Source organism: Oryctolagus cuniculus, chromosome 1, assembly GCF_964237555.1.
Source record: "Oryctolagus cuniculus chromosome 1, mOryCun1.1, whole genome shotgun sequence".
NCBI lineage: Eukaryota > Metazoa > Chordata > Mammalia > Lagomorpha > Leporidae > Oryctolagus > Oryctolagus cuniculus.
The window spans coordinates 196,646,250-196,787,097 of NC_091432.1; the positions used below are offsets into that span (position 1 = coordinate 196,646,250).

The 140,848-nt window shown below is 48.3% G+C and overlaps 4 protein-coding genes and 1 pseudogene across 11 annotated transcripts; 3 read left to right on the top strand and 2 right to left on the bottom strand.

Annotated features, from left to right (window-relative positions):
• Positions 1 to 1,002: 1,002 nt before the first annotated feature.
• BAG1 (BAG cochaperone 1) lies at positions 1,003 to 13,834 on the bottom strand. Its single transcript, XM_002708031.5, has 7 exons — positions 13,350 to 13,834; positions 11,996 to 12,124; positions 9,751 to 9,833; positions 6,215 to 6,328; positions 3,371 to 3,478; positions 2,493 to 2,555; positions 1,003 to 1,975 (listed from the first exon to the last, which is right to left on the bottom strand). Exons 1-7 carry the CDS (start codon positions 13,384 to 13,386, stop codon positions 1,886 to 1,888), a joined length of 624 nt encoding a protein of 207 aa, XP_002708077.2. The 5' UTR covers positions 13,387 to 13,834; the 3' UTR covers positions 1,003 to 1,885.
• A 105-nt stretch (positions 13,835 to 13,939) lies between these two features.
• CHMP5 (charged multivesicular body protein 5) lies at positions 13,940 to 35,438 on the top strand. Its single transcript, XM_002708030.5, has 8 exons — positions 13,940 to 14,216; positions 15,231 to 15,335; positions 16,624 to 16,670; positions 19,887 to 19,980; positions 20,085 to 20,156; positions 27,725 to 27,833; positions 30,066 to 30,178; positions 34,403 to 35,438. The coding sequence occupies exons 1-8, from the start codon at positions 14,148 to 14,150 to the stop codon at positions 34,451 to 34,453; spliced, it is 660 nt and encodes a 219-aa protein (XP_002708076.1). The 5' UTR covers positions 13,940 to 14,147; the 3' UTR covers positions 34,454 to 35,438.
• A 10,413-nt stretch (positions 35,439 to 45,851) lies between these two features.
• NFX1 (nuclear transcription factor, X-box binding 1) lies at positions 45,852 to 114,880 on the top strand. Of its 2 annotated transcripts, none has more exons than XM_070053311.1 (24): positions 45,852 to 46,015; positions 49,782 to 50,786; positions 59,935 to 60,093; positions 60,894 to 60,971; positions 62,905 to 63,010; positions 65,952 to 66,023; positions 67,916 to 68,055; positions 73,736 to 73,835; positions 73,919 to 74,136; positions 85,708 to 85,805; positions 89,971 to 90,001; positions 90,681 to 90,760; positions 91,552 to 91,660; positions 93,768 to 93,887; positions 97,702 to 97,781; positions 100,500 to 100,730; positions 102,522 to 102,595; positions 104,466 to 104,567; positions 105,223 to 105,264; positions 109,313 to 109,411; positions 110,210 to 110,276; positions 111,412 to 111,557; positions 112,292 to 112,396; positions 114,018 to 114,880. In XM_070053311.1, the coding sequence occupies exons 1-24, from the start codon at positions 45,991 to 45,993 to the stop codon at positions 114,088 to 114,090; spliced, it is 3,360 nt and encodes a 1,119-aa protein (XP_069909412.1). In that variant the 5' UTR covers positions 45,852 to 45,990; the 3' UTR covers positions 114,091 to 114,880. The 2 variants fall into 2 exon arrangements, with proteins under 2 accessions (XP_069909412.1, XP_069909411.1); XM_070053310.1 differs by having other exon boundaries at positions 45,861 to 46,015; positions 90,678 to 90,760.
• A 3,568-nt stretch (positions 114,881 to 118,448) lies between these two features.
• LOC138844528 (dihydrofolate reductase pseudogene) lies at positions 118,449 to 119,046 on the top strand (annotated as a pseudogene).
• A 4,658-nt stretch (positions 119,047 to 123,704) lies between these two features.
• Positions 123,705 to 135,755, bottom strand: AQP7 (aquaporin 7). 7 transcript variants are annotated; one of them, XM_070053324.1, is made up of 9 exons: positions 135,542 to 135,695; positions 134,783 to 134,833; positions 132,150 to 132,246; positions 130,767 to 130,884; positions 125,830 to 125,919; positions 125,402 to 125,539; positions 125,110 to 125,228; positions 124,677 to 124,894; positions 123,705 to 124,362 (listed from the first exon to the last, which is right to left on the bottom strand). In XM_070053324.1, the coding sequence occupies exons 2-9, from the start codon at positions 134,806 to 134,808 to the stop codon at positions 124,077 to 124,079; spliced, it is 1,092 nt and encodes a 363-aa protein (XP_069909425.1). In that variant the 5' UTR covers positions 134,809 to 134,833; positions 135,542 to 135,695; the 3' UTR covers positions 123,705 to 124,076. The 7 variants fall into 7 exon arrangements, with proteins under 7 accessions (XP_069909425.1, XP_069909426.1, XP_069909433.1 ...); XM_070053325.1 differs by having other exon boundaries at positions 135,609 to 135,677; XM_070053332.1 differs by having other exon boundaries at positions 125,830 to 125,956; positions 135,609 to 135,671.
• Between the last annotated feature and the right edge of the window lie 5,093 nt (positions 135,756 to 140,848).

Consider the following 140,848-nt stretch of genomic DNA (forward strand, 5'->3'; position numbering starts at 1 on the left):
CTCTCTCTGTGTAACTCTGACTTTCAAATAAATAAATAAATCTTTAAAAAAATAGAAAAAGATAGAATTACTCTTACTAAATTTGCAGGTGAGCCTAGTCCACTTGTCTACCTCCACTCCCACTCTGCTACTGAGGTCTTACCCACCCGGCCCTACAGGTCTGGGAATCCAGGGAATTCCTCTCTATTAAAGTGGGCCTCAGAGCGGCCTGTTCAGAGCCTGTCTCCTGGGCCCTGTGACATGGGACGGGTGCTTGGCACTGTGATTAAAACACCATTTGAGATGCTGGCATCCCACTCAAATGTCTGAGGTAGAGTCCCAGTTCCACTTACAATTCCAGCTTCCTGCTAATGTGCGCCCTAGGAGCAGCAGATGATAGGTCATCTATTTGGGTCCCTGCCACCATGGGTGAGACTCATTGTTTGTTTGTTTGTTTGTTTTGACAGGCAGAGTGGACAGTGAGAGAGAAAGACAGAGAGAAAGGTCTTCCTTTACTGTTGGTTCACCCTCCAATGGCCGCAGCACGCTGGCACGCTGCGGCCAGCGTGCTGCGCCGATCCGAAGGCAGGAGCCAGGTACTTCTCCTGGTCTCCCATGGGGTGCAGGGCCCAAGCACTTGGGCCATCCTCCACTGTACTCCCTGGCCACAGCAGAGAGCTGGACTGGAAGAGGGGCAACTGGGACAGAATCCGGCGCCCCAACCGGGACTAGAACCCGGTGTGCCGGCGCCGCAAGGTGGAGGATTAGCCCAGTGAGCCACAGCGCCGGCCTGAGACTCACTGAGTTCTGAGCTTCTGTTTTCGGCCTGGCCCAGCCCCAGTTATTGTGGGCATCTGAAGAGTAAACCAGCGGATCAAAGATCCCTGTCTTTAAATAAAAGTAAGTTAAAAATTAAAGAAAAAGAATAAAGTGACAGCAACTCACTAAGGAGAATTCTAGCATGCAGGACCACTCTCAACTTTATGCAACAGAAAATATGAGAGCCACAAAACACCCTTCTACTTGATGGTGGACATACAAACTTTTTAATAACAATGGAGAGGGGGAAGGTGTAAAAACAGACAAGAACAACCTTGAGGGAAATAATAGCACTCATGAGGGTACAGGGCCCAGACGCCTTTGAAGGAAGCACATGTCACTCCTGAGAAGCTTCTCGTTGGTGCTGGTCTCTCCACCTGCTGTTCTACTCTCCGGCTCCCCGTCTCAGCCCTTCCTAAGCCATGGCTGTGGCCTTGTTTCAAGCAGAGACTCAGTCAGCACCAGGTTCTGACCTGCTGAAGGTTTGCATGGGGAAGAGGAAATCTATCCATGACAAGTCTCACCTAGGAATGGGCCTGACGTCACAGCCTAGGGCTGAGCGGGGTCTGTAAACCAACAACCCAGCCAGATGTGAGGGACACTGGGACTGCCTGTGTGGCGAACACCCATTCCATGCCATTGTCAGCATTCCTGAGTGGCCACAACCTTCTGGTGATTCTGCTTTTCCATCTGTGAGTCTATGGGATCACCAGGGCAAGAAAGCTCTTGTGTACCTGAAGGCCAGGAGAGCCTATAAACCGGGAGCTAGCTCAGGGCAAACAAGCTCTCCCCAGCCCATAGAAAGCACCCGGAAGTCACCAGACTGGGACAGTTGGGCAGAGAATGCCTTTTCCAGAAGAGGTGGGCTGCTGGACAGCACAGCGACTCAACAGACAGAGGGGAAAACAGACAGGAGCTCTAACTTAAGATCGCGAAGACACTTTTTCACTGAGAACTGGCGTAGGGGGAGGAAAATTGGCAACTGGCCAATTGCCCCTGGTAGCCCAGGGGAAAATCAGGCCACTTCCATTCCAGAGAAGCTGGTGGCACTTTTCTTCCGGGTAGCACAGCTCCTCTTCAGGGCACATCACTCAGCCAAGGCCAAGTTTGTAGACTGGAGCCTCTCAGTCTCCTGGCAGATGTTCTGCTCCACTGTGTCGCACTCAGCTAGGAACGCCTAGAAGACAGACACAGGGCAGTGAGGGCCAGCCAGGGCCAGGCAACCAATGCCCACACAAGGCTCTTCACTCAGCCATTCTGGGGGACTCGTGCATGGATGGAGATGGGCTCCTGGCCTAGGCTTTAAGGGAAAGGGAAGGTGGGAGGGCAAGGAAGCACAGGACCAGGGTTTCTGACCATGTTCTAGGCCAACAATTCCCCAAAAGATACGAGGCCAGGAAGCTTTGCCTCTAGGTCACTGCAGTGCAACTGAATAACTGCACAACTGCAGGGGACACAAGAATGTGCCTCCTGGAACTCTGTAGTACGTTAGCACTATCTGTTCTCCAGTGAGCCTTCTCCCTGCATGGTTTAAATTCAAATACAACTGCAGGGACATGAAGGAAGCTCTTTTCTGATATTTTGGGTTCATGATGATAAACAAGCAATAAACAAAGAAAGCCAGGACGCACACCACACTTCCACTCTACCGAGCTGCAACCAGATAAACACATACCCCAGACATCAACACTCACCTGGATCTTCTTCACCAAACCCTTCCTTTTCAGTCTACTGTCTTTGAAATTTTCTGGTAGGATCTATGAAAGAGTAAGTTGACACATAAGCAATCCTTAGTGAAGATGACATGAGGACCTGTCAGGAACACAGCCCACTAAATAGGTCACAGGTCACTGAAGTAAATGAGATGCACACTTTCAGGAATCGCTTCCCTGGCCCTAGTTTTTACATGGCCCTTCCCATGCCTTGCATCCCAAAAGTGCCCTTTGTTCTCAATGTCTCAATGACCAGAAAACGACCTGGAACAGACTTTCTTCTTTCACTGTTTCCTACATTTGCCTACTATGCCTGGACACATCACGCCTCACTGTGCCAGGAAACGTACCTTTTGTTCCTTCTGCACAACCTCCTGTCGGTCCCCACCTTCGCCCCTCAGCAGAATCCCAAGCACAGAGCAGTTCCCCAGCAAGAAGGAAGCATCAGGCTGGAAATACCATTACTGTTGTCTGTAAAAGACAGCTTGCGCTCAGCGACTCTCAGAAGCCTCCCAAGATCTGGGTCTGGTGCAATTCTGGATGGGAGAGAAGCTCACTGGAACTACCAGCGGCTTGAGGAGCAGGGAAAAGCAAGCACTGTGGTTTCTCTGATCATGAGAACAGGGGCCACCTGGGCCCAGCTGCATGAGGATGACAGATGCTAGTTCTTACATGGCCCACAAACACACATCCGACAAAAGCCCTTTGCTGAACTGAGTGTTCTGTGCCTTCACACAGCAGCAGATGCTCACTGTCCCTGGGGAATGGGTTTGCTCATGCAACAGGAGGGAATCACGGAAAGCGTGAAGTTAACCAAATATTGTCACAGAAATACAGTTCTCAGTGAACTATTTGCTTACCAGGGTGTCAATCTCCTCCAAAATCTTCATAAAATGCTCAATTGTGGCTTTTACTCTCCTATCAAGTTTGCTGAGAGCTTCAGCTTGCAAATCCTTGGCCAGAAAACCCTGTAGAGGAATAATGCTTTACTGTAAGAGCTCTGTGAGGCTGGCGGGAAACGCCATACACGGTACCGATGAAGCGACCACACCGTGAGTCTACCATTGCTCTAGGAGGCCAGATCACATCTCAGCCTCAGAACGTCCTCTGGAGAAAACAGGCTGCAGGCTGGTTTATCTCATGCAGCCCTCTGTGGCTGCAAATACCTCCTGGGGCCTAGCTCTGGTGAAGCCCCCAGTCCCAGATGTTTACTTGTTCACAGGAGGCAAACTTAGGAGCGCAGGCTGAGTCTGACAGGTCTAGGCTTGAGTCCTGACTGAAATGTACCAGCTTGTGGTCTTGAGCAAGTTACTTAAACCATCCATGCCATCGCTGCTGCCTCCAGGCTCTGTAGCAGCTGGAATCTGGAATCAGCAGCAAGAGTCAAGCATTCCAACCAGGGATATGGGTGTCCTAACCAGCATCTTAACCACTGCACCCAATGCCTGCCCCACATGTCCTCATTTTTAATACGGAGGCTATGGTATGTATATACCATAGAGGGAATATACTAAGATGCTTAACACGACTCATGGCATAGACATATGCTAACAAGTGGCAATGGCACTCATTATTTTTATTAAATGGTCTTACTATTGATTCACATTTCTTGATCCAATGACCAGTTAGTTGGTAGCAAGAATTGGATAGTATGGAGCTCTGAAAATGTTTATCAAAGCTGAGAGCAAGAGACGCAGATTTGACAACATGGAGCAAGAGTTTTAAACATCACCCAGCAATTCCAACTCAAAATACTTATTTTACCCCCCAAAAAAAGTCAGGAGGGGCCAGCACTGCAGCACTGTGGCAAAATGGGTAAAGCTGCCACCTGCAGTGCTGACATCCCATATGGGTGCTGGTTCAAGTCCTGGCTGCTCCACTTCAGATCCAGCTCCCTACTAATAATGTGTCTGGGAAAGCAGAAGACGGCCCAAGTCTTTGGGCCCCTGCATTCATATGGGAGACCCATAGAATGATCCTGGCTTCAGAACAGTCCATTTCTGGCTGTTGCAGCCATCTGGGGAATAAACCAGTGGGTGGAAGATCTCTCTCTCTCTCTCTCTCTCTCTCTCTCTCTGCCTCTCTGTAACTCTGCCCTTCAAATAAATAAATAAATCTTTGAAAAAAAAAAACAAACTCAGGAATGGTCAAAAAAATTTAAGTTTAAGGACATTCAAAGAAGCATTACAGGGACAGGTGCTGTGGAGCAATGGGTTAATCAGCCGCTTAGGATGCCTACCTCCAGTATCCTAGTGTCTGGGATGGAGTTCAGCCTTGGCTTCCAACTCATCTCCCTGCTAAAGTGTGTTGGAAGTAGAAGTACTTGGGTTCCTGTCACCCATATGGGAGACCTCGATGGAGGGCCTGGCTCATGGCTACAGCTTGGTCCAACCCTGGCTATGGTGGGCATTTGGGGAATATACAATCAGATGGAAGATCTCTCTCTGTGTGTCACTCTTTCAAGTAGATGACAATAAACAAACATTAAACAAATATATTTTTGAAAAGATTCATTACATATAATGGAAAAATGTCAGATAATAAATGATAGAGAACTGATTAGGTAAACTATGACACATTCACCAATGAAATACTATGCCAGTTTTGAAAAGTATGATCATTTTCAATGATATAGGAAGACACCTCACTTTTTTATCTAATAAAGGAAAAATTTACAAAGCACATACAACATTATATCAAATTAAAAAATACATTTCAGGCTTTAGTAATAGTTATAGATAATTTTTATTTTCTGTATTAGTGCCTGTACATGCATTTAACACTTTCATTTATCAACATATATTGCTTTCTTTATTATTATTATTTCTTTGAAAGGCAGAGTTACAGAGAGGCAGAGGCAGAGGCAGAGAGAGAGAAGTCTTCCATCCACTGGTTCACTCCCCAAGCAGTCTCAACGACTAGAGCTGAGTCAATCCAAAGCCAGGAGCCAGGAGCTTCTTCCAGGTCTCCCACATGGGTGCAGGGTCCCAAGGACTTGGGCCATCTTCCATTGCTTTCCCAAGCCATAGCAGAGAGCTGGATAGGAAGTAGAGCACCCAGGACTTGAACCAGCGCCCATATGGGATGCTGGCACTGCAGGCAGCGAGCTTTACCTGCTACGCCACGGTGCTGGCCCCCTGTATTACTTTCATAATTAAAACACAAACACGTACTCATTAATGTTACAAGTATTGGGGAAATAAGTGGTCTTGGACTGTTCCTAATTGTTACTGGGTTTCAGCAACCCACCCCTAATTTAAGGAACTGAATAGGATCTCCCTACCCCACTAGGATCATGCTCAACTTGATCCTTCCTTCAAGCAACAAAATGTTCTTTACAAGAGCCTGGACTGTGAGAGGCTACCTGTCCTTTCAGACAGCACATGATCCCAGCCTAGCACTCTTCTCTGAGCATGAATGGGTGCTGGCTGGGGTTTGACAATAACAACGACAGCACTTAGTGTCAGGCTTAATTGCTTAATCTATGTTATTTAGATCTCACAACTCTTAAGAGGGAAACACTCTTACTTGCTATTTCACAGATGAGAAATCCGAGAGAAAGACAAACTTGCCCAGAGTAAAAGAAAAGTAGAGCCAGGATCTGAAGCCAGGGAGTCTGCCTGCAGAGCCCAACTCACAATCGCACACTATATCCACAAAGCTCTTATAGAAGGTAGCAAACCGAAGCTCAGGAAAGAGGTTACCTGTTGGATTCCACTGAGTTCTTTATTCAACTCTTCTAGTTGGCTGGCTATCTTCTCCACAGACTTCTCCAAATCCTTCAACTTCTTTAGTTCAACCTCTTCCTCTGGACAGTTCTAAAGTATTTAACAATAAAATGAAGTCAATAATCACCAAGCAAAGTAGCCTCTATTTGGAAAAAAAAAATCTGACCATAACTGGGATGAACCACACCCCTACAGAGTGGTCTTAACTGGCTTTTGTGGTTTCCTGGTTTTCATGGAGACCAAGTCGAGGGTTATACATTAAGATTTCCTACCTACAGGCCGGCGCCGTGGCTCACTTGGCTAATCTTCCACCTGTGATGCCGGCACCCTGGGTTCTAGTCCCAGTGGCTCCTCTTCCAGTCCAGCTCTCTGTTGTGGCCAGGGAAGGCAGCGGAGGATGGCCCAAGTGCTTGGGTCCCTGCACCCGCATGGGAAACCAGGAGGAAGCACCTGGCTCCTGGCTTCAGATTGGCGCAGTGCAGGCCATAGTGGCCATTAGGGGAGTGAACCAACGGAAGGAAGACCTTTCTCTCTGTCTCTCTCTCTCTCTCACTGTCTATAACTCTACCTGTCAAATTAAAAAAAAAATTTTTTTTCCTATCTATAGAGACTCATGCCACAGAGAAGATGTGAGGGAAACATTCTGGTGAGGGTCCTGACAGCTCAAGTTCAGAGAACAGATTCGTCAGACCCAGGCTGATCAACGGCCAGACTGAAGTCAGGCAGGTTAATAAATTACAATGAACCACAGCGAGGGGTCCAGGAGGGCAAGATAGGCGGACTTTTATTATACCTTTACTGTTGGCTTCTAAGTCAGCTTTCCATTTTAACATGATGAGGATAATGACAGCAAATGGTTACTGAACATTTCCTACAAGCAATCACTACCCCTTTATTAAAAAAAAAAATTTGAAAGGCAGAGCATCAGAAATGGAGAGACAGACAGACCGAGATATTTTCCATCCATTGGTTCACTGCCCAAATCAAATGGCTGCAACAGGCCAAAGCCAGGAGCCAGAAACTCCATTCAGGTCTCTATAATATAGGGGGCTGATGTTTCAAGTGGCAGCTTCACCTGCTATGCTGCAACACTGGCCCTGCCAGTCACTATCCTAAAAATGTTACCTTTATTTATTTATTTTTTGAAAGCCAGAACGACAGACACACACACACACACACACACACACACATACACACACACACACAAATCAATCCTCCATCTGCTGGTTCACCCCCTAAATGCCCACAACAGCCTAGGCTGGACCAGGTCACTTCCAGGAACCAGAAATTCCATTCAGGTCTCCCACATGGGTGTGGCAGGGACCCTCATCTGCTATTTCCTGGGTGCACTTTAGCAGGAAGCTGGATAAGAAACTGAGGAGAGACGCAATCCTAGGTACTCAGATACGGGATGCAGACATCCCAAGTAGTGGCTCAACACCTGCCCTTACTACTTTTCTAAACCTTATCATGACCCTGTGAGAGAGATGACGAAACTATGCCTCCTGCCCCTCACTATTCTCTCTGATATTTGGAATATTTTTCCTCTCTCACCTAAACAGCGGGTGGTCAGGGCCAGCGGCTTCCTGCTTTGGTACACTCTCCCAAATCGTTCGTTCCTTCCTCTCTGCGGCCACGTCTCCTAACAGTTCCTAGTCTGTATTAGATTTTCTTTAGCCCCACTTTGCTAATCTCTGCCCCCTGTCTACTCAGCCAGCTCAGGAAACTTCCCATGCTCAAGAGTTCCACTGTGTCACAATGCAGGGCTGCTACAGCCCTCTCAGCACCTCAGGGCAACCACCCTCACCCGTTACCACCCTTTCCCGTCACCCACTGGCTCCCAGGCAAGAACTGAGTCTGAACCAGGCCTTTTAGTCGAAGAAGGTTCTCCTTTTGTGGGAGCATTTAGCAAAAGAGTGAAGGGAAAAAGGCTATTGAAACTGGCACATGGGACTTATTTTTAATATTTACAGGTTTATTTTAGCCAATAACTCCTTTGCAGAGTTCACTCCCTTGTTCATTAATTCATTTTGCCTTATGCCTGGTCCCATTTTCACTTCCTTTGATGCCCCTAGTTTTGTTAAGTCTTACCCTGTAATTTTTGCTTTTAATTTTGATACCTCTTTATGAGTTAACAATAAAAAGAATGTATGGTTTTTATCAACTGTCTCCAAAATAATCTCTTGTCAATGCAAGGAGTACAGTTCTTCCCATTCATACACCAGTTCAGTAGCTGCTTCTCTAACTTCGAGAGTAGTACCTGCAAAAGGCTTTGAGTTAGAGATGTGTGTGGCCGGCACCCTGGCTCACTAGGCTAATCCTCTGCCTGTGGCGCTGGCACCCCAGGTTCTAGTCCCGGTTGGGGCGCCGGTTCTGTCCTGGTAGCTCCTCTTCCAGTCCAGCTCTCTGCTGTGGCCCAGGAAGGTAGTGGAGAATGGCCCAGGTCCTTGGGCCCTGCACCCTCATGGGAGACCAGGAAGAAGCACCTGGCTCCTGGCTTCGGACTGGCGCAGCACCAGCCGTAGCGGCCATTTGTGGGTGAACCAACAGAAGGAAGACCTTTCTCTCTATCTCTCTCTCACTGTCTAACTCTGCCTGTCAAAAAAAAAAAAAAGAGATGTGTGTGTTCTACCCCATGTAAGAGTGCTGTGTGGGACTGTTCAATACAACTACAACAATGTATTTTTGTGAATGAAAGCGGCTTGTCAAATGCATCCTCTAGAAAAAAAAGTAGTATAATAGTTTCTTTTTTTTTTTTTTTTTTGACAGGCAGAGTGGACAGTGAGAGAGAGAGACAGAGAGAAAGGTCTTCCTTTGCTGTTGGTTCACCCTCCAATGGCCACCGTGGCCGGCGTACCGCACTGATCAGAAGCCAGGAGCCAGGTGCTTCTCCTGGCCTCCCATGGGGTGCAGGGCTCAAGCACTTGGGCCATCCTCCACTGCACTCCAGGGCCACAGCAGAGAGCTGGCCTGGAAGAGGGGCAACCAGGACAGAATCTGGCGCCCCGACCGGGACTAGAACCCTATGTGCCGGCACCGCAAGGCAGAGGATTAGCCTAGCGAGCCGCAGCGCCGGCATATAATAGTTTCTAAAGTTGATACTGCGGGACCTTTTTCTCAAAATAAACAAGTCCTTATTAAACCAGGAAAATAAGAAAGAAGCCTGTCCCAGACACTGTTTTAACCAGACAGAGATTCTACCACCAAGACAAAGCCACATTATTGAGGAGGCACAGCAGCTCCTAAGTCCTGGAGCAAAAAGGCCTGATCCACAGGAGCAGGAGGGCATGGGAACAGCCAAGCTGGCAATCCCATCAGACAGACAGACTGCTTGCTTAGAGAGCACTGTCCGGTGCAGACTGGCAATCCCATCAGACAAACAGAGACAGTGCTTGCTTAGAGAGGCGCTGCACCAGTGCAGAATCTGGGTCCCCACTCTGGCCTTCTTAACAGAACCACAAAGGACTTCAGTCATATGAGTCTCACGAATTCTGGTGGAAAAAGCCATTTACCTTTTCCCCAATTAACATGACCCGGCAACCGTTTTGTATTCCAAGTGCTGACAATGGTGTCTCCATTTCCTTCAGAGATTTTCCTGAAAAGAGGAGATAGGTATGCCAAGTTGTAAAAAATGTTTAACACTGAACATAGATTTTTAGCAAGTGTACAGGAAATAGACAAGTGTATTCACTAATGAGACAAGGATAAATTGGTATAACCTTTTTAGAGAGTATCTTGACTTGGTAATTTCACTTTTAGATATTTAGGATAAATACCAGACATGTGATTGCACAATAACTACCATATGATAACGCTCGATACAATCGTATTCATGATAGAGAGAAAGTGGAAAGAACCAAACATGTTTGATAGGGGACTGATTAACCAAACCAATGAAGACTTTTTAGGCATCAAAGCTCCTTTTTTTCCCAAGAATTTTCAATGCCATAATGAATAATAATGGCACAATGCTACAAGAAAAAAATATTATAAAGTGTTATGAGGAGCTTTATTCAGGGGAACATTTTCTTCTTTGTGCCTTTCTTTATTCTGAAACATGAATATCTATTGTTTTCATAATGCAGAAATGAAATGTTTTAAAAAGAAAAGGGGAATCCACGTTGTGGTGCAGTGGGTTAAGCTGCAGCCTGCGAAGCCAGTGTCCCATATTGGAGTGCTGGTTGGAGTCCTGGCTGTTCCATTTCAAATTCAGCTCCCTGCTAATGTGCTAGGAAGGCAATGAAAGAAACCCCAAGTGCTTGGCTTCCTGCCACCACACATGGGAGACCCAGATGGAGTTCATGGCTCCTAGCTTCAGCCTGGCCCAGCCCTGGCCACTATGGCCATTTGAGGAGTGAACTAGTGAATGGAAGACTGATCTCCCTGTCTCTCTTTCTATCGCTCTGCCTGCTAAATAAAACAAATCTTTAAATAAAATCTTAAAAAAAAAAAGATAAGCAGCTGTGCTATGAAATAATAAAATGCTCATTATTACTAAATTCTTTATAAGGACTGGCACCCAATGAGATAAATCTACCCCTATCAAACACGAGAATCATGGGTTTCCATGCAAGTGGGATGACAGAGGACAGAGGTGGGCAGGGAGTAGGTCCCAGCAGAAAAAGGCATCATCTACTGGACCTGCAATATTCCAGCCATAAGTTTGTTCAAAACCCTGAGTTTGGGGCAATGGTTAAAGATGACACTTAGGATGCCTGCACCCCTTATCAGAGTGTCTGAGTTCTAGTTTTTGCTCCACTGTCAGTTCCAGCTTCCTAATGTACATCCTGGGTAGCTCAAGTACATGCGTTCCTGCAATCCAACGGGAAACAGACTGAATTCTGGATATCTTGCTTTGGCCTGACCAGCCCCAGGTATTGCACCCATTTGGAGAGTGAACCAGGCATGGAAGATCTCTGCCTCTCTCTGCCTTTCAATAAATAAAAATTAATCAAAATCAAAAAAACCTTCTCTGAGCTGGCACAATGCCGTGCACTGGAAACAAGGCAGTACTTCTGCCCTTGTGGATTTTGTTACTCTAACAAAGAAATTAGATGTTAAGCAATTAAGAAAACAACTATTTAAAAATAATATTGTATTTCATTACAAGTTATGCAGAAGTGGTGGGTAGCACCACGTGAACCTATAATGGAGAGCAGCTAACCTAGCCTGGTTAGTCTGACCAAGCACTCAAAAAATGGCGAGATTGGGGCCAGTGCTGCGGCATAGCAGGTAAAGCTGCCACCTCTAGTGCCAATATCACATATGGGTGCCAGTTTGAGTCCCAGCTGCTCCACTTCCAATCCAGTTCCCTGCTAGGGTCTGGGAAAGCAGTGGAAGATGGCCCAAATCCTTGGGTCCCTGCACCTGCGTGGAAGACCTAGAAGAAGCTCTTGGCTCCTGGCATTGGATCATGCCAACTCCAGCCTAACTCCAGCCAATGTGGCTATTTGGGGAGTGAACCAGCGGATGGAGGACCTCTCTCTCTGCCTCTGCCTCTCAAATAAATAAATAAATCTTTAAAAAAATGATGAGATTTCTGCAGCCATCATGTGGCTTCAAATCAAACACCTGTCCAGGTGACTGAACGTGTCCAATACATAGCAGGTCTTCAATAAATATTTGCTGAGGGAATGAATGAACACACACATATATACTGTCCCAGTTTGAAAACGGAAAGAGTTACCTTCAGGTAAGGTTAAGTAGTTTTAATCTATCCTTTAGCCAAAAGGGCTCAAAGCTGGAAAAGATACCTACCCTTAAATATGAGTTTCTGGAAAGGCAGTGGAACCCCTATGGCCTCTTCAACAACCTGGGCCAGGTCTTGGACAATTGGTTCACTGCTGCCCTGCTGAGGGGTGACATGAAGGTCATGCTTCTCATTGCCTGAGGAGACAGAAGAGGGTGGAGGTTAACTCTTTCACATCGACCAATAGAGGCTGACGAAATTTTATTACAACTGTGTATCAGCCTCCAAGGCCCAGCTCATATGCTCCCAACTGCAAAGGGCCTGCCCCTGTCTACCCAGCTCGCCTCTGGTGACCTGCTCCAGAATTTTTGCTTCCTCTCATGTGACAGCTAACAACATGAATGAGCGCTAGTATGTGAAGCACTGACACACGGGGCTGTACTAGACTCGTTTCACACATGAAGAACAATTCCACGAAGCAAGTACTACCTGTTATAAACAAACTGCCAGTTCAGGTCAGTTAAGAGCTGCCTCGGAGACCCAACCCATGGAGTCAGAACTGAACCCTACATCTAGCTGATTCCCAAGGCTGTACTCTGCGTCGCAAGCCACCTATCTCCCTCCTGTAACCCTGTCCAGTATTGGCCTTGTCTCCCTTGCTGTCAAGGGTCTGTTTTCCTCCCAGTCTCTGCCACTGGGCCCACACAGGTACACCCATGCTTGGCACTGTGCAAAAACATAAATGAATGAGTGCCAACAGCAGAGAATCTCGTTTTGAAGCAGAGGTGCCAATTCCTTTCCAGGTGGGTGGACAGTAAGATGGAGCCCGTGTCCTGTGCATTGCACCAGGACTTGAGCTTTGCCAGCAGCTCAGAGAGAAGAACTGGAGACATAGGCCCCAAGGTCATTCAAAGCTGCAGGACCCAGAGGCCCTCCGGGGTTCCCTAGGGTGGTTCTGAGGAAACCTGGCGGCCTCGGCTCTGAAGCACACGTGTTCAGTTCTGGCTAACTCCAACAGCCCGGTGCCCAGAGTGTCGCGCGGGGCCCCACAGCCCACTCAAACAGCAATCAGGCGGCAACAGACACACTCCGAAGACAATAAATAGCAAACGCCCCGCCGAGCACCAAGTTCAGATTCCTCACACGCGCAGCTGTACAGACACGGGACGGACGCAACATGGCCAAACACAGGCCGGACACAGAACCCGCAATGACACACACACCGTCAGGCCCACGCAACACCGAGGCCTCAACAAATGGCCAAAGGCCCCGGCCACAAGTCCCACAGAAGTCGGCGCCACGGACGGAGCCGAGACCCCACACTCCCGGACGCAGGGACAAGTACCAGGGACCCGCTTCTGGAGGACTCGTGGCCAGGCCTTTCGAGCCCGCACCCAGCCCACCCTGCCGGCCGGCGCTCACTGTGGGTGACGGTCACGCTGAGCCCGGCTGCCGCCATTTCCTCGGTCTCGGTCACCTCCTCCGCCTGGATCACCTCGTCTGGGGTCACCTCCTCGGCCGGGGGCGCCTCCTCGATCTGGGGCGCTTCCTCGTCTCGCGGCGCCTCCTCGCTCCGGGCCGAGCGGGTACGGACTTTCTTCTTCACCCGCGGCCTGCGAGCGCCGGCGGCGGCGCCCCTGGTGGGTCGGTCATGCCCCCCGGCTGCTCTCCGGAGGGATGGGCGCTGAGAAGCTGGCTGGCAGCCCTCGGCCAGGGGCTCCGACTGGCGCGGCTCCCGGCCGGGCCGAGGGGCGCGCCGCCGGGGGCCCAGCTGGCCCCGGTCGCCTCGCGATCTCCGCGCGTTGCCGCGCTCCGCCAGGCCCGCGCTGTTGACCGCCCAGCGGTGGGAGCTGAGCGCCGCGTCCCGCAACCCCGCCCGGCTCCTTCCCGCCCCTCAGAGCCGGCCGGCTCTTGACCCGCCTTATCCGCTAAAGCCTCCCTTCCAAGCCCCACCCACCGAAACGGGGCCCCGCCCTGCACACATGAAACCCCGCCCGCTACATCACGGAAGCCCCGCCCCCCGAGGCTTCCTCCCTGCACTCCCCTGTGCCCGGGCGTTCCTTCCCCGGAAGGCCAAGCTGAAAACCCGGAAAAAGGATCGGGAAACTCATTCAGTCACATTGCGCCTGCGCATGGGGGGGCCGGAAGTCGAGGCAGGAGTGATTCTGCTTCCGTCTCTGGTTTGGCTCCAGTGTTTGGGGTTCTTCGCTGCCGCCCAAGATGAACCGATTCTTCGGGAAAGCGAAACCCAAGGCTCCGCCGCCCAGCCTGACTGACTGCATTGGCACGGTGGGCACCTTGACCATGAAGGTTTAGGCTCGGGGACTCTGACAACCCCCCGACCCCGCCCACCCCCTCAGCCCTGGGCTCCTACTCCTCCACCCCATTCCCGGGCCCATTACACCCCGACTCTCCGTCCCACCTTCTTCCATCAAGCCTGTTACCCGTGTCGTTCAGGCGTCACAAACCAGGGGCTCCCCCGATCCATCACTGCCTCGCCTTACCGGTACCCAACCCGTTCTTAGGCCTGTTGCCCCATGCACACACTCTTTGCCGTGATGCCTTCACTCCAGCCAGCTATTTAGGTCCATTTACGCCCCTCCCACCATGTTCACCCTGACTCCTGCCCCTCTTCCATCGTTGCCCACGTCAGGACTCTCAGCTTGATATCCTAGGTCAACATAGCTGTACCTTAGTGACACAAAATTAAGAATCCTGGTCCTGAGGAAAGATGGTGGGAGGGAGGGGGGAAAGAAAGGAAAATCATTATGTTCTTCGAATTGTATCTGCAAACACATTGGATCTGTTGAAAAAAACTAATTAAAATTAAAAAGAAGCCTGGTCCCTCAGATTAAGATACCATTCCCTATCTAGGGAATGGCATTAGATCAACTCCTATAGTCTTAGCCATTGTCCACTGGGCACTGAATCATTTTTGCATGCCTTTTTGTTGAACCTCCACCCTACCTAGTCTCCAGTTCCAGAGAAATTTCTAACCCTAATCCCTTGATTTTCAAATTATTTTTCTCTGAATTCAATGAAACCCCTTGATTCTCAAATTATTTTTCTGCGCCAACACACTTAAGGGGGATGTGGTATCTCAGAATCTGGGGGGTGGAGTATAATTTTTAAAAGCCACCGAGTGTTTCTGACTGAGAAACTGCCCCTGCCCCGGGTGGGCCACTGTTTTCCACCTTTCGCCATGCATTCCTCTTTGTTCATTTCTTCATACGCCTTCCTCTCCTCTTACCCCTTCCCATAGAAGTGCAGTAACGATGACTGCATTTGGTATCTTCCCCCAAGGTGGACAGCAGGGCAGAATCCATCGACAAGAAGATTTCCCGATTGGATGCTGAGCTAGTGAAATACAAGGATCAGATCAAGAAGATGAGAGAGGGTCCTGCAAAGGTAAGGTAGGCAGCAACTGCCGCGGAAGGCGCAGAGACAGCCTAAGTGGTGAAGGATGCAGAAGTGATGCTCACAGTTTGGTAAAAGGAGAACGCGATAGGAGAATTTGCAATCAAGAGAGGGGTGGGGAGAAGATGCTGATCATATGTCCAGAAATAATGAACAAAGAATTAGCATATTCTACTGAGAAGGTGACATTCTGGAGAGGAGGGCTGGGCTATGCACAGGATCAGTGAGTTGCCAGGCTGGACAGGTCAGGGAGGTAGAATAGATTGTTAAGGAATGGTATGCTGGGAAAAAGTACTGAACTAGGCACATGGGACTGGTATTCTAATACACTTTCACTACCTGCCAGCTGTGACCTTGATAAGGTGCCTCTTGTGTTTTGTTAGGTAGGAACAAAGTGTTGCTTAAAGGCATAAACTAAGCATATAGAACAATCTTGGTTTTTCCAGCTCCATACTTTATTGACCATGTAATCAAGGTATCACTGAACCTTAATTTTCCCATCTGTAAAATGGGAATGATACCTGCTTTATAGTGTGAGGGTTAAACAAGGTAATTCATGTGACATGTATAGCACTATGCCTAATGCATAGTAGCACTCACTCAATATTAGTTATTATTGTCTGTGTAGTAATGATACCTGTTTTTCCTTCCTTGTTGGAGGAGACATAAATGATAGATGCAGAGGGAAGGCTTTTTCCCACCCATCTTTGATGGTATGGAAAGGACAGAGACTGAAATGACCATGTAGACTTGAGATGAAACCCAACCCACGGTGGTAGTCAAGAGAATGACATGAGGCAGTTTGAAAGAAAATTCTGGAAATCAATAATGAGTGACTGCGCATGAGGAGAACAGAGAGAAGAAAGGCAAGGCTGATATAAAGTTTCTCAACCCAGAGGGTGAGAGATTGATTGGGCCATTGGTAGTTATTTCCAAAGAGAGATAAGATTGAGGAGTGAGGGAGTTAAGTTTAAAGCAGGATAGCCAAGTGTGGGATCTCCCTAAGGCAATTCAATACACAAGATCAGCACTGTTGAGGCTGGAAGTGGAGGTAGCACGCACTGGGGAAAGAGGACACTTTGTCAGTGTCCAGGACACTGACAGGAGCTAAAGCTTGAAGACTGGACTTAGAGGTGTGTCTGTGCTTGGGAGGGGGAGGACGGCATTAGAGTCCCGTGTCCGCATACTCTGTAGGCATGTGAGTTTGAGAATATGGACATTTCTCTTTCCAGGTGTATGTTTTCCACTTTGTTTTGATTAAATCTGTTTTCTTCCTCAGAACATGGTCAAGCAGAAAGCCTTGCGGGTGTTAAAGCAAAAACGGATGTAAGTTACTTGCATAATCTCCTTCCCACTTGCAGGTTTAACCAAAGGAGAAATGGCCTTCCATTCTTTCAGGTTTTTCTTGATTTACTTATAAATTTTCATTGATGGGTAATTAAATACAGTTAGCTGGGTATCGCCAGCAACATCTGTTATGGCAACTTCTGTTTATGATTATGTCATCTGTCTTGTGTCCATTATATTAACTGCTAGCCATACGTGACTCTTAAATACTTAAAATGTGACAAGTGTGACTAAGGAACTGAAGTTTTAGTTTTATTTAATTTTAATAAATTGAAGTAGCCATATAAAGCTAGCCCTACTTTTTGGGACTGATCATATCATAAGATTTCTCCCATTATTTAGTTATTAGAACATGCCTTTTTTTTTTTTTTTTGGCTTTTGTTTATAAAGATAAGAATTCTTTTTTCCTTCCCACCAGAGTAGATTTTTAAGCATCCTTCATTTGTTTTGGTGACTGTGTCCCAATGTTTGAACAGAAATCAGAAAGCAGTGGTTAAGATGATGCTTGGGATGCCATATCCCATATAGGGGTGCCTGATTTCAAATCCCAGCCCTGGGAAGTAGCAGGTGGTAGCTGAAGTACTTGGGTCCCTGTCACCCATGTGGAAGATCTGTGTTGAGTTCTGGCCTCCTGGCTTCAGCCTCACCTAGGCCTGGTTGTTGTGAGTGAATCAGTGCATGAAAGACCTCCCTCTGTCTGACCGTCAGTCTCTCTCTCTGTATTTTTCAACCTTTCAAATATAAATAAATAAAGGTTTTTAAAAAGAATATCTTTGGTGTTTATCCCTGATGAAATATAGCTATAGCTGAAATAGCTAGTAGAGAACCAGAAACGTTATTGCTGTCTCTGTTCCTGTTTCAAAATGTCTTTATAATATATCTGATGCTATCTTCCTCCCTTTAGATTTGATCAGTTTGGGAAAAGAAATTATAATGCCTTGAGTGATGTGAATGTGAAAAAATTACCAACTTTTTAACTAGCTGAATTAGTTTTTGTTTTTGTTTTTGTTTTTGTTTTTTTAAAGTAATTTTGAAAGAGTTAGAAAGAGAAGAAAGATGGCCACAATGGCCAGCATTAGGCCAGGCCAAAGCCAAGAGCTTCATCCAGGTTGTCCACATGTGTAGCAGAGGCCCAAGCACTTGAGCCATCCTCTGCTGCTTTTCCCAACCCATTAGCAGGGAGCTGGATTAGAAGTAGAGCAGCCAAGATATGAACTGGCACCCATATGGGATGGCAGCATTGCAGCTGGCAGCTTTACACTCTACACCACAACACTGACCCCACATTGGGATTTTTAAGTCGCTTTTTGTTATAAAAGGAGTACACATTATTTGTTAAAAGTTGGAAAATACATGAATGTGAACAGAAGATAAGAATATTTATGGTCGGCGCCGCGGCTCACTAGGTTAATCCTCCGCCTAGCGGCGCCGGCACACCGGGTTCTAGTCCCGGCCGGATTCTGTCCCGGTTGCCCCTCTTCCAGGCCAGCCCTCTGCTGTGGCCCGGGAGTGCAGTGGAGGATGGCCCAGGTGCTTGGGCCCTGCACCCCATGGGAGACCAGGAAAAGCACCTGGCTCCTGGCTCCTGCCATCGGATCAGTGCGGTGCGCTGCCGGCCGCAGCGGCCATTGGAGGGTGAACCAACGGCAAAAGGAAGACCTTTCTCTCTGCTTTCTCTCTGTCTCTCTCTCTCACTGTCCACTCTGCCTGTGAAAAAAAAAAAAAAAAAAAAAAAAAAAAGAATATTTACCTAGAGCTGTTTTTTAAGATTTATTTATTTACTTCAGAGGCACAGTTACAGAGAGAAGGGAGAGACAGAGAGAGAGAGGTCTCCTATCCGCTCCTTCACTCCCCAAATGGCCACAGTGGGTGGAGTTAGGTCAACCTGAAGTCAGGAGCCAGGAGCTTCCTCCAGGTCTTCCATTTGGAGGCAGGGATCCAGGGACTTAAGCCGTCTTCTACTGCTTTCCCACACCATCAGCAGGGAGCTGGCTCAGAAGTGGAGCAGCCAGGTATCAAACTGGTGCCCATATGGAATGCTGGTGCCAACAGGCAGGCACTTAACCTATATGCCACAGTGCCAGCCCCACCTAAATTCTTAACCATTAGAAATAGCCAACATTGGCCGGCGCCGCGGCTCACTAGGCTAATCCTCCGCCTAGCGGCGCCGGCACACCGGGTTCTAGTCCCGGTCGGGGCGCCGGATTCTGTCCCGGTTGCTCCTCTTCCAGGCCAGCTCTCTGCTGTGGCCAGGGAGTGCAGTGGAGGATGGCCCAAGTGCTTGGGCCCTACACCCCATGGGAGACCAGGAGAAGCACCTGGCTCCTGCCTTTGGATCAGCGCGGTGCGCCGGCCGCAGCGCGCTGGCCGCGGCAGCCATTGGAGGGTGAACCAACGGCAAAGGAAGACCTTTCTCTCTGTCTCTCTCTCTCACTGTCCACTTTGCCTGTCAAAAAAAAAAAAAAAAAAAAAAAAAAGAAATAGCCAACATTTAAAATACAAATTTCCTCCAGGTCTTTTTTCTCTACTTGCATATACATGGTATATGTACGTATAATTTTTTAGAAGAAACCTGGAGTTTACATAAGTTATCCTTTTCCACTTAATTTTTTAAAGATTTTATTTAAGGGCCCGCACTGTGGCATAGTAAGTTAAGCATTCACTTGCAGAGTCTCTATCTCATACGAACACTGGTTCGAGTCCCAGCTGTTCTTCTTCCAATCCAGCTCTCTGCTATGATCTGGGAAAGCCCAAGTGCTTGAGCCCCCACCACCTATATGGGAGACCTAGCTGGAGTTGCTGGCTCCTGTCTTCAGTCTGGTATAACCTGGGCCTTTGCAGCCATTTGGGGAGTGAACCAATGGTTTGAAGACTTCTCTGTCTTTCTCTCCCTTTGTGTAACTCTGCCTTTCAAATAAATCTTGAAAAAAACGGAAGGGCTGGAATTTCATCCAGGTCTCCCTTGTGGGTGGCAGGGTCCCAAGCACTTGGGCCATCTTCCACTACTTCCCCACCACATTAGCAGGGAGCTGTATTATAAGTGGGGAAGCTGGGACTGTAACAAGTGTTCCCCAGTTTTCAGTATATTTAATAATAATTTAAAAATGTTTTTGATGAAAATTCTCTTTTAGTGTTAGGGATACCTTGTTCCTGTGGATTTCTATGTGACTCACATTTACCATTCTCGATTCAAAGGTATGAGCAGCAGCGGGACAACCTTGCCCAGCAGTCATTCAACATGGAACAAGCCAATTACACCATCCAGTCACTGAAAGACACCAAGACCACGGTACTTCCCGTTATTTTATTTTTGTATTCTTGGACTCTTTTCTCATGATTTTTTAAAGATGGTTTAATCAATATGACTTCTTAAGACATTACGTTCTCTTTTAGGTTGATGCTATGAAACTGGGAGTAAAGGAAATGAAGAAGGCATACAAGCAAGTGAAAATCGACCAGATTGAGGTGAGATGTCTGCCACTTTCTGCAAGAATTTTCACTAGTTTCTGAAGGAATCTGAATGAATGTGTGTGAGGGTGTGGGGAGCAACTGGGAGCAACTCGGACTAGACTAAGTTACTGGAATTAAGACTTATTCTATGCATCTGCTCTCCCACAATATGGCGCTGGGAGAGGAGGAAACAGCTTCTACACAGCTGCCTCCAGTTCAACCAATAAACAGCAGGACCTGCTCCTGATTGGAGGAGAGCAGCGTACTCAGCGTGTGGGTAGCAGAGTTGGGATTGGTGGAAGAGGACTATAAAGGAGGAGAGAGACAACATGCACCAGGAACATCTATCTGAAGGAACACCTGAGCAGCCCCCGAGAGAGCCGGCCGGCGGTGTGCCGCTCCCCCACGGAAGTGGGGAAGGTGGCAGGGGGAACTGCCCTTCCACGGAGGTGGAAGGGACGGTAGCCAACCCAGGAAGAACCAGCAGCAAACCCGGGGAGGGCCGAGCAGACAAAAGAACAGCACAGGGTCCTGTGTCGTTCCTCCGCGAAGAGGGGGAGCGACATAATGGTGCCATGACTCGGATAGGAAACCTGGGCAGGGTTCTGTGTCGTTCCTCCACGAAGATGGGGAGCGACATAATAGTGCCGTGACTCAGATGTGAAGCCTAGGCAGGGTTTAGTGTTGTTCCTCCACGAAGAGGGGGAGCAACATAATGGTGCCGTGACTCGGATAGGAAACCTAGGAGGGAAGAAACGGGAAGAAGTGGGAAAATACCGGAGAGAGACTAGCAAAGAGCCTAGGGAAAAGCCGGACGGAAAAGGTGCCGGAAGAAGCTATTGAAAGCCTAGGCATAGACTCAGATACGGACTGTGGGAAAGAAGTTAGGATTTAAAGTGAAAGCAAGAAGAAACTTAGACTCGGATACGGACTGTGGGGAGAAGCCAGGAGAAATGAGGGAGGAATATTGTTGGAAGAAAAGTTAGGAAATATACCGGGTAGAGAAAAATGTTAGGGAGGATGAAGCCGCGGGGGCAGGCCAAGGCGGAGACGTAAGCTAGCTTGGAATTCTTCAAGTCAGCCCGGAGAGCAAAAGGTGAAAATCTGGAACCAGAGGCAGAGACGTGGGCCGCCAGGTTGGAATCCGTCAGATTAGCCCGGGGAGCAAAAGACGGGAAGCCAAACCAAAAGGCGCAGATGTGAGCTAGGTTGAATTCGCCAGGTTAGCCCGGGGAACTTAGACTGAATACTGGTGGCGGAAACGTGAGCTAGGCTGTGTGATTCACGGAAGCCGCCGCGTGCAGAGAGAGTGTGCGGGGCGCAAGTAGATAGGGAACGCTGGGCTAGCGCGAAGGCCGTGGTGTGGGCGCAAAAGGCGCGGAGCACGCAGAGCCGGGAAGCCGCCGCGGGGCGGGGCGAGGCGAGGCACCGAGAAGCAGCCTCAGGGCGGGCGCCGGGAAGCCGCGGGAAGTTTAGAAGTAAAATGAGAGAAATAGGAATGCTGGCAGATAGAAGTAAAATAGGAGAAATAGGAATGCCTGGAGATAGAGAAATAGAGAAAAATAAGGCCTCCCCACAACACGGCAATGAGAGCTTGGATTCAGTCTGCCTGATTAGTAAGACGATAAGCACCTGTGGGCGGCTGCAGGTCACCGAAGACAGGCACGTTATCAACACCAATAAGTCTCCCCACAATACGGCAATGAGAAGGCTTGGATTCGGTTTGCCTGATTGGTAGGGCTTGTAAGCACCTGCAGGCAGTTCTAGCAGAGCAGAGCATGCACTGCAGGGCACCGAACTCAGGCACGCATCAGCGCCTAAAAACCTCCTCACAACATGGTGAAGAGAGGACCCGGATTCGGTTTGCCTGATTGATAGGGCTTGTAAGCACCTGTGGGCAACTCTAGCAAGCAGAGCAGAGTGTGTGCCGCGGGGCACCGAAGACAGGCGCGTATCAACGCCAAAAATAAAAAGAAAGGGTGATCTGTGGGGAGCAACTGGGAGCAACTCGGACTAGACTAAGTTACTGGAATTAAGACTTATTCTATGCATCTGCTCTCCCACAATATGGCGCTGGGAGAGGAGGAAACAGCTTCTACACAGCTGCCTCCAGTTCAACCAATAAACAGCAGGACCTGCTCCTGATTGGAGGAGAGCAGCGTACTCGGCGTGTGGGTAGCAGAGTTGGGATTGGTGGAAGAGGACTATAAAGGAGGAGAGAGACAACATGCACCAGGAACATCTATCTGAAGGAACACCTGTGCAGTCCCCGAGAGAGCCGGCCGGCGGTGTGCCGCTCCCCCACGGAAGTGGGGAAGGTGGCAGGGGGAACCGCCCTTCCACGGAGGTGGAAGGGACGGTAGCCAACCCAGGAAGAACCAGCAGCAAACCCGGGGAGGGCCGAGCAGACAAAAGAACAGCACAGGGTCCTGTGTCGTTCCTCCGCGAAGAGGGGGAGCGACATAATGGTGCCATGACTCGGATAGGAAACCTGGGCAGGGTTCTGTGTCGTTCCTCCACGAAGACGGGGAGCGACATAATAGTGCCGTGACTCAGATGTGAAGCCTAGGCAGGGTTTAGTGTTGTTCCTCCACGAAGAGGGGGAGCAACATAATGGTGCCGTGACTCGGATAGGAAACCTAGGAGGGAAGAAACGGGAAGAAGTGGGAAAATACCGGAGAGAGACTAGCAAAGAGCCTAGGGAAAAGCCGGACGGAAAAGGTGCCGGAAGAAGCTATTGAAAGCCTAGGCATAGACTCAGATACGGACTGTGGGAAAGAAGTTAGGATTTAAAGTGAAAGCAAGAAGAAACTTAGACTCGGATACGGACTGTGGGGAGAAGCCAGGAGAAATGAGGGAGGAATATTGTTGGAAGAAAAGTTAGGAAATATACCGGGTAGAGAAAAATGTTAGGGAGGATGAAGCCGCGGGGGCAGGCCAAGGCGGAGACGTAAGCTAGCTTGGAATTCTTCAAGTCAGCCCGGAGAGCAAAAGGTGAAAATCTGGAACCAGAGGCAGAGACGTGGGCCGCCAGGTTGGAATCCGTCAGATTAGCCCGGGGAGCAAAAGACGGGAAGCCAAACCAAAAGGCGCAGATGTGAGCTAGGTTGAATTCGCCAGGTTAGCCCGGGGAACTTAGACTGAATACTGGTGGCGGAAACGTGAGCTAGGCTGTGTGATTCACGGAAGCCGCCGCGTGCAGAGAGAGTGTGCGGGGCGCAAGTAGATAGGGAACGCTGGGCTAGCGCGAAGGCCGTGGTGTGGGCGCAAAAGGCGCGGAGCACGCAGAGCCGGGAAGCCGCCGCGGGGCGGGGCGAGGCGAGGCACCGAGAAGCAGCCTCAGGGCGGGCGCCGGGAAGCCGCGGGAAGTTTAGAAGTAAAATGAGAGAAATAGGAATGCTGGCAGATAGAAGTAAAATAGGAGAAATAGGAATGCCTGGAGATAGAGAAATAGAGAAAAATAAGGCCTCCCCACAACACGGCAATGAGAGCTTGGATTCAGTCTGCCTGATTAGTAAGACGATAAGCACCTGTGGGCGGCTGCAGGTCACCGAAGACAGGCACGTTATCAACACCAATAAGTCTCCCCACAATACGGCAATGAGAAGGCTTGGATTCGGTTTGCCTGATTGGTAGGGCTTGTAAGCACCTGCAGGCAGTTCTAGCAGAGCAGAGCATGCACTGCAGGGCACCGAACTCAGGCACGCATCAGCGCCTAAAAACCTCCTCACAACATGGTGAAGAGAGGACCCGGATTCGGTTTGCCTGATTGATAGGGCTTGTAAGCACCTGTGGGCAACTCTAGCAAGCAGAGCAGAGTGTGTGCCGCGGGGCACCGAAGACAGGCGCGTATCAACGCCAAAAATAAAAAGAAAGGGTGATCTGTGGGGAGCAACTGGGAGCAACTCGGACTAGACTAAGTTACTGGAATTAAGACTTATTCTATGCATCTGCTCTCCCACAATATGGCGCTGGGAGAGGAGGAAACAGCTTCTACACAGCTGCCTCCAGTTCAACCAATAAATAGCAGGACCTGCTCCTGATTGGAGGAGAGCAGCGTACTCGGCGTGTGGGTAGCAGAGTTGGGATTGGTGGAAGAGGACTATAAAGGAGGAGAGAGACAACATGCACCAGGAACATCTATCTGAAGGAACACCTGAGCAGCCCCCGAGAGAGCCGGCCGGCGGTGTGCCGCTCCCCCGCGTAAGTGGGGAAGGTGGCAGGGGGAACCGCCCTTCCACGGAGGTGGAAGGGACGGTAGCCAACCCAGGAAGAACCAGCAGCAAACCCGGGGAGGGCCGAGCAGACAAAAGAACAGCGCAGGGTCCTGTGTTGTTCCTCCGCGAAGAGGGGGAGCGACATGAGGGGAAGAGCACAAAGTGGGGACTGACTCTCAGGGCTGGTATCTGCTAGTAGAATAATTAGGAAAAGTGTTCCACAGTTTCCTCATTGTTAATGCAAGGATCCTAATACCACACGAGGATGAAAGAAATGAGCTCGTATATGTACACGCATATGTCTGGTGCGTGACAAGCACCAAGCAGTTACTTCTAACTCAATGATTTTTAATCTGCTTCCTCAATTATAAAGTCGTGATATTGCTGCCTGTCTGCCTGTATTAAATGAGGATACATATGTAAAGTGATTAACACAATCCCTGGCATTGAGTTGGTTCCTTTTTTTTTTTTTTTTTTAAGCAGCAAAAAGAGAAAGCCACCGCATTTGGCCTACTGGTTAAGATGTTGCTTGGGATCTCTACATCCCATATCAGAGTGCTTAGGTTCAAGTCCCAGCTACTCTGTTTCTCATCCTGCTTCCTGCTACTGCAAACACTAAGAGGCAGCGGGTGATGGCTCAGGTATTTGGGTCCCAACTACCCACATGGTAGACTCAGGTTGAGTTTCCTGGCTCCTGGTTTCAGCCTGGCCCAGCTCTGCCTGTTGCAGACATTGGGGAATAAATCAGTGTATGGGAGATTGATCTCTCTCTCTCTGCCTCTCAAATAAATAAAGAAAAAAAAATTTTTTTTTTGACAGGCAGAGTGGATAGTGAGAGAGAGAGACAGAGAGAAAGGTCTTCCTTTGCCGTTGGTTCACCCTCCAATGGCTGCCGCGGCTGGCGTGCTGCGAAGGCAGGAGCCAGGTGCTTTTCCTGGTCTCCCATGGGGTGCAGGGCCCAAGCACTTGGGCCATCCTCCACTGCACTCCCTGGCCACAGCAGAGAGCTGGCCTGGAAGAGGGGCAACCAGGACAGAATCCGGCACCCAGACCAGGAGTAGAACCCGGTGTGCCGGTGCCGCAAGGCAGAGGATTAGCCTATTGAGCCACGGTGCCAGCCAAAAACCAAATTTTTTTTTTTTTTTTTTTTTTTGGACAGGTAGAGTGGACAGTGAGAGAGAGAGACAGAGAGAAAGGTCTTCCTTTTGTCGTTGGTTCACCCTCCAATGGCCGCCACGGCTGGCATGCTGTGGCTGGCGTGCCGCGCTGATCCGATGGCAGGAGCCAGGTACTTCTCCTGGTCTCCCATGGGGTGCAAGGCCCAAGCACTTGGGCCATCCTCCACTGCACTCCCGGGCCACAGCAGAGAGCTGGCCTGGAAGAGGGGCAACCGGGACAGAATCCAGCGCCCCGACCGGGACTAGAACCCGGTGTGCTGGCGCCGCAAGGCGGAGGATTAGCCTAGTGAGCCGCGGTGCCGGCCTCAAAAACCAAATTTTTAAAAAGACTTATTTATTAATTTAAGTAGAGTTAGAGAAAGGTAGAGACAGAAAGTTCTTCCATCCGCTAGTTCATTTCCCAAATGGCCACAACAGCAGGATTTGGCCAGGCCAAACCAAGAACCTCCCACTTGGGTGGCTGGGGCCCAAGTACTTGGGCCATCTTCCATTGCCTTCCCAGGTGCATTAACAGGGAGCTGGCTCTGAAGTGAAGCAGCCAGGACTCAAACCAGTGGTCATATGTGATGCCAGCATGCAGGTGGTGGCTTAACTCACTGTGCCAAAACACTGGCCCCAAAAATATTTTAAATAGGAGAACTGTAAGAATCAGTGACATTCACATTTATTATAAGGGGAAATCTTTGGGATTATAATTTCTTTTAAAGATGTATTTTATTTATTCAAGAGGCAGAGTTACAGAAACAGAGATATCTTCCATCTGCTAGTTTATTCCCCAAATGGAAACAATGGCCAGGGATGAACCAGGCTGAAGCCAGGAGCCTGGAACTCTACCTAGTCTGCCACACGAGTGGCAAGGGCCCAACCACTTGAGCCATCTTCCACTGCTAAGACTGGGATGAAGCTCCTGGCTTCTGGCTTCAGCCTGGCCCAGTCCTAGCCATTGCAGCCGTCTGGGGAGTGAACCAGCAGATGGAAGGTCTCTCTCTCTCTCTCTCTCTGTCTCTCTGTCTCTCTGTCTCTCCCTCTCTCTCTGAATTTTGATTCTCAAATAAATTAATACATCTTTAAAAATTTTTTTAAATCAATTAAAAGAAAAAAGACACTGCTTGGGATGCTCTTATTCCATATCAAAGAACCTGAGTTTGAGTCCCTGGTCTGCCTCTGATCCATCTTCCTGCTAACGCACATCTTGGGAAGGCAGCAGATGAGGCTCAAGTACTTGGTTCCCTACCTCCTCTGTGGAAGACCTGGATGGAATTCCTGGCTGTTAGATTTTATCTGGCTCAACCTTGACTGTTACACCTATTTGGAGAGTAAGCCAGTAGATAGAAGATATCTCTCTTATCTCTCTCTCTCTCTTTGCCTTTCAAATAAAATTAAAATAAATTAATTAGTTTCAAAAAATAGTCATTAGCCCTTTGGAAAAAAAAAATAGGTGCCAGCCTTGCAGTATAGCAGGTAAAAGCTGCTACCTGTGTGATGGCATCCCATATGAGCACCAGTTTGAGACCTAGCTGCTCCACTTCTAATCCAGTTCTCTGCTAATTTCCTGGCAAAGCAGTGAAAGATGGCTCAAGTGCTTTGGTCTCTGCCACCCATGTGGAAGACTCAGAAGCTCCTGGCACCACTTCCACCTGGCTCAGCCCTGGCTGTTGCTGCCACTTAAGGAGTGAACCAGTAGAGGACCTCTCTGTAACTTTTTTTTTTTTTTAAGATTTATTTATTTGAGAGGCAGAGTTAAAGAGAGAGGGAGAGACAGAGAGACAGGTCTTCCATCTGCTGGTTTACTCCCCAAATGGCTGCAATTCCTGGAGCTGAGCTGATCCGAGCCAGGAGCTTCTTCCGGGTCTCCCACAGGAGTGCAGGGACCCAAACACTTGGGGGCTATCTTCTACTGCTTTCCCAGGCCATAGCAGAGAGCTGGATTGGAAGTGGAGCAGCAGGGACTTGATCCAGCGCCCAAATGGGATGCTAGCATTGCAGGTGGTGGCTTAACCACTATACCACAGTGCCGGCCCCATGGTCTAACACTTTTTAAAAACTGTATCTTGGCATTTTACTAACTTTAAAAATTGCTCATTGCTAAGATTCAAAGGAGAATGTAGGGAAGGGAGTAGTTGGAAGAAAGTGATTTAAAAAAAAAAAAAAAAAAAGGAAGAAAACCTTCTCATATGTATTTCTGTAGGATTTACAAGACCAGCTAGAGGATATGATGGAAGATGCTAGTGAAATCCAAGAAGCACTGAGTCGTAGTTATGGCACCCCGGAGTTAGATGAAGATGACCTCGAAGCTGGTAAGTTGTGAGAAAAACAAGGTAAAGCTTTAGAGTGTGAAAGGAACAGCTGCCTGAGACTTTTCCCCAGATGCAAGTGAAAATTCCTATCAGGAATCCCTGAAAGTTAGTTCATGGTACAATCTCTGGGCAGATGTCAGACTTGCATGTTCTACCAACAACACAGACAGATAAACTCTGAAGGAGGGTGCAGGCAAAGACTGACCTGGTATCTATAATGTCTACAACATGGCCTTTCCTTGTTTTCCTTTTGATTTTGTTCTCCCTGTTTTCTATGTGGAGTTGTCTCCCTCCGAACAGAAAATCAAATAGTAGTTACATCTGCTATATGCCAGGCACTGCTGGGTGCTGGGGATTTGGCATTGAAGAGAAGTGGAACCCCTGCATTCTGAAGTTTCTCCTGTAGTAATAGGAGAAACAGTAAGTGTGGGGAGCAATCCGGACTGGACTAAGTTACTGGAATTAAGACTTATTCTATGCATCTGCTCTCCCACAATATGGCGCTGGGAGAGAAGTAAACAGCTTCCGCACAGCTGCCTCCAGTTCAACCAATAAACTGTAGGACTTGCTCCTGATTGGAGAGCAGCGTACTCGGCGTGTGGGCAGCCGAGTTGGGATTGGCAGAGGAGGACTATAAAGGAGGAGAGAGACGGCATGCACCAGGAACATCTAAGGGGAACATCTAGCTGAAGGAACACCCGTGCAGCCCCCAAGAAGAGCCGGCCGGCGGTGTGCCGCTCCCCTGCGGAAGTGGGGAATGTGGCCAGGGGGAACTGCCCTTCCACGGAGGTGGAAGGGATAGTAGCCAACCCGGGAAGAACCAGCAGCAAACCCGGGGAGGGCCGAGCAGACAGAGAGAACAGCGCAGGGTCCTGTGTCGTTCCTCCACGAAGAGGGGGAGCGACAAGTAAGTGCTTGCTTCTTGCACTTTGTTGACTAATGTGGAATTCCAAAAGCACAAACTATTTGAAGTATGGAATAACATGGGAGTCCATAGCAGAGGAATCTAACTTAGTTTATGGGAGGGAACAGGCATGGGACTTGATGGGTGAATAGAAGTTAATTCAAAAGTATCAGAGGGGCCAGCGCTGTGGCGCACTAGGTTAATCCTCCGCCTTTGGCTCTGGCATCCCATATGGGCACCAGGTTCTAATCCTGGTTGCTCCTCTTCCAGTCCAGCTCTCTGCTGTGACCCAGAAAGCAGTGGAAGAGACACCTGGCTCCTGGCTTCGGGTCGGCGTAGCTCCAGCCATTGCAGCCATTTGGGGGGTGAACCATTGGATGGAAGACCTTTCTCTCTGTCTCTCTCACTGTCTGTAACTCTACTTGTCAAATAAATAAATTTTTAAAAATCTTAAAAAAAAAAAAAAGAAAAGAAAAGAAAGGAAAATATCAGAAGGGTTGTTGAGTAGCCTGAGGGAGAGGAGTCTAGAAGCTGTTGCTCTGGTCAGACAAGTGGATCATGGGGGCTAAGACCCAGGTGGTGGTGGCTGAAATAGAAGTGGATCAATTAGAGAAATTTGAGGAGACTGAATGGAAAAGCCCTAATGACTGGATGTGGAGGAAGAAGGAGGTATTAGGAGGATGGCTGTAGTTTCTGCTATGAGTAAGTAAAAGGTGGTAGGTGGTAGAACCACCCCATACTGGGTTTTGCATTGCATGATTCCCCATCACATGACCGCTGCTGCTTTCTTCAAGGTCTGTTCTTGCCAAGAGCCTTTTCTGTTTTGATTTCTCTTCTCGCATTTCCCCGGAGGCGTCTCTGTCTTCTATTGCCATTTTGCTTGGCCATTTCCAACTCACTTTCCTATAGATTTTTTTTATGAGTTTGATTTCATGTAATGATCACATAATACACAACAATTTCATGCCTTCTTTCAAATCCATCAAAAAATGAGAAATTTTTTACATTTTTGTCAGAATTTTCTAGCTTGAATTGGCCAACCGATAGCCCTAGAGTCTTCTCGTGAAGACTGGGCCTTGTAAATCTGTGAGAAATGATTATTTATTTTGTTTTACATGAATTTTGGCTTTTGTTTTTTGTAGATTTTTACATTAGTTAAAACAGTCACCTTGTATTTTGAGAATAGAAATTAATAATTGTTTTTTCTCTGTATTTAAATTTTCATTTTATTATAAATAATTGGGTTAACTTTCTTAACATTGGGAGACATTAAATGCCAATTTCATGGCTTACATTTTCATTTGCAATGCTGACTGTTTGAATTGCAGAGCTCGACGCCCTGGGTGATGAGCTCCTGGCTGATGAAGATAGTTCTTACTTGGATGAAGCAGCATCTGCGCCTGCAATTCCAGAAGGTGTTCCCACTGACACAAAAAACAAGGTGAAAGTTTTTTCTGTTTATATATCTGTGCACAATGATCAAAGTTTTATGCTTGCTCACCAGTCTGAAAATCTGTCTTTAAGTATCAACAAAAAAAACCAGTCCTGGTCATTATTTTGAGAACCCTTAGAAGTCCAGTTTTCCTGCACTGGATGATAACAGGCTACATTAATTGTGGCACTGAGACTCAGGAATGTTTTTATGCAAGGCCAATTTGTATAATATATACACTCACCTTAGTTGTGAGCTAGCACTGATACCAATTACAGTTTTTAGACATTTCCTGGGAAAGCATCAGCCACACGTGAATGAACTTGCCAGGAGGCAGTGTTAAATAAAGTCCCACTCTCCAGACATGCTCGTGTTAATTATTGAGTGGATTTTTTAAAAGGGATTAATAATCTAATATAAAGCTTAATGTAGGAAGATTCTGGTTGAACAGGATCAGGACATCTGGCCCTAACTATGACAGATCACTTAGCTGTTTTGAGTTTTTCTGTTCTTTCATGTGTAATGTGCAGATAACTGCAAATATTTCACAATCGCTGTCTAGGGCAACTTAGATCTTGTATATAAAGGACTCTGCAAACTTAAAGCTGTATCCTGGGGTAGATGTTGTGGCGTAGTAGATAAAGCTGCCTCCTGAGGCACCAGCATCCCATATGAGTACTGGTTCATGTCCTAGATGCTCCACTTCCAGTCCAGCTCCCTGCTAATGGCCTAGGAAAGAAGATGGCCCAAGTACTCATGGTGTGTATGGGAGACCCATGTGGAGACCTGGATTAAACTCCTGACTCTTGGCTTCAGTCTGGTCCATCCCTGGCTACTGCAGCCATTTGGGGAGTAAGCCAGCAGATGAAAGATATCTCTCTGGCTCGCTCTCTCTGTAACTCTTGATTCTCAAATAAATAAATCTTAAAAAAAAACAACAACAACAACTTAAAGCTATATCAAAATCTACAAGATAGATATTATTATAAACAGATTATTTTACTGTTTCTAAAATCTCATTGATGCCATCTTAGCCAGCTTTAGCTATGCTTGTATTCACTATTTGAATTTGAACTAGTTTGAAAACATCTTATCTCTGAACATCATCAATTTTCCCCACCTATAAAATGTGGAGGACAAAGGCCAGAGAGCAGGTTATTTCTCAGGGTCCTGATAGCTGGTTTCTTAGAATGTGTGGCTTTTGCTGTTGTAGTCTTTCCTTCTTCCTTGAGTCTGGGCAATCTTAGCTCCCTCTACTCTCCACCCACCCCCGCCCTCTCTAGGGTTCCAGGTACATAGGTTGCTTTGTCTCTGTGCTCCTGAAGTAATTATTAACACTGCCACTGCCTACCCTTTCAGTTGCCTGGTTACAAGTCCCTGAAGCAGCTATATTATTTCCACTTTCAGGAGGTCACAGGTTGTTGAGTTAAATGTGCTAGAGATGTGATTTCCTAATTGATAGTGATATCAGTACCTTTGGTTTTATAATATAGCATGACATAGAAGTAACTGCTTGGGGGCACTATGCCTTCAAGGATCTGGGAGGCTTATAAGGGAAGTGGTCCATTGTGGGGAGCAATCCGGACTAGACTAAGTTGCTCGAATTAAGACTTATTCTATGCATCTGCTCTCCCACAATATGGCGCTGGGAGAGAGGTGAGCAGCTTCCGCACAGCTGCCTCCAGTTCAACCAATTAACTGTAGGACTTGCTCCTGATTGGAGAGCAGCGTACTCGGCGTGTGGGCAGCCGAGTTGGGATTGGCAGAGAAGGACTATAAAGGAGGAGAGAAACGGCATGCACCGGGAACATCTATGGGGAACATCTAAGGGAACCCGTGCAGCCCCCGAGAAAGCCGGCCGGCGGTGTGCCGCTCCCCTGCGGAAGTGGGGAATGTGGCCAGGGGGAACTGCCCTTCCACGGAGGTGGAAGGGATAGTAGCCAACCCGGGAAGAACCAGCAGCAAACCCGGGGAGGGCCGAGCAGACTAAAGAACAGCGCAGGGTCCTGTGTTGCTCCTCCACGAAGAGGGGGAGCGACATAATGGTGCCGTGACTCGGATAGGAAACCTAGCTTGGATAGGAAACCTAGGACAGATAGCAAACTTAGGAGGGAAGAAACGGGAAGAACTGGGAAAATATCGGAGAGAGAAACTAGCAAACAGCCTAGGGAAATTACCGGAGAGAGAGACTAGCAAACAGCCTAGGGAAAAGCCGGACGAAAAGGGTGCCGGAAGAAGCTATTGAAAGCCTAGGCATAGACTCGGATACGGACTACGGGGGGAAGCTGGGAGAAATCTCTAAGGTCGAAAGCGAAAGTGAAAGCTAGAACAAACAGATTCGGACGCGGACTGTGGGGAGAGGCCAGGAGAAATGAGGGAGGAATATCGTTGGAGGAAAGCTTGGGGAAACATACCGGGTAGAGAAAAATGTTAGGGAAATTGAAGCCGCGGGGGGCAGGCCGAGGCGGAAACGAAAGCCACTTTGGGGTTCTCAAGTTAGCCCGGGAATAGGGGGCGAAAAGTTGAAACCAGAAGCTGAGACGTAAGCCAGATTGGGATCCGTCTGATTAGCCCGGGGAGCAAAGGACGGGAAGCCAAATCGTGGGGCGGAGACGTACGCTGGGTTGAATTCGCCAGGCTAGCCCGGGGAACTTAGATTGAATCCTAGTGGCGGAGACGCAAGCTACGCTGTGTTACTCGCGGAAGCCGCCGCGTGCAGAGAGAGCACGGGGCGTGAATAGATAGGGAACGCTGGCGTAGGCCGTGGTTCAGACGCGAAAGGGTTAAGCGTGGAGACCGCGGAGCACGCAAAGCCGAGCCGCGCAAAGCCGGGAAGCTGCGCAGATGAGAGAGGCGCGCGGGCTGAAGCGGCGCAGAGCCGGGAACCCGCCGGCGGGGCGAGGTGCCGGAAAGCTGCGGGGATAAGAGAAACAGAAGTTTAGAAGTAAAAGAGAAATAGGAATGTTGGCAGACAGAAGTAAAATGGGAGAAATAGAAATGCCCGGAGATAGAGAAATAGAGAAAAATAAGGCCTCCCCTCAACATGCCAATTAGGAGGCTTGGATTCGGTCTGCCTGATTTAAGGCGGTAAGCGCCAGCAAAGCTCGACCAGAGTATGAGCTGCAGGTCACCGAAGATAGGCACAAACCAACACTAATAAGTCTCCCCCACAATACGGCAATGAGAAGGCTTGGATTCGGTTTGCCTGATAGGTTTTGTAAACACCTGCAGGCAGTTCTAGCAGAGCAGAGTATGCGCTGCAGGGCACCGAACACAGGCACGCATCAGCGCCTAAAAACCTCCTCACAACATGGCGAAGAGAGGACCCGGATTCGGTTTGCCTGATGGATAGGACTTGTAAGAGCCTGTGGCAACTCTAGTGTGTGCCGCGGGACACCGAAGACAGGCGCGTATCAACGCCAAAAATAAAAAGAAAGGGGGATCTGTGGGGAGCAATCCGGACTAGACTAAGTTGCTCGAATTAAGACTTATTCTATGCATCTGCTCTCCCACAATATGGCGCTGGGAGAGAGGTGAGCAGCTTCCGCACAGCTGCCTCCAGTTCAACCAATTAACTGTAGGACTTGCTCCTGATTGGAGAGCAGCGTACTCGGCGTGTGGGCAGCCGAGTTGGGATTGGCGGAGAAGGACTATAAAGGAGGAGAGAAACGGCATGCACCGGGAACATCTATGGGGAACATCTAAGGGAACCCGTGCAGCCCCCGAGAAAGCCGGCCGGCGGTGTGCCGCTCCCCTGCGGAAGTGGGGAATGTGGCCAGGGGGAACTGCCCTTCCACGGAGGTGGAAGGGATAGTAGCCAACCCGGGAAGAACCAGCAGCAAACCCGGGGAGGGCCGAGCAGACGAAAGAACAGCGCAGGGTCCTGTGTTGCTCCTCCACGAAGAGGGGGAGCGACAGTCCATCTTGGAGATCAGAGGGAAAGTGTGACGCTGGAGGTCAGGACCAACCCCTCAGCCTTTCCCCTTGCCCTTTCCAGCCTCCTTGCCCCCTTCCTGTGTTCACTTACTTAGCTCTTTCTCCCTCCCTTTATCCTGGAAAGGATCACACCTTTTCTAGTTCTTTTCCTGCTTTATCACTTCCCTCTCATCTTCTGAGTAGGATTTTGGCTTTTACTGATGAAGTACTTGGAAATGAGTTTTAACTACTAAATATGTGTAATCATTTTTCATCAAGAGGATACTAATGATACTAAACATTGCTTCCTTTTCACAGGATGGAGTGCTGGTGGATGAATTTGGATTGCCACAGATCCCTGCTTCATAGACTTGCAACATTCTACTACATCATGTAAAATCAGCAAACATTCTGGGATTAGGGAAATATTTATCTTTGCAAATTTACCATAACAGATTTGGTTTTTTTCTTTTTCTTTGAAGGAAAAGCTAATTACATTGCTCTTTTATTGTTTTCCATTAAGAGACTCATTGCTTGGGGAATGCTTTCTTTGTACTAAAATTTGATTCCTTTTCTCTTATGAAAAATTAACTTACCTAAAAGTGTCTTTGGCTTTGTATGACATGTTTTCATTCATTAATAACAATTTGAAATAAAACCCAGGATTCCATGACAGTATAACTGCAGTCTCAAAATGACCTGATAAATTGCTGAAGCAAAGATGAAATTATTGAGACTGTTCATATTATGATTCAAAACCATTTTCTATTGTAGCATTATATGGTGGTTAAAGTGATGGCCTTCTTTGATAGGTTTTGTTGTGTCTTGTGAGCAAATCATTGTGTCCAGTATTGGAATGGAATTATCACTACTGTATCATGTATGGGTATCTTGATTCTGTGGTTCCTTCAGTATTATAGTCTGACTTGTAATCAATAATGAATATTTCTTGATATTTAATGTATAGGACATTTATTTATACTCAATAAATATTTTTCAAAAGGATATAATTTTAATAATATCACTTTAGCCTAAATTTTTCAGCCCAGAAACCAAATTTAATTTTAATGTTAATTCAGCATAAACTCCACTATGGAAGCCAAATTGAGCCCAAAGAGTTGTGGCATAGAAGAAAGAGCAAGGAGCAATCTGGGCTTGGCCCTGGCTCTGCCATCTTCTAACTGCCAAGTGGTCTAGTAGGCTTCCCTAAACATGTTTCCCTACTAGTGGAACCATGTGTATTTCACAAGGCTTTTTGAGGAATAATTGAGGTTGTGGTCATAACTACTTTTGTTAACTGCAATGTGCTGTTCTCATATGAGGAATTATTAACAATAAAAAAGGAAGGGCTTCATTCTTTTCTTTGGGAGTGTCTGGTGCGCTACAACAAGTCCATATCCCTGCCAGATTTTAGGGTCTTTAATGATCTTCCTTCCTCACTGTACCTCTCACCCATAGCATTCCCCCCTCTGCTTGGCTGGGATCTCATGTGTCTGTAGATCAACAAGCATTTATGCAGCACCAGCTCTGTAGAAGAGGGTATCAAGAACAGTCAGAGTTCTTCTCTTCCAAAGTTCACTGTCTAGTTACAGGTGAGGATGAGCTCTGTATGCAACCCTCACTGTCCTACCCACACTAACCTCACCCTCTCCAGAAGCCCTCCAGTGGGAGCCAACATTACAGCATTCATCACTGCCTTCATGAAACCTTTCTTGGCTTCTCTACGTTCTCCTGGTTTTGCTATTTCTCTGGTCACGTCTTCCATAGATGTCCCGTTGTTAACTCAGCCCTGTAAGTATTTCTTCTACTATAGTTCCAGTCTGTACTCTCCTTGAGAAATCTCACACCCATGATTTCAACTATTACCTATCCACTAATGATTCCAAATAACTGTTTCCATCCTTGACCTCTTTCCTTACTATTTTCAGTCTTGGGCATTTCCATTTAAATGTCCCACCATTACTTAAAATCTAATGTATCCAAAATAATAAGATCATTATCTTAGAGGTCATTCTCAGCAAATGTTCATCCTATTTATTTTATATGTACTTCAAAGTCAGAAAAGTGCACAAAGAGGGATGTCCTGTCTGCTGGTTCCCTCCCCAAATGCCTGCAAGAGCTAGGGCTAGGTCAGCTGAAACCAGGAGCCAGGAACACAATCCAGACCTTTCATGTGATGGCAAGAACCATAGTACTGTTGCCTCCTAGGATGTACATGAGCAGGAAGCTGGAATGGGAAACAGAGCCAGACTTGACCCCAAGCAGTCTGGTATGGGATGTGGGAGTCTCAACTGGTGTCTTACGTGCCAGACATCCAACCTTGGACATTTTTTCTTTCTTTCTTTTGTTTTCTTTCTTTTCTTTCTTTGATTCTCTCTGTCTCTTTTCTAAGGCAGACTAAGGGTCATATTCTGTCTGTTAGTTCATTCCTCAAATTCCCACAAGAGCCAGAGCTGAGCCGAGCCAAAGCCAAGAGCCAGGAATTCCATCTGGGTCTCCCACATGGGTGACAGGAACCCAAGCACCTGAACCATCATGTAAGCAGGAAGCTGGATCAGAAGCAGAGGTGAGACTCAATCTTGGGCACTCTATATGGGATATAGGTGCCATGACACCTGCCCTAGACTTTTTTTTTTTTTTTTTAAGATTATTTATTTGAAAGACAGAGTTACAGAGAGGCAGAGGGAGAGACACACAGAGAGATGTCTTCCATCTGGTTTACTCCCCAAATGGCCACAACAGCCATGGCTGGGCCAGACCGAAGCCAGGAGCCAGAAGTTTCATCCAGGTCTCCCACATGGGTGCAGAAGCCCAAGCACTTGAGCTATCTTCTGCTGCTTTCCCAGGCACATTAGCAGGGAGCTAGGTGAGAAATGAAGAGGCCAGGACTCGAACCAATGCCCACGTGGGATGCCTGTGCTGTAGGCAGCGGCTTAACCTGCTACCCTACAGTGCTGGCCCTGCCCTAAACTTTTATAAGTATATACAGCTATAAATCTCCATCTGAGCACTGCTTTTACTCCCTGCCATAAAAGTTTTGGTAAGTTGTGGGAAGTACTGTTTGCACAAAAAGGCAAGATAAATTCTTGCTCTCATTTACTTAGAAGTTTTGAAAATCATGAGTAGGTTCTCTAATATGCCAGTTCAGAATTTGTTACTTTTCAGTTACGAATTTACCCTTTTTCCTTGATCTGTGAAGTAAGTGGCTTGGTGCCCTCTAAGTGTTCATCCTCTGCCACCTGGCAAGCATTAAGTTTTGTCAGTAGAGGGCACTGAAGAGATACTGCAGGAGGAAAGGAATTTTCTTCCTGTAGTTTTTGGTTGGTCAGGCTTCTCCAGTGTCCGGTTCCTGCAACATGCATGGCTTCTTCAGTGCCTGGCTATTACAATGTGTAGCGGCCAGTAGCCAGAAACTTCTGGAACTTTCTACGGGTAGTTTCAGTGCAATGCATCTTGTGAGACATCTCCTAAGAACAGCATTTACCGGCAACCTCGAAGATGGCCATCTGGCAACCTGCTGCCCATCTGGTGAGCCACAAGCACATCGGGGTTTTTTTTGTTTTTTTTTTTTAATGTTTTTTTTTTTTTTCTATGTGACAGGTAGGGTTATAGACAGTGAGAGAGAGAGAGAGGCAGAGAGAAAGGTCTTCCTCCCGTTGGTTCACTCCCCAAATGGCTGCTACGACTGCCTTGGCTATATAAGCTGCTGTACCAACTGAAATAAACGAGTCAGCAGGCTGCTCGCCTCTGGCCTGCTTTCACCCAACTCCCAGGGTCTGTGTGGTGACTCTGTGCCTCTTGCTCCCATTGCACTCCTCCTCTTAGAACGAATCCACAGCAACGAAAAGTCAGAGATGAGGCCGGCGCCGCGGCTCACTAGGCTAATCCTCCGCCTTGCGGCGCCGGCACACCGGGTTCTAGTCCCGGTTGGGGCGCCGGATTCTGTCCTGGTTGCCCCTCTTCCAGGCCAGCCCTCTGCTGTGGCCAGGGAGTGCAGTGGAGGATGGCCCAGGTGCTTGGGCCCTGCACCCCATGGGAGACCAGGAAAAGCACCTGGCTCCTGGCTCCTGCCATCGGATCAGCGCAGTGCGCCGGCCGCAGCGCGCCGGCCTCGGCGGCCATTGGAGGGTGAACCAACGGCAAAAGGAAGACCTTTCTCTCTGTCTCTCTCTCTCTCACTGTCCACTCTGCCTGTCAAAAAATAAAAAAAAAAAAAAAGAAAAGTCAGAGATGAAAAAGGTAATGTAACAAAAGACACCACAGAAATAAAGAGTTAGGCCAGCACCGTGGCTCAATAGGCTAATCCTCCGCCTGCGGCACCAGCACACCAGATTCTAGTCCCAGTTGGGGTGCCAGATTCTGTCCCGGTTGCCCCTCTTCCTGTCCAGCTCTCTGCTATGGCCTGGGAGTGCAGTGGAGGATGGCCCAAGTGCTTGAGCCCTGCACCCACATGGGAGACCAGGAGAAGCACCTGGCTCCTGGCTTTGGATCAGCGCAGGGTACCAGCTGCAGCAGCCATTGGAGGGTGAACCAATGGTAAAGGAAGAGCTTTCTGTCTCTCTCTCTCACTGTCCACTCTGCCTGTCAAAAAAAAAAAAAAAAAAAAAAAAAAAAAAAAAAGAAAGAAATAAAAAGAGTCATCAGAAATTACTACAAAGAGTTGTATGCCAGCAAACAGGGAAATCTATCAGAAATGGATAGATTCCTGGACACATAAAACCTACCTAAATTGAACCAGGAAGACATAGAAAACCTAAACAGACCCATAACTGAGTCAGAAATTGAATCAGTAATAAAGGCCCTCCCAACAAAGAAAAGCCCAGGACCAGATGGATTCAATGCTGAATTCTACCAGACATTTAAAGAAGAACTAACTCCAATTCTTCTCAAACTATTCAGAACAATCGAAAAAGAGGGAATCCTCCCAAATTCTTTCTATGAAATCAGCATCACCTTAATTCCTAAATCCGAAAAAGATGCAGCAGAGAAAGAGAATTACAGACCAATTTCCCTGATGAACATAGACACAAAAATCCTCAATAAAATTCTGGCCAATAGAATGCAAGAACACATCAGAAAGATAATCCACCCAGACCAAGTGAGATTTAATCCTGGTATGCAGGGATGGTTCAACGTTTGCAAATCAATCAATGTGATAACACCACATTAACAAACTGCTTAAGAAAAACCATATGATTATCTCAATAGATACAGAGAAAGCATTTGATAAAATAAAACATGCTTTCATGATGAAAACTCTAAGCAAATTGGGTATAGAAGGAACATTCCTCAATAAATTCAAAGCAATTTATGAAAAACCCACGGCCAGCATCCTATTGAATGGGGAAAAGTTGGAAGCATTTCTACTGAGATCTTGTACCAGACAGGGACACCCACTCTCACCACTGCTATTCAATATAGTAATGGAAGTTTTAGCCAGAGCCATTAGGCAAGAAAAAGAAATTAAAGGGATACAAATTGGGAAGGAAGAAGTCAAATCACCCCTCTTTGCAGTTGATATGATTCTTTATTTAGGGGATCCAAAGAATTCTACTAAGAGACCATTGGAACTCCTAGAAGAGTTTGGCAAAGTAGCAGGATATAAAATCAATGCACAAAAATCAACAGCCTTTGTATATACAGGCAATGCCAACGGCTGAGAAAGAACTGCTAGGATCAATCCCATTCACAATAGCTACAAAATCAATTAAATACCTTGGAATAAACTTAACCAAGGACGTCAAAGGTCTCTACAATGAGAATTAAAAAATCTTAAAGAAAGGCCAGTGCTGCGGCTCACTTGGCTAATTCCCCGCCTGCGGCACCGGCACCCTGGGTTCTAGTCCCATTTGGGGCGCCAGGTTCTGTCCCGGTTGCTCCTCTTCCAATCCAGCTCTCTGCTGTGGCCTGGGAAGGCAGTGGAGGATGGCCCAAGTGCTTGGGTCCCGCCCCTGCATGGGAGACCAGGAGGAAGCACCTGGCTCCTGGCTTCGGATAGGCGCAGCGCGCCGGCCATAGTGGCCACTTGGGGGGTGAACCAACGGAAAAGGAAGACATTTCTCTCTCTCTCTCTCTCTCTCTAACTCTGCCTGTCAAAAAAAAAAAATCTTAAAGAAAGAAATAGAAGAGGATACCAAAAAATGGGAAAATCTTCCATGCTCATGGATTGGAAGAATCAATATCATCAAAATGTCCATTCTCCCAAAAGCAATTTATAGATTCAATGCAATACCAATCAAAATACCAAAGGCATTCTTCTCAGATCTGGAAAAAATGATGCTGAAGTTTATATGGAGGCACAGGAGACCTCGAATAGCTAAAGCAATCTTGTACAACAAAAACAAAGCCAGAGGCATCACAATACCAGGGCAATCACTACAGGGCAGTTATAATCGAAATAGCATGGTACTGGTACAGAAACAGATGAATAGACCAATGGAACAGAATAGAAACACCAGAAATCAATCCAAATATCTACAGCCAACTTATATTTGATCAAGGATCTAAATCCAATTCCTGGAGCAAGGACAGTCTATTCAACAAATGGTGCTGGGAAAACTGGATTTCCACAAGCAGAAGCATGAAGCAAGACCCCTACCTTACACATTACATAAAAATCCACTCAACATGGATTAAAGATCTAAATCTATGACCCAACACCATCAAATTATTAGAGAACATTGGAGAAACCCTGCAAGATTTAGGCACAGGCAAAGATTTCTTGGAAAAAACCCAGAGGCACAGGCAGTCAAAGCCAAAATTAACAACTGGGATTACATCAAATTGAGAAGTTGCTGTACTGCAAAGAAAACAGTCAGGAAAGTGAAGAGGCAACCAACAGAATGGGAAAAAATATTTGCAAACTATGCAACAGATAAAGGATTAATAACCAGGATCTACAAAGAGGTCAAGAAACTCCACAACAACAAAACAAACAACTCCACTTAAGAGATGGGCCAAGGGGCCGGCACTGCAGTTCAACTGGCTAATCCTCCGCCTGCAGCACCGGCACCTGGGTTCTAGTCCCAGTTGGGGTGCTGGGTCTGTCCTGGTTCTCTCTGTCTCTCTCTCATTGTCTAACTCTGCCTGTCAAAAAAAAAAAAAAAAAAAAAAAAAAAAAAAAAAAAAAAAAAAAGAAGAAGAAGAAGAGATGGACCAAGGACCTAAAAGACATTTTTCAAAGAGGAAATCCAAATGGCCAACAGACACTTGAAAAAATGTTCAGGATCACTAGCTATCAGGGAAATGCAAATCAAAACCACAATGAGGTTTCACCTCACCCCAGTTAGAATGGCTTACATACAGAAATCTACCAACAACAATGCTGGCGAGGATGTAGAGAAAAAGGGACACTAATCCACCGTTGGTGGGAATGCAAACTGGTAAAGCCACTATGGAAGTCAGTTTGGAGATTCTTCAGAAACCTGAATATAGCCCTACCATACAGCCTAGCCATCCCACTCCTTGAAATTTACCCAAAGGAAATTAAATTGGCAAATATAAGAGCTGTCTGCACCTCAATGTTTATTAGAGCTCAATTCACAATAGCTAAGACATGGAATCAACCTAAATGCTCATCAACAGAAGACTGGATAAAGAAATTATGGGATATGTACTCTATAGAATACTATACAGCAGTAAAAAAAATGAAATCTGGTCATTTGCAACAAAAATGGAGGAATCTGGAAAACATCATGCTGAGTGAAATAAGCCAGTCCCAAAGGGACAAATATCATATGTTCTCCCTGATCGGTGACAACTAACTGAGCACCTAAAAGGAAACCTGTTGAAGTGAAATGGACACTATGAGAAACAATGTCTTGATCAGTGCTTGTCCTGACTGTCGAGAAACAACTTCCTATTTTATTCATTTTAGTATTTTTTTGTTCTACTTAATACCATTGATTGAATTCTTTACTCAACACACAATTATCCTTAGTTGTTAAATTTAACTGAAAAGTGATCCCTGTTAAATATAAGAGTGGGAATAAGAGAGGGAAGAGATGCACAGTTCGGCACATGCTCACTTGGACTTACCCCTAATGGTAGAGCTAGAAACGTGCCAGGGGATTCCAATTCCATCAAGGTGGCATGTACCAATGCCATCTTACTTGTTAAAGTGATCAGTTTAAGTTCATAACTGATCAAAAAGATAGGATTAAGTGTCAAAGGGATTACATAAACAAGACCAGTGTCTACAAATAATAATTGATAGAATTAAAAAGTAGAGAATGATCCTACATGGGAAGCAGGATACAAAGCAGACTCATAGAATGGCAAATGTCCTAACAGCACTCTGGCCTCAGAATCAGCCCTTAAGGCATTCAGATCTGGCTAAAAAGCCCATGAGAGTTTTGCAGGCATGGAAAGCCAAGACACTGTGGCAAAAAAAAAAAAAAAAAAAAAAAAAAAAAAAAAAAAAAAAAAAAAAAAAAAACAAACCACAAAACTAAATGAAAGATTTCTGTGAGTAAGATCCCAGCAGAAAGAATGGGCCATCAAAGAAGGCAGTACCTTTCTCTGAAGGGAGAAGAGAACTTCCACTTTGAATATGGCCTTGTCTAAATAATATCGAAGTTTGTGAACTCAAGAGGCTTCCATAGCCTTGGCAGCTCATGACAAGAGCCTCGGGTGATTACTGATGTCATAAATAAGAGTGTCAATTGTTAAATCAACAACGGGAGTCACTGTGCACCTGCTCTCCATGTGGGATCTCTGTCATTAATGTGTTGTACTATGCGAATTAACAGTAAAACTACTACCCAAACAATTCTCTATACTTTGTGTGTCTTTGTGGGTACAGTCTGTTGAAATCTTTACTTAGTATATACTAAGTTGATCTTCTGTATATAAAAATAATTGAAAGTGAATCGTGATGAAGAATGGGATGGGAGAGGGAGTGGGAGATGGGATGGTTGTGGGTGGGAGGGCGGTTATGGGGGGAAAAGCAGCTATAATCCAAAAGTTGTACTTTGGAAATTTACATTTATTAAATAAAAGTTGAAAAAAACATACGAGTGAATGCATCTACTTCACATTCTTGGAGAAGCCTGAACCACTTCATTACTTTACAAATGCAAATCCAATGCTGGCATCCCATATTGACACTTGGTTGGAGTCCCAGCTGCTCTACTTCTGATCCAGCTCCCTGCTAAGGCACCTGGGAAAACAGCAGAAGATGGCTCTGCCACCCATGTGAGAATTCCAGATTTCCATGCTCCTGGCTTCAGTCTGACCCAGCCCTGGCTGTTGTGGCCATCTGGGGAGTGAACCAGCAGATGGACACTCGCTTGATTGCTCTATTGCTCTCTCTCTCTCTCTCCCTCTCTGTAACTCTTTCAAATACATAAATAAATCTTTTTTATGTATTTGAAAGAGTTACACACAGAGAGGAGGAGAAGCAGAGAGAGAGAGAGAGAGAGAGAGAGAGAGAGGTATTCCATCTGCTGGTACACTCCCCAATTGGCCCCAACGGCCCGAGCAGTGCCAATCCGAAGCCAGGAGCCAGAAGCTTCTTCCGGGTCTTCCATGCTGGTGCAGGGGTCCAAGGACTTGAGCCATCTTGTACTGCTTTCCCAGGCCATAGCAGAGAGTTGGATCAGAAGTGGAGTAGTTGGGACTAGAACTGGTGCCAATATGGGATGCCAGCATCGCAGGTGGTGGCTTTACCTGCTACACCACAGCGCTGGCTGCCAAATAAATAAATCTTTAAAGGCAAATAAAAGAGAAATGCCTACATCCTACATTGGTGCGCTGCAGATCATTTCCCAGCTGTAGCTCCTGACTCCAGCCTCCTGTCAATCCTGTCAGTGCACACCATGAAGCAGTAGGTGATGGCTCAAGTGGCTTGCTCCCTGCCATCCAGGTGGGAGACTGGATTGAGTTCTCAGCTCCTGGATCCAGCTCCAGTTTCAACCCTGGCCATTACAGCCATTTATGGAGTGGACCTATAGATGAGAGCTCTGTCTTTCTGTGTAAATAAATAAATAAATAAATGAAAATATATTTATTTATTTTTTAAAGGAAGTAGGACCAACAATGACAGTTGACCACAACTTTTTTTTAAAAGATTATTATTTATTTGAGATGCAGAGTGAGAGGGAGAGACAGAGAGATAGGTCTTCCACCTGCTGGTTCACTCCCCCCAAATGGCTGAAACCGCCAGAGTTGGGCCAATCCAAAGGTAGGAGCCAGGAGCTTCTTCCAGGTCTCCCACACGTGTGCAAGGGGCCATCTTCTACTGCTTTCCCAGGATAGAAAGAGGAGTAGCCGGGATTTGAACCATATGGACGCTGGTGCTGCAGGTGGAGGCTTTAGCCCACTGCACCACAGCTGCGCTGGTCCCATGAAAATATATGTAATGCAATGTCATGGTATAGTATAGTTCTGACGAAACTATGCCTGAGGGCTGTGCATCTGACACGCTAAGTCACTGCTTGGAACATCTCTATCCCTATCAGAGTGCCTGGATTCAAGTTCTGGGTCCACTTCTGATTCCTGCTTCCTGCCGATGTGCACCCTGGCAGATAGCAATGATGGCTGAAGTACTGGGTCCCTGTAACCCACATGGGGGACCTGGATGGAGTCCTGGTTTTCTATTGATGAGAATTAATCCAATGCTCTTGCCACACATTGGATTTCTGGGTTTAAGTAGAGAGTTGAGGTCAAGTTTGGGTTCCTAGGAATGATTTAGTGTCAATTATAAATGTCAATTATAAATGCCTATTGGCCTAATCCCCAAGCCTTGGACTGGAAGAGGGGTAACCGAGGGGTAACTGGGACAGAATCTGGCACCCCGACCAGGCTGTAGAAACAAACAAGCCCTGAGTCAGAGTCAGTTTTTTAAACATAATGAAGCATTCCTAAAGAACTCCAGTGAACAGTTCAGGTTAGGATACTCTGTTGGATGGACTTAATGTAGTCCAGAGAATCAGGCATTTATTAGTCTATTTTGTGTTATTAAAAACAAACAAAAAACCTGATGCTGGAGAGCATATAAAGATGAGATTTATGGGCAGGCATTTCGCCTAGTGTTTAAAGCAGCAGTTATCTATATCCCACAAGAGACTACCTGGGTTTGATCCCTGGTTCTGGTTCCTGATTCCAGCTTCCTGCTAATGCAGATCTTGGGAGGCAGCGATGAGGATTCAAGTTAGTTGGGTTCCTGCCACTATGTGGGAGACCTGAATTGGAATGAGTTCCTGGCCCCTGGCTTCAGCCAGTTCCGGTCCCGGCTGTGTCAGTATTTGGAGAGTGAACCATTGGATGGGAAGATTTGGGTCGCTGTTTTCTGCCTTTCAATTAAATGACATTTAAAAAATTATTTGTGACTCCAAATTTTTCCCACGTCTGTCTATATTTGTTTTATTGCCATTTGCTCAAGTTGTTTACCATTTTTAATACGGATCTTATAATTTTCTAATTTGTAAGAGCTCTTTGTATATCAGTCCTTTATAATTTGTTTTGCGGGCTTTCCTCCTAGATTTCCCACTGACTGCTTTTTTTTTTTAACGCCAACCCTAATCTACGAACAAGGTGACGTATGAGCTGACTCCTGTAATCACTTGAAGTTAGCTAGATGACAAGGCAAAAGGTCAGGGCAACAGGCGAGCACAACGCCTGTTTCTTTTCTTTCTAAAATAAAAACAATTCGATTGCGCAAACCCCGGACCCCGTCCCGCCTTTCCTGAACCTTGATCTACCTCCAGCTACCAGTCTCTTTCCGCCCAGCGCTTGGCGCGTTTCTCTGACGTCATGTGTGCGCCGTAGAGTTGGCCGCGCAACTTCCGCGGCCGCCTACCTGGCGCGCAGATGCGAAAGTTCTCGCGGAGCCGGAAGTCCCTGCCACGTGACCGGGTGACAGCGCTCGCCTGGCTGCAGGGCTGGCTTAGGTGCTGCGGCACGGGATGGCGGAGGCGCCTCCTGTCTCAGGTACTGTCCTGGCCCACGCGGGTCTGGGGTCCCTCTCAGGGAGCGGAAATTGGGTCAGTGACGAAGTCCTAGGGCTCCAGCTAGTCATATCGCGAGAGTGGCGCGTGGTGGGGTTAGGGATAGTGGCTCGGAAGGGCCAAGCCACGCGCGTCCTGCGTATGGCGAGCTCCACCATCTTCGACTGGCTGGTGAAGCCCAGTAACTGGGTTTCCGAGCAAAGGCGGCCTATCCTGGCGCCCAGTGAGTCCATATGAGTGTCCCGCCCTGCCACAGGGCGCATTCTGGCCTGCTGGGGCAGCCTCGCCCCGAGCTCCGGGGGCGGGCGTCAGTGGAGCCCGCGCCCGTGCCGGTGGCGGGCTCTAGACGCCTAGCGGGTTTGCACGCGTTCTTAGGGTGTGTTCATCTCCTAGAGTGGTGGCGCGGGCGCAAGCCGAACTCCAGTAGTTAAAAATCTCAGCCTGCCAGAAACTCTGTGTGCCCGAGTCCAAGTTTCCTCCTCCGTCAGCTGAGAGTCAATAGGTTAATTCCTGTGAAGGCGCCCGCCCTGTACTGTCCCTGTTCCATAACTTAGCTCATTTCCCCTCCTGGAATTGCCTCTGCATGTAGAGACAGATGTTAGCAGATGTTAACTGTTAGTAGAACATCCATAGGGTGAACTGTGTCTCAGCCGTTTCCGAACATTTATTGGACAGCAATCAAAAAAGCATTTTGCATCACCGCCTCAGTGCACACTTCACGTAACTATAAAAGTGAGCCAAAAGTTTCAGGAAGCAAAGGTTTCCTTTACTATCCGCAGTATACTCTGTTTTCTATTTGTTTTTTAAAAAGTGCTTGTCACAACCCACTACGGTGATTTTATTTCATGAGCCAACTGTTTCTGACAAACAGACCAGCAGTTTCCAGCATGGGGTTGGAAACGTTTGTTGGTTTGAGTCTTAGTTCTACCAGCCAGCTATTTGGGGCACCAAGACCATAAAAGTGTGTATGAGGTGGCCAGTAAAATGCATTTAATATTGGGGACCTTAGTGTAGAAAGTTGGAACACTCACTGCATTGTTGTGCCCTAATCCTCACTTGGGCATAAGTCGGTTTGGCTGGTGTTACATTGTTCCTCGCACCCAGCCCTTCACCAAGCCTCTGGATTGGGGCCATTGATTTTCCGTCCCCCAGGCTCACTTCTCATCCGTGTCCGTACCCTTCAGTGTTTGAAGCAGAATTGGGTAGGGGCCAGTTGTGAGTCAAAAGGTTGGCCCCTGGGGTTGCGTCCAGGTTATCACGGGGTCATTGCATTACCCCATAATGGTATTACTGAGTTGATAGTCTAAAGACCTCCCCACTCCTTTGCAAGTGCCTTCATTTATTTTTCTTTAGTTCCAATTACATGTTTTTTTAGCGTCATCTCTAGCCCAAATCCGCATTCCCCACCAAACAGCAGCTCAGTCCAGAGAGTATCTTTCTCCCCAGTGAGTCTATGCAATACTAGTTTTGTCTCTGAACTTTATAGTCTACAGCTGGTTGTCCCCTATTCTGCCCCAGTCACCTGTTGGACACCTGCTGTGCTGCTGTGTTAGCTTGGATCCAGAGTATCACTTGTCTGTTTTATAACCATGCCTTGGTGATGATATATCTGTTTACCAGATGACTTATAGCTACTTAAAATAGTGAAGGAAAAGAGTGTCTCTGAGCTTTACCATGGTCCGATTTCCTGATTGATGTGTCCTTTTGCCCTTCCTCATGTCTCTTAAGGGTCTTTCTAAGGACTTTGCCCATTACGTCATTTCTGGTGGAACATATATTTGAATAGGAGTAATTCATTACTGCTCAACATGAAACACCCTTTTCCAGGCCACTCCCGACAGGTACTGGCCTCATTTCTGCCTTGTTTCTTTAAGCAGGAAAGAACTAACCAATACCTTTTGGTTTGGTTCAGTTGACCCATTTCCACCTTTGAGTTCTCTATTATGTTTTCAGGACACCACTACTGCCTTCTGAGTTTGTCTAATCTCTTGCCATTTTTTGAGCCCCGCTACTCCCAGAATTCTGTCTGTGAAAGCTTTCAGGACACATCCTGGATTGAATAAGCATTTACGCTCATGACCTTTTGGATCTCCTTCAGTTCTTCTCTGTATGTTTTTATGGTACTCACTTCCCAACCTGTCAGTGTATCGTAGTGTAGGAGCATGGTCTCTAGTGCCACACATCCTGATTTGGAATCTTGAGGAGTCTGCCTTGAAGGAACTCTGTGGCCTTGGGCATGTTACTTTCTCTGTGGCATGGTTTTCTAATCAGGAAAGTCAAGATAAAATGAGATAACACTGAAGTGGTTGGGATAGTAACTGTCACAAACCAGGCACCAAATATACGTTAGACCTTAAGGCTGTGCACTGTACCTACCTGTGCTTGAGTCTGTGTGTTTCACATAGTCTGTGGTCTTAACAGCAATCATAAAGGACAGTTTTAACCACTTAACTTTATTCTTCGCAGCAACTCTTTGATGTAGGTATCGTTACAATCCCATTACTTATGAGAAATCTTGAGCTAAATAACTTCCATGAAGTCACAATAAATGATGAGCTGGGACTTATTCCGTGCCTTCCAAGTCCTATGGATTCATAATATATTCTTTTTTTTTTTTTTTTTTTTTTAAAGATTTTATTTATTTGAGAGAGACAGTGAGAGGGGGAGACAGAGAGAAAGGTCTTCCTTCCGCTGATTCATTCCCTAAATTATGTCAGTGGACGGAGCTGTGCCGATCCAGAGCCAGGAGCTTCTTCTGAGTCTCCCACAGTGGTGCAGGGGCCCAAGCACTTGGGCCATCTTCCACTGCTTTCCCAGGCCACAGCAGAGAGCTGGATTGGAAAAGGAGCAGCCAGGACTAGAACCAGCGCCCATATGGGATGCCGGCACCCCAAGGCCAGGGCCTCAACCCACTGTGCCACAGCGCTGGCCCCAGTTCATAATATATTCTACATGACATACATAGTTCTGACTTTATTACTAACTAGTTTGTGTTCTTAGGCAAGTCATTTTTGTCTTTGGGCTTCAGGGACTCAGTTGAGGCATCTTAGGGAAAAATGAGTGGAATTGAAGGGGAGTGTGCTTTTTTTGAGACTTTGGGATTCTACATCAGTATTAGTGAAGTTATATATGGAAAACCCAAAATGTATTCCTGGAGGAAGAGATAGCCACTGATATACTTACAGTGCTGAGTATATTACTGTCTACATCAAATTTTAATGAGTTCCACATTTACCTTTTGAAAAAAAGTATTGTTACCTGTTGTCACTGATGAAAAAACCAAGGCTGGCGGCAGTCAAATGATACCTGTGAGCTCACATGTAAGCCGGAGAGCCAGACTTTAAACCCATTTTAGCTTACTGAAAAGCCTGCTTGCTTGGCATTACACAATGCTGCTTTAGAGTTTTGAAAGACCATGTGGAATGTGAAGATATCTCTTCCCTGAACTGTTAGTTAACCTTAAGATTTTGTTTCTTTTTTTTTCCAAAATAAATACACGTAAACATAATACCTGATATCACACATGATTTTTGCTCAGAAACTCTTAGCTGTCAGTGGCTATTGGCATGGCTCCTGGTCAGTCCTCCACAAGCACACTGAACCCATTACCTTCTCAGTGAGCTAAAGGTCTTACTAAGAGCCTGTTTTATACAGTCTGCAGGAAAATAGCTTGTAGATATGATTTTTAGTTTTCATGGGCTTCATGTATGATTAATTTTTTACTGATATGTTTATTTCTTATATCCTAGGTACTTTTAAATTCAATACAGATGCTGCTGAGTTCATTCCTCAGGAGAGAAAAAATTCTGGTCTAAGTTGTGGGACTCAAAGGAGACTAGACTCTAGTAGAAGTGGTAGAAGAAATTACAGTTCACCACCTCCCTGTCACCTTGCCAGGCAACTCCCTTATGATGATATCTCTGCTGTTCAGCACAGTTATCATCCTCTAGGAAGCAAACCCAAGAGTCAACAGACTTCTTTCCAGTCCTCTGCTTCTAATAAATCATCCAAGAACCATGGCCTTCAGAGTCAACCTTGGCACAAATTGAGGAGTGAAAAGCACCACATAAGAGTCAAGAAAGCACAGAATCTCATTGAACAGACCTCAGATGTAATTAACTTAGAAAGCCTGGCTAGATTGGAGAGCGGGACAAACCCCATAGAGCACAGCCCTTCTGAGAGTGAGAAGGAAGTTGTTGGTGCAGATCCCAGGGGAGCGAAGCCCAAAAAGGCAACACAATCTTTATACAGCTATGGCAAAGGACCAAAAGTCAAGGGCAAACTGAAATGTGAATGGGGCAACAGAATAACTCCAAAACCTGAGGAGGCTGGATCTGAAAATACGAAGCCTGTGGTGATTTTCCACCTTGACTCTTCGGATGCATCATCTAGAAAAGGAGTGCTAGATGGGTGTGGGGCCAAACGAAATGAGCAGAGAAGATACCCACAGAAAAGGCCTCCCTGGGAAGTAGAGGGGGCCAGGCCACGACCAGGCAGGAATCCACCGAAACAGGACGGCCAGCGACATACTAGTACAGGGCCCAGAAACAGCATGGTCTGTGTTCCAAAGGACAGTCTCAGTGAAAGACCAACAAAGTCCGCCTGTGACAGTGGGAATTTGGCAGTTGTCAACAAGTCTTCCAGAAGGGCTGACCAAGAGAAATGCACTATTCGGAGGCAGGATCCTCAAATAGGATCTCCTTTCTCCAGAGGCAAACAGAACCATGTGCTGAAGAATGTGGAAACACATACAGGTAAACTGATCTAGATGGATGAATTTCTTTTTATTTTAAATTTAAAATAGGTAATATATACACACAGTTTAGAAACTGGAAAGTATAAAAAGGTACAGTGAAAAGTCTCTGTCTTATCATCTGCCTGAGTTCTGCCACCACCCATTGCTCCCCTCCCCAAGATTTCATCACCTCTCTATCCAGCCAGCATTCTGCATCTGCTGTTGTGCATCTGTAGATTCAGCCGTGGATTAAAAATATTCTGGAAAAGAATTGCATTTGTACTGAACATGTACATTTTTTTCTTGTCACTATTCCCTATACAAAACAATATAGAAGCTATATAGCATTTATATTGTTTTAGGTATTATAAGTAATGTAAAGATGATGTGAAGTATAAGACTGTTTAGGATATATACAACCATGATACCATTTTATTTTATTTAAAGATTTATTTGGGGCCGGCGCTGTGGCGTGGGTAAAGCTGCCACCTGAAGTGCCAGCATCCTACATGGGTGCTGGTTCAAGTCCCGGCTGCTCCACTTCTGGTCCAGCTCTCTGCTATGGCCTGAGAGAGCAGTGGAAGATGGCCCACGTCCTTGGGACCCTGCACCCACGTCACAGCGCCGGCCCCTATACAATAATTTTTTTTTTTTTTTTTTTTTTTTGACAGGCAGAGTGGATAGTGAGAGAGAGAGAGACAGAGAGAAAGGTCTTCCTGTTGCCGTTGGTTCACCCTCCAATGGCCGCCACGGCTGGCGCGCTGCAGCCAGCGCACCGCGCTGATCAAAAGGCAGGAGCCAGGTGCTTCTCCTGGTCTCCCATGGGGTGCAGGGCCCTAGCGCTTGAGCCATCCTCCACTGCCTTCCTGGGCCACAGCAGAGAGCTGGCCTGGAAGAGGGGCAACTGGGAAAGAATCCAGCGCCCCGACCGGGACTAGAACCTGGTGTGCCGGCGCCGCTAGGTGGAGGATTAGCCTAGTGAGCCACGGCGCTGGCGACATTTCTCATTTTCCCGAGTGTAGTTTCATTAAGGCTAGCATCATTCTGCTGCTCTTACCATCTTGGTCTCCTTCCAGTTAATGTGAGGGACAGCCCAGTTCCTGAAGCCACCTCCTGTCCAGGGTTCTGCTTTGATACTGGTTTGTAGTTCTGCTTGTTTGCTTCACAGGCAGTCCTTGGGGCTTGAGCTCACATGCAAAGCAGGCAGTGTTATACCAGTTATTTTTGAATACTTAACGCTGGCTAATGGTGTCCTATAGCTTCATAAAGACTGCATACATTTATTTTGTCACAGTTTTGTTGTGGGTCAAGAATCTGGGTATGGGTTAGTTGAGTTCTATGTTCAAGGTCTCACAGGGCTGAAACTTGTCCAGGAATATGCTGTCACCTGAGGCTCAGAGTCCTCTTTTATGCCCACCGGTTGCTGGTAGAGATTAGTTCCTTCCAGCCGAGGTCCCCGTGTTCTTGGTGGCTGTTGGCAAGGAAGTCACTCCCAGCTCCTAGAGGCCACCCTTAGTTTTCTGCTGAGTGGTGCCCTCTACAACATGGCATTTGGTCTCTTTGAAGCCTATAGGAAATCATCTGCAGCAGTTTCAAATCTCTGACTTCTGTTTACTGATCTCTAGGCTCTTTTTAACAGGCTCCCCTGACAAAGGTCAGGGCCATCCATACTAAGGGGGAGGAGATTATGCAGGGCGTACACATCAGGGAGCTGGAAGTCTAGGAAGCCATCTTAGAATTCTACCCAACAAATCTCATGGGGCCTTATGTTCACATCATCCATATTATTCTTGAGAAAACATCACTCATTTAATAAGTAAATACTGTGTGTCAAGTACTATTCTGGTTACAGGGAATACTGATGACATTTACATTCTGATGGGGAAGACAGGCAGAAAATACTTAAATATCATATGTCAGGTTAAGGGTTCAAGGTAAAGGGTTGGCCAGCACCACGGCTCACTTGGCTAATCCTCCGCCTGCGGCGCCGGCACCCCGGGTTCCAGTGCCGGTTGGGGCACCGGATTCTGTCCCGGTTGCTCCTCCTTCAGTCCAGCTCTCTGCTGTGGCCCGGGAAGGCAGTGGAGGATGGCCCAAGTGCTTGGGTCCCTGCACCCGCATGGGAGACCAGGAGGAAGGGCCTGGTTCCTGGCTTCAGATCGGCACAGTGCCGGCTGTGGCGGCCATTTGGAGGGTGAACCAATGGAAGGAGGACCTTTCTCTCTGTCTCTCTCTCTCTCACTGTCTAACTTTGCCTGTAAAAAAAAAAAAAAAGCAAAGCTGGAGCTGGCTTTTTTTTTTTTTTTTTTTGGGGGGGGGACAGGCAGAGTGGACAGTGAGAGAGAGAGACAGAGAGAAAGGTCTTCCTTTTACCGTTGGTTCACCCCCACAATGGCCGCTGCGGCTGGCGCACCGTGCTGATCCGCAGTCAGGAGCCAGGTACTTCTCCAGGTCTCCCATGGGGTGCAGGGCCCAAGCACCTGGGCCATCCTCCACTGCACTCCCTGGCCACAGCAGAGAGCTGGCCTGGAAGAGAGGCAACCGGGACAGAATCCGGCGCCCTGACCGGGACTAGAACCCGGTGTGCGAGCGCCACAAGGTGGAGGATTAGCCTAGTGAGCCGCGGCGCCGGCCCTGGAGCTGGCATTGTGGCATAGCAGATAAAGCCACTGCCTATGATGCCAGCATTCTGAATGGGTGCCTGTTTGAGTCCCAGCTGCTCCGCTTGCAATTCAGCTTCCTGCTAGTACACCCTGGAGAGCAGTGGTTCCCTGACCCAGATGGAATTCCTTGATTCTGGCTTCAGACTGGCCCAGCCCTGGCAATTTTGACCATTTGGGGAGTGAACCATCCAATGGAAGATCTCTCTGTCTCTTGCTCTCTCTCTCGTTACCTCTGACTTTCAAATAAATAATTTTCAAAATAATAATAATAAAGCAGTAAAAAGGACAGAGTAACAGGAGTGTTATTTTAAATAAGTTAATATCTTTGAGAGGAGACGTTTGAACAGAGTCCAGAATAAAGTACAGAGTGCAACACGTGGCTCTGGCAGAGAGCATTTCAGGCAGAGGGAAGAGCAAATTCATACGCATTGTTGACAGTAAAGAAGGGGGCGGGAGAGGAGGTCAGAGAAATAGCAGGGATCAAATTGTGTGAAACCTTTAGACTTGATACTGAGGAAGAAGAGAAGCTGTTGGAAGCTATGATTGTACTTTTATTTTTTTTTAAGATTTATTATTTATTTAAAAGGCAGACAGATTTTACATCTGCTGCTTCACACCCCAAATGGCTGCAACTGCCAGGGCTGAGCCAGGCCAAAGCCAGGAGCTTCTTCCAGGTCTCCAGTGTGGGTGGCTAGAGCCCAGGTGCTTGGGCCATCTTCTGCTACTTTCCCAGGCACATTAGCAGGGAGTAGGATTGGAAGTAGAGCAGCCATGACACCAGTCAGTACCCATGTGGGATGCTGGTATTGCAGGCAGTGGCTTAGTCTGCTATACCACAATGCCAGTCCCTGATCTTATATTCTAAAATGATCACTCAGGCTAAGGAAGCAAAGGGACAAGTTAGGAGGCTATTGCAGTAATTCAGGTAGAAGATGATAGAGAGTTGGACTGGGGCAGCAGTGGTGGAAAAGATAAGAATTGATTAAACTGTGGATATATTTAGGTGAACTGAAAAGATTTGCAGATAGATTGGATGTTAGATACAGGAGAGAGAAATTAAGGATGGGAGCACTGGTGTGGCATGCTGGGTTAAGCCACCACCTGTGATGCCAGCATCCAATATTGGAGCACCTGTTTTTTTTGTTTGTTTGTTTTGTTTTGACAGGTAGTTATAGACAGAGAGAGAGAGACAGAGAAAGGTCTTCCTTTAATTGGTTCACTCCCCTAATGGCCGCCACGGCCGGCGCTGTGCCAACCTGAAGCCAGGAGCCAGGTGCTTCTTCCTGGTCTCCCACGCGAGTGTAGGGACCCAAGCACCTGGGCCATCCTCCACTGCCCTCCCGGGCCACAGCAGAGAGCTGGACTGGAAAAGGAGCAACCGGGACTAGAACCCAGTGCCCATATGAGATGCTGGTGCCACAGGCAGAGGATTAACCAAGTGAGCCACGGCGCCAGCCCGGAGCACCTGTTTTGAGTCCTGGCTGCTCCACCTCTGATCCAACTCCCTGCTCGTGTGCCAGGGAAAGCTGTGGAAGTAGACCCAGTGGAGTTCCTGGCTCCTGGCTTCAGTTTGGCCCAGCCCCAGTTTTTCAGCCATTTGGAGAGTGAACTAGCAGATGGAAGATTGAGCAGTCTCTCTTGGATGTGTTCTGTCTCTCTCTCTCTCTCTCTCTCTCTCATGCTCTGCCTTTCAAATATTTCTGTTTTGTTTTAAGGATTTAGTTCAATTTGAGTTGCCTATTAGACTTCCAAATGGACATGTTAGGTAGGGAGTTAGATATACAGTAATGGCATTGGAGGGGGAGGTCTGTACAAGAAATTTAAATTTGGGAATTATCAATATAAAGAGAGTAGTTCATGGACTAGAGGAGACAAAGGTGTGAGTGTAGTTAGAGAAGAAAAGTTTGAGGATTGACTCGTGCTGAGCTCAGAATTTCAAGGTTGGAAGATGAGGATCCAACAGAGGAGATGGAGAATGAGTAGTAATTGACCTAAGAAGTAAACCACGTTTGGGGCCGGTGTTGTGGCCTGTCATGTAAAGCCACTACCTGCGATGTGGGCACCAGTTTGTGTCCCAGCTGTTCGACTTCTGATCCAGCTCCCTGCTAATGCACCTAGGAAAGCAGCAGAAGATGGCCCAAGTGCTTAGGCCCCTCTCACCCATTTGGGAGACTGGGATGAAGTTCCTGGCTCCTGGCTTCAGCCTGGCCTAGCCCTAGTTGTTGCAGCCATTTGGGGGATGAACCAACAGTTCAAAAATCTCTCTCTTACTGTGTCTCTCTCCCTCTCTGTAACTCTCTCAAATAAATAAATACATCTTTTTTAAAAAGAGAAGTAAACTGTATTCCAAATTCCAAATCAAAAATTCAAGGAGAAGAGAATGATCTTTTGGGACAAATGCTACTGATAGCTCCAGGAAGATGACAGTTGCATGTTGACTAAGTGAATTTGACATTATGAAGGGTTTTGGTTTTAAAAAGAGCAGTTTCAGCCAGTACCGCGGCTCACTAGGCTAATCCTTCACCTTGCGGCGCCGGCACACCGGGTTCTAGTCCCAGTCGGGGCGCCGGATTCTGTCCTGGTTGCCCCTCTTCCAGGCCAGCTCTCTGCTGTGGCCAGGGAAGTGCAGTGGAGGATGGCCCAAGTCCTTGGGCCCTGCACCCATGGGAGACCGGGATAAGTACCTGGCTCCTGCCATCGGATCAGCGTGGTGCGCAGGTCGCAGCGCGGCGGCCATTGGAAGGTGAACCAACGGCAAAGGAAGAACTTTGTCTCTCTCACTGTCCACTCTGCCTGTCAAAAATTAAAAAAAAAAAAAAAAGGCCGTTTTGGGGCTGGTACTGTGTGTAGTAGATTAGGTCTCCATCTGCAATGCCAACATTCCAAATGGGCACTTCTTCATGTCCTGGGTGCCCTTCTTCTGATCTAGCTCTCTGCTATTGGCTTGGGAAAGCAGCGGAAAATGGCCAAAGTGCTTGGGCCTCTGCACCCATGTGGAAGACCTGGAGGAAGCTCCTGGCTCCTGGCTTCAGATGAGCCCAGCTCTGGCCATTGCAGCCATTTGGGGAGTGAACCAGCAGATGCAAGACCTCTTTCTCTTTCTCCTCTTTCTGTAACTCTATCTCTCAAATAAATATTTTTTAAAAAGTTTTCTGTGAGTGGTGGAAATAGAAGTTTGATTGGAATGAAAAGAGAGGATTTGAAGCTAGTGCCACTCCACCTTTTAGCTACACCTCACCTTCCATGTCTTGCCCTTGTCATCATTTTCCAAATCCCCCGTCTCCAATCCTTGTGTATTGATGCATATCGCCTATATCTTTTCTCTACCCTAGTGGTTCTCAAAATGTAGTTCCAGACCAGCAGCCATCAGTAACACCTAGGAACTTGTTAGAATATGAATTCTTGGGCCTCACTACAAACTTAACTAAACAGAGATGAGCAAAGGGCCCAACAATCTTATTTTTTTAACAAGTATCTGTGATTTTTACATGTGTTTTAGTTTGAGAATGAAAACCTGCTATTATTCTGATCATATGGGTGGTGACCTCTTCTGTTCTGATTCCATATCTAACCCCAGGAAAATAGCCCTAGGGATGCCCCATCTCTGAAATCTTAAGCCAGGAGCCTCTTCCAGGTTTCCCATGCTGTTGCAGGGCCCAAGCATCTGGGCCATCTTCTACTGTTTTCCCAGGCCATAGCAGAGAGCTGGATTGGAAGTGGAGCAGCCATGACTCAAATCGCTGCCCATATGGGATGTCAGCACTGCAGGCTCTGCCACAGCACCGGCCCCTATATCTTTTCATTATTTGTTTATTGTCTGCCTTCCTTTACTACATAATAAGCTTCATTTGGGCAGATGTATTCCTATTCTGCCCAGTATCTGCCTTTACTGTTGAAAAAGTACCTGGTATATAGAATTGCTCAGTAAATGTTTTTGAATAGTGTTCTCTAGCCTCCATTGTCTTATAGCACTGCCTGTTTCCCCTTCTGTGTCCTTGGACAGCTTTCCTTCCCATTTTCATCTAAGATTGCTCCAAGCCTTTTCCACAACTAATATTCACCTCCCTGTCTCCCAGGGTGCACCTTAGCAGGAAGCTAGATCAGATGGGGAGTGGAGACTCAAGCCCAGGAAGTCTGATGGGGGAATGCAGACATCTTAACTACTGCACCAGATACCCATACCCACCTCTGCTGCACTGACTTCTTTTTTTTGACAGGCAGAGTGGACAGTGAGAGAGAGAGAGACAGAGAGGAAGGTCTTCCTTTGCCGTTGGTTCACCCTCCAGTGGTTGCCGCGGTGCTTTTCCTGGTCTCCCATGGGGTGCAGGGCCCAAGCACCTGGGCCATCCTCCACTGCACTCCCTGGCCACAGCAGAGAGCTGGCCTGGAAGAGGGGCAACCGGGACAGAATCCGGCACCCTGACCGGGACTAGAACCTGGTGTGCCGGCGCCGCTAGGCGGAGGATTAGCCTAGTGAGCTGCGGCGCCGGCCTGCTGCACTGACTTCTAAAGCTTTTTTTTTTTTTTTTTTTAAAGATTTATTTTATTTTATTTGGAAAGCAGAATTACAGAGAGGCAGAGAGAGAGAGAGGTCTTCTATCCTTTGGTTCACCCCCTAAATGGTCATAACAGCTGGAGCTGAGCTGATCTGAAGCCAGGAGCCAGGAGCTGCTTCTGGGTCTCCCACATGGGTGCAGGGCCCAAGGAGTTGGACCATCTGCTGCTGCTTTCCTAGGCCAAAGCAGAGAGCTGGATCGGAAGTAGAGCTGCCAGGACATGAACTGTGCCCATATAGGATGCCAGCACCATAGGTGGTGGCTTTACCTGCCGCGCCACAGTGCCGGCCCCAGACCTAGCTTTTTTAGTCTTACCCCCAGATATAATCAGCTTTATTTAACCTTTTGTCCTTTTTCCTTATAGAATTTTCAGTGCCCATTTTTATGTAGTGAAATTATGCAATACAAATAATTGTATCCTTTCTTTTGCCTATTATGATGTAATGTTTTTCTAATCGTTAAGAAATCTTTATATGTCTTATTTTAAGTTATTTTGTAATATGCCATAAAATAGATGTGCATTAATATTTAATGTTCCCAGGGGCTGGCACTGTGGCATAGTGGGAAAAGCCACAGCTTGCCGGTTCAAGTCCACGCTGCTGTATTTCTGATCCAGTTCCCTGCTAATGTGCCTGGGAAAGCAGCAGAGGATGGTCCAAGTTCTTGGGCCCCTGTACCCAAATGGGAGATCCAGAAGAAGCTCCTGGCTCCTGGCTTTGGACTGGCCCAGCTCCAGCTATTGTGTTCATTTGGGGAGTGAACTAGCAGATGGAAGACCTCTCTCTGCGTCTCCCTCTGTCTCTCTGTAATTCTGCCTTTCAAGTAAAAAACTAAATCTTTTTAAAAAATTCATTTTCTGTATTATTTCTTCTTTGATGATGTATTTTAAACTAAATTTCTAATATTGGGCTTTTTTTCTTTGGTTGAATGTTAGAATTTAGTTTTTGATGTGTTCATTTGTTTTCTGAAGTGTGTGGATTTCCCTTTTTTTTTTTTTTGACAGGCAGAGTGGACAGTGAGAGAGAGAGACAGAGAGAAAGGTCTTCCTTTTGCCATTGGTTCACCCTCCAATGGCCGCCGCGGCCAGCGCGCTGCGGCCGGCGCACCGCACTGATCCGATGGCAGGAGCCAGGAGCCAGGTGCTTTTCCTGGTCTCCCATGGGGTGCAGGGCCCAAGCACCTGGGCCATCCTCCACTGCACTCCCTGGCCACAGCAGAGAGCTGGCCTGGAAGAGGGGCAACCGGGACAGAATCCGGCGCCCCAACCGGGACTAGAACCCGGTGTGCCGGTGCTGCTAGGCGGAGAATTAGCCTAGTGAGCCGCGGCGCCGGCTGGATTTCCCTTTAATCACCCACACAAGGTGTCTATTTCAGGCTTTCCCGAGAGAGAGAGTGCGCGCAGAAGAGCGAACTATTCCAAAAACTTCAGCGAAACCTGCAACTTTCAGGGAAATAGGTTATGAAACAGACTAGCCTTTGGCTTCTTAGAATCAGGTAGCCCTTAAAATCTGTGTTGGGATTCTTTTCTCTTTCTTTTCCTTCCTTCCTCCTTCCATTTATTTTCATTTGATTTGAAAAGCAGAGAGAGAGAGAGAGATCGAGAGAGATCTTTATCTGCTGTTTCATTCCCCCAAATTCCTGCAGCTGCCAAGAACTTAAGCCAGGAGGCCAGTCTCCGTCTCCCTTGTGGGTGGCAGAGATCAAGTACTTGTCATCACCTTCTGCCTCCCAGGATGTGTATCAGCACAGAGCTGAATCAGCAGTGGAGGAGTTAGGATGTGAACAGGGCACCCTGGTGTGGGATGTGGGCCTCCCATACAGTGTATTAAGTGCCACACCAAATGCCTGACTCTGGGTTCTTAAATGACTTGTTGCTCCTTGGTTAACCAAAGTGAGGTATGGGTTTCTGTGTTTGAGTTTATCTTTTTCTATTTTGTTTTCTAAACAGGTTCTCTAATTGAACAGCTAACTACAGAAAAATATGAGTGTATGGTGTGCTGTGAGTTGGTTCGCGTCACAGCCCCAGTGTGGAGTTGTCAGAGTTGCTACCATGTTTTTCATTTGAGTTGCATAAAGAAATGGGCGAGGTCTCCAGCATCTCAAGCAGGTGATTTCTCTCTTCTGAGTAGTTATTTTCATCCATTTGGTATATTCAGGTTTTAAACCTAGGATCAAAAATACTGTTGAAATCCTTTCAAGTACTTTATCTGCAGAGAGAGAATGTTGCCTTAATCACATATCAGATGACTAGAATTAAGTTGTAGATCTTACATAAACCAGCTAAACATGACAATATTAAAATAGATTTAGGTTCTGATAAAAATCAGTCACTTTTATGGAAAATTGTAGCTTTTATCTAAGTAGCAGCTAGAGGAAACATTTCTTGGATGGTTTGCCTTAGAAATTTATAGAACACAATTGTCTAATAGTTGTTTAATTTATCCTAAGAATATCGAAGTTGTTTTGCCTTTTACAGATATTCTCTGTAGCTCATTGTAGTAGCTTTTCCCCAAAGTGTTCTCATATTCATGGATAATGCAACTATTATTATTAATATGTTTTCTGAAATATGGCTCTCTAGTTCAAAACACCTAAATTTTTCCTGCCTATACTGAAGTATTCTGTCCTTATTTTTTGCAAGGCAAGATTCAGATAATATTAACATTAGGAATACTAGAACAAAATGAATACTTGCTTGATTCATTGTATCTGAAAGTCCTTATAAGTATAAGCCCAAATACAGAATTTAAGCAAAGCATTCAGTATTTTGAGTTTGTTTCTTAAATGTCTGATATATTTGTGTTGAAACTATTACCACTGCTTTAATATGTTGGCTTCCTATAACTTACATTGTTTAAAAAAAATTTTTTTTTTTTCATTTGACTTACTCCCATTTTTTGCTGACAGATGGCCAGAGTGGTTGGAGGTGCCCTGCCTGTCAGAATGTTTGTGCACACGTTCCCAACACCTACACTTGTTTCTGTGGTAAGTTTGTATAGATTGGAGTCTCTTTCACTTCAAACACTGTACCCCAGTTCCTAATCCAGGAGAGGTGGTTTGCTGGGCACCATCGTACTCATGTTGTCCATCACACGGCTGGATTCATGGGCCTTTGTGCTCTTGGGCACACTCTTTGGAGGTGGGCCATCCATCTTTTCCTGCCAACCAAGCTCATGCTGCTTCGGAGCAGTGGGGCAGTCTTAGTTGTGAGACTAGAGCAGACCAGGTGGTAGGGGCAGGTATAGACATGGGCTCCCTCTCATTCCCAGCTGCAAGTTTTGGTAGTCCGGATTTGAGCAGCATGAATTAAAGGTAATGCTTATTGTTATCCAAGAAATAAGTTGTTGGTCTTTTCTGTAAACCAGCATTACAAACTCTGTCCTTACATCCTCCCACTTTGTGGAATACAAGTATTTCCTGTTTTTGAATAACTCAGTTTTCCTATGGATTAGGAAAAAAACTTCCTGTGATCCAGATGCTCATTCCTGCTGCTAACCTATTTCCTGCATGTCCTTTTATCCCCTTCCTGTCTTTTAATGACTGACCTTCTCTATCTAGTTGTTGATTCTTCACGTTTTGTTTCTTAACCATTTGTTTCCCTCCTTGAACCATTGACATTCTGCTTCTGTCCTTAATGTCTCACTGAACGTGAATGCAGAAGTCGTCAGTGATCCTTCCTGACCACATTTAGAGCTGAGTTGTAAACTCTTAACCTTTTTGGCTACTTTCACCAGGAGTTAGTCATTGGCCATTAATTTTTTATCTTCTGAATTCAATCCCTTGGTGAACTCACTCACTGACTATGGAGATTGTTTTTCCCTTTTCTATTCTTTTCTTTTTAAGATTTATTTTATTTATTTGAAAGAGTTATAGAGAGAGGTAGAGCCAGAGAGAGAGAGAAGTCTTCCATCCATTGGTTCACTCCTCCAAAATGACCACAACTGCCAGAGCTGGGCTGATCCAAAGCCAGGAGCTTCTTCAGGGACTCCCACATGGGTACAGGGGCGCAAGGACTTGGGCCGCCTTCTGCTACTTTCCCAGGCCATAGCAGAGAGCTGGATCAGAAGTGGAGCAGCCGGAACTTGAACCGGCACCCATATGGGATGCCGGCGCTGCAGGCTGGTACTTTAACCTGCTGAGCTACAGCGCTGGCCCCTCCCCTTCTTTTCTTTAGATCTTCATTCTCAAGTTCTGACACCAAATGGCCTTTTCCACCTGCAGTGCTATCATCCCATATGGGCTGCAGTTCAAGTCCAGATGCTCCACTTCAATCCAACTCCCTGCTAATGTGCCTGGGAAAGCAGTGGAGGATGGCCGAAAAGCTTGGGCCCCTGCATCCACATGGGAGACCTGGCTCCTGGCATAGGCCTGGCCGTTGCAGCAATTTGGGGAGTGAACCATCAGATGGAAGATTCATCTCTCTCTGTCTCTCTCTCCCCCTTTCTCCCTCTCCTTCTCTGTATCTCTGCCTTTTGAATAAATCTTAAAAAAAAAAAAAAAAAGGATTTGCAGTATGACACTCATTATAAAATTACAGCCATTTTATCCCTACTTTGTAGCTTTAGGTGAGTTACTGCTACACAAAGGATTTATAGCCTTTCCAGCTCTTATTGCCTCCTCCATGTGTTTGTAGTATCTTCTCTTATTCCCTCTTTCTGATCCTTACCACAGGTACTTCCATAATAGTCCAGTGCACATTTGTAGAGGCTTATCTTAAGATTTATCATACTCAGTTAAGCTTTTGATGAGTAGCATTACATTCATCTCCTTTTACTTTAGGGTGTGAGATAATGCATTTGTTGAACTAATGAAAGCCACACGGAAGTTTCATGCTCTCTAGCTAAACTGCACTGTTTGATTAAAATCAAGGATATGATTGAAGTTTTTGCCATTGACTCTCTGATCTGATGTGTTTTAGGCAAGGTAAAGAATCCTGAATGGAGCAGAAATGAAATTCCGCATAGTTGTGGTGAGGTTTGTAGAAGGAAACAGCCTGGCCAGGACTGTCCACATTCCTGTAATCTGTAAGTTGGAACTCTAGATCCCTGGGGATTCCTGGTAGACATGCTTTGCTGATGGTTCTAAGTACACATATCTGGTTCGCACGTAACAGGCTGGGGTAAAGGTTGTACCAGGAACTTTACATGTGAACTTGTATAGGTATTTATTTCCACTTCACAGATGAGGCTCAGAAAGGCCGAGTATCTTGCCCAATGTCACATTGCTAGAAGATGATGATAGAGCTGAAATTTCCAAAGCCAGTGTTTCTCCCCCACTATATTACACCGATGTGTCTCAGATATTTTAGCCTCTGCTGCTGTCCAGGCTGGAAAGAGCAGAGTATAACCTCTGTCTGGAAGGCAGTTGTATGGTTTTTTTAAAGGTTTATTTATTTATTTACTTGCATGAATATTATTTATATGAATACTTATTTACTTATGTGAAAGGCAGAGTGACAGAGAGAGAGATAGAGAGAGAGAGAGAGAGAGATCTTCCGAGGCCAGTGCTGTGGCATAGCAGGTAAGGCCACTGCCTGCATGGCCAGCATCCCGTGTGGGCACCGGTTCGAGACCCAGCTGCTCCACTTCCAATCCAGCTCTCTGCTGTGGCCTGGGAAAGCAGTGGAGGATGGCTTAGGTCCTTGGGCCTCTGCACCCTCATGGGAGACCCAGAAGAAGTTCCTGGCTCCTGGCTTCAGATCAGCACAGCTCCAGCCATTGGGCCAACTGGGGAGTGAACCAACAGATGGAACATCTCTCTCTCTCTCTCTCTGCCTCTGCATCTCTCCGTGTGTAACTCTGACTTTCAAATAAATTAATAAATCTTTTTTAAAAAAAGAATACAAGTAATGCTTAAAAAAAAGAGAGAGATCTTCCATCTCGTGGTTCACTTTTCAAATGACTGCAACAGCCAGAGTTAGGCCAGGCTGAAGCCTGGAGCCAGGAACTCCCATCTGGATCTCCCACATGCGTATCTGTAGCTGAAGTACTTAGATCATCATTCACTGCTTCCTAGGTGCGTTAGTGGGAGACTAGATCAGCAGTGGAACAGCCAAGAGTATCAGTAGTCTTTCAGACTCAACTGAACAGCATGGCCTTGATCTCCTAGGCTGTCAGCCCATCCTTCCCTCTGACCACTGGCATAGGTCCTTCCTTCGGGATTTATTTGCTGACTAGACTCCTCCTTTTATGAGGCAGTTTTCAAAAGATATATTTATTTATATATATAAGGCCGAGTTGATAGAGAAAGAGGTCTTCCATCTCCTGATTCATTCCCAAAATGCTTGCAACACCCAGTCTGCACCCCAGAGCAGTTGAATCGGAACATTTATAGTTTTTAAAGCTTTCCAGGTGCTTCTGATATGTAGCCGGAGTTGCAAATCTGCCCTAATGGTTAAAAAAAAAAAATAACCCTAGGTTTAGGTCCAGGCTTCAGGGATATTTGAGATGACCTGAAGTCACTCACATGGGACCAGTATTTATCTGGTCTGAAATTACCAAATGTACAGCCATGAAATTTGGCTCACTTGAAAGGGTTGAGAAGTATCATCTGAAATGTAGCTTAAATTTATGTCTCCTAAGGGTCCTTGTTTGTGGGTTGTTTTCAGTGTTTAAACTTTATTTATTTAAGAATTACTGGAAGTGGACATTTGGCACAGCAGTTAAAACACTAATTAGGATGCCCTATTACATAATGAAGTGCCTGGGATCAAATCCCTGCTCCACTTCCAATTCTAGCCTCTTGCTAATGCACACTCTGGGAGGCAGCAGATAATGGCTCAGGTACCTCTGTGAGAACCACATTAAGTTCCAGACTGCTGGCTTTGGTCTGGCCCACCCAAGGCTGTTGCAGACATTGGGGAATGAGCTAGTGATTGGAAGCTCTCTGTCTCTATGTCTCTTTCACGTCTCTGCCTTTCAAATAAAATGAAAGTCAAAAAAAATTTTTTTTTTTTTGACAGGCAGAGTGGACAGTGAGAGAGAGACAGACAGAGAGAAAGGTCTTCCTTTGCCGTTGGTTCACCCTCCAATGGCCGCCGCAGCTGGTGCGCTGCGGTCGGCGCACTGCGCTGATCCAATGGCAGGAGCCAGGTACTTATCCTGGTCTCCCATGGGGTGCAGGGCCCAAGCACTTGGGTCATCCTCCACTGCACTTCCCTGGCCACAGCAGAGAGCTGGCCTGGAAGAGGGGCAACCGGGACAGAATCCGGTGCCCCGACTGGGACTAGAACCCGGTGTGCGGGCGCCGCAAGGCGGAGGATTAGCCTAGTGAGCCGTGGCGCCGGCCCAATTTTTTAAATATTAAGAACTTTTGAAAATGAGTTACCAGAGCTGGTTTAAGAGTCACATAAAAAAACTAAAAACTATAGGCACATCTGTTTTTCAGAGCAACTTCAGTTATTTACCTGATAAATTAGGTGTGGCTCTGCTTGGTTTTTAATTCCCAAAGGATTATGATTTAGTATCACTGGGGACAGCTTCTCCTCCCCAAAAAAATGTTATAGTAGATGGTCCCAAAATGTTAGAAGTAGAGGTATTTCTGAAGCTGTATGTGTTTTACCAGTGTATATGCTTTAAAGAGAGCAGTATTTATTTGAATATACAAATTCCATTTTATAGTTTTTTTCCTGTTGGTCTCTATGAGCCATACACAGCTCCTATAAGAAGCATTCTTTTCAGAGGTCTAATTCTGACCTATAATGCATGTCTAAGCTCAGATCTTTCTGTGAACCGTCTCCAGTACATTTGCTTCTTACATTACCGCCATTCATCTTTTTATATCCAAATATAACTGGTATTTTTTAATTTAAAAATATAGTTGATACTTCTGTTTAATCAACATTATACAAACACTAAAGCATAGGTTTATTTATTGCCGTTTATGCAGTAGAACACAGCTTTGGGTAGCTTTGTTTGGGTTTGGATACCTGGTATAGTTTTGCCTTGAAACTTTCTTCTTTTTCAGTCTCTGCCATCCTGGACCCTGTCCACCCTGTCCTGCCTTTATGACGAAAGCATGCGAATGTGGACGGACCAGGTAAAGTCAGAATTGCATTCTAAAGAAGACCTCAGTTTCTTCATGGTTGATATACTTGTCAATTTCTAAAACTGATGATTAGTAGGTAGATATAAATAGATATAAATAGTAGGTAGGTGTAAATAGTACTTTCTGTAAACAATAGTTTCCTGTGCTGTGCTAAAGATTTCCGTGGAGAAGAAGTTGTATGAACAGGTGAGATTGTGATTCAGTTAGCCATTTCAGGTGAACTGCCCAATATGACTGTGATTCTTTTTAAACCTCTCTAGTGAGTGGCTGAATCAGGAGTTGAACCCATGCCTATTAAGGTTCAGGAGGCGGGGACTATTTTCCTGTGCCGAGCACAGTATCTGGCATTGAGGAAGTTTTCAGTTTTTATTGGCTGAAAGAATAACTGAGCCCCAAAGCCTATCATCTTTCCGTTATAATGCAAGTTCTGCATCATCATTGCAGTGATCATTGAGAACTGTGAAGTGCCTCTGAGGCCCTGTAACATCTTAAAGTGAGTTTGGAACCAGGAGACAAGATGGAATCATGCAGATTTTCAGTGATTCGCATTTGTTTCCTCTCTGCTAAATTAACCACAGTAAGCAGTTTGAGTCACTTGCAAGGTTCTGGGTCAGAAAGGTCAGCTCTGGGCTCTGCCACTTACTGATTTTTTTTTTTTTTATTTTTATTTTATTTATTTTTTTTTTTTTGACAGGCAGAGTGGACAGTGAGAGAGAGAGAGACAGAGAGAAAGGTCTTCCTTTGCCGTTGGTTCACCCTCCAATGGCCGCCGCGGCCGGCGCGCTGCGGCCGGCGCACCGCGCTGATCCGATGGCAGGAGCCAGGAGCCAGGTGCTTTTCCTGGTCTCCCATGGGGTGCAGGGCCCAAGCACCTGGGCCATCCTCCACTGCACTCCCTGGCCACAGCAGAGGGCTGGCCTGGAAGAGGGGCAACCGGGACAGAATCCGGAGCCCCTACCGGGACTAGAACCCGGTGTGCCGGCGCCGCTAGGCGGAGGATTAGCCTAGTGAGCCGCGGCGCCGGCCCACTTACTGATTATTGATCTTGGGCAAGTTCATTGGTCTCACCAACCCTCATTTGTCTTATAAAATAGAAATGATAGTGCCCATGTCAGGGAGTTGATGATAGCCAAGGTGTTGGTCATGAGAGTAGCCTAACAGGCCAGTGTGAGACATGCTGAGCACTACAAAGCGATCATCTGTGTATATGTCAGTGCTTCCTTAAAACAAAACATGGAGCTGCAGGAGCGTCGACTCTAAGCAGCAAACCATGACCCTGGAAAGACCTGAAGCCAGTTATCTGAAAGCACTGGCCTGATGTCTTTCTCTAGCTGCTAAATTGGTCAAGATCAGGATATCTATTGGAACAAAACTAGAACGATTTTGCCCACCTTGAATCAGAGTCACATTCAATATCTTCTAAGTACTGTAGTTGTATGTGTGAGTACCAGGTCCCAGGGAAATGCCATGGTACTTTCAATGTATATCAGGTCAGATCTGGGTATATTATTGCTTCTCTTCCTCCTCACTCTGTAAGGTACTGTGGGAGCTCCAGGCAGAGTAGGACTAGAACCCAGATCTTCATCCCTAAGCTCTTTCCCCTGCTGCTTGCTGTATCATGAAACACAGTGACCAAATCACATAATCCTCCCATGATCAGAAAGTGGAGCAGAGAGAAAGGCAGAGTGGGAAATAAAGAGAACAAAGAAAGAGAAAGGAGAAAGAACAGAGAAGGGTAGAGTGAGGAAATAAGAATTAGAAGAGGGAGACATAGAAAAAGTGGGGGAAGGGAGGTCAAGGGAAAAGTTTAATAGGTTTTGAGGGAGGGTTAGGTATTCAGTGGGAACTTAGACTGATGCTGTCTCCTCATCTTCTGTCTTCAGGCACACAGTTCGCTGTGGTCAGGCCATCTCAGTCCATTGTTCTAACCCGTGTGAGAATGTTTTGAACTGTGGTCAGCACCACTGTGCTGAGCTATGCCATGGGGGTCAGTGCCAGCCTTGCCGGATCATACTGAACCAGGGTAAGTGGTAGATGTACTGGATTGTTTCACCAAAAAACTGCTAAAGAAAATAACACACTCAGAAAACCACAGTGAGATACCTATTCAAACCTATGAGGATGGCTAAAACAAAACTAATGACCAAATGTTGGTAATGGGAAGGCAACTGGAATTCTCATGCATTGCTGACAAATATGAAACATGGTGTCACCATTTTGGACAATTCTGCCAGTTTCTTTTTAAGATTTATTTAATTTATTTGAAAGAGTTACAGAGAGGTAGAGACAGAGAGAGAAAGGTCTTTCCTTCCACTGGTTCACTCCCCAAATGGCTGCAATGGGTGGAGCTGAGCCAATCTGAAGCCAGGAGCTTCTTCTGGGTCTCCTATATGGGTGCAGGGGCCCAAGGACTTGGACTGTCCTCCACTGCAGGGAGCTGGATTGGAAGTAGAGCAGTTGGGACTCAAACTGGAGCCTGTATGGGATGCCAGTACTGCATACCAGGGCTTTAATCTGCTGTGCCACAGCACCGGCCCTGCCATTTTCTTATAAAATTAAACCTATGTGTATCATATGATCTAACCATTCCACTATTAGTTTCATACCTAAGTCACACAAAGGTTTGTACAGGAATATATGTGTGTATGAGCCCCAGAATGTCAACAACTCAAATGTCCATTAGCTAGAAAAGGGACATAAATCACAGTATTTTCATACAGTGGAACCTATAAGCAATCAACAATGTATCTCAAAGTCATGTTACGTGAAACAAACTAGATACAGAAAGGAAGTTACTTTATGGTTTTATTTATATGAAATCTAAGAACAGAAAACGAATCTTCTGTTTTAAATACTAGAAAATGGCTTCCTGGAAGTGAGGGTTGTGGGGTAAGGGAGATGAAGAAATTTCCTAGGATGGTAGAAATGTTTGATCTTCTTTTGGGCAGTAGTTATACAGATGTATACAATTTTTTTTTTAAATTTATTTATTTGGCCGGCGCTGCGGCTCACTAGGCTAATGCTCCGCGTTGCGGCGCTGGCACACCGGGTTCTAGTCCAGGTTGGGGTGCCGGATTCTGTCCCAGTTGCCCCTCTTCCAGGCCAGCTCTCTGCTGTGGCCAGGGAGTGCAGAGGAGGATGGCCCAAGTACTTGGGCCCTGCACCCCATGGGAGACCAGGATAAGTACCTGCCTCCTGCCATTGGGTCAGCGCAGTGTGCTGGCCGCAGCGTGCTGGCCGTGGCGGCCATTGGAGGGTGAACCAACGGCAAAGGAAGACCTTTCTCTCTGTCTCTCTCTCTCTCTGTCCACTCTGCCTGTCAAAAAATTTTTAAAAAAATTAAAAAAAAAAAGATTTATTTATTTATTTGAAAGATTTAACAGAGAGAGAGAGAGGTCTTCTAGCCGATGGTTCACTTCCTAATTGGCCACAAAGGCCAGAGCTGCACCGATCCGGAGCCAGGAGCCTCTTCAGGTCTCCCATGCCGGTGCAGAGGCCCAAGGATTTGGGCCATCTTCTACTGCTTTCCCAGGCCATAGCAGAGAGCTGGGTCGGAAGTGAGTCTTGAATCGGCACCCATATGGGATGCTGGCGCTTCAGGCCAGGGTGTTAACCCGCTGGCGCTGGCCCCGATGTATACAATTATTAAAACATACCAAACAACACCTGAAATTTATGTCTTTGTGGTATATTAATTATATCTCAATAGGAAAAAAGTAATTACATGAAAAAAAGTTTTAAGATTTATTTATTTTATTAGAAAAGCAGAATTACAGAGAGTGAAAGAAGGAAAGACCCATCTTCCATCCAGTGGTTCGACCCCCTATGTGGCCACAGGAGCCAGGAGCTTCTTTCAGGTCTCCCACATGGGCAATAGGGACCCAAGGATTTGAGCCATCTTTCTGCTACTTTCTTGGGCATATTAGCAGGGAGCTGGATTGGAAGTGAAACAGCCAGGACTTGAATCTGCACCCATATGGTGCTTACCCTGCTGTGCCACAGTGCAGTGCTGGCCCCTTATGGTTCTTCTTGGGACAAATTCCTACCTGGTCTTAGTCCCTAGAATAGTTATTTTTCTTTCTTTTTTTTTTTTTTTTAAAGATTTATTTTATTTATTTGAAAGACAGAGTTATAGAGAGAGGTAGAGACAGAGAGAGAGGTCTTCCATCCGCTGGCTCACTCTCCAGATGGCCGCAGAGCCAGAGCTGCACTAATCTGAAGCCAGGAGCCAGGAGCTTCTTCCTGGTCTCCCACGTGGGTGTAGGGGCCCAAGGACTTGGGCCATCTTCTACTGCTGCTTTCCCAAGCCATAGCAGAGAATTGGATTGGAAGTGGAGCAGCCAGGTCTTGAACCAGCGCCCATATGGGATGCCGGTGCTTCAGGCCAGAGCTTTAACCCGCTGCGCCACAGCGCCAGCCCCTAGAATAGTTATTTTTCCTCAAAAACTATTGGTGTCGTTTTATCTTAAGGATCCTGTATAACTGATCTAATGTTTTTCTTTATATTATACATTTTATGCTGTGACTCATTCTATATTTCTACTATTGTTTCCCTTTTTCTTTTCATATTCTTTTAATATACATTCTTGTTATCTTTCACATATCCTTAGAAGATGCTCCAAATCCATTTTGAAATAATGTGTTATGTACATATCAGCAGTTTTGTCTTAGTATAAATGATGGGATGGGAAGAGTTTCCTTGATCTAGCCATTTTTAGCTCCTGATTCACACTGGTTTTTGCTCAGCTAAATCATCCAAGTCTTTTTTGTATAAATTTGTATAGGTTCTAGTCTCTTCCTTCTTGTTTTCGTGTAGTTGATTTTTCAACTTGGGTGAAAACTTTTTGTATGTCCATGTTAAAACTAACAGAGTGTTTTGGCCCCATGTATAGTCTATCTTCTCAGATTATCTCAGATTATCTTCTAGGATTCTTCTCAGCCTTTTTTTTTTTTTTTTTTTTTTGACAGGCAGAGTGGATAGTGAGAGAGACAGAGAGAAAGGTCTTCCTTTTGCCATTGGTTCACCCTCCAATGGCCGCCACGGCTGGCGTGCTGTGGCCCGCGCACCGCACTGATCCGAAGGCAGGAGCCAGGTGCTTCTCCTGGTCTCCCATGGGGTGCAGGGCCCAAGCACTTGGGCCATCCTCCACTGCCTTCCCAGGCCACAGCAGAGAGCTGGCCTGGAAGAGGGGCAACCAGGACAGAATCCAGTGCCCCGACCGGGACTAGAACCCGGTGTGCCAATGCCACAAGGCGGAGGATTAGCCTAGTGAGCCGCGGCGCCGGCCCTTCTCAGCCTTATCTAGAGATTTAATACACATGCCTTTTGGGTCTTTATTCTTATATTGTACAGATGCAGGCTGGTGACACGGTTATTTCTCCCAACTGTCTCTGAGTCTTTTAATACTGTTTAGCCAACTGTGACCGCACCTCACTTCTGTCATCAGCTTGTATTTTTGTTTCTTGTGTCTAAGCGTAGCAGAATTCACTGCCAGTGCAGACCTGAAGATTCAGCAGAGATACCTCAAGTAATTGGGTTCTCAGCTCCTGGCTCCGTCCTAGGGCATTTGGGGAGTGATGCAGCAGATGGGAGTTAACTCTCTTTCTCTGCTTCTCAAATAAGTTAGAGTCTTGATTATGTCTTTGGTGACTTGGGTTTTTCCTTTTTCCCTGTGACAGTAGAAGCTTCTGAGTCTATTCAGTGTATTATTTCAAATGCTTTCTTAGAAACGTTATTTCTGGGGCTGGCACTGTAGCGTAGCAGGTAAAGCTGCCGCCTGCAGTGCTGGTGTCCCTTATGGGCACTGGTTCGAGTCCTGGATGTTGTACTTCCCATCCAATTGTCTGCTATAGCCTGGGAAAGCAGTGGAAGGTGGCCCAAGTGCTTGGGCCCCTGCACCCACATGAGAGACCTAGAACTTCTGGCTTTGGATTGGTGCAGCTCCGGCCATTGCAGCCATCTGAGGGAGTGAACCAGTGGATGGAAACCACCCCCCCCCCCAAACTCTGGCTTTTAAATTAATAAATAAATCTTTGTTTAAAAATTTATTTCTTATTACATATGTGATTTTTAATGTTTTTTTTAAATACACATATTCCTTTTTTAATTTTTTTTAATTTTATTTGAAAGAGTTACATAGAGAGAGAAGGAGAGGCAGAGAGAGAGGTCTTCCATGTGCTGGTTCACTCCCCAGTTGGCTGCAAAGGCCAGAGCTGTGCTGGTCCAAAGCCAGGAGCCAGGAGCTTCTTCCAGGTTTCCCATGTGGGTGCAGGGGCCCAAGGACTTGGGCCATCTTCTGCTGCTTTCCCAGGCCATAGCAGAGAGCTGGATCAGAAGTGGAGTAGCTGGGAATTGAACCAGTGCCCATGTGGGATGCCAGCACTGCAGGTGGCGGCCTTACCCACTATGCTACAGCGCCAGCCCCAATATTTTATTTTTATAATGCATATATTCTGATGTTGACTTTCTTTGTAGCTACATATCTAATTTGTGTTGAGAAAAGAAAACATCATTAACTTTTAAGAATTTCAATTGCATTTCTATTTTTGTTATTTCCTATGTAGGACTTGAATAGATTTGTTTATTTTTTAAAATTTGTTTTATTTATTTGAAAGGCAGAGTTAGAGTGAGAGAGAGAGGTCTTCCATCCGATGATTCACTCCCCAAATGGCCTTAGCCACCAGGGCTAGGCCAGGCTGGAGCCAGGAGCAGGGGCCCAAGCACTTGGGCCATCTTCTGCTGCTTTTCCAGGCACATTAGCAGGGAGTTGGATCAGAAGTGGAGCAACCAGGTTTGAACTAGTGCCAGTATAGGATGCCAGTGATGCAGGCAGCAGTAATAGTATAGAATTTATACCATCATCCCAATGTTTAAAATTTATTTTTAGCAGGAGGGACTTTTTTCAAGCATTGTGTATGAACCTGAATATATAAAATATCAAATCTGTACTGCTTGGGTTAAGATGAGGATGGGGGATCCAGGTGTCAGCCACTCTACCACTACCTTCAGCTTAGCTTGTCCATCCTCTGTGACATATCCAGGGGACCCCAGGGGAGCCTCATCGTCAGTGGTATTTAATCCAGGTCTTATAGACCACACAGCATTCTCTTAGATTAGGGTCTCTTGCACTCTCCTGCTGTCTTGGAATGTGCTGCAGAGACTATGAGATGTTGACAGTTTAACAAGGACTTTTAAATTTCTTCTTGTTTTAAAAGCACTTAGGGCCGGCGCCGTGGCTCACTTGGTTAATCCTCTGCCTGAGGCCCCGGCACCCCAGGTTCTAGTCCCAGTTGGGGCGCCGGGTACTAGTCCCGGTTGCTCCTCTTCCAGTCCAGCTCTCTGCTGTGGCCCAGGAGGGCAGCAGAGGATGGCCCAAGTGCTTGGGTCTCCGCATCCGCATGGAAGACTGGGAGGAAGCACCCGGCTCCTGGCTTCGGATTGGCGCAGCGCCGGCTGTGACGGCCATTTGGGGAGTGAACCAGCAGAAGGAAGATCTTTCTCTCTGTCTCTCTCACTGTCTAACTCTGCCTGTCCAAAAAAAAAAAAAGGCACTTAGGTGGGTCTTAGGGCTGTTGTATGAAGAACCATATTGTTATCTGCAGTCAGGTCTGATCAGCACCCTACTGAATAGCATTTCATGTTTATTTAGAATATTTTAAAAATCTAAAGGTTACTGATGTTGTTTTTGAAATGTGCTTTCAAGTATGCTACTGTGGCAGCACCACCCGAGATGTGTTATGTGGAACAGACACAGGGAAGTCTGATGGATTTGGGGACTTCGGCTGTTTAAAGATATGTGGCAAGTAAGGTTTTACATTTTTCTCAGTTATAGTAAAGCTGCATACCATGCAACAATTATGTGCTAACCTGTTGTTTTTCTTAACAGGGATTTGAAATGTGGGAACCATACGTGTTCTCAAGTGTGCCACCCTCAGCCTTGCCAGCCATGTGCACGCCTCCCTCATCTGGTGCGCTATTGCCCTTGTGGTCAAACTCCTCTCAGCCAATTGCTGGAACTTGGAAGTAGTAGTCGGAAAACATGCATGGATCCTGTCCCCTCATGTGGAAAAGTGTGTGGCAAACCTCTGCCTTGTGGTTCCTTAGGTAACTAGTTCACATAAAGTTGACTTTAAAAATATTAATGTAAATGTTTGACAGCAATGACATTTAAACAAAGTAGCATCAAATACCAGCTGTGGTGTTGGGTTCTTCTAAATATTATTATCAGATTTATATGGTGCCTTTTTCTTCTCAGAGTATGCTTGTGATTTGTCCAAGTGATCCCTCCAGTTCAGGTATTTTATTGCTAACTGGGCAGTAGTAGTGAGATGCTATAAAGTGGGAGGTTATGATTTCTCTTAGCATTCTGCACTAGTAAAAACACTACATATACTTTTACTAATCCAAGACCAGCTCAGCAAGTATTTGAAAACACTTTTTCAGATCATAGAAGCAAGCTAAAATAACTGTAGGTGACAAGTTTTAGAACTGAAATTCTAAGTACAGTAAAATTTCAGCCATTTAAACCATCCAAGGAATGTCATGGGTAAGTTTTTCATCTGTCTGAGAATAACACCTCTTGAACGTTATCTTAGATGAAGACTTTTCTGAGATTTGCATTCTCTTCTTCACACAGGTTACTGAAAATCTTTCCACTTTTGACTCAGAGTGTTTTTTTTTTTTTTTTTTAAGATTTATTTTTTTGAAAGGCAGAATTACAGAGAGGCAGAGACTGAGAGAGAGAGAGAGAGAGAGGTCTTCCATCTGCTGGTTCACTCCCTAGATGGCTGCAGTGGCCAGGGCTGTGCCGATCTGGAGCCAGGAGCTTCTTCTGGGTCTCCCACGCAAGTGCAGGGGCCCAGGGACTTGGACCATCTTCCACTGCTATCCCAGGCCATAGCAGAGAGCTGGATCAGAAGTGGAACAGGTGGGACTCAAATCGGCGCCCATTTGAGATGCCGGCACTGCACGCAGTGGCTTACCTGCTATGTCACAGTGCTGGCCCCTTATAAGAATTTTGTATACAATGACCACATGTCCTTCCCTGAGACTTAGGTATCCTGTTGGAGGTAAGAGAAAATGAAAGTGAGCTCCACAAGGCAGCTTGAGCAAAAGAAGGATAGTAACTGTCAGTAACAGAGCCTAGGCTGGGACAAAACCAGGCCAAGGGATTAGTAGATCACCACTGTACCTCAACAGGCCTTTCCTCATGGCAAGCTTTGAAAGAACTAAGCTATGTTGAACTAAGATGACAGGACAAGCCTATGACTAGTGCTAATAACTGCTCTCAAATTGGTTCAGGCCTATCTTATCTTTAGATAGCTTGTTTAGGTCTTTTAGTATTTCGCACAGTAGGACATTTTCATCCCAGACGAGTGGCTTCTAAACAGGAGGCTGTGGTGGAGTTCTGCTTCATGATAGTATCAGGAGGAGTGCCTCTTGAAGCCAACCCCCAGTAAAGCATTGCTGGGGAAAATTGCCCAAAAGCGACTGTTGACAATTTGGAAATTGTCTTTAATCAAATAAAACTTGGGTATGCAACAGCAAGTGTGTGGTGTTTGAGCCACAGTCCACTCCCTTTCTCTCCCCCTCCGTCCAGCTTGATAAACACTCCACTTGGGATGAATATGGACAGTAATACAGGGCTTTTCTCTCCCCTCAGCTCCCCGTCATTAGGGGCAGACTGTCCACAGTCCTCATTCCCTCCAACTTCAAAGTAAGGAGACTGGATTTCTGATGAGTGCAGCCAAGAGGTGGGGCTCTTTCTACCCAGCCCCACCCACAGGATGGAGATTCTACCCCATTTGCAGCTGAATACCAGAGCCTAGTCATCTTCATCCTAGCTCACTCTGAGGGCAAGCCTTCTTCTTTAGGAGAAGCTGGCCAAAGAGACCAAAAGCTGCCAGCCAGAGTAGTGCCTCAGAGAATTTTCCCAGGGGAGAGGAAGTCCATAAGAAGAGAGTTGCAGAATACTCCCCAAAGGATCTGAGTTGATTTGAAACAGTGGAGAAATTCGGGCCTAAGGGCACTTCAGGAGATAGTAGCTTCTCCTAAGAGCAGTAAGCTAAACTGGAGGACAGCTGGAGAGCTGGTTCACCTGGAGAGCTAGGAAAGGAGATTGCTGAGAGACCAGAAGGCAGTGGAATGGCACAAAGTGCTGAAAGGGGTCTGCATCGTGGCACAACAGGTTAAAATGCCACTTGGGATACCATATCAGATCCTGCTTCCTGCTAATGCATGCTGGGAGGCAGCTGATTACGGCCAAGTTCTTGGATCTCTGCCAGCCACATGGAGATTGGTTAGACTTCCTGGTTCTTGACTTCAGCCTAGCCCAGCCCTGGCTATTGCAGGCATTTGGCGAGTGAACCAGCAAATGGAAAACCTAAGCCACCCCCCTTTCTGTGTGTGTTTGTATGTCTGTCTATCTGTCTTGGTCTCACTGCCTTTCATATAAATAAGTAAATAATTAAACTTTTTTTAATAGAAGTTCAAGGAAAACTGTTAACCATGAATCTTAGATCAGCAAAACTGTCTTTCAAAAAGGATGATAAAAACTGGGAGAAATGAATCTCTAGCAGACAGACCAGCTTTATAATAAAAACTAAACCAACTTCTTTAGGCTAAAAGCAAGTAATGGGGCTGTTGTTTGGCACATTGGTTAAACTGCCACTTAGATCTCCATATCCTGTATCAGGATGTTTAGGTTCAAGTCCCAGCTCCACTCTTCATTCCAGCATTCTGCTAATACACACTTGGAAGCAGCAGGTGATGACTGAAATACATGGGTCCCTGCCACCCGTGTTGGGACCTGGATTAGATTCTGGGCCCCTGACCTTTAAGGAGTGAACCAGAGGATGGCTTTTGCAGACATTTGAGGAATGAACCAGCTGATGGGAGATCTCTTTCTGCTTTATAAACAAACAAATGAGAGAGAGGCACACATTTTTATTTATTTATTTAAGATCTGTTTGTTTGAAAGGCAGAGTAACAGAGATGGGGTGTTAGGTAGGAAGTTAGAAATTAGCCTGTGTGTGTGAGAGGGGAGGAATGCAGCAGCATCTGCAGAAGCTCACCTTGGAAGCAGCCCAGTGTTTACAACGCAAAGTCCTGCCCAGACCCTGAAAACTTTCCAGGTGATCTCAGCCCTTCCCCCAAGGAAAGCTCCCTAGGAGAATTCTCAGCACTACATGGGTTACCTGGCCCGATAGCATGGAGCAATAAAACCTTCACAGCCTTCCTCCAAGCCAGGCACCTTAGGGGAAGCTCTTCTGCCCTGTGCCAGGAGAGCTCCCCAGTCTGATAACACTGAGTAGTAAACCTGGAGAGGAATTTCCTAAGTTACACTCAGCAGAGCAGAAGAAAGAGGGGGTAAAGAGAAACAATGGGAAGAACAAGACCGATTCCTTTAAAAATGGTGTATTCTCTCCATTTAACCATGTAACCTTACTTTCCCCCAGTTTGAGTGACTGGGCACTCTCTCAGGTTCTGCCTGGAGAGGTGCCCATACATTCTAAATGATGCCCTACCCCCCAATAAACCTTGTTACTTTGCTTTCCACTGCTCTCTGTCTCACGCCTGCATTCTTTCTTGTGCAAAGATGAACCCACTCATCTCTGCTAACAGAGAGAGAAAGAGAGCACGTGAGCGAGCACATCTGGCTACTCCCCAAGACCACAATAGTCAGGGCTGGACCAGGCTGAAGCCAGGAGCCAAAAACTCCATCCTGGTCTCCACACAGGTGGCAGAAGCCCAAGCCATGGACCATCTTCCACTGCACTGCCTTCCCAGGTAAATTAGCAGGAAGCTGGTTTGGAAGCAAAGTAACTTGAACTGACACTCTGATAAGGGATACCTGCAGCTTAACCTGCTGCACCACAGTGCCTGCCCTAGAGAGGTGAATCTTTTTAAAACACATAAATTAAAAACTAAAAGCAAGGACGGCACCTGGGCTCAATAGGCTAATCATCCACCTGCGGCACCGGCACCCCATGTTCTAGTCCCGGTCGGGGCAGCAGATTCTGTCCCAGTTGCTCCTCTTCCAGTCCAGCTCTCTGCTGTGGCCCGGAAAGGCAGTGGAGGATGGCCCAAGTGCTTGGGCCCCTGCACCCCATGGGAGACCAGGAGGAAGCACCTGGCTCCTGGCTTTGGATCAGCGCAGCGCAATGGCCGTAGCGGCCATTTGGGGGGTGAACCAATGGAAGGAAGACCTTTCTCTCTGTCTCTCTCTCTCTCACTGTCTAACTCTGTCAAAATAAATAAATAAATTAATTAATTAAAAAAAATAAAAGCAAGTAAACCCAGATAGAACTTCAGATCAGTATGATAAAGAATACTGGTAAAGGTAATTATTTAATTATAAAAGTATACATACATGCTATTTGTCTCAACAAATTTAAAAAGCAATTGTTTAAAATAATATGCATAAAATTATATTACTAAGCCTCTAAGATTTTGAAGTATATTTCATGTTGACAGCACATAAAAGGTGGATGAAATCAAAGTTGAGTTGGAAATAGGAAATAATACTAGATGATAATTTAAACCTACAGATACAGATGAAGAAAATAGGAATGATAAAGAATATAAATGTAACAAACTATAAATATTTGCTTGGTTTATTTTCTCAGCTTCTTTGATAGCTGTGCCATTATATAAAGTTATAATAGTGTAATGTTGGATTTATAACATCCTTGTGATACATACAACAATAATAGCGTAAAAGGAGAGAAGAGGAATAGAGCTATTCAGGAGATGCTCAGAAGGTTCATGGAAAATGCGTATTATGAGAAAAGTATGCATGGATTTCAAAATTTTTGCATTGAAATAAATTCATACTAATTTTTATAAAATTGATTTGGTTAGAATGATCAAATAGATAGGATTAATTATTAAAGGGATCATATAAATAAGATCAAATGTCTGGTAATAATAGAATTTTTTTTTTTTTTTGACAGGCAGAGTGGATAGTGAGAGAGAGAGAGACAGAGAGAAAGGTCTTCCTTTGCCGTTGGTTCACCCTCCAATGGCCGCCGCGGCCGGCGCACCGCACTGATCCGATGGCAGGAGCCAGGAGCCAGGTGCTTTTCCTGGTCTCCCATGGTGTGCAGGGCCCAAGCACCTGGGCCATCCTCCACTGCACTCCCTGGCCACAGCAGAGGGCTGGCCTGGAAGAGGGGCAACCGGGACAGAATCCGGTGCCCCAACCGGGACCAGAACCCGGTGTGCCGGCACCGCTAGGCGGAGAATTAGCCTAGTGAGCCGCGGCACCGGCCAATAATAGAATTAAAAAGGGAAGAATGTTCCAACATGGGAAGCAGTCCACACAGCAGATTCATAGAATGACAATCACTTTAAACAGCACTCTGACCTCAGAATCAGCCCATAAAACACTCCAGTCTTGCTGAAGACCCCATGAGAGCATTTCAGGAGTGGAAAGCCAAGACACTGGTAAAAAAAAAAAAAAAATGTCCTACATGAAGGATCTCTGTGAGAGAGACCCCAGTGATAAGAAGTGGCCATCAAAGAAGGATGTACTTTTCTCTGAAGGGAAGAGCAAATTTGCATTCTGCTTATGGCCTTGTCTAAATACAGTGGAGACTATGGATTCAAAAGGCTTCCATAACCTTGGCAGCTCATGTCAAGAGCCTTGGTTGATCACTGATGTCATACATAAGAGTGTTAATTGTTAAATTAGGCCAGCGCCGCAGCTCACTAGGCTAATCCTCCACCTAGCGGCGCCGGCACACCAGGTTCTAGTCCCGGTAGGGGCACCGGATTCTGTCCCGGTTGCCCCTCTTCCAGGCCTGCTGTCTGCTGTGGCCAGGGAGTGCAGTGGAGAATGTCCCAAGTGCTTGGGCCCTGCACCCCAAGGGAGATCAGGATAAGTACCTGGCTCCTGCCATCGGATCAGCGCGGTGTGCCAGCCGCAGCGTGCTGGCCACGGCGGCCATTGGAGGGTGAACCAACAGCAAAGGAAGACCTTTCTCTCTGTCTCTCTCTCTCTCTCTCTCACTGTCTACTCTGGCTGTCAAAAAAATAAATAAATAAAATAAAAAATAAATAAATAAAAATTGTTAAATTAAGAAAAGGAGGCCGGCGCTGCGGCTCACTAGGCTAATCCTCCGCCTAGCGGCGCCGGCACACCAGGTTCTAGTCCCGGTCGGGGCGCCGGATTCTGTCCCGGTTGCCCCTCTTCCAGGCCAGCTCTCTGCTGTGGCCAGGGAGTGCAGTGGAGGATGGCCCAAGTGCTTGGGCCCTGCACCCCATGGGAGACCAGGAAAAGCACCTGGCTCCTGGCTCCTGCCATCGGATCAGCGCAGTGCGCCGGCCGCAGCGTGCCGGCCGCGGCAGCCATTGGAGGGTGAACCAACAGCAAAGGAAGACCTTTCTCTCTGTCTCTCTCTCTCACTGTCCACTCTGCCTGTCAAAAAAAAAAAAAAAAAGAAAAAGAAAAAAAAAGAAAAGGAGTCATTGTGCATGTGCTTCCCATGCAGGACTTCTGTCCCCAGTGAGTTGTATTATGAGAATTAACTCTAAAACTTGTTCTCTGTGTGTGTGTGTGTGTGTGTGTGTGCAAATTGTTGAAATCTTTACTTAATATAGAGTTGGTCTTCTGTGTATAAAGTTAATTGAAAATGAATCTTAATGGAGAATGGGATTGGGAGGGTAGGTGTGGTGGGAAGAATAACTATATTCCTAAAGTTGTACTTAAGAAATTTGTATTCATTAAATAAAAGGTTTCTTTGGAAGGAAAAAACATAAAAATGTAATATACATATATATTTAAAAGATTGATTTATTTAAAAGGCAGAGTTACAAAGAAAGGGATCTTCCCATCTGTTGACTCACTCCTCAAAGTGGACACAATGGTCTGGACTGAGCCAGGCAAAAGCCAGGAGTCTGGATGGCAAAGGCTCAAGTACTTGGGCTATCCTCATCTGCTTTCCCAGGTACATTAACAGGGTGCTGGATTGGAAGTAGAGCAGCCAGGACTCAAACTGGAGCTCATATGGAATTCTGGCATTGCAGGTGACAGCTGAACCCACTGCACCGTAACGTTGACCTCTATGCTAATTTTTTTTTTTTTTTTTTTTTTTTTTTTTTTTTTGGACAGGCAGAGTGGACAGTGAGAGAGACAGACAGAAAGGTCTTCCTTTTGCCGTTGGTTCACCCTCCAATGGCCACCGTGGCCAGCGCGCTGTGGCCAGTGCACCGCGCTGATCCGATGGCAGGAGCCAGGTACTTATCCTGGTCTCCCATGGGGTGCAGGGCCCAAGCACTTGGGCCATCCTCCACTGTACTCCCTGGCCACAGCAGAGAGCTGGCCTGGAAGAGGGACAACCAGGACAGAATCCGGTGCCCCAACCGGGACTAGAACCCGGTGTGCCGGTGCTGCAAGGCGGAGGATTAGCCTAGTGAGCCGCAGCGCCGGCCAATGCTAAATTTTTATAATATGTCCAAGGAGATCTAGTTCGAGGCACTAAGAAAGGTAAGATGTCAGTTGAAAAAGAACCCTTAACAGACCAATGTGAATCCTGTTAAAATTGATGCAAGAACATAAAATAAATATAAGTTAAACTTAGTGGAAGAATGGTGAAATTACTGGGACAGCACTGTGGCGTAGTGGGTAAAGCCACCACCTGCAGTGCTGGCATCTCACATGGGCACCACTCTGAATCCTGGCTGCTCCACTTCCGATCCAGTTCTCTGCTATGGCCTGGGAAAGCAGTGGAAGATGGCTCAAGTGATTGGGTCCCTGAACCCACGTGGGAGACTGGGAAGAAGCTCCTGGCTCCTGGCTTCAGATTGGCCCAGCTCCAGCTATTGCAGCCATCTAGGAAGTAAACCAGCAGATGGAAGACCTGTCTCTCTCTCTCTCTCTCTGCCTCTGCCTCTGCCTCTGTCTCTCTGTTAACAAAAGAAAAGAATGGTGAAATTACTGATGCTTTACAGAAAGTTTATAGGGACAGCCCTTTTGCACTTATGGGATCTTTCATTTAGGCACAGACCAATAGATAGAGCCAACACGCCAGTGGCCTGGAGCTGGGTTTGTTACAAAATTTAATGTGACACTTCAAGAAGTTCTGCTTCAACCAAGAACTGAAGCTGATCTGCAAGTATGGGCTCTAGAACAAGCGTGATGTGCGGAGGGTCAAATTTACCTGGCTGAGATCCACAAGGCTGCCGGGGAGCTGCTGACACTGGACCAGAAGGCCCCACAGTGGCTGTTGGAAGGCAACATCCTGCTGCAGCAGCTGGTCTACTTCGGGATGCTGGACAAGGATAACATAAAGCTGGATTGCATCCTGGGCTTGAAGATGGAGGATTTCTTGGAGGGGCGTGTGCAGACCCAGATCTTCAGGCCAGGCCCTGCCAAGTTCATCCACCATGCCTGCATGCTAATCTGCCAGTGCCATATCAGGGTCCACAAGTAGGTGGTGAACATCCTGTCCTTCATCATGCACCAGGACTCCCAGAGGCACATTGACTTCTCCCTGCACTCTTATAGGAGTGACCTCCCAGGCCGCGTGAAGAACTCCAAGAAGGGCAGGGAAGGCTAGAGGCTGGCAAAGACTGGGAAGATTAAGCCCTTCCAGTCCCTCCTGGACTGCTGAGGTGTCTGGTTTTCCAGTCAGTTAATAAACAGGGTCCACAAAAAAAAAAAAAAGGAAGAAAAATAATAAAGTTTATGGGGAAAATTGTGACAAAGAAATCAGTTTATAATGAATAATTCGTTTTAAGAAGGGACGAGACAATTTTGAAGATGAAGCCCGTAGCAACAGACCATCCACTTTAGTTGACAAGGAAAAAATCCATCTAGCTTATGTGCCAATTAAAGAGAGCCGACAGTTAGGGGCTGTTGCTGTGGCATAGCAGGTTAAGCCACCATCTGCAATGCCTGCATCGCATATGGGCGCTGGTTTGAGTCCTAGCTGTTATACTTCTGATCCAGCTCCCTGCTAATGCTCCTGGGAAAGCAGCAGCAGATGGCCCAGTGGGCCCCTGCACCCACATGGGAGACCCAATAATAAGCTCCTGGCTCTTGGCTTCAGTCTGGCCCAACCCTGGACATTAATAGTCATTTGGGGAATGAACCAACAGATGGAAGAATTCTCTCTCTGCCTCTGCCTCTGCCTGTCCCTCTCTAACTCAGCCTTTCAAATAAATAAGTAAATCTTTAAAAAAAGAGGGAACTGACAGTTAACTGCACAAACAATGGCCAACAATATAGACATATCACTTGGTTTGGCTTGAAAAATTGAACTGCTTTCATTTTTTTTAGAATCTATTTATTTGAAAGGCCAGGGCCAGTGCTGTGGCATAGCAGATAAAGCCACTGCCTGCAGTACTGGCATCCCATATGGGTGCCCGTTCAAGTCCCAGCTGCTCCACTTCCGATCCAGCTCTGCTATGGCCCAGGAAAGCAGTAGAAAATGGGCCAAGTCCTTGGGCCTCTGCACCGTCATGGGAGACCCAGAAGAAGCTCCTGGCTCCTGGCTTTGGATTGGTAAAAAGACAAAGTTACACAGAGGGAGGGAGAGACAGAAAGAGATCTTCCATCTGTTGGTTCACTTCCCAAATAGCCACAACACCCAGGGCTGGGCCAAGCAGAGCCAGGAGTTTCTTGTGGATCTCCCACATGGGTATAGGGGCCCAAGCACTTGGGCCATCCTCCACTGCTTTCCCAGGCAGTTGAGCAGGGAGCTGGATCAGAAGTGGAGCTGCTGGAACTCAAACCAGTGCCCATATGGGACGCCAGCATTGCAAGCAGCAACTTTACTGACTTTGCCAGAAGGCCGGTCCCAAACTTTCTATTTGATGGGTGCCAAGACTGTAGCATTCATATCGGCTACATTCAAGAGCAGAGCTTTCAGTGGAAATTCTAAATGAATGGGATCAAGATCCTAAAGCATTTCTTTGAAGAACTGTAACAGGAGATGAAGCATTACTTTACTAGTACAACCCTGAAAACGAAGCACAGTCAAAGCAACAGCTACCAAGAGGTGGAAATAGTCCAATCAAGGCAGAAGTGGACTGGTCAAGAGTAGCGGTCATCACAACAGTGTTTTGCTTGTAGACTTTCTGGAGGGCCAAGGAACAATAACTTCGCTTATTATGAGAGTGTTTTGAGAAAGCCCAAGTTTTAACAGAAGAATGTCTAGTTCTTCTTCATTATAGTAATGCTCCTGCTCATTCCTTTCATTAAACAAGGGCAGGTGCCATAGCTTCAAAGGAAAACCTTCAAACGTCTGATAGGGCTCCTCCTGACTCTTTTGTTTCCTAAACATAAAAAATTTTTAAAAGCACCCATTTTTCTTCATTTAATAATGTAAAAAACCTACATTGGCATGGTTAAATTCCCAGGACCCTCAGTTCCTTCACAATGGGCTAAATGGCTTGATTGTCACTTCCAAGTGTCACTTGCAGGTGTTTTGAACTTGATAGGATTTATATCGAGAAGAAAGTTTGTATTTTTATGTTTGTCTTTTAATTCCATTTTCCATGAACTTTTTGAAGTCACCTCACATAGGAGTGAAGCTTCAATATCTCACTGGATTTAAGTCTGGATTAGCTTCTACTGGGATGTTTGTGGTACGTACGACAGCAACCATTAAGAAAATAACTTAAAAAAGCACAGTAGGGCCAGTGCTGTGGCGCAATACTTTTAATCCTCTGCCTGTGGTGCCGGCATCCCATATGGGCACCAGTTCTAGTTCCAGCTGCTCCTCTTCTGATTCAGCTTTCTGCTATGACCTGGGAAAGGTGGTGAGGATGGCCCAAGTGCTTGGGCCCCTACACCCACGTGGGAGACCCAGAGAAAGCTTCTGGCTCCTGGCTTCGGATTGGCCCAGCTGTGGCTGTTGTGGACATTTGAGGAGTAAACCAGCAGATGGAAGACCTCTCTCTCTTTCTCTCTCTCTCTCTCTCTCTCTTCCCCTACCCCCCCCACGCCCCGCCTCAGCCTCTTTGTAACTCTGCCTTTCAAATAAATAAATAAATCTTTAAAGAAAAAAAACTTTATGGAAGTGAACTAAAAGATGTTTGTTTAAAAAAATAAATAAATGTGAGTGAGTTAAATGAACCAAAGCAGAGAATTTTTTTTCAGACTGTATTTTAAAAGTCTAATTCCATGCTATCTTGAACAGAGAAACTTTAGAGCTAAAGAAAGAAGTAAAAAGTTAAAGGATGGAAAAATGCATCATGTGAATGGTAGTCAAAAAAAAAGATCCCCAAGGGGTCCTTAAAACAAGACTTGCCCTAAATTTAGTTTAGCCGAGTGAACATCTGTGAAATTACAGATTCTTTGTGATCCTCAGCTGGCTTTCAGAATCAAGAGTATATCAGTGACATTATCCAGGGCTTCAGTTTTAGGGAGATCTAAATCTTAGATCTGGAGGCTTACGGCCTAAAGAAAGAAAATCTGTTCTTTTACTTGGGGAAAATACCATTACGTCACAGCATGTTCCAGTGATTGTGCTGGGATCTGTTCTTACCAGAAGCGGCCAAGCCTGCAGTTGAAGGGATGACTGGGAAAGAAACATCAACTGTGTCCTTCTTCCCTCAACTCTGATTCTGGAATTGCAGGGACGAGAGGTGGAAGACCAGTGTGGCCAGTGATTTGGGGAACATGAAAATGAGTAGTAAATTTCACTCCTCTTTTCATTTTTATTAAAGATTTCATTCATACCTGTGAAAAGTTCTGCCATGAAGGAGACTGTGGACCATGTTCTCGCACATCAGTTATTTCCTGCAGATGCTCTTTCAGAACAAAGGTAAATCCAAACAATGCTAGAGTTGTTGCCATCGGTGAACCTCAGTTCTATTTCCATATTATGTATGATTCACTGAATCCAGCTAATACATACTGATACATACTGTGGGCCAGTTACATGATGTAGGTATGCAGTTCTCCTGTCTCAGAAACCCATAGTGGGAGTAGGACAGATGCGAATAGATCTGCTAAATACAAGTGTGATGATGCTCAGTGCCTGAAAAGAGGAACAGTGGCTCTGTTGCAAGGAGTTAGCTAACTAAGAAGACGGTTCAGTGCCAAGGTGTAGCGGGCAAAGCCACCACCTGCAATCCCAGCATCCTTTTTTTTTTTTTTTTTTTTTTTTTTTTTTTTTGACAGGCAGAGTGGACAGTGAGAGAGAGAGACAGAGAGAAAGGTCTTCCTTTGCCGTTGGTTCACCCTCCAATGGCCGCCGCGGCCGGCGCGCTGCGGCCAGCGCACCGCGCTGATCCGATGGCAGGAGCCAGGAGCCAGGTGCTTTTCCTGGTCTCCCATGGAGTGCAGGACCCAAGCACCTGGGCCATCCTCCACTGCACTCCCTGGCCACAGCAGAGGGCTGGCCTGGAAGAGGGGCAACCGGGACAGAATCCGGCGCCCCGACCGGGACTAGAACCCGGTGTGCCGGCGCCGCAAGGCGGAGGATTAGCCTGGTGAGCCACAGCGCCGGCCCCAGCATCCTTTATTGAGTCCTGGCTTCTCCACTTCTGATCCAGCTCCCAGCTAATAGACTGGGAAAGCAGCAGAGTATGGGCCAAGTACTTGGGCTCCAGCACCCATGTAGGAGGCCTGGAAGAAGCTGGCTGCTGGCTTCAGTCTGTCCCAGCCCTGGCCATTGTGGCCATTTGGGGAGTAAACCAGCAGATGGAAGATCTCTCTCATTGTCTCTCTCTATATATTTCTGCCCTTTGAATAAAAAAAAAAAAGGAAACCCAGTCCACACACTGCCCTCACTTCTGACACCCAGTGCAAGAGTTTAGATAACTGCTAAATTAGAACAATCTATAGGACTATCCACCTTGGATACCAGCTACAAGTTCCATGGTCCCCAAGACCACCCTCAAGGCTTTATAATTTGGTGGAAAGATTCACCAAACTTACTGAATAAAAACATGGTTATGGTTTTATTATAAGGAAAAGATAGATTAAATTGAACCAAGAGCAGACTCCAGACTCCATGAAAGTACATGTGGAGTTTCACTTGTCTTCTCCCTGTGGAGTCAGGACAGCATTACTTTTCCCATGTCAGCGTAGGATGATATGGAAGATTGCCAGCCTGGGAAACACTCAAGCATGCGTGTTCAGAGTTTTTAATTGGAGCTTGATTGAGGACATAGGTTTGACTGCCCATGTGTCTGATCTCGGGCTCCAATCTCCAGAAGTCTACTCTAAGACTATTCAGTATGACCAGCCTGCTGACAACTCAGTAGTAGTAGTAGTAGTAGTAGAAGACCACCTAGCGATGCAAGGCCACAGTGACATTCCTAACAGGCATGGCGTCCGTAAAGCCTAGACACTGCCTCTCAGAAGCCAAGTGCAAAGGCCAGACCCGTTTGGGTAATGTTAATTCTTCACTGTACAGCTGTTTTGTCAGTTTCTACTTTCTACTCTAGGTAGTTTTGATTTGATTTGATGTTATAAAGGGGTTAGAGTAAGTGCCCATTCCTGTGTCTGTAATGAGAAGAGGCAGGAAGTCTTCCTGTGGAAGTCCTAGGGTGACCCAGTGTGTGGAACATACTGAGCATTGGATGTGAATTCTGGATAGTTAGTTCTATTGGTTAAATGTAGCCCAAGGTCTAGGCAGCTTTACCAACTTGATAATGATTCCATAAATTGGAAGTTAATAGTAGACTTAAGGATAAAAAGGGAAAAGATGTAAAAGTGATATAATTTATGAGACAAAAGTTGTATATTCTATGAGGGTTTTTTTTCCATCAGAAATCACAGTATATATGGGGCAATGGAGGTATTTTGAATATGGAGTACAGGGCCACTTTTTACTTCATAAATGCCAAATTAAAAGCTGTGCGATTGATTAATCATTAATTTAGCAATGCCCCAAGTTGCTCTTTTTGAACAAAAATTACAAAGCTGGGATGGGTAAACCAGAGAGCGCTGCTGTCAATTTACTTTTTCTGCTCTGCAGTCCCTTCCTCTGTGTTCTTTCTTCTTTGTCCTCACTGCCTCAAATAGTGGACCCCATGGCAGTGAGTGTATTCTTGAAAAGCCATGTATATTTTGGAGTAAAGTCTTATATAATTGCTAGAAGAGCCCAATCATTACCAGTATGAGTTGTTGTGTTTTTTTTGTTTGTTTGTTTGTTTGTTTGTTTTGACAGGCAGAGTGGATAGTGAGAGAGAGAGACAGAGAGAAAGGTCTTCCTTTTGCCGTTGGTTTACCCTCCAATAGCCGCCACAGCTGGTGCGCTGTGGCCAGTGCACCGCGCTAATCCAAAGGCAGGAGCCAGGTGCTTCTCCTGGTCTCCCATGGGGTGCAGGGCCCAAGCACTTGGGCCATCCTCCACTGCCTTACCAGGTCACAGCAGAGAGTTGGCCTGGAAGAGGGGCAACCGGGACAGAATCCAGCGCCCTGACCGGGACTAGAACCTGGTGTGCCTCATTGTTTAACTAGGTTTTGCATGAATACTTTTTGTAATGGAATGAGCTTTTCCACATAAGTGAGTTTTCCAGATAAATGAAACATTTCTTAAAACCTCAAAGGTTGTTTTCATCACTTTGGTGGGGAGTCTGTGCATTTTTGTATGCTCTCTCTTAGTACCCCTTATAAAGAATGCGCCAAGTTTTTATTGGTAATTCATGTACAGGGATTAGTGGGAGTTCTGTCTTTCCTCACATTTTTAGATACCACTCCACCATGTAATTTCTTGTGTAGTGTCCATTACTGGTATTGACAGGCACATTTACTCAAGCAATTTCAATCTATAAAGAGCACATAGGGAACTTTTTCTTATCTTCAATCTCAGCTAACTCATGTTTTATCTAAAATGTGTATTTTTTTCACTGACAACGTTCAATTTCTCAGACTTCTTCACATCTGTTACCAAATCTTGTGGCTGCTTTTTTCCTCAGTCATTTTTACAAGAAGGGATGTTTTTGGGTAGATAGCAACTTGTAAATTATATCAAAGTGAAATTCAGGTGTAGATGCTGCTGGACAGCCAGCCAAGCTCATTTCACTGCTGGACTCAGTCCCTCCACACCAGCCTGGCTACATGCTCTTTGGGATCATGCCTCAGTACAATTACATGTGATAGACCCATGGGGCCACTCACATATTTGAAACCACAGTAATAAAACTTCAGAGGCCAAGGAGCTGCTGGTTCACTTTGCTACAGTTTGTTGGTATGGTCAGGGTGCCCCTGAGGGTGTAGAGATGTTCACCTCTGTGGTAAGTGGCACCAGACTGTTACCTATTTTTAGTTCTTTCTCTTTTTTTCCCTTAAGATTTATTTATTTATTTATTTATTTGAGAGGCAGAGAGAAAGGTCTTTCATGTGCTGATTCACTTCTCAAATGGCTGCAACGGCCAAAGCTGAGCTGATCTGAAGCCAGGAGCCAGGAAGTTCTTCCAGAAACCTTATGTGGGTGCAGGGGCCCAAGGAGTTGGGCCATCTTCCGTGGCTTTCCCAGGGCATAGCAGAGAGCTGGATTGGAAGTGGAGCAGGTGGGACTCGAACCAGCACCTATATGAAATGCTGGTGCCTCAGGCAGAGGCTTAGCCCACTATGCCATAGTGTTAGCCCCTATTTTTAGTTCTTAACATTTGCTTTTTATGGCTTCTTCTGTCTGTACCCTGTCCAATAATTATATTTGTTTTGCATACCTTTAGCAGCCCTGTTTCCATTCATCATTTATAATTACCTAATCTGCTGTGAATTTAGAGACCAGACCGCAAAGATTGTTAGGACTGTTTATATATGGGAAGTCAGTAAACCTGAGGTCTTGTTGTGAGTGAGGCATGTTAATAAAGGGATTGGGCTAGCTGCAGTCAGGTTTAGTTGGTAGTAATAAGCAGCTATCAGAGAATACAGGATATATGGAATATGTGTGATATATGTAGCATTATACTATAGTTGTTGTTTCAGTTATTCCTAATATCGTTACTGTATTTGTTTTTCTTTCTCCATAGGAGCTTCCATGTACCAGTCTCAAAAGTGAAGGTATGAAAGGGCAGGGACATGAGGGAATTTTCTGGGATGAAGGTAATTGTCTATATTTTGATAGTTGGGTTATATATGAGGGTACTTCAAAAGGTTCGTGGAAAATAGAATTAGCCGGCGCCACAGCTCACTAGGTTAATCCTCTGCCTGCGGCGCCGGCACCCCGGGTTCTAGTCCCGGTTGCGGCTCCAAATTCCTGGTCTCCCATGAGGGTGCAGGGCCCAAGCACTTGGGCCATCCTCCACTGCCTTCCTGGGCCACAGCAGAGAGCTGGACTGGAAGAGGAGCAACCGGGACAGAATCCGGCGCCCCAGTTGGGACTAGAACCCAGGGTGCCAGCGCTGCAGGCAGAGGATTAGCCAAGTGAGCCGCGGCACCGGCCTGCAACTTCCTTTTTTGATATACATATGTACTGCAGCAGTTTATATGCCCATCTTCTGTGTATGCGCGTACCTTTTTTTCCATACCTTCATCCACACCATATATTAAATTGGTCTTGCTATTTGCTATTTTTTGATCATTCGATGGGTGAAAAATGACATATTAATATGCATTTTCACTATTACTAATCTATTTATATTATTATCTTTTTATTCAGGCTATGATCACTCAGTTATTTGGTGGCTCAATATTCATATCCTTTCTCTGTTTTTCTTTTCTCTTTAATTGGTCATAGCAGATGCTACATTTATGTGTGACAAGCGATGTAACAAGAAACGGTTGTGTGGACGGCACAAGTGTAACGAGATATGCTGTGTGGTAAGTGGACTTATCTTAGGATGATCAGATTCCGTTCATCGTGGTTGGGCTTTGGAAGCTTCAGCCTTCTGGAAAGCAGCCCAGATTTGGAAATCACTGTGAAAAGACCTAAGCACCAGTCAGAGAGCTCTCACAGTCCCCACACCCTCTCAGCAAAGAGACAGGCTGGGCCGTTTTAGGCCTCAGCCAGGTCAGGTAGTCAGCTGGGGCATCCAGTGGTAACATGGAGGAGAAAGAGGAACGACAGGAGACCTCAGGCCCTGCCAGAGATTTTTCCACAGCCTGGCCTGTACCTGGCAACTTAGGCTTCAGGTTTCTTGTGCTACTCCTTCAGCCAGGCCAGGAGACAAAATGAGGTTGGCATTTGATAGAGCAGCAAGATAGCACAGTACCAGTAGCAAGGTATTACATTTATACATTTATGTATGTATATAAAGTACAGAATTGTTATATTAAAAATTTGTATATTGACAAGGTAAAGAGTGATAAATTGTGCTGAATACCAAGATTCATAAGCTTAGAGTCTTCCCCTTACTTTATGGAGTTTCAACTGTAGACAAAACAAGCTTGGACATTGACACCTCAGTATGCAACCTCAGTTTCAGAAGTGACTAACTCATGACTGGCCTTGTTTCACCCGTATCTCACATACTGCCCATCGCTGGATTTTTTGAAGCTCTTCCCAGACATCAGTTCATCCGTGTATGTCAGACTTTGTTCATCTTACTGCTGTTTAAGGAAAGTACAAAATAGAGATGATTGTGTGAACAAACATAAATCTCTTTTCTCAGGATAAGGAGCACAAGTGTCCCTTGATTTGTGGGAGGAAACTCCGGTGTGGTCTTCATAGGTGTGAAGAACCTTGTCATCGTGGGAACTGCCAGGCATGCTGGCAAGCAAGTCGGTGTCTTTACTATAAAAATTTTCTAGAAAATCAGAAATAATATATTTTGAGGGTTTGTTTTACTTAGATTCATATGAATATTGAACCAAGCCTTAGCATTTCAGATATGTTGGCACAAAAAATGTTCTTTCTAGTGCTGTGTTATAGTCCCTGGTTGTATGAAGCAGAATGTGAACAATGATCTTGAAATGAGGCCTGGATCATTCAAAAATTTCTCCTCTGCTGCCTGCCTAGGTTCTGTCCTCAGCATTCTTCTTTCTCTGTATTTTTAGCAGCAGTTTGACAACTTTTGGGTTTTAGAACTCATATACATTTTAGAAATGATAGAGGATACCAAAGAGTTCTTTTTATTTTAATTATATGTACCTAAGTCTACTCTACTACTAATGAAAACTGAGAATTTCTTTCTTTAAATATGTAATTATTTGAAAGGCAATTAAAGAGAAGCAGAGGCAGAGAGAGGTGCTTCCATCTGCTGGTTCACTCCCCAAATGGCCACAACAGCTGGAAGTGGGCCAGTCTGAAACCAGAAGCCTGGAACTTCTGTGTCTACCACATGGGTGTAAGAGACCAAGGACTTGGGCCATCTTCCGCTGCTTTCCCAGGCACATTAGCAGGGAGCTGGATTGGAAATGGAGCAGCCAGGACTCAAACTGGTGGCCATGTGGGATTCCAGTACTGCAGGCAGCGGTTTTACCCACTACACCATGACCCCAAAACTGAGAATATTTTTAGAATAATTTATTTAATTAAAAATAATAGTAACTTTTTTTAAAAATTATATTTTCCAAGAAAATAGTAAAAACAGTAGATGCCTAGTTTGATAAAGGTAACTGGATTTTCATAGCTGCTTCTGCATTCAATCTATTGCAGTATACTTGAAAAATTCAGCTTCACACAGATAATTTGAAAAGGAAAGTGTACTTTAAAGGTTTTTTCAGGGCCAGCGCTGTGGCATGGTAGGTTAATCCTCCGCCTGCAGTGCCGGCATTCTGTATGGGCACCAGTTCTAGTCCCAGCTGCTCCTCATCCAATCCAGCTCTCAGCCATGGCCTGAGAAAGCAGTGGAAGATGACCCAAGCACTTGGGACCCTGCACCCACATGGGAGACCCGGAAGAAGCTCCTGGCTCCTGGCTTTGGATCAGCACAGCTCTTGCTGTTGCGATAATCTGGGGAGTGAACCAGCAGGTGGAAGACCTTGCTCTCTTTATCAAATAAGTAAATAAAATCTTAAAAATTAAAAAGAATTTCAAATAACTGTAGATATTCTTTGATATTACACCAAGTTTAACTTTGTTTCAAGAAGTACTTAGTATTTTTGTTGTTGTTCTCTGTGATATTAAATTTCACTGATCTCTCTTGTACTTTTAACCCATACATAATAGTATGCATTGATCATTTGGAATTAAACATTCATTGGATTATTCAGATCTTTACAATGTTGACAGATTTCATATTACAATACTAAAACTCGTAGTCATTAATGAAACCTCCAGTCAAATCAGAAACATGCCGGGAAGAGTATTGGGAAGTTGTCAGGCTCAGAGTGGTAAATGGAACACTTCATATTTGTCCATGTCTTTGTCACCAGCTCAACTTTATTTTTTAAGGATTTAGTTATTTAATTGAAAGGCAGAGTTACAGAGAGAGGGAGAAACAGAAAGGTCCTCCATCCACTGGTTTACTCCTCAGATGGCCATAATGGCCGGAGCTGGGCTGGGCTGGTCCAAAGCCAGGAGCCAGGAGCTTCTGGGTTTCCCATATGGGTTCAGGGACCTAGGTACTTGGGCCATCCTCCGCTGCTTTTCCAGGTACATTAGCAGGGAGCTGGATCAGAAGTGGAGGAGGCAGAACTTGAACTGGTGCCCATAGGGGATGCTGGCACTGCAAACAGAGAATTAACCTGCTGCACCACACCACCAGCCCCACCAGCTCAACTTTAATAAAATAAAAATGCTTTTTATTAAAAAAAAAAAAAAAGCCCACCTCCCCTCCCAAATTCTCTTCTAAAACTACAAGCAAAGAAAGTGTGCGCGCGGTGAACATATATACACATCCCAGACTCATGGAAGGTGGTGTTGTCTCACCTGCTGTCCCACCAGGTTTTGATGAATTGACTTGCCACTGTGGTGCATCAGTGATCTACCCTCCAGTTCCCTGTGGTACGAGGCCCCCTGAGTGTACCCAGACATGTGCCAGGATTCATGACTGTGACCATCCAGGTGAGCCCATCTTGCCTCATAGCCTCATTGCCTCATAGCCTGCTCATAGCCTGGCATTAGGATGCTGCTTTGTGATTCTTCACTGCTCAGTAGTCATGCTGTGACAGCTGCCTGTTGTGCCAGGGGCTCTTGTTACAAGTGAAAAATAACTTGATTTTTTTTTTGATGTTACAAAGTGATATACATTTATTAAATAAAAAAGAAAAATAGAGACAAAACCAAAAGATTGAAATTAAATTGTCCATTATAGACACACACTTTTAAAAAAAAAGATTTATTTATTTGAAAGGCAGAGAGAGAGGTATTTCATCTGCTGGTTAACTCCCCAAATGGCTGCAATGGCCAGAGGTGGACCGATCTGAAACCACAAGCCAGGAGCTTCTTCTGGGTCTCCCCTGTGTGTGCAGGGTCCCAAGCACTTGGACCACCTCTACAGTTTTCCCAGGCCATTAGCAGAGAGCTTGATCAGAAACAGAGCAGCTGGGACTTGAACCAGTGCTCATATGGGATGCTGGCACTGCGAATAACAGCTTTACCCATTATGCCACAATGCCAATTCCCACACGCCTTTTTTTATAAAATATTTATGTGAAATAATCTGAGAGAACAAAAGAGAGATATCTTCCATCCTCTGGTTCATTCCCCAAATGGCCACAACAGCCAGGGCTGGGTCCAGGCCAAAGCCAGAAGCTTCTTCTAGGTCTCCCACGTGGGTGTCTCAGCCCAAGCACGTGGACCATCTTCTGCTGCTTTCCCAGGCACATTAGTAGGGAGCAGATTGGAAGTGGAGCAGCTGGATCTTGAACCAGCACCGCTATTGGATGCCGGCTCTGTAAATGGTGGTTTAGCCCGCTGCGGCACAGCACCAGCCCCAGTGTCACTTTCTGACAGTTAACACTGTGCAAGATTATATATTTGCATTTTTTTTCCTAGAATAAAAGTGGGATACTACTGAACCTAATTTTTTTAAGGTTTATTTATTTGTTTGAAAGAGAGTTACAGAGATAGACAGACATCTTCATCTGCTTGTTCAGTCCCCAAATGGCTACAATGGCAGGAGCTAGGGCAGGCCAGAACTAGGAGCTTGGAACTCCATTTGGGTCTCCTATGTGGGTGCAGAGGTCCAATCACTTGAGCCATTCTTTGCTGCTCTACCAAGTGCGTTAGCAGAGAGCTGAATTGGAAATGAGTAGCCAGGATTCAAACCAGCCCTCATTGGGCATGCTGTATCACAGTGACTTAACCTGCTGTGCCACAGGACCAACCCCTGAACTTAATGATTTTCCATAGGTTCCATAGGTTTTTTTATCTTACTATATTTGTTTTTTTGTTTTGTTTTGTTAAAAGATTTATTTATTTGAAAGGCAGAGTGACAGAGAGAGAGGTCTTCTGTCCACTGGTTCACTCTCCAGATGGCTACAACAGCCGGAACTGGGCCCATCTGAAGCCAGGAGCCAGGAGCTTCTTTGAGGTCTCATGTGGGTGTGAAGGCTTAAGCACTTGGGCCATCTTCTACTGCTTTCCCAGGCCATAGCAGAGAGCTGGATCTGAAGTGGAGCAGCCAGGACTTGAACTGGTGCCCATATGGGATGACAGCACTGTAGGTGGCGGCTTTACCCATTCTGCCACAGCTTTGGTCCCTGTCTTACTGTATTTGTAATCTCTGTCCTTGTCAGCAAATATTTGTCTACAATAGAGTTGTGTTTTTTTGTTTGTTTGTTTGTTTTTAGGCTAAGAAACAGAGCTTCCATCTGCTGATTTCATTCCACAGACACCTGCAACAGCTGGGTCTAGGCCAAAACTAGGAGCCAGGAACTCAATCCAGGTCTCTCCCATGAGTGATGAAAACACAACCACTTGGGCTATCACTGCTGCCTCCCAGGATCTGCATTAGCAAGAAACTGGATTCAGAAGACAGAGGCAGCCACCTATACAGAATGTGTGCATCTTACCCTCTAGAACTGTCTGTCCCAAAACAAATTTTTTTTTTTTTTTTACAGGCAGAGTAGACAGTGAGAGAGAGAGACAGAAAGAAAGGTCTTCCTTTGCCGTTGGTTCACCCTCCAATGGCCACCACGGCTGGCACGCTGCCGCCAGCGCACCGCGCTGATCCGAAGGCAGGAGCCAGGTGCTTCTCCTGGTCTCCCATGGGGTGCAGGGCCCTAGTACTTAGGCCATCCTCCACTGCACTCCCTGGCCACAGCAGAGAGCTGGCCTGGAAGAGGGGCAACCGGGACAGAATCCGGCACCCCGACCAGGACTAGAACCCAGTGTGTCAGCGCCGCAAGGTGGAGAATTAGCCTAGTGAGCCGCAGCGCTGGCCCCCAAAACAGATTTTTAATGGCAACAAAGTGTTCTATTACATTGATGTGGGGTAGCTCAGGGTGTAGTCATACAAGGAAGGCTTTGTTGTGGAGGGTGAGTTTTGATGAACTGCTGTTTTTAGCAGTAATGAATTTGATAGGATTCATCAGAAGCATTTTAGATGGAATAAATAGAGATGTTTAAGCAGTTGCTATCTAAGAAGGGCCAAGAGAGTGTGCAGACAATGTGGCTATGCTGCAAGAGATGAAATGGGAGATACCTCCCTCTCTGCTTATCTTGGCATATCTGCCCCTGTGCTCATCACCACCATTGGATTTCTTTTACCCCACTCATACGCAGCTCTTCAGCACTTTGATATAAAGGCGGGAACTTTTTACTTTCCTATGACCATTTTAAAAAGTACTCCTGGGGTGAGTGTTTGATAAAGCAGTTAAGATGCTGCTTGGGATACCTGCATCCCAATTGGAGTCCCTGGTTCAAGTGCCAGCAATTCTGTTTCTGATTCAGCTTCCTGCTAAAGCGCATCCTGAGGCAGTGGATTATGGCTTTAGTACTTGGCTCCCTGCCAACCACAGGAGAGCCCTAGATGGAGTTCCAAGCTCCTGGCTTCAGCCTAGCCCAGCAGTGGCTATTTTAGATCTTCCAGTGAATGGAAGAACTGTCTGTTTCTCTGCCTTTTAAATAAAATGAAAATGAGCAAAGAATTTAAATAAGTAAAAAGTACTCCCAGCTCCTGAATTTAAAAGTTCCATATCTTGGGGCTTGCGTTGTGGCCTAGCAATGCTGGCATCCCACATGGGCACCAGTTTGAGACCTAGCTGCTCCATTTCCGATCCAGCTCCCTGCTAATGCACCTGGGAAAGCAACAAAAGATGGCCCAAGTCGTTGGGCCCCTGAGCCCACATGAGAGACCTTGAAGAATCTCCAGGCTCCTAGCTTTGGCCTGGCCCAGCCCCAACCATTGCAGACATTTGTGGAGTGAACCAGCAGATGGAAGATTTTTCTCTCACTCTGTCTATCCTTCTCTCTGTAACTCTGCCTTTCAAATAGTATTTTTTTTTTTAAGATTAAAAAAAAAAGTCTACATCTTGGGACTGACACTGTAGCAAAGCAGGTAATACCACTACCTGTATGCCAGCATCCCATATGGGCACCAATTCAAGCCTCGGTTGCTCCATTTCTGATCCAGCTCCCTACTAATACACCTGGGAAGGCAAATGAAGGTGGCCCAAGTGCTTGGGTCTCTGCATCCCCGTGGGAGACCCAGAAGCAGCCCCTGGCTCCTGACTTTGGATTGGCCCAGCTCCAGCCATTGTGGCCATTGGGAAGTGAACCAGCAGATGGAAGATTTGTCTGTAACTGCCTTTCAAATAAAATAAATAAAATTTTTTTAAGTTCCACATCACATGCTATTTATAACATGGATTTTATTTGGTTTATGTGGTTTTCTTTAGAAATTATTTCCACTATTCCCTTTCTCTTTTTGCAGTGTATCATTCTTGTCACAGTGAGGAGAAGTGTCCCCCTTGTACTTTTCTAACTCAGAAGTGGTGCATGGGCAAGCATGAGGTAGGTTTTCTCATGTGTTCATTGTTCCAGCCCGAGATTAACTATTTCATTGCTTCAGAGTTGTTAGTCTCAGCGTTTCCCACTGTAAATACATTCTAAGCAGAAGCTTTCTGCTGCTACTTCTCTTTTTCATTTTAAAGGTATAATTTGCATGTAAAAATGTTACTCTTTTTACTGTATAGATCTGTGAGTTTTAACAAAAGCATTCATATAATCATGTTACCACCATCACAATCAAGATGTAGAACAGTTTCATTCACCCCCAAATATTCCTTCATGCCCTCCAATACTCTCTGTCCTAGCCGTCCATGACCTGGCAACCAGTGGTTTGTTTGTTACCTGTCTCAATACTGTAAATTTTTCAGAATGTCACAAAACTGGAATCATAGAGTATGTGGCATTTGGACTCTGTTGATCTAATTACAACCAAACAAAATCAGCCAGTTAGCCTTGAGAGCCTGTGCTGAAGATAAATTCTAGGTTAACCAGCCTAGGGAGAGGTTGCTGGCCTGGCAAAACTGTTTCAGGGAAAGCATCCTAGGCATAGAGGTGGGTTATCCACCTGCCGCCCCTGTTCTTTGTTCTAAACCCTATGTAGTTTCCCCTCATAACTTCTAGATCAAAGTGCCTTCTGCTAGTCTCAGAACTCCAGATTGCCAGTGTCCTCAAGGACTTTCTTTATTTAATTATTGAGATTTATAAAAGAGAAAGAGATCTTCAGTCCCTCATTCACTCCCCAAAATGGCCACAGTAGCCAGGGCTGGGCCAGGCCAAAGCTAGGAGCCTAGAGCTTCATCTGAGTCTCCCACATGGGTGGCAAGGGCCAAAGCACTTGGGTCATCTTTTGCTACCTTCCCAGGTGCATTAGCAGGGATCTGGAGCTGGATCAGAAGTGGAGCAGCCAGGACTCTAACTGTTGCCCATATGGGTTGCTGGTGTCCCAAGTGGTAGCTAAACCACTAGGCCACATCATGGACCCCAGGACTTCTATTCTTAACTTCTAAGCCATATTTGGCATTGTCACCTATAGACCCTTTAAAACACTGAAAATAATGGAGACCACGGTGGAGTTTCAGGCTCTTGGCTTCAGCTGTTGTGGCCATTTGGACCACTTATCTCTGTGTCTCTCCCTTTCTCTTTGTATTACTCTGCCTTTCAAATAAACAAATATTTTAAAAATGAAACAAAATAAAACAATTTTTTTATTTTAAAGATGTTTATTCATTGTAGTTCTGCTACCAAGAAAGAACTCTTTTAACGTTTTGCTGTGTCATCCACCAGGCATGTGTGATACATCCTTTCCCTACTATAATTAAGATTATATTGTTTTGTTACCTGCTCATTTTTTTTTTCATAATATGTTGGCCAACAGTTCTTGAAACTCTCTTGACATCCATAACAACATGCTGTTAGTATCATTTTCTTATCTTAATGGGCGTATTTTTCTCCACTTCCTGTGGGTGGTTCTCAAGTTGCAGTCCTTGGCATTTATTCTTTCTCTGTAAGTTTATTCTAAGACATCTATGAATCATGTTTTTGTTAATACCTTATTCATACTTCATTCAGCAAATATTAGTTGGAAGCCTATTGTGTGCTGGGTAATGGGCTAAGTTTGGTTGATTCAAAAGTGGACAGAATTGACATTATGGCCTTTGAGAGCCTTTGCTCTGGGCTGGGAAGCAGACATATAACCAGCAATAATGGAAATATGGAGTACTGAGGGTATAGGAGGGCTTCCTACTCAAGGAAGGCTTACTGAAGGAAGTAACATCCCAAAGCAGAGTGAGCACATGGGTAAGTAATGTGCGGAGCGGATGACAGAGCAGAGGGCTGAGTGTGCAGAAATTACCCCAGTGCCCTGGTGATAACAGAAGGACGGGCTTGAGACTGGGAACTGTACTCTACCAAGGCAACTGAAAACACATATGTCCTGGTTTTCAGGGGTCTCTTCAAGGGTGGAAGTTACATGTCACTGGAGTAGAAGTGCATTTTTCATTTTGAGGGTTCTTGAAAGAATTTGAGTGAATATAATGAGTAACCTTTGGTTCCACGGAGTAAAATTCTAACACTTGTATCCTGCATTAGGGAAGCCCAAAAGCAGATAATTTGTTTGAAAGGTGGAGAGACCACCCTTCTGCTTGTTTAGTCCTCAAATGCGCACGGTGGCCAGGGGCCTAAAATCAGGAGCCAGGAACTCAATCCAGGCCTCAGGTGTCAGTGGCAGGAACACCTACCTGATTCATCATGACTGCCTCTCAGGCTGTGTGTTAGCAGGAAGGAGCTAAATCCAGACACTCCAGTGTGGGACATGGTGTCCTAACTGCTACCTCACTATTCCCAATGCCTACCCACCTCTTAATTTTTTAAATGACAGGTCTGCCTGAAATTGTGGAGACCATAAACTGAGATATAAGAACTGAATATTTAGCTACATAAAAGAATCCTACCATCAGTCCCAGAACCCTGGATCAGGTTGCCTACCTGCTCCCAGGATGTAGGGTTGATCTGTCAAGTCAGTGCCTTAACAGTTTGAAAAGGAGGGAAGATATCATCTCATGCTGGCAGTTTGTCATAGCATTTTTCTTGTATTTTTTTTCAAATATTAAATAAGCAAATAAATAAAGCAGAGTTACAGTTTACAAATGCTTTAAGGAGAAGTTAAAACACCCCCCAAGTCTCACACAGAGATGAGAATCTGGCTACTTCTGTCTCTCCTAGTTACGCAGCAACATCCCCTGTCATCTGGCTGATATCTCTTGCGGATTACCCTGCAGTGCCATGCTGCCATGTGGGATGCACAAGTGTCAGAGACTCTGTCACAAAGGAGAGTGTCTTGTGGATGAGGCCTGCAAGCAGCCCTGTACTACCCCCAGAGCTGACTGTGGCCACCCATGCATGGCACCCTGCCACCCCAGCTCACCCTGCCCTGTGACTGCTTGTAAAGCCAAGGTGGGTATTCCTGGATCCAATGGTGGCTTAGACTGTGGTTCTGGGGCTACTATTAAGTTTGGAACTGTCTGCATCTTAATTAGGAGTTACTAGTTGCAAAGAACTGCAAGTTAAGTAAGCAAGAAAAAGTGACATTAGTCATATAGATTTATTTTCTTCTTCTTCATCCCCCTCTTCCTCCTCCTCATTTTTCTTCTTCATTATTTAAGAGAGAGAAAATTCCCCCATCTGCTGATTCACTCCCCAGCTGGGGCTAGGCCAAAGCCGGGAAGTCATTCCAGGTCTCCCATGTAGGTGGCAGGAACCCAGTCACTTGAGCCATCACCACTGCCTCCCAGGATCTGCAGTAGCAGGAAGGTGAAAAACAGGAGCCAGAGCTGAGACAAAATCCAGACACTCTGATGTAGGATATAGGCCTCCTGAACACTAGGTAAAATGCCTGCCCCCTTTAAAATTTTTGCTTATTTATTTGAGAGAAAAAGAATTCCCATTTGCTGCTTCACTCCCCAAATGCCTGCAATAACTAGGACTGAGCTGTGCTAAATCCAAGAGCCAGGAACTCAATCCAGTTCTCCACACAGGTGGCAGGAAACCAGTTACTGGAGCCATCAGCATTGTCCCCCAGGGCCTACATTAGCAAGAATCTAGAATCAGAAGTCAGAGCCAGAAACCAAACCCAGGTACTCCAGTGTGGGAAGCAGGTGTCTCAGCTACTAAGCTAAATGCCTGTTCCAGTCGTGAGATTTCTTTGTCTTTCTAGTTCATCACCTGACCACAGTCTCTGTCTCCCTTTAATCACATGCTCAAAGAATCTTGATTGTCCGCTCCATATATTCCATTCATTCTAAATATCTATATGGTGCAAGATGCTGAAGCTAAAGGAATGAACGAAAGATATGTGGTCCCTTACAGTTTGCTGGGATAAATACTCAGCAAGTGATTACTCAGATAATTAGAACTGTGATCGTGTAGAAGGTGCTGTGAGAACACATCAGTGGGAGACACAGCCTGTACCGAGGGATCAAGGAGGCCCCTCCCCTGACAGGTAAAAACAATAAAGTGGATTTGGCTTGCTCACCTCTATGGTTCAAAGGTAAGATTTCATTCTAAGGCCGGCGCCGCGGCTCACTAGGCTAATCCTCCGCCTTGCGGCGCCGGCACACCGGGTTCTAGTCCCAGTCAGGGCTCCGGATTCTGTCCCGGTTGCCCCTCTTCCAGGCCAGCTCTCTGCTGTGGCCAGGGAGTGCAGTGGAGGATGGCCCAGGTGCTTGGGCCCTGCACCCCATGGGAGACCAGGAAAAGCACCTGGCTCCTGGCTCCTGCCATCGGATCAGCGCGGTGCGCCGGCCGCAGCGCGCCGGCTGCGGCAGCCGTTGGAGGGTGAACCAACGGCAAAAGGAAGACCTTTCTCTCTGTCTCTCTCTCTCACTGTCCACTCTGCCTGTTAAAAAAAAAAAAAAAGAAGATTTCATTCTAAGCCTGCACCTGTAGCCCAGGTTGAGAACAGTAATCTGCAGAAAGTGGCATTGTGGACAGAGAGCTTCCCTCCTAGCTTCTCAACTACATGGTTTGATTAGAGAGAAAGCTTGAAAAGCAAAACCCATGGCAAGTGAGTAAGTTTTATGAGTAAGCTCACAAAACTATACAGGCCTTGAAATCAGTTCTTATATTTCTCATGAAGTTATAAAATAAACTAAAGGGCTTTCTTTAGCATAAAAATATAAAAGCAAAGCCTACTTACTGGCATGGTTCTCATGTGCTAAAAGTCGCTCCGTATTAACTTTGTTTCAGGTGGAGCTACAGTGTGAATGTGGTCGAAGAAAAGAGATGGTGATTTGCTCTGAAGCCTCCAGTACTTATCAAAGGTTAGTGCTACTTAAATGTTAACAGTTGATGGATCCAGGCGAAGGGTGTGTTTATTGTAGAATATTTGTGACTTCTAAAGGTTGAAAAGTTCATTAAATGATTTTTTTAATCTAGTTTCATGTTTTCGTTTGTTCTTTTGTATAAGATTTATTTGAAAGGCAGAGTGACAGAGAGAGAAGGATCTTCTGTCTACTGGTTCACTCCCCAAATGGCCAAGTGGAGTAGCCAGGACTTGAACCAGCAATTTGATGTGAGATGCCATCCTCGCACACAGCAGCTTTGCCCACTGCACCACAACCTCAGCCTCGGTTTTTTAAAATCTGGTTTCTCTGGCTCAAACGGTGCTGGGGTGAACACCGTGGCACAGTGGGTTAAAGCTGTTGCTTGTGGCACCCTCATCTTACATCAGAGTGCTGGTTCACATCCTAGCTACTCTGCTTCTGGTTCACCTTTCTGCTAATGTGTTCTGGGAGGCAGCAGATGAAACTTATGTGATTGACACCTGCATGGTAGACCCAGATGGAGTTCTTGGTTCCTAGGTTCAGCCTGACCCAGCACTATCTGCTGTTATAGGCATTTGGGGAGTGAACCAGGAGATGGAAGATCTCTGTGTCTGTTTCTTTCTCTCTCTGTCATTCTGCCTTTCAAATAAAGTAAATAAACCTTTAAAAAAGACTGCTTCGTGCCGGCGCCGTGGCTCAATAGGCTAATCCTCCACCTAGTGGCGCCGGCACACCGGGTCCTAGTCCCGGTCGGGGCACTGGATTCTGTCCCGGTTGCCCCTCTTCCAGGCCAGCTCTCTGCTGTGGCCCGGGAGTGCAATGGAGGATGGCCCAAGTGCTTGGGCCCTGCACCCCATGGGAGACCAGGAGAAGCACCTGGCTCCTGGCTTCGTATCAGCGAGGTGCGCCGGCCGCAGCACGCCAGCCGTGGCAGCCATTGGAGGGTGAACTAACGGCAAAAGGAAGACCTTTCTCTCTCTCTCTCTCTCTCACTATCCACTCTGCCTGTCAAAAAAAAAAAAAAAAAAAATGCTTCGTGTATCTTTTCTGCTTTAAATTTCATTTATAAGATAACCTTTTTATTTTTTCCTCTCCCTCTCCTCCTCCTTTTTTCCCTCTCCCTTTCTCCCTCTCCCTTCCTCCCTTCCTCTTTCTCCCTTCCTCCTCCTCCCTCTCCCTTCCTCTCCCTTCCTTCCTCTCCCTTCCTTCCTCTCCCTCTCCCTTCTTCTCCCTTCCTCCCTCTCCCTTCCTTCCTCTCCCTTCCTCCCTCTCCCTCTCCCTCTCCCCCTCCCTCTATCTCCCTCCCTCCCTCCCTCCATTGTTCCCCCTTTTAGTCTTATGATGCCTTGACATAAGAAGGGAATATAGCCTGAAGTTGGATGAGTTGCTTTAATATCCCCCTTCTGATTGTGGGTACAGCCTGTGCTACTCCTTCCTGGGTGTGAGAGTTTCCAGTTGTTCTGTGAGGTATCTTTGCAGCCTCCTGAAGTCTGGAAACCTGTGTGATCATACAGGGATCTGCTTACAGCACCAAAGGGGTCAGAGGCTGAATGGTGTGGGCATCTCTGGTGAGACGTGGAGCTCTGCCTGGACTGTCAGACTTGAAGTGTGTGCAGACACAGCTGAGCCAAGTTGAAAGCTTCTGAGTGGAGTATTGGCCCGAGAGCTGGTTACCTGATCACTTCCTATGTAGCTGTGTAAAATGTAATTGAGGACATAGCACAGAAACATGTAGGAGTTCCTAATAGATGGGCTTCCAAAGCTGCACCCATTGTCACATGGTAGATGTGCTTTGAAAAAGGTTTTCTGTATCCTTAGTATGGGGAGAGCCTTGTAATTCTCTACTTTTTTCCCTTAAATATTTCAGAATAGCTGCTATTTCTATGGCCTCTAAAATAACAGACATGCAGCTTGGAGATTCAGTAGAAATCAGCAAGCTTATTACCAAGAAGGAAATTCAACAAGCCAGGTAATTTTTAAAATATGTGTAAATGCCTGCTTCTCCAATTAGACTTAATTTTAGAGGGCAGAAATGATCTTAATCCTCCACACTGGAGCCTCATACACACAGCAGATATTCAGCAGATATTTGATGTTAAGAAATCATACCTGTTCCAACCCCAGTGATTCTAGCTCAGTATATAGCTAAGGCCAGAGGAAACTTTTCCAGGCCTCACTCCAGCTATGTGGAGTAGCCAGTGTGTCTAGCCCACCCCACCCCTCCCCGTAGAACAGAGAAACAGAATGGTGGCTGTGTCCTCAAAGGGAGCTGTGGCTGTCAGAGGGCCACTTGGAGTGTTCTCCAGGCTGAGCATCCAGGAAACAGCCTGAGATCTACCTAGAGGACTCCTAGACCCCTCTAACCCAGAGACCTGCCCACCTGTCCTTGAAAAGGGCCTCCTCTCCCAGCCGTCCCTGAGCAGATGAAATAGCCTGGGTTGGGGGGTTGCTAATGAAACCTGAACCCTGGTGGCTTCACAGGCCACTTCCTGGCCCGAAGGGAAGTCCCTTGGCAAGAGTCTTAACTTTCCTGCTGGGTAGGAGCTGCAAACCCTGTGCCCTGACTTGTTTTTTTCTTTCTTTCTTTTTTTTTTTTTTTTTTTTTTTTCCATTTATTTATCAAGGCTGGAGTGTGATGAGGAGTGTTCAGCCTTGGAAAGAAAAAAGTAAGTAGTTTCAGCTACTTGTTGTCTACTTGTCTTTGAGCCCTGTGAGGTAGTGGGAGGGAGCAGCTCTGTAAGCATTCACTCAGCACCTACTCTGAGTCTTACTGTGTCAGACAGCAAGAGAAACATGATGGGCGGGAGTTGAATTGTCCAAGGATTAACCACTCAGGTAATTGCAGGAACATGAGCTGTGTGGTTTTGAGGCATGATGTAAACATCACCTGCCACAACACACTTAATACAGTGACCGCCAACTTCCTGATTCCAACATAGATAAAAAGGTTTTAAAAATGATTAGTGGGCCAGCGCCACGGCTCACTAGGCTAATCCTCTGCCTGCGGCGCTGGCACACCGGGTTCTAGTCCCAGTCGGGGCACCGGATTCTGTCCCGGTTGCCCCTCTTCCAGGCCAGCTCTCTGCTGTGGCCCGGGAGTGCAGTGGAGGATGGCCCAAGTGCTTGGGCCCTGCACCCGCATGGGAGACCAGGAGAAGCACCTGGCTCCTGCCTTCAGATCAGCGCAATGCGCACACCGGCTGCGGTGGCCATTGGAGGGTGAACCAACGGCAAAAGGAAGACCTTTCTCTCTGTCTGTCTCTCTCTCTCACTATCCACTCTGCCTGTCAAAAAAAGAAAAGAAAAGAAAAAAATGCTTGGTGAATTTTTGTACTAAAGTACAGTGATACAAAAGTGTACAGATCAGTGAAACATCAAGTGAATATAGCAGTGTGACCAGCAACTAGGTCAAGAACTAAGAAATTACCTGAGCTTTTTTTTTCAAGGTGTATTTATTTATTTGAAAGAATCAGAGAGACAGAGAAATCTTCCATCCACTGTTTCATTCCCCAAATGACCTCAACGACTGGGACTGGGTCAGGCTGAAACCAGGAGCTTCCTCCAGGTCTTGGATGTGGGTGCAGGGGTCCAGGGACTTGGGCCATCTTCCACTGCCCTCCCAGGCACATTAGCAGAGAGCAAGATCGAAGTGGAGTGGAATTAAGATATAATTTGATCATTCTGCTATTAATAGACAATGAGTGTTGTCAATATTTGGCTGTTATAAGTAGTGGATGATATTAAGAACGTTGCTTTGCTTGCTTTGCTGTCGATATGTACTCAGTTCATTGGATATAAATTTAGAAGAATTGCTGATCAATGGGCTTTGCATATGTTCAGCTTTAGTAGATTCTACCAGACAATAACCTAATTGATTGTACCAAGTTACGCTCCTTCTAGTGGGGTGGTGTCCCTGCTGCTACACGTTTTCAGTACGTGGAGTTGTTCTAATGTAAGTCATTCTTATGGTCTGTGGCAAGATGTATATCTCATTTTACCTGGAAGTTTGAACAGTTTTCAACAGTGTTTCTTCAGTGTCTAAATGTGTAGAAAGTAACATAATGACTAATAATGCTACCCAGATTTCCCTTAGTTTGACTCCAGTGACAACTTATTAGTGTTATGCAAACCTCCTTCCCTTTCAGAACCAGTTAGTGTTCTCAGCCATAAAATGTGAAGTAGAGACTTGGGTATTCAGAAATGTAGTAAATACATAACAGTCACCCAAACATGGAGGTGCACCTTTATGTGTTTGAGAGAGACAATATTGGAAAGTAGATGGAGCTCTAGAGTCATATTGCCTAGATTTGAATACGAGCTCTACAAATCATTTACCTGTGTCACCTTGGGCGAGACACATATTCTTAAAAACCTGTAGGGGCCAGCATCCCATATGGGTGCTGGTTTGAGTCCCATCTGCCTCGCTTCCCAGCTAGTCCCCTGCTAATGCACCTGGGAAAGCAGTGAAAGATGGCCTGAGTGCTGGGGCTGCTGCTACCCACATGGCAGACCCAGATAGAGTTCCAGGCTCCTGGCTTCGGCCTGGCACAGCCCTGGCCATTGAGAGCATTTGGGGAGTGAACCAGTGGATGCAAGTTCTCTCTCTTCTCCATCTTTTCCTCTTTCTCTGTATTGCTCTGCCTTTCACATAAACAACTGAACCTTTTATAAAAATAAAAATTTTTTTTTAAAAATTAACTTACCCTCATAGCCAAGTGTTGTGAGATACTGAGAGACTCATGGTCCCAGTTAGGACACAAAACTGGTAGTTATGGAAACCATTTAGGCTGCATTGATCCAGTCTAATGTTCATAAATTTGAGTCCACAGCTGGCACCATTTTCCAGGGAAATAATTTTAAAAGCTTTTTGCACAGAGATGTTGTCACTTATAATATTGAGGAACTGGGGAACTATTTAAAGAAACCTAAGTGGGGGAGTATTTAAGTAAATTACGTGATAGAAGATTATGAAATAGTAAAAGTAATAGTGATATGAGAAATTCTAATTACACACTGGTGAGGGGATAAAGATGTAAAGTTTTATATATAATTGCAACTACCTAAAATTACAGGAGAAAAGTCTGAAAAGGAGTATATAAAATAAAAAGCTTTTTAATATTGCTTTGTCTGTTTGGTATACCTAACATCTAAATTAAGCCTCAGAGAAAGTCAGCCTCATTGACCACTCCCAGTGACATTTCACACCCCCCATCTTGCCCTCCCCACCTAATCCATGTCCCCAGTGTTGAGCCTGTGGCTTACTCAGACCCATTTAAACCTGTTTTGTTTATTTCCTTATATGAAAACAATAGTACATCTTGTCCCAAGCTGTTGTTATTCTATCTTTAATATCTAGTTTGCCGAAATGAGATAATTAATATATAAAAACTTAGGACATGGTAGGTACTCTGTGTTACTGTAATAGTCCCTTCTTTTCACTTACTATGGTGTCAGTCAGCTTCAGCCAAAAAATATTAAATGGAAAATTCCAGAAAACACTAACTCATCAGTTTTACATTACATGTCATTCTGAGTAGCATGCTGAAATCTCACACTGTCCCCACCTGGCATATGAATCATTCCTTTGTCTTACAAATCCATGCTGTCTTCTGACACCACCCACCCATTAATCGCTTAGTAGCTGTCTGGGGTATCACATTGTGGCGATATTGCAGTCCTTGTGTTCAGTAACCCTGGAGCACAAGCACAGTGATACATTTCAGGCATGCCAAAGAGAAGCCATAAAGTGCTTCCTGTAAATGAAAAGGTAAAAATTCTCCACTTAATAAGGAATAGAAAATTGTATGCTGAGATTGCTAATATCTATGACACGTTATTATTTTGCCTAATTAATAAATTAAGCTATTATCATAGGTATGTTTTTATTGGGAAAAACAGTATATGCAAAGAGTTTTCAAAAAGTTTATGTAAGGGGGCCAGCACTGTGGTGTAGTAGGCTATACCCATGTGGGCACCTGTTTGAGTCCTGGCTGCTCCTCTTCCGATCCAACTCTCTGCTAATGGCCTGGGGAAAGCAGTGGAAGATGACCCAGTGCTTGGGCCCCTGCACCCACATGGGAGACCCAGAAGAAGCTCCGGGCTCCTGGCTTCGGATTGACCCAACTCTAGCATTGGAGCCATTTGGGAAGTGAACCAGCAGATGGAAGGTGTTTCTTTCTCTCTGTCTCCCTGTCTGTAACTCTACCTCTCAAATAAAATATTAAAAAAAAAAGTTTATGGAAAATGCATGTTATCTTTTCATTCTATTTTCTACAAACGTTTTAGAGATTTATTTATTTGAAAGGAATAGCGACTGAGAAATCTTCCATCCACTGGTTCACTTCAAAATGGCCATAACAGCAGGGCCGGGCCAAAGTTAAGAGCTCCATCCTGGTCTCTCACATGGGTAGCAGAAACCCAAATGCATGGACCATCTTCTGCCTTCCCAGGAACATAAGGGAGCTGGGTCAGAAGCAGAGTAGCCAGGAATTGAACCAGCACTCCTGGAATGCCAGTGTCACGAATGGCAGCTTAACTCACTGCACCACAGCAGCAGCTCCAGTCCATGAACCTCTGAAGTACCTTCTAGGTTTCAGTATCTCCGTGGTTTGGAGGCATCCCCTGGGCATCTTGGAACACTCCTGGAGAACTGCAGTGTGAGATAATTTCCCTCCCACTGTCTGCCTTTTATTTGTGTTCTTCTCTCACTTTCAGGAGACTGGCAGAGGCATTTGATATCAGCGAAGATTCTGATCCTTTCAATGTCCGTTCTTCTGCATCAATATTTAGCGATAGTTTGAAAGATGATGCCAGGTATGTAACTTAGCTACTTTCTTGATTGTAGCTCATTGGAGTATTTGGTCTTCTAAGATGTAGTAAGCAGTATGTACTCCTTCTATGATTAGGCCAGTTGAAGTAAGAGATGTGATATTTAGGGCCGGCGCCGTGGCTCAATAGGCTAATCCTCCGCCTAGCGGCGCCGGCACACCGGGTTCTAGTCCCGGTCGGGACGCCAGATTCTGTCCCGGTTGCCCCTCTTCCAGGCCAGCCCTCTGCTGTGGCCAGGGAGTGCAGTGGAGGATGGCCCAGGTGCTTGGGCCCTGCACCCCATGGGAGACCAGGAAAAGCACCTGGCTCCTGGCTCCTGCCATCGGATCAGCGCGGTGCGCCGGCCGCAGCGCGCCGGCCGCGGTGGCCATTGGAGGGTGAACCAACGGCAAAGGAAGACCTTTCTCTCTGTCTCTCTCTCTCACTGTCCACTCTGCCTGTCAAAAAAAAAAAAAAAAAAAAATTAAAAAAAAAAAAGAGAGAGAGATGTGATATTTAATAAAAACCTTCCTAAATTCTCAAAACTTTCAGTTCTTGAAGAACTGAACTTGTTTGGCAGGCTTGCAGGCATAGTGCTGGCTGTTTCTCCATTATTCTCTTCTCATATTTTTCCCTTCCTTTGTTCCATCAAAGCTAACCTTAAGTTATCTGACAGTTCCTGACCTCTGCAGTTTTCCTGCCAGCCCTGTCCATTGTTTGCCCTTCATGGTCAGAAGGTTGGTGAGAGGGGTTTCTGAAAGGGCAGGGACGGATTAAATTAATTGCGGTGCTTTCTCGTTTCAGGAAGGACTTAAAGTTTGTCAGTGACGTGGAGAAAGAAATGGAAGCACTTGTGGAGGCTGTGAATAAGGTTGAAGTCAAAACATCCAAATGGACATTTTTCTGAGACCAGTTTGATTTAAAAAAAAAATCAGTCCCAGAAGTAGTATATTGTCAGCCTAGAGTAGTTATAGGGAAAGTCACAACTTCCTTGAGGATCCTGATCTTTCCCAAAAGCCCAGCTGTTGTGATATCCATAGAAGCGTTTCATAGTTCAATCGCTGCAGCAAAAATGTCTGCAGTTAGATCAAGTGTAAATAAAAATCCAAGCTCAGTGTCTTAAGAATGGGTGGCGAGGAGTTTGTTCCTGATAGGTGAGTGATGGGAGACATATGAGGCCCTCAGATCTCTGAAGAGCACACTGGTTCTTCACCGCCCCGGTGGCAGGACAGGACGAGAAAAGGCTGTAGGAGAGGTGAACAGTTATGTGATCGAAGCTGAAGGGCAGTGGGCTAGACTTGCAGCAGAGGTGCTGCCGTGTCCTGGAGCAGCCAGGGGCGCCACAGAGGTAGCATCAAGAGGAAGAGACCATAATTTAGTCAGAAGCGGCCTGCACTGCCTGGCTTCATTTCTCATCAGTGGGACTGGTGAGAAGGATGAGGGGCTGCTTTTGCATCCTCTGATGAGGACGGTTTTCCTTCCTGCCACCTTCCTCACCCCTCTCAGCCCCTTCCCTTCCTCCCTTCTGTTCCTCCTTCCCAACAGGATACCAAATGGAGGAGAAAGTGGAAAGCAGTGTTCCTCCCCTGACAAGGAGACTTGCAGCAAATGGCATTTCTTTGCCTGTCTGTCTATCTGCATATGCATGATTTTTAGCATAGATAATACTTTTATAGGGAAACTCTGTAGTTTTGGGACGTGTCAGGAGAAGTTATTACGACCCTGTCCACCTAAATCCCTGTTCACTTGCCCTTTGTCCCCTAACTCTGTCCAGCTGTCATTGTTGTGGTTTACAGAGTAGAAGGAAGGTGAAAGCAGTGCCATAGCTCCCACCCCACAAGACCCCTCTGGGCTTGCTGGGCAGTTAGTGAAATGCTATTTGCTGTGAGCCTCTCAGCTCCAGCCACCTCTTAACTGACCCGGGTTGTTCTTGTGGTAAGGGGAGTAGTAAGCATTTGCTGTTTTCAGTGTGATGTTACCAAGCAGTCGTCTTTCCCTCACTACAGGGAAAGAACAGCAAGAGAAGCCACTGCTTCCCTCCCATGAACAGAGACCACCGCCGCATCATCCATGATCTGGCCCAAGTGTACGGCCTGGAGAGTGTGAGCTACGACAGCGAACCAAAGCGCAACGTCGTGGTCACTGCCATCAGGTGAGCTTGTTTTGCTGTTGCAGGAGGAACTCTGAGAAGGGCACACTGGACTCAGGAAGCAGGATCTGTCAGTATCTGCTCTCCTTCCTTCCTCTCTCTCTTTTGGACAAACAGAAGGAAAATCTGCATCTGGGACAGCCATTCCTAGACAACATAGAGGTCAAAGCCAGAGAGCAAAGGCCGTGCCTCCTGTCCCAGGGCCAAAGGCCTCATGGCAGATGCTGGAGATGGCGCTTCCACAAGCAGGGGGAACAGAGGCTGGGAGGACTGAGCAGAGTGCTTGCCCGTCACCTCTGTCCCATTTCCCCGCTTGTCTCCTGTTCCTCCCTCTTCCCGCTCCCCGGCTCTGTCCTGGCATGATGAAGACAGAAACAATGCTGCCCTCTGACTCAGGGCACCCCTTGTGAACAGTGTATTGCCATCAGGAAACTGAAGCAGTCGCGTTAAGTCAGGAGGACGGAGGACCCAAGATCACTGTCAGAACCTCCGAGAGTAGGAGCTTCTCATTTGAGGAACTCACAAGTGTGACTTTAGAGAAAGCAGGCCACAGGCCCCCAGAGTGGGGGAGGAGGGACAGGGTTACCTGGAGGTTAGCACATCTGAGAAAAGGCAGGTCACAGAGGGCTCAGGAGCGTTGTGGGCCAGTGCCACAGTCATGGCCAGTGTCTGGCTGTCAGCCTACTTCCACAAATGAATCTTGGCTTTCAATCCCCTGTGTTTTTGACCTCTGTCAGAGGGAAGTCTGTTTGTCCTCCTACCACACTGACGGGAGTCCTGGAAAGAGAAACACAGACACGGCCGCCACCACCGATTGCTCATCACAGACATCAGACAGACAGGTAAGGGTACAGCAGCTCTTCCCCAAGGCACCTGTCTCTTCTCTGAACAGAGAAGCCAGCAAAGGGTGGCCTCAGGCCTGGCATTGGGGAATTGTGTTCAAATGTCAGGTTTGGTTGAGCTGCTAGATACATTTGTTCAAGCTGGGGGAGTCCTAAGTTTCATGTTTGTCGTGCCCAGTTCCCCCCAGGGGACACAGACCCTGCACATGACTTCCACAGTGTAAATGGTGGCGTGTGGATTCTGTCTGTGGTTCCACGTGGGTCTCAGACTGGAATATCTCAGAGTTACTCTGAACATGGAAGTGGGATTGGGGTAGGGCTGTCAGTGAAGGGCTCTGGTGGGGGGACTTTAATGTTTTGTTCTACTTATGTATGGTGTGAATCATTTTTACAACAAAGCATATTTGTGATGTAAAGAGAAAAGAAACCAAGTTGGCAAGCAGCAAGTCTGCCCTGTGTTCTCAGGAGCAGGCAAGGAGCACCCCTGCCCTTCCTTTCCTCCCTCTTGTCAGGAGGGGAGCACTGCTGACCCTCCATGAGCAAGGCAGCTCTGAAACCAGAGGGCCCCCTTCTCCTGTTCTGGCTTCCATACTGAAGACCTGACAGCGCCTCCTCCGTGCATCTTGCACAAAATCTCTAGAAGGGTGACTGTGGCAATGTCCAAGGTCACCAGGAGTGTCCTAGCAAGCAGTTGGTGTTTCTGTGGGACTAGATGAGACAGCCAGGTGTTGCCCATTGAGCACAGCCTTAGCCAAGGGCATCTGAAGCCCTGTGGTTCCCCGGGACCAGCTCCTCGTGACCCGGGAAAGCAGGCATCCTGGATCCCGGCCAGCACCATCTGCGGATCCCATGGGCAATGGTTTTAGAAACATGAGGCTGCCACAGTCGTGTCCAGCACCACTTAGACGTAACCACGTGGAGTCGCTGGCCTGCTTATGCCATGCCATCTTTTTTCCTTTGCTTGCTTTTTTATGTAAAAGCTCAGTAAGGAAAATTTTACAGTTGAGACAATATAGTATTTTGTTTTGTTCTGTTTTGTTTATTTGAGAGAAAGAGAATGCTGCTATCCACTGGTTCATTCCCCAAATGCCCACAGCAGCCAAGGCTGGGCCAGGCTAAAGCCAGGAACCTAGAACTCATTCCAGTCTCCTGCATGCATGGGTGGGACCCAACCACCTGAGCTGTAACCTGCTGTCTCCCAGGGTGCACGTTAGCAGGAGGCTGGCAAGGAGAGCAGCGCCAGAACTTGGACTCAGGCACTCTGATGTAGGAAATGTGTATCCCAAGCAGCATCTCAACTTCTGTGCCAAATGCCTGCCCCAGAGAATATCATAAATACGAGCATCCTAAAAAAATTTTAAGGAAAATTGAATTCAAAGATACTTGTTTTGGTGCAAAAATGTTTTGAAATCCATGTGTAGTTTTTTCGCAATCTGCACTTCCATGAATGTTTTGAAGACCCCCTCAGACAAGGAATGCCTGTGTGCCTAGTGCCAGACTTAGTAGTTTGCCTTGCTGTCTTATCAGAGCTTCACAGATGGGAAATCACCTGACTTAACTTTCTTAAGGCCTCTGTTTTCCCACAGAAGAAAAAGTTGATCGTTCTTTGTTTGCATTACAGGAATCCTGGTAGCAGTAATCTGCAGAAAATAGCCAAGGAGCCGGTCATTGACTACTTTGATGTCCAGGACTGAGAAGATCAAGATGCCCTTAGATCACAGAACGATGAGGTGTCGTGGACACTTCTGCCAACAGACCCACCCTGCTTGTCCACACTGTCGGGTGGACTCCCGGCCTCACGTGCTGTGTTGTTCCAACACATCCAGAGCATGAGTGTGTCAGAAACCCTCTCATCTGGCCTTGTCCATAGGAAGTACTTCAGTGTGACCAGATCTCTTAACTGTATGGTCACTAGCGTTTGCAGAGGCTCCTCACACTGTCACTGTGATTACTCTGGGGGCTGGGGGAATATTGGACTTAATTTGGACAAACCAGAATTTTAGCCTGAATTCAGCTTTATGCCACTTAGTCATTGTCTCAGATGTCCCAGTTCTCCGTCCTCCTGAAAATGCTTGGAACATCACATGGACCTTGTTTTCTTTATCCAAACTGATCCCAGTCTTTGGAAAGACATAGTTAACTTCTCAATTTGAAATGCTCAGCACTGTATTGGTACACATTTTGTCTCAAACCAATCACCTAAGTCTTTTGCCACGGATGCTCAAAAGTAAATCTAATGGAATTTGTTTTACAATTTCCACTTCTGTCTGTTGTAGACCTAGGAGAGCAGTCAGATTCCTTTACAGAATTCCATTTTCTTAAATTCCTGGTGTTCCGAGCCTGTCCAGTGACAGTTGAGCCATCCCTATAATGGCAGATGACATAGAGCAGGCGCTTCCTTCTGTCAGGTCCACACTGGCTTCTCTGAACTGACCAGTGTAGCCCTAACTCCTCTCTGGTTGATAAAGAGTCTCCCATAACATACACAGCTGTCCTGTGTTGCTTTTTCCTAGGCCTTCAGCAGCCATACTGACTCTTCCTGCCCCTGAGCTCTGGGCTTCTCTTTGAATATTCAAAGAAAGGTATGGACAAGTCCAGATGCCCACTGGTGGCGTTCTTCAAGCTCCTTTATGGCAGCTGCGTCAACAGTTAATTTAGTTTGGCCCTCGTTGCAGTGGCCCCTTCTGGAATGGAGACCAGACTTCCAGCAACTGCCTTCTGCTCCACAACAAGCCAGGAGTCCCAGATCAGCAGCAAGGGAGTTAATTTTCATAGGAAGAGCCAGGCTGCCCCTGGACCCACACCCAGAAAGGCATCAGGTCCAGCAGCAGAAACAGGCGACTGAGACAAGTGACGGGAAGCAAAGGCAAACCCCGGTTTCCACAGCATCGGTGGCACACGCGCAACAGGAAGCCCTGAGCATGTGTGATGTCTCCCAAGCAGGGCCTGGAGGGTGAGCTGTGTGAGAGCATCTCAGGGTCAGCAGGAGGCAGGAGAGCTGATCCCAGGTTCTAGGTCTGCAGCAACGTGGCCCCCAGTGGGGTGGGCGGAGCTACCCCCAGCACACGCACCGGCTTTCTGTGAGGAGGGAGTGAGTGGCATACCTGGTGGTGCCTGGTCTGCCATAGGTGCTGAAGGTCCCCAAGAAGGATGCTTGGAATCCAGGAAGCATGCGAGCACCCTTCTCCATCCTGCTGGCCAGCTAACAGGTTTGGGGACACTCAGCAGGCCTCTTGTGTTGTGTGTCCACATGTGCACCCTGGGCCAGCCTGGCTCTAGGGCTGTGCGAAGCAGATGTGGCTGCACAACAAGTGCTCCTTCCCAGATGTCCCTGGGTCCGTCTCAGGTTGTTAATCTCTTCCCAAAAGCTGAAGAGCCTAAGGGGTGCTTTGTGCCACAGTGGTAGGGCTGCGTTAGCGTTCGTGGTTGAGGTAGGGAAATGGGAAGAAGCACTTGAGCTGAGGCTCCACACAGTGGGCTGCCGTTGGGAAAAGGAAAGAGCTTGCCAGGTGAAGGCTGGCCGGTATGAGATGTGCTGGGGCTGTGTTTTATGGTTGGGGTTGAGGGTTAGTCGGCCAGGGTGAGCAAGTGACTAAAGGACACTGAAGTGACCAGGCTGAAAAGGTAGACGAGGGTCAGCTCATCAGCACAGGGAGCCCCTGATAGATCCCTTAGAGTGGCGTGGCCAGCGGAAGTCGGTGCGTTCTCTGTAAAGGCCAGGAGAGCAAATCTTCAGACTTCACGAGATTTAACACTTCATTATGGACATTAAAATGAGAATCTAAGTCTTAAGAGTTTTTCCATGACACAAAATACTCTTGACTTCTTTTCCACCTATTTTAAAAAACTGTTCTTAGTTCGTGAGTTGTTGGTAAACAAGCCACAGGCTGGATTTGGCCTGGGTCTAGTTGTTCACCTGCTTGGGAGCAGTCACCAGCAGAAGTGTGTCATGGGGTTGGAGGCTAGTTGGAGGGCAGAGGATGGGGCTGGCGTGGCGGGTGCTGCAGAGAGGGGAGGATTCGAGTTGGGAGGCAGGATGGGAAGCCAGGGCTTAGCCGAGGAGCCCCGGCCCTACACGCGAAAGCTGCTGCTCACCTTTGGCGTTAGCGCTAGATGAGATTTTACATGAGCTTGGACACAGCAGGGGGTTCTCGTGGGCCTGAACATTCCAGAGACCAAGGTTTAATCTGGAATTCTCCCTGGCCCATCTGGCAGGATCAGCAATGGGGGGAGATGAAAGCAGGCTCTCCCAGTTGCAGGGTCTGTGCCAGACAGCCCTCAGCCCTGGCCTGGCTTCCTGCGTTCCTGCCTGCAAGCCTGGAGAACTTGTCCCTAAGGGGAGCAGGGAGCATGCCAGCATGGGGTCGGGGAGGCCCCTGACCAGGCCAGCTCCTCACGTAATGCCCCCTTGCACACCCTGGGACGGTCTTGCCTCCCACTCTGCCCATGTAGCCTCAGTACCAGTGCCTCGGGTACCAACGCCCTTGACTTTTGGAACTCAAGGATCCCAGGGAACTCTAGGCTTGTCTGGCCCCCCAGCAGCCAGGCTCCCTGGCTCACACAGTGAGTGCCACACCAAGACTGGAAACCAGGCCTTGAGTTTCCCCTACCTGGAGGGTGCTGAGTCCCCGGGAAAATGTACGCTCTTCCCCCCTCTCTGGCTTCCCCAAACAAGGGGCTTGCAAGTCCTTCCCAGTCACCCCTGGCTGAGGGAAGTCGCTCTTCGTAACACAGGCTTGCTGGGAGACAGGCCAGGGACCCTAGCTGAAGCACTAAGGTGTCTGTTTCGCTGCCTCAGCTCACTGTCTCTTGGCAGTTTGCAGTGGGCTTCTGTTCGGGTATCAGCTCCTGCACACATGCTGCCCAGCGCCATTGTGCAAGTAACAGGTAGAGGTCAGGGAGTCTCCTGGTGCCCAACAGCAGCTGCACAGTCAGGCCTCTGGGGCCCAGAAGGCTATTGGGGGAGCAGAGAGGAAACAGCACCCCACCTTGCACTGCCCTCACCTGCTTTAGAGCCTGACAGCAGTGAGGAGATGCTCACCTGCCCTGGCAGTTGGCGGTGAGCACTTCGTGTGCAGCAAGTGCTGTGCACGTCCCTCTGCTCCTCGAGCCCCTGAGTGTGGATTCTCCCCTCAGCTTAGCCCTGGGGAAGTGAAGGTGGGAGGCGTTAGGTCACTCAGTGCACAGCTGGGGATCTGAAGTTCCTGCAAGGTCTGATCATGTCCTCGCCACTACTCAGGCAGAGCGGGGCAGTGCCTACAGCTGGACTTGCAGTCCCTAAGGCAAGGAGGCCCTGCAGGCGAGGACAAGTCCCCATGCAGAAGATACCTGTAATCTTCCAGAAGATGGGCTTTTCCTACAGTGGCCACTAGGGGACAGTGTGTGTCCCCTAAACCAAGAGCCTAGGTGGGGGGGGGGGTGCTTTTTTTTTTTTTTACTCTGTAAAGCTTTTTCTTTGAATATTTTAAACTTGAACACTTTTTAAACATTTTAAAAATTGTTTTAATATTTATGTATTTATTTGAAAGAGTTACAAAGAGGGAAAGACAGATCTTCCATCTGCTGGTTCACTTCCAAGTGGGCCGGGCTGAACCACATCTGGGTCTCCCATGCGGGTGCAGGGCCCAAGCACTTGGGCCATCCTTCACTGCCTTCCCGGGCCACAGCAGAGAGCTGGACTGGAAGAGGAGCAGCAGAGATGAGCCAGCACTCACGGGCTGCCAGCGCTGTGGGCAGAGGCCTAGCCCGCTGTGCCACACTGCTGACCCCTGCTCTCGGAAACTTTATATAGAAGAGGTTGTAAATAATATTTTTAAACTTTGTCAAATGTTCTTGCGTAAGTACTATTTTCTCTACTTGCTGATCTGCACCATGTGTGGGGGGGTGCAGGTTGGTGGTTGGATTTGAAGCAAGCAGATACATGAAGGCAGAAGGACCAGCATTGCAAAGGCCCTGCAGTGGAAACACTCCAGGCACCCTGAAGGAACAGCAAGGCCATCAAGACTAGGGAAGCAAAGCAGGAGAGGGCAGCAGGGGTCCGGGAAGCTGGCGGTGTCAGGCCGCCGTTGGGAGGGTGATGAGACTGCTGAGCCGCCTCATCACCGTGGCCCAGGACGGGGCTGCCCTGGCCCCTGCTCAGGAATGAATCTATTTCCAAAGAATGAGCACAGCTCCTCCGGGCAAGGTGAACGGAATCTGGGGTTATGCACAGGAAGACCTGGCTCTCCGTTCCTGAGAAGAATCGACCTTTAAAGGGCAGAATCAATGTCGTTCTCAGTAGGGAGCTCCTTTTCTCGCCAGGAGTCTGGATGATGCCTTTAAACTAAGGAGCCAGACTTAGATAAAGTAGACACATTTTGGATGGAGGGAGGCAGCTTTGTTTAGACGGAAGCTGTGAATCAGCCAGGCCATCTTAGACTGTGACAAGAATCGTGCTAGAATTTGAAAGTGATGGCTTTTTTCCACATTGATTTGAAGAAATACAAACTCCCAGAGTACCCAAGAGTCCTTTCTGATTTCCAGGAGAAAGCATCAAGTGCAAACTTGAAGTCTATGAAAAGAATGACTAATGTGCAGGTGTTTCCTGATTTATTTCAAGTTGTACCCCCCTTCCTCTACAACATCAGAAAATAAAAGATAACTTTCATTGACTTCAGGTCTATGGATTTTCAAAAATTAGTAAGATCTCCCTTAAAACACTATTGATTTGAAAGGAAGAGATCTTATATCTGCTGGTTCACTGCCAAATAGCAAGACAAGACGGTCCAGGCTGAAGCCAGAGCCAGGAATTCCATCTGGGTCTCCCACATACCCATGCAGGGACCCATGCACATGGACCATCTTCATTGGCTTCCCAGGCATATTAGCAGGGAACTGGTTGAGCAGCAGAGCCGCCCAGATTTGAACTGGCCCTACGATGTGGAACGCCCGTGTTGCAAGTAGTGGCTTAGCTGGTGCGCCACGATACTGTCCCCATCTACCTCATTTTCTAAAAAGGTCATTACAGCTGCTGTACTGAAACCACACCATAGGGCTGAAGGAGAGCAAGAGTAGTCAAGAGATCAGTCAGAAGACCCCTGTCATACACCCAGGCACCAGCGGCTTAGACCATGGTAATAGGGGGTGGTGAGACATGGTTGAATTCTAGATAAGTGTTGCAGATAACACCTCTAGGATTTGCTGACAGCTGGGATGCGGGCTGTGTGAGAAGTCAGGGACGACTCAAATTTGGGGCAGGAGCAGCTGCAAGATTGCACTTGCCATTTATTGAAATAGGAAAGAGTGGGAAGAGCAGGCTTGGATGAAAATCTGCCTCGTAGGCGGTCATCCATGGGATCCGACGTCTGGAGACAGGACTGGGCTGGAGATCTAACCCGGGGAGCTGCTGGCATATCACGGCATTTAAAGGCTGGTGAGATCATGCCAGGAGGGCGAGAGAAGAGGTCTGGGGACTGCGCCCTCCATTGCTGAGAGGACTGGAGCTGAGCACAGGACTGGAGCCAGAGGTCTCCAAAGCCAGAGGTGGCAGCTGAAGCTGCAAGAATCAGTGCTGCAGGCAGTCCCGTGGGGTTTTCTTCCAGGTTGCTCAGGAGAGGGTGGGCTCCTCTTCACCTTGTCCTGACCTGTCTGAGCCCCCTTGCAGGAAGGGACTGGCCCCAAGGCCCACTGCCAGGTAAGGTCCCACAGTGTTCGGGCTCCCGGGGCTTGGAGAGGGCATGGGCCTTGGCTGCTCCCTTCCTCTTGCCCATCCCTTAACCGTGAGGCTCTCCAGGTTCCATAAGTCCCTAGCCCACCTCTTCACGGAAACCCTTCATCTGCCCGCCGGGCTTAAATGTCCTATCGCCAGCTGTTGTGCCAGCAGCCAAACCCTTCATTCCCCACCAGTGGTCTCCTGATGACTCCAGCACATGGCCAGGGCAACCCCTCCACCCTTCACACAGCTACCCTAAAGGTCCCTGGCTTCCAGCCCCTGGGTCCTGTTCCTCCTCCCTGGCTCCTGTCCGACCAACTGCAGCAGTTCGGCTGCCTCTCCCTTCCACTCCATCCTCATGCAGAGGCCGAACGGCTCATTCTCCGGCATGAATCTGGGTCTTGGCCTAACAAAAACCCCAGCTGCTCACCCTGGGTGCCTCCAGCCACTCCTACCTTGCCCCTGCACAGTGCCACTCTGAGCAGCCTGTGGTTCATAGCTTGTGCCTTTGTTTGCTGTTCATACAGCAGAGCACCCCTGCCCCACAGCCTTGGTGAACAGGACTGGCCTGCACTGTGAGAGGCGTCTGAGAGCTGGGTAGGCCCCAGGCTGGGAGGCAGCGGGTGGGAGAAGGAGGGAGTTCTGGTGGGGCTCTGAAGGCCCTCCCAGTTGGCAGGCCCCTTTATCAGGCCAGAGACTGCAGGGCCTAGAGGTGGAGTGGACCAGGAGGACGCCTTCAACATGCTTGCTGCTGCACCTGCTCACCCCCTTTTTTTGGTTAAGATTTATTTATTTATTTATTTATTTATTTATTTATTTATTTGAAAGGCAGGGTTACACACACACACACACACACACACACAGGTCTTCCATCTGCTGGTTCATTTCCCAATTGGCCGCAACGGCCGGAGCTACGCCATCCGAAGCCAGGAACCAGGAGATTCTTCTAGGTCTCCCATGCGGGTACAGGAACCCAAGGACTTGGGCCATCTTCCACTGCTTTCCCAGGCCATAGCAGAGAGCTGGATCGGAAGTAGAGCAGCCAGGATACGGACCGGCGCCCATATGGAATGTTGGCACTGCAGGCAGTGGCTTTATCTGCTATGCCACAGTGCCGACCCCCTCACCCCTTTTAAAATTTATCACACACACCTATGTGCCCCAAGAATATATTCCCTTTTGTCTGTCTTTAGCTGTAAAGCAGCTGCCATGCTGTGTGTAGCTTGCTGTGTTGCTTCCTAGGCCTCTGGCCTGTTCCATATGGGCACAGCTCTCTGCTGCAGCTTAATGCTCCCGCTGTGTGGTCTGTCGTGTGCTACTGTCAGCAGCATATGTATCCTTTCCCCAGTCCATGGGCATTTGGGTATCTAGTGCCTTTTTTTTTTTTTTTTTTTTTTTTTTTTTTTGAGAGGCAGAGTTACAAAGAGACAGGCCTTCCATCCACTGGTTCACTCCCTAAATGGTTGCAATGGCAGGAGCTGGGCTGGTCCAAAGCCAGGAGCCAGGAGCTACTTTCTGGGTCTCTCACGTGGATGCAGGGGCCCCCGAGAACTTGGGCTGCCATCTGCTGTTTTCCCAGGCGCATTAGCAGGGAGCTGGATGGGAAGTAGAGCAGCCAGGACTCGCCCATATGGGATACTGGCATTGTGGGCGGCGGCTTTACCCGCCACACCACAGCCTTCCGACCTGCTGGTGCCTTCTGCCCGCCCACCTTGCACCCTGCTCCCTGCCACTCCCTTGGCTATTCCGTGGCCCAGCTGCATGCACAGAGCCTGACTTCTCGCATCGCTGCTGTGTGCTCTCACCCGAGCTCCAGGCCAGGACGGCAGCGCGACTATGAGTGGCTGTTGAGCACCTGCATGCCTCAGCGCACTTGACAGTCACAGCCACACAGACGGAGGGGCTGCTCTCACCCCAATCACAGAGGAGCAGATCCGGGCCCAGGATGGCTGAGTGACCACACGCCTCTCACTGTCCCAGGTCACCCCCAGCTGACACTCAGCATGGCCGCAATGTAATGGATCTTCCTCCCCAAATGAGCTCCTCATTCCTGCTCCATTCTCCGGGGAGACATGCTCAACCCCCAACAGGAAATCATCCCTGACTCCTCCCTCTCCATGCAGAGCAAGCCCCGCCCTCCAGGCCCCCCACCACCACGCCCCGTGCTCTCTGCACCCTCAGCTCTGACTCCTCGGCTGCCCATTCTCCTGGGTCGCTGCCTCTTGCCGTACCCTCAGTGGGCCCCTGCCATCTGCACACTGCAGCTCTGGAGGGCGTTCTGTCACCTCCAGGAGAAGCCCAGCCCCAGAGAGGACACCCTGCCCCCACACCTGCCTATCTCCTCTGGAAAGCTCCCCTCCCCCCACCCCCGCAGCCCCTCCTGTGCCTCACAGCCTCCTTCCGAGCAGTCCCATCCCCCCACTACACTGCACTCCTCAATGGCAGAGACCACCCTCATCCACTGCACACCCCCCATGCCAGGCAGGGCCTGCACGCAGGAGGTGTCCAGTAATTGCCCAAAGGCTAAATTCATGAGCAATGATGGGAACTGTGAGTGATGCTGCCTTCTGGTCGCCGGAGCAGGGTGACTCCTGCCCGGCCCCGGGACCCAGGGATCCTGGCTCATCCACCCCCACCCAGCCTCTTTCCTGTCTCTTCACTTTTTTTTTTTTTTTTAAGATTTAATTAGCTGAAAGAGTGAGTGTGTGTGTGAGAGAGAGAGGTCTTCTATCTGCTGGTTCACTCCCTAAATGGCCGCAATGGCCAGAGATGGGCCAATCATGAGCCAGGAGCTTCTTCCAGGTCTCCCATGCGGGTGCAGGGGCCTAAGCACTTGGGCCATCTCCCACTGCCTTCCCAGGCCACAGCTAGAGCTGGATCAGAAGTGGAGCAGCCAGGACACAAACTGTCACCCATATGGGATGCTGGCATCACAGGCGACAGCTTTACCCACTGCACCACAACAGTGGCCACTCCTGTCTTTTCATCTTTTTGAAGAAAGTTCCCTCTGCATTTCCTTCCCAATTCCAGGATTCCCAGGTGGGAGAGCTCTGGTTGCAGAAGAAGGAAGGGGAGCCCAGCCCCCTGCCTGCTCTCAGTTCTGGTCGGGCATTCTCAAGGGAGTGAAATTTGATTCTTGGAATGGGGGCAGGGTGGTGATGAGAAGTCCCTTGCTCTTTGTGTATGAAACACAGATACACAAACAGGAAGTAAGCACCTGGTGCTTGTGGTATTAAAATATCACGTGGCCAAAGAACAAAGGTCTGTAGGGCTGCCAGGGAGGCACCAGTGAAAAAGACACAGGAATTCTGATCTGCTCTTGGGCTCTGCCTTGTCTGGTCTGAGAACAGCCAGGACTGCAGGGAGGGAAGAACCCGGGGAGGGGCTCAAGGCCTGTTGCAGGACTCCTAGCAGCTAGATCTGGGCCTCTCCCCAGGGCACCCCTTGCCTCCCCTCTTCCTGAAACTCCACCACCCTGCGCCTGGCACCAGAGCGTGCAAGGCTGCTCTTCCCCTATTCTCCCCCAGGGGGTGCCCCAGCTCCCTGGGCTGGAACAGCTGAGTCAGGAGAGAAGGCTAAACACAGAATGCCCCAAGAAGTGAGGGTGCCGCTGTGGGGTAAGGCTTTTAAAAAATGTATCTATTTATTTTAAAGGCAGAATTTACAGAAACAGAGTGGGGGGAGATCTTCCATCAGTTGGTTCATTCCCAACTGGCTGCAGAAACCACAACTGGGCCAGTCTGAAGCCAGGAGCCAGGAACTTCCTCTGGGTCTCCTACATGGGTGCAGGGGCCCAAGCACTTGGGCCATCTTCTACTGCTTTCCCAGGTGCCTTAGCAGGGAGCTGGATCAGAAGTGGTGCAGTGGGGACTGGAATCCATGTGGGATGCCAATGTTGCAGGAGATGGTTTTACTTGCTACACCACAACACCAGCCCCTGGGATAAGGCTTTTTTATTGGGGTAGGGATGGGATCACAAATGGTCTCTACTCAGAAGCTCTCTAAGAGTATAGAGCCATTCACAGGTGGGACAGGCTGGACTGAAGATGTGTTGGCAGGGACTCTGGAGACAGGGTCGAGGTGAGAGGTCACGGATAGGTGAGCACTTGTCTTGGACAATGTGGTTATCCTGTGTTCTTCATTCATGGCCGAGTCCTCTGATTCCTGGGGCTCCCGTGGGATGCCGGAGCCAATGAAGACCAGATAGACGATTCCTCCCAGGTAGGCACCTACAATCGGTGCCACCACTGGCACCCACCACCAGTTCTCCCCAGCCCTGCAGGCAAGAGACAAGATGGCCAGGAGGACACCTGCATCTACCTCAGGCCAAGACCAAGTGCATAGGGTCATCCCCCTCCCATCCCAGGAAACACCTCGGTCTGACTCAGGGACAGGACCGACACTCAGTCCAGGCACAGGATCTGCATCCAGGCTGGTCCGGGTGAACTCCGGGCCCCTCTTCTGCTCCCCAGGCCACTTGGAAGCCTGCAGGACTCCCTGTGCTGCTCCTCCCTCGCCCCCTCCCCCAGCCTCTACCAGGAAGGGTCCTGGAGAAATCAGGCAGCAAGGGGGTCTCGGCAGGGGCAGTACCTGAACACCTGTTTGCCCCAGCCGGCAATGAAGGTGAAGAAGCGGGGAGGCAGGTCCCGAGATGGGTTGATAGCATATCCTGTGTTCATGCCCAGGGATGCCCCAATGATGACAACAAGGATGCCGGTGACCAGGGCCTGTGTCCCCGGCAGCGCTGGGTTATTCTCCTTATCGGTGATGGCTAAGAGACACAGCTGGAGCATCCCCGTCAGTACCACCTGGAGAGCAGATGCCATGATAGCCCAAGTCCTCCCCCAAGAAACACAGCCCAGCCACAGGGCCCCAGCAGTGCCCCAAATCCACACACACGAGCAGGAACAAATCTGGGTACAGGCCCCGTGCGGAGCGCTTGTCCTGTCCGTCCTGAGGGACTCCCTGCTGGCTCCTGAGGGGTGAAGGGCTTGGGGAGTACCCCCGACCCTGGACCACTGACCTCATTGAGGAAGCCCCACCACAGCGTCATGTGGTCAGGAAGATAGGTGGCAAAAATGTTCGCAGTGGCTGTGGGCCCGGTCACTGCCAGATGTCCGCCGGAGAAGTGCAGAATGGCCGCTAGGGGGAGACAGACGGGGTTGTGAGCCTGCCGCAGCCCAAGCCCCCCAGGGCTGCCAGAGAGGAGGGGGCACGGGAGAGGGTGGGGAGCACCTCCTAGGCCTGTGCCTTCGACAGTTTTCCAGGCAGGGACCCTGTGTTTCAGAGGGGGAGGCCCGGGGCAGGGCACCTACTGTAGAAGAGGCTGTAGATGGTGGCAGCCGCGGTGAAGGAGCCCAGGAACTGACCCAACACGTACACGGGAAACTTCTTCCAGGACATGCGGCCGAGCGCGCAGGCGGTGAAGCTCACGGCAGCGTTCATGTGGGCCCCTGCAGGGGGATCGAGGGCAGAGAGCGCAACAACAAAGGTGGAGGGCGTTCGTGCGACGTGGCCTCTGACAGAGAGGCCGGCCACGACCCAGCGGCCACCATCCTCACCCACTACGAAGGAAGGGCAGTAGCCTGCCTACAGAGACCCGCCAGTCGCAATGGTAGCCAGAGGCTAGGGGGCTCCGAGTGTTCTCCTTCCGCGGGGTGGCCGGGAAGGGTGAGGCCTGCTGCCTCGGAGGAAGAGCCGCTGGGGACCCTTGCCCAGCCAGGCGGGACCTGGGCTCACTCACCAGAGATGTTGCCTGCCACGTGCACGCCCATGGTGACTCCAAAGCCAAAACCCAAGTTGACAGCGAGGAAGCTCCCGAATTTTTGACCTCCTAGAACCATATGGGCCACAGAACCAAGACCAAACACCTGCAAGGGAGGGCTTCTGAGGGGGCTCCCTTCCCAGCAGCCCCCACGGTGGATGAGGGCTCAGCGCTCCATTCCAGCTCCTCTGTCTCCCAGCACGGCCCTTAGACCCTGTGCCACACCCTCCTCCTCCTCCTCCTCCTCCTCCTCCTCCTCCTCCTCCTCCTCCTCCGAGCCTGCCTCTCCGACCTGAGCCAGTGAGAGCTGGCAGGTGGGGCCCGTTGGCAGGTGCGGAGGGCAGAGGCCCTCACAACACACATCTGGGCATTTGGACCCCAAGCCCAGGGCAGCTGGCACTCAGGCCAGAGGGAAGTTTCTCTGTCCGAGTGATCCCCCGGCTCCAGGCCTGGACTATGAGGAGCTCCTGCCCACGCTGTGCAAGCCAGGGCACTGGGGTTGGGGTGGGGCTCTCATTCTGCTGCCTCAGCTCCACTGCCATTGCCCAGGGACGTCATTCCCGAAGCTCTGACTCCAGCTCACCTAGCAGCTCCTCAGAAGATCCCCGCCTCCACAGGGAGAAACGGCCGGAGCTGGGCCCTCACTCAGCCCCGGCCTGCATCTGCCTTCCTCGGTGCGCAGCCTCTGGCCCGCCCAGGCCTCCCGCCCGCCCGCGCCTTCACTGGCTCCCTTGGACTCAAGTATCTCCTAGTAAAACTTCCCGCCCAGTGCAGCCTCCCTTTCCAGCTGGGGTGCCGGGCTGCCCCTCCCAGCCGCTCCTTCGTGCCTTCCCTCGCACGTGCTCTCTCCAAGGGCTCAGCAGCCTCCTCATTTCCCAAAGGCACCGTCCGACTTGTCCTCTGTGTTCCTGGAAAGGCCTCCTCCCTGGCCTCCACGACAGCCCTCCCTCCTGGTGTTCCGCCCCCTGTGCTTGCCACCCCCTCTCCACAGTTCCCGCCCAGTCTTCCCCATCGGTCTCATGCACACAAATGGTGCCAGGCTCCTTTCACATCTCACCCCAGTCACTCTCCCTGGGTCCTCTTACCAGGTTGCCTGGCATCAGCTATGCCCCATGCACCAAAATCCCCGTCATCGCCACCTGGGAGCCAGATCCCTGCTTCTAAATACCCACTGTGTTCCCAAGAAGTCCCACGCCATCCTGGGCTCCGTCAGCTCACCCTGCGTTCCTGCTCCTCACGTTCAGTTCCCCATCCCGGTGGGCGAGCCAGAAACCCAGAAGTCACAGATGAGTGCTTCCTCTCCCGTCTTCCCGACACCCAGTGGGCTCTTCTGACATTCTCCCAGGGCTCACCAGCCGCCTCCTTACAGCCAGGGCCCCCTTTCTAACCATGCCTTCCCCTTACCCACTCGCGGGCTCCCCTCCGATTCCAGGACTCAGCGGGCCACCACTGAAGACCCTTCGTAGGGGCAAGCATTGTGGCACAGCCAGTTAAACCACTGCTTGGGATGCCTGCCTCCTGTATCTGAGGGCCTGGCGTAAGTCTCAGCTTCCTGCTATGCACCTGGGAGTCAGCAGCTGATGGCCCAAGCGCTGGAGTTCCTGCCACCCGAGTGGGAGACCCAGATGGAGTTTCAGGTTCCCAGCTTCAGCCCTGCCCAGCCCCGGCCGCTGTGGCCATTTGGGGAGTGAACTAGGAGATGAAAGATTTCTCTGTCTCTGTCTTTCTGTGTCTCTAACTCTGCCTTTCAAATAAATAAATATAAATAAATACATCTTTTAAAATAACAAATAAAATCCCTATCACCCTGAGCTCACTCTCTCGGCCCCTGGAACGTGCAACTTTGCAACCTGTGTCCTATGGCTCCCAAGCAGAGCTGGTTTTCCAGGGTCCTAATGGCTCCAACCCCTCCCAGTCCTGGTGAGTGAGTGGGCGAGTCCAAGCCCATTAAGTACCCCAATAGCTAGGAGGTGGGCTCTGGGGGCCACCACACCCTGCAGGCTACAGGCTGCTCCCCCCATCCTGGTGGTGATAAATGGGACTCAAGGTCACCAAAGGCGTTTTTGGAAGTCAGCACTCTCTGACTCACAGTGTTTCCCATCACTGAGACAGCCCCCACTTCCTGGCACAGGCCTGGCCACTAAAAATAACAGCACAATGCCCTGTGTGTGCGTAAACCTCGCAAAGCTCTTTTACAAATGTCCCTTCCTTTCCATCCTTTTTTTTTTATATATATATATTTATTTATTTACTTGAGAGGCATAGTTACAGACAGAGAGGGAAGAGACAGAGAAGTCTCCCATCCACTGGTTCATTTCCCAAATGACTGCAATAGCCGGAGCTGGGCTGATTCGAAGCCAGGAGCCAGGAGCTTCCTCAGGGTCTCCCATGTGGGTGCAGGGGCCTAAGCACTTTGGCCATCTTCCACTGCTTTCCCAGGCCTTAAGCAGGGAACTGGATTGGAAGCAGAGCAGCTGGAAGGCGAACTGGCGCCCAAATGGGATGCTGGCACCTCAAGCGGAGGCTTCACCGGCTGTGCCCACAGCCCCCTCCCTCTTCCTTTCCATCTTTACAAGTCTGTGGGGCTGGTGTTTCTGCTCCCAGTCTACAGATAGGGAAACTGAGGCCCAGAGAGGGTTCTTGAACTACCCAAAGCCTGGAAATGAGGACTCTCCCCCTGCTCAAGGGAGCTAACCAGCCAATCTTAGGAATCATGCTGCACCTAAGCTAAGGGACAGATTACAGACGTGAAGGGTCAAGACTACAATAGTCAGAGCTGGCATTGGGGTGCAGTGGGTTAAGCCACTGCCTAGGATGTCTGTATTCCAAATGAACACTCATTCAAATCCTGGCTGCTCCACTTCCAATCCAGCTCCCTGCTAATGTACCTGGGAAGGCAGCGGAAGATGGCCCAAGTGCTTGGGCCCCTGCCATCCAAATGGGAAACCCAGATGGAGTTCCAGGCTCCTGGCTTTGACCAGCCCAGTCATTGCAGCCATGTGAAGAGTGAACCTGTGGATAGGAAATCTCTTTTTCTCATTTTCTCTGTCACTCTGCCTTTCAAGTAAGATCAACTTAAAAAGAGAGACTGATACTAGACCAGACTGGATGTAATCTTTGTGATTGAGTCTCATGGAGCCTCCACTCTCCCACCTGTGCAGTGGGGCTGCTAATAGGGCTGACTTCACAGGCCTCGACTCCACAGGCGTTTGGGACGGTGCTGCATGCAAAGGGCTGAGTCCCACACTGCCTGGGATGCACTAGGGCTCACAATGTCAGTAAGAGGAAGAGAAACATAGATGCGTGTGGGCGGGGCCCGCTTTCCCTAAGAGCTTTCCAAGGAGGCAGCCAAGGTTCCAAGGTTTAACAGCCCTCACGGGCCTGGAATGTCTTGTCATAAATGAATTACTTTGTCCTGGATCAAGGAGAGGCGGGATCCATCGGCTGCACTCACAGCTTAGGAGACAAAGCCAGAGGGCAGGTAAGGGAGGAGAGGGAGAGAGAGAGGGAGGGGGAGGGGGAGGGGAGGAGCAGGCAGCTGAGAGCTTTCATCCCAGCAGCAAGGGCCCACCATGTGTTCGACATGTGGCCCGGGGGCTGGCGCTTGGCCTTCCTCACACAGCTCTCTGCGAGCTCGATGGTAGGGGCGACCAACGAGGAAGCTAAGTTCCGGACGGTTAAGAGCAAGCAAAGCTAGAAGATTGCAGACCCAGGATTCAAACTTACATCCAAGACCCTGGGCAGGCCTGATTGCTCACACTGATTAGGAGAAGATGGGCTCTGAGCCAGCAGGGAGACACCTGCCCAAGGCCAGCTGGTGACTCAGTGCAGGGTCAGGGCAGGAACCCAGGTGTCCAGAGTCCCTCCCGCCCTTGGGCTCTGTGTGTTCCTCCATCTCCTGCACCTTGGTTCAATGGACACACAACGCATACACTCACAATGCATACACAACACACACTCAGCCCCAGGTGCACTCACACTCTTACCCCCCAGCCTCTCTCTCCCACAGCCACTCCCTCTGGCCTGCTTCTCACCACCTCCGCCTCCCTCCCCAGGGAGCTGCCCTTTCTTCTCTTGGACCTGAACGTGCCTGAGATGCGACTAGCATGGTGACAGCACCTGCTAAGGGCAGAGGCCGCTGGGGTAAGTGACAGGGCCGAGGCATGTGGAAAGGTTCCCTCTGTCTCCATCCCACCTACAGCCTGCAGTCTGTCCCCATTACACTCCAGAGAAGCCCTTGACGAAGATACCAGCGACCTCCATGTCGCCAGCCCCTGGGGACCCGTGGTCTGTGTGCGGCTTCCTGCGTGCTGTCTGCTCCCTCCTGGTGGAACTGGCGCCCCCTTCCCTAGCGGTCCCTTCTGGCTTTACCTGACTGCACCACACCAGCCCCCTACCCCACCCCGAACCTGGCCCTGTGCTCACTCAGCTCTCACTGCGCCCGCGTTGCCTGCAAGGCCTGCTCCATCCCACTGTCTCCAGGGCCTTCTTCTCCATCCCCAGCCCAGTCACCACCCCCTGCCTACCCTGTCATACGACAGCCTCTGACCAGGCACTCCTCCTGCTGGGCCCCACACTGCACCCAGAATTGGCTTCTGTAATCTGAATGCAGCCACATCACCGCACTGCTGGAGAACCTCCAGCGTCGCCCGACTGTTCTCAGGATTCAGGCTCAGCTCTCGGCTTTCAAGGCTCTCTTCCATCAAGGCTCCCTTCCACCTCTCTTCCCTGGATTTCCCTTTTCCCAGCCCCCCAGACCTCTGCCCACAGCTTTATTCTGTCCCCACATGTCCTCCTCCTCTCCTCCTTCCCACTGCGTCTTCCCCAGACTCCCACCTCTGATGCAGGGCGTTGCACAAAGGGACCCCAGCCTGCCTTGCCGTGCCCCGCCCACCCCCTGCCACCTGCCCACTCACCATCATGACGTACGTGCTCAGGAACTCTGCCAGGAACTCTCGCACCGTCTCCTTCTGCAAGACTGCGTGGATCCGCACTAGCACAGGCCAGGAGACCATCTGGGAGCTGCAGGGGGACCTGAAGCAGCAGCCCGAGCCCATGGACAGAAGGGAGACACAAGTTCGCGCACTGCTCAGTGGCTCTTCACCTCACGGCTGAGTTAATGGGTAACCCTCCTGGCAGACTCTCCACGGGCGCCTCCTCTTGCCCGGGCAGTCGGGACTGCTGGGCTTCGAGACGCTGCAGAGCCGCGGGGCCACGGAGAGGACCTGGGCTGGATGGGCACTCAGCCTCCTCTGCCTTCTGGCTGGGACTAGAGCAGTGGGAAGGGCACAGCACTGAAGTGCTTGGCAGAGGGGCAAATTGCAATTGGCGGTGCAGGGGGAGGGGTGGCGAGGTGGGAAGGAGCAGTCTGGACAGTGGGGCTTAGCTGTCTGTCTGTCTGCAGGAACCAGAGCCTGGCAACAGAGAGACCCTGTGCCAACAGACTGAGGTACGGCAAAGGCTGTGGCTGGGCCCTGTTAGCAACCCTGAGGCCTGGGGCATGCAAGGTGAAGGTGAAGGTGAAGGCTGACCACGCCTGGGCAGGAGGGAGACGGAAGACAAAAAGGAGGGACAGGGTCTCACCTCCTCAGTACCTAATGCAATGCCAGGTGCACCACAGGCGCATGATAAACAGTTGCTGAACCAATGGGAACAGGGTGGAACTGTCTCACTCTCAGCTAGGTCCCCAGAGAGCCCTACAGTGCCTGGTGCATGATAAAAATGTTTCATCAATGTCCAGCTAGACAGATGAAACAGCAAGTTCCAGGTCCTGGTGCCTGTGTGCGGGGGAGGACATAGGCCAGGGGGTTGGGGAAGGTCCACAGGCTCTGAGCAGTGAAGAGAAAGGAGGGGACAGAGTGCAGGTGCCTCTAAGTGTGGCCTCGACGCTTGTTCAGACTGGCGGCCCTGCCCCCCAACTCTCCCCCTCCCCGCCTTCTGAAGCCAACATCACTGCCTCCTTGAGGACAGCAGTGTTCCCTCCGCGTTGTAAGTAGAAGTGAGTGGAGGCAGTGAGGGCTGTCCAGGTGTGGGATGAAGTACCTTGCCCTGCCCAAGCTGAGCCCCTGCGTTCTCATCTCACACACACTGGACCTGGTTCTCTTCCTTACCCCAGGGGAAGACACCCAGGCGGAGCCTATGGAGGGGCTGTGGAGTGGCCTGGACAACCCACCAGCCCCCTTCCAGCTCGGGCGCCGCCGCATCCTCCCAGAGTCCCAGCACCCGCAAGGATCAGTTTCCCTGGCCCATCAGCCTGGGAGCATCCTGGTACAAAGCAGGGACCCCAGGGACGTGCTCACCAGCAGGCAAGGCACAGCAGACAACAACAAGCAGCAACCAGCCAACGAGCCACGGCCAGCCATGTGCAATGCCTCCTCCACCTGCTGCACCCAGGCCCTGCAGAAAAGGGTGCTGGGGTAATCCCAGCTCTTGGGAAGCAAAACTTTGTAGTCAGCAGTGACTACAAAGAGGGGTGAGTGTTGCCACAGGTGCAGAGCGAGCACTGTGGGATGCTGCGGAGGAAGGAAATTGCCAAGAGGGGCGTAGAGCAGGCTCTCCTGGAGGAGGGAGGTTTAGGTCAAGACTGCAAGGCTGGGAAAGGAGCGTCCGGGAGGCAGGGCAAAGTTCTGGGCGGCAGAGGCCGAGGCCTGCAGTTGAGGGAGGATGTGATAGGCCGTGGGACTCTGCAGGGAGGGGCTAGCCAGAGGCAGGAGAGAAAGTGGCAGGAGATGGCCAGAGAGGGGCCAGCGCCAGCTGCAGGCCACCCCACCCCCACCCCTGGAGCCCCTGGAAGGGTTAAGCAGAACAACAGCCTCCCCCATGGAGGCCAGGGTGGGGGACATGGCAGTGGAAGCCACTGGCTCCCCCACGACGGGCCACAAGGTGATGGCACCTGAGCCAAGCGGGAAGCAGTGAAGAGGGCTGTGGGAGCTCAGACAAGTTTGAGCGGTGAGGGAAGGGCCGGTGAGGCTCGGGGTCCGGCCAGAGCGACGGGGCACAGGAGAGAAGCTGCAGGTTTGGGCAGGAGGATGAGGAGCCCCCTAGAGGTCAGTTGAATCTGATGATCCTGCTAGTCAGGTGAAGAGGAGGCAGCCAGCCGCGTGGTCTCCGAGATGCATGTCTGGAGGTCTCCAAACCACAGAAGGTCCCGGGAGCCGTGGGCATGGGTGGGATAGCTCGAGGAACAGGTATAGACTAAGAAGACATCCAAGGAAACTAGCTTGCACACCAAGGAATAGACAGCCAACCCGATGACCTAAGTGATCTGTTAACTAGGAATGAACAGCTAAGAACTCACCAACACTTTCACAAACTAATCAGTCCAGCAAATTAACCAACCAACCCTCTCCCTTATTAACCAGCCATTGACTCATTGAGTTATCTGATTGGCTATGAATTCATTGAACTATCGAATCAACCAATCAACCCCAAACTATCCAGCAGGCTTCAACGGTTTCACTTGCTAGCTAACATTTATCCACCCAGCACGCATGGCCAGGCACCAAGGATACAAGATCGAAGCCCAGTCTCTATCACAGGCCAGACGCCTGGGGTCGGGCTGGGGGGAGTAAGGCCTGAAGAAAATTGTTTTTGTTTTTATTTGAGAAGGAGATGCACAGGGAGTGGCAGAGAGAGTGAGACACAGATCCCATGCAAATGGTTCACTCCCCGTGTGCCTACAACAGCCAGGACTAGGCCAGGTCAAAGCTGGGAGCCGGGAAATCAATTGAGGTCTCCCACATGGACAGCAGGGATCCACCTACTGGAGCCATCACCAGCTGCCTCCCAGGTGCTCCTCAGCAGGGAGCTGGATTGGGAGTGGAGCCAGGACTTGAACTCTCCCATATGTGAGGTGGGCATCCCCAGTGGTGTCTTGGTCATCGCTGTACAAAGACCCGATCCCTGAAGAGTTTGGAAGAATGGGTAGGTGGAGGCCTAAAACAGCCACAGGTGGTAGGGTGGTGACCAAGGAGTGGTGGGAAGAGAGCACACATTCCAGATACTTTAGAAGATGGGTGATAAGATATGAAACACAAGACAGAGGGGCCTATCGAGGACATGACCTTGACTTCTGCCTTGAGCAATTTCTCAAGGGAACAGGGAGCCCTGGCTGGAGCCAAGACCACAGGGCGAGGAGCAGGCTTGGAGACCCCAGGACCTGGGCTGCCTGTGAGACACCAGGAGCTCTTTGGAAACAGGGTCTAAAGCCGGGGTGGGGAGAGAGACTCGGGCTGGAGACAGCGGTGTCATCAGCACAGAGAGAACTCTTCGTCCTCTTGACCTGCGCCTGCACACACAGGCAAATATCGCCACTCGCACGGAGCTGGCAGTACTGAAATGTCATCAGGAAGTCTGCTTGTGTGTGGGGAGGGGTGGGGACAGAGCCAGGCATGGGGAGCACCGGAGCGGGGTGGGCTATGATTCCAACCAGGGCAGGGCCGGTGAGCTGCATGGAGAAGGTGGCGTTCGAGCCAGGGGGTGAAGAGGTAGCCGTGAGGATGAGCGCGGGAAGGGCATCTGGGCAGAAGGCACAGGCACTGGAGGACTCAGACTAGGTCTCTGTGGCTGCAGCAGGGGGAGCCGGGGCCGGGGGCAGCGGCAGGCGAAGGGGATCAGTTAGCTGGGGTCTTGGCCATTCTAAGGACGCCCACTCTTTTTTCACCCCAAAGAGAGCCGAACTGAGGTGGGGGAGAGTTCAGCTGAGCACCCCCCCGATGCAGGGGTGCGTGGAACCCACTGACCAGCTCCTGGGTGACCTTCCTGCCGGGGCGCACTTGTGTGCTAGGCTGCGTTCTGGGCCCCTGGGCAGGTGGGTGGGTGGGAAGGAGGGGTCCTGGGGAGTGCAGCTGCATGAGGGCAGGACAGGGAGGGCACCGAGGGGTGCTGGGTGGAGGCCTGGAGGCTGGGGTGAGCGAGTGGGCTGGGTGCTTACCGCCTCTGCCTGCCTGCTGGATCCATGTTTTGTCTTCCAGGTGTTTAGATGCTGTGGAGCCAAAGATAGGTCCCTTAGGGCTGGGGGACACAGAGCCAGGCCTCACATTCCCATCAGGCCTCAGCCCGCCAAGGGGAAGCCAGGGGGCAGCTCCTGCTAGTACCACCCCCCAACCCAACCCTCCCCAGTGGGTGGGGCGGGAGGGCATGCCTCGGCCCTCTATCCATGCTGAACCCAGCACCGGACCGCCTGTCCTTAGTAACTCCAGCCCCTCGTATGGCAAATATCAGCCCTTAGTCTAACCTCAGGCCCTCTTGCTGCCACCTTAAAGTGGGCACACACACATACACACATGTACACATACACACACACACAGGATAAGCACCTGGAAGCTTCTAGTCCTTGGAACAATCTGTCCCCACCCACCTTTCCTAAAAATCCCCCCCATTTTCCTCTCCAGCTGCCAGCATGAAGGTAACCCTTGAGTGTCCTTCCCTGGAGTCCTCCTTACTCTCTGGCCCCACCCTCCCACTGGAGCCCAGGCCTGCGGGGGCGGGGGGAGGGAACCCCAGGGGGGAACACCAGCCCAGCAGTCCCCCAGGTGACCTATCCCTAACCACATTGCCCTCCTGGACACACAGCCAGCCCACAGGGAAGAAGACTGAAGCCTAAAGACAGGGTAGGCCATGGCCACGTCGCAGCTGCACAGGACCCAGCCCGGCTACAGTCGGGCCTTCACCTCCCAGCTGGGGCTCCCACCTCAGACAATCCCACAGTCACTTCCTCCAGGACAGTCCCCAGGGAGAGGTCGCAATCCCAGCCTTGCCTGGAGCCCGCTCCCTCTGCGAGGTGTTCTGCCGGGACCATCCGCTGCCTCCAGGCCACCCCCTCCCCCTCCTAGAGCCCGCCTCTCAGCCCTCCCAGGGCAGTCTGGGCGCTGCTCCTGCTTCTCTGGGGCAGGGGTGAGTAGGGCAGGGGCGAGTAGGGCAGGGGCTTGGCATGTGCCACTGGAGACAGGTCCACATGCGTTGCCCAAAATAGCATCCAGCCTTCTGCCAGTGGCACCACAGTGACGAGTTCTGAGACAGCTCTGGCGAGGCCACAGCGGAACTCCAGGTGGGAGCTCTGGGCCCCCCTCCTGCCCCCCCCTGCAGTCCAGGAGGAAAGGCTAGTCCACTCCGCCCAAGGTGGGGCCTGTTTCTACGGCCAGGGCCCCAGACCTGGAGGAGGCAGCAGAAGCTCGCGAGCCTGCAGCGGGGCACAGAACGAGGACTGCAGACCAACAGCCGGGTGGAGGGGTGCAGGGGAGACCCTGGCTCAGCCCCCAGGGCCCCTAGAACGCCGAAGCCGGGGTTGCAGGGAAACCCCGGGCTGAGGAGGGCGTTAGACACGCAGGCCTGGTCCAGGGAGGGGAGGGGAGACCTGCCCTCAGGAAAATGTGAATGGCACCGAGGCCTCAGTGAGGGGGCCCAGGCAGGACCAGAGGGCAGGACCTCGGCCGAGGCTGAGGGAGGTCAGGAGGGGGCCCGGCAGAGGGGAAGGACTTGCAGCCAGGGTCTGGCTGGGCCTCACCACGGGACGGGCCGTCGGGCATTGAGCAGGTGACCCGCAGACCGCTCGGCCAGAGGCCAGGCAGGGTTGGTGGGCAGCGCAGCTCCTGATGCTGGTAGAAGAGGGTATAGGGACTGGGTGCCCAAAGCCCAGCATTGGCGATGAAACTGTCCTCTAGAGGGCGCCGGAGGCCAGGCCAGGTGGGGAACACGCGGAGCCGCGGCTCCCCGCCCCCGGTGCCCATCCAGGGAGAGCCAGGGGCCGGCTGCAGTCCCGCGGCTTCCTGGTCAGAAGTCCTCCCGGGCGGGCGCTCGGGCATCACTGATCCCCGCTGGGATGCCCGCATCCCACATCCTACTGCCTAGTGAGTCCTGGAAACTCCAGGTTCCGATCCAGCTTCCTGCGAGTGAGCATCCTGGGAGGGAGGCAGCCGATGGTTCAAGAGCTTGGGTCCCTGCTACCCACGGGGGAGACCCAGGTGGAGTTCCAGCTACTGTGAGCATTGGGGAGTGAACCAGCCGATGGAAGACTTCTCTGTGTCTGTCTCTCTGCCTTTCAAATAAAAAGAAAATAAATAAATAAAATTTAAAAATCAAGAGGTCCTCCTTGAGGAGCAAACATCTACAGTAGCCCCAGAAGTCTCGGGTTCTGTTCCAGCCTCCTCTGCAGGTTCTGCTTTGCCCCTCTCTTTATTTTTTTTTTTTAGATTTATTTATTTTATTTGAAAGCCAGAGTTACACAGAGAGAGGAGAGGCAGAGAGGGAGAGAGGGGGAGAGGGAGAGAGGGAGACAGGGAGAGAGGGAGAGAGAGAGAGGTCTTCCATCTGCTGGTTCACTCCCCAATTGGCTGCAACAGCTGGAGCTGCGCTGGTCCAAAGCCAGGAGCCAGTAGCTTCCTCCGGGTCTCCCACCAGGTGCAGGGGCCCAAGGACTTGGGCCATCTTCCACTGCTTTCTCAGACCATATCAGGGAGCTGGATCAGAAATGGAGTAGCCAAGACTTGAACCTGCACCTATATGGGATGCCAGCACTGCAGGTGGCGGCTTTACCCGCTACGCCGCCGCACCAGCCCCCCCATCTCTCACTTTAAGAAGGCCCGATGGAGCCATGGGGGAGGGGGATGCTCTACTCCTTTCCTACATGTGCTGTCAGGCTCACAGGTGCCAGGTGGTGAGGGTAAAAGTGAGGCTGGGGTCTTGGATGAGGTCAGAGCATGGGCAGAATGGATTGGGCTGGCATCAGGTTGGTGAGGGAGAGAATAGGTTCCAGATGGGGTTAGGGCTCAGGCCCTGGGGCTGCTTTACTGGAGTGGGTGTTGGGGACTGAGAAGTGGGACAGATCCAGTCCCATGTGGCTCACGGGGGAGGTAAATACGCAGCAGGTGGTGTAGGGTGCACTGTGTGAGGCAGCAGCTAACCAGGCCTGCAGGAGGCCCGGGGTCTCCAGGAGCCGTGAGGTGGGCACAGAGGCAACCAGGATGAGCGGGGGAGGTGGGTAGCAATGACATACGAAGGCTGAGGGGACAGTGAGAAACCCAACCCGTCCCGGGAATGCTGAGTGGCCTGCAGAGGGCTGAGGACGGGCGCAGGTCCCCGAGACACCCCCACCCCATGTGACACCTGGCTCGGCCTTTGTTCTGAGGGTCACTGGGAGGCTCTCAGCAAAGAGCTGGATGATGCAGCCACTCTGGGCCCCCCACCGTCAGGGACACAACTGGGCCTGGGTCCGGGAGAGGGGACGGATCTCAGCCTCTGGGCATTTGCCTGGGGAGCCCCTGGAATGGCCCTGAGCATGGGGGTGGGGCAGGGCCGTGGGGAACAGGATGGGGACGGAAGAGGGAGATGGAAACCAGATGCTGGACAGGCCAGAGGCCCAGGGGAGCCAGCAGGCAGCTGTGGCCCAGGGCGGGTGTTTGATGGGCTGGTGGGCCTGGAGGGTGCTGCAGTGCAAAGCAGTGGGAGCTGGGCAGGCCCTGGGTTCAACTGCGGAGAGACGAGGCCGCCACAGAGGCTGGGAGAGCCACTGTTTGCGACAGAGCTGTGAGGAGTGTCGGTCCCCAAAGGTCCTGGGGGTTATCTGGGGACAACAGGAACAGTGCGGTCGGAATGGGGCCACCTGGGGCCCTTCCCACACAGGGTGGGTTCTGACTAGTGTTACCCAAAAAAATAAAAACTCTGAGTTTCATAGAGATCATGTTTTCATTTTGGGGGATACATTTTTTTAATTAAAAACATATTCATCATTTCTGTGAAATTCATATTTAAGTAGCCATCCTACATGTTTAAAGTTTATTTATTTACATTTATTTATTTAAAATGCAGAGTGAGAGAGAGAATCTTTTTTTTTTTAATTTGACAGGTGGAGTTACAGACAGTGAGAGAGAGAGAGAGACAGAGAGAAAGGTCTTCCTTCCCTTGGTTCACTCCCCAAATGGCCACCACAGCTGGCACTGTGCCGATCCGAAGTCAGGAGCCAGGTGCTTCTTCCTGGTTTCCAATGCAGGGGCCCCAGCACTTGGGCCATCCTTCACTGCCCTCCCGGGCCACAGCAGAGAGCTGGACTGGAAGAGGAACAATCAGGACTAGAACCCAGCGCCCATATGGGATGCCGGCGCCGCAGGTGGAGGATTAACCAAGTGAGCCATGGCACCAGCCCCAGCGAGAGAATGTTCCATCTGCTGGTTCTCTCCCTAAATGCCCACAACAGCCAGGGCTGGGCTAGGCCAAAGCCAGGAGCCTGGATCACCACCTTGGTCTCCCATGTTGGTGACATGGACCCAAGTACTTGAACCACTATCTGTCTCTTGCCAAGGTATACATTAGCAGGAAGCTGAAACTGGGAATGGAGGTGGGACTTGACCCAACGTCCCAAGTGGTAGGTTAACCCTGCTGCGCCAATGCCTGCTCCTAGGCATCCTATATATATCCTGGAAGAGGGGCAACCGGGACAGAATCCGGCGCCCCGACTGGGACTAGAACCTGGTATGCCGGCGCCGCTAGGTGGAGGATTAGCCTATTGAGCCACGGCGCCGGCCTCCAAATTAGTTTTTGACCTAATGGTGTGCTCCTGGCTTTACAAACCCTTTCCCAGGTCTGCCTGGGTGCCAGAAGTAGCTGGTAGGGAGGGATATCCTCTCCTCCAAACTTGTTTCATAGATGGGGAGCAAAGGGACTGAGCCAAAGTTGTACAGTGAATTCCAGAGGCTGCTGGGACTCATACCCAGGTCAGTGTTCAAGGCATCTTGGGGGGGGGGGGTGCGCTTCACTGCAGCTCAGAGCTAGGGTTGTCAGATTCAGTGAATAAAAATATAGGATGCCGGCCGATGCTGCGGCTCACTAGGCTAATCCTCTGCCTTGCGGCGCCGGCACACCGGATTCTGTCCCGGTTGCCCCTCTTCCAGGCCAGCTCTCTGCTGTAGCCCGGGAGTGCAGTGGAGGATGGCCCAAGTGCTTGGGCCCTGCACCCCATGGGAGACCAGGAGAAGTACCTGGCTCCTGCCATCGGATCAGCGTGGTGCACCGGCCACAGCGCACCAGCCGCAGTGGCCAATAGAGGGTGAACCCACGGCAAAGGAAGACCTTTCTCTCTCTCTCTCTCTCTCACTGTCCACTCTGCCTGTCTATATATATATCACACATCAAGGCCGCTCCATCAGCTGGGTGCTGTCCAGCCACACACACACTCCTGTGGACCTCCTGGTAGGGAAAGATACTATCACTAAATGTTTGAAAGGTAAAAGGACTTTATACAACCTTGTATAAGTATCATTCTACGTTCTATTGGCCAAGTGAAGAGGCCATGTATGGATCAGCCTATATAGAAAAAGGATTAGAAGGAAATCTACCAAACCTTAGCAGTAGTTGTCCTAGAAGTAAAATGGGTCCTGTAAGTTTCTTTTCACTTATTTGTATTTTGAGATTCTAAAAAGATTTATTTATTTATTTGAAAGGCAGAGTTACGCAGAGAGAGGGAGAAACAAAGATCTTCCATGGCTGGTTCACTCTAAATGGCTGCAATGGCCAGAGCTCGTCCAGTTGCCAGGTTCTTCTTCCTGGTCTCCCAAGTGGGTGCAGGGCCCAGGCACTTGGAACATCCTCTGCTGCTTTTCAGGTGCATTAGCAGGAAGTTGGATAGGAAGTGGAGCAGCCAGGACTTGAACCAATGCCTATATGGGACGCTGACACTGCAGCCAATCCAGCTCCCTGCTAACGTTCCTCGGAGGGCAGCAGTGGATGGCCTAAGTGCTTGAGCCCCTGCACCTATGAGGGAGACCTGGAAGAAGCTCCTGGCTCCTGGCTTTGGCCTGGTCCAGCTCTGGCCATTGGGACCAATTGGGGGAGTGAACCATAGGTTGGAAGAACTCTCTGTCTCTCCCTCTATCTGTCTGTAACTGTACTTTTCAAATAAAAATTTTTTTAAAAAAGATTTATTTTATTTACTTGAAGCACAGAGTTAGAGAGAGAGAGATCTTCCATTAGTTGGTTCATTCTCCAAATGGCAGCAACAGCTAGGGCT

Coding starts and splice junctions, on each gene's coding strand:
- AQP7 (XM_070053321.1), bottom strand. CDS start 135,649: ATGGTCCCGGCAGAACACCTCGCAGAGGGAGCGGGCTCCAGGCAAGGC. Junction 134,834..135,541: donor TGACTGTGGGATTGTCTGAG/GTGGGAGCCCCA, acceptor TTGGCTCCACAG/CATCTAAACACCTGGAAGAC. Junction 125,920..130,766: donor TGAGCACGTACGTCATGATG/GTGAGTGGGCAG, acceptor ATATGGTTCTAG/GAGGTCAAAAATTCGGGAGC.
- CHMP5 (XM_002708030.5), top strand. CDS start 14,148: ATGAACCGATTCTTCGGGAAAGCGAAACCCAAGGCTCCGCCGCCCAGC. Junction 16,671..19,886: donor GTGTTAAAGCAAAAACGGAT/GTAAGTTACTTG, acceptor CTCGATTCAAAG/GTATGAGCAGCAGCGGGACA. Junction 30,179..34,402: donor CCACTGACACAAAAAACAAG/GTGAAAGTTTTT, acceptor TCCTTTTCACAG/GATGGAGTGCTGGTGGATGA.
- NFX1 (XM_070053310.1), top strand. CDS start 45,991: ATGGCGGAGGCGCCTCCTGTCTCAG. Junction 63,011..65,951: donor TGTCCACATTCCTGTAATCT/GTAAGTTGGAAC, acceptor CTTCTTTTTCAG/TCTCTGCCATCCTGGACCCT. Junction 110,277..111,411: donor TTGTGGAGGCTGTGAATAAG/GTTGAAGTCAAA, acceptor CCCTCACTACAG/GGAAAGAACAGCAAGAGAAG.
- BAG1 (XM_002708031.5), bottom strand. CDS start 13,386: ATGGCGGCAGCCGGGCTCAGCGTGACCGTCACCCACA. Junction 6,329..9,750: donor TCATGTTAATTGGGGAAAAG/GTAAATGGCTTT, acceptor TAAATACTTTAG/AACTGTCCAGAGGAAGAGGT. Junction 3,479..6,214: donor AACTCAGTGGAATCCAACAG/GTAACCTCTTTC, acceptor ATTCCTCTACAG/GGTTTTCTGGCCAAGGATTT.